The 129975-nt window shown below is 41.3% G+C and overlaps 1 protein-coding gene across 6 annotated transcripts; it reads left to right on the forward strand.

Annotated features, from left to right (window-relative positions):
* The first annotated feature begins 631 nt into the window (after window positions 1-631).
* Window positions 632-120695, forward strand: LEF1 (lymphoid enhancer binding factor 1). Of its 6 annotated transcripts, none has more exons than XM_028121288.2 (12): window positions 635-2190; window positions 4690-4756; window positions 6173-6306; window positions 84648-84780; window positions 90408-90495; window positions 92094-92177; window positions 94329-94451; window positions 95468-95630; window positions 100547-100654; window positions 106114-106162; window positions 106827-106867; window positions 119508-120695. In XM_028121288.2, the coding sequence occupies exons 1-11, from the start codon at window positions 1978-1980 to the stop codon at window positions 106859-106861; spliced, it is 1197 nt and encodes a 398-aa protein (XP_027977089.1). In that variant the 5' UTR covers window positions 635-1977; the 3' UTR covers window positions 106862-106867; window positions 119508-120695. The 6 variants fall into 6 exon arrangements, with proteins under 6 accessions (XP_087877201.1, XP_087877200.1, XP_027977089.1 ...); XM_028121292.2 differs by lacking the exon at window positions 635-2190 and adding an exon at window positions 3459-3518; XM_088021075.1 differs by lacking the exon at window positions 100547-100654 and having other exon boundaries at window positions 632-2190.
* Window positions 120696-129975: the final 9280 nt, after the last annotated feature.

The raw sequence follows: 129975 nt of genomic DNA on the forward strand, positions 1-129975 counted from the left end.
TCTGTACATCCCATGGTGAGGATGCACAGAAAGAGATCTTGTTTAAAAAGGCAGTAATTAAGATCCAGTCTTCAGTTTTTTCTTTGTCCTATTTTTCTCGGTAAGACTGGAGATTTAATTTTTGCTAGCATGTGCTCCCTTGTCCTTCGACATATTTTAGGAAAGCCACAACTCTCTTCCTTGTCCTTCTTGTTTCCATTTTCTTAGTTGAGCAATCTCTATTTTCCCCTTTCCCTTCTCTCTGTCCCCAATTCCCGCCTCATCCGCTCTGTCAGAGCATCTATCAACGTGGTGTCGATCACAGCTGCGGCGGCTTCTCTTTCATCTTCGTTGCCCTGCCAAAGGGAGGGAGGAAGGGAGAGAGAGAGAGAGAGAGAGAGGCGGGAAGGGGGGGGCGGGAGAGACTGGCAAGGAAGGTGTGGGGGGTACAAGAGAAGAGATACTTAGATGATGAAGTTAAGGCGTTCGGGCAGAGTTTCTTGTCAATTTCACGCGGGGAAAGGGTGCTTCTCCGTGGGGTACAGGAAGCGCCGGGTCCTTCCTTCTCTCAGCGAGTTGCTTGATCCTTTCCTCTAGGCGCGCGCGCGCGCGCACACACACACACACACACACACACACACACACACACACACACACACACAAATAGGACTCGTCCTACAGGCTCTGGGAAAAGAAAAAAGAAGTCCTCAATCACCACCTCCTTCTCGCCGCCCCCCCTTCCCCAGCGGGCGGCCAAGGAGAGCTGGAGGCGGGGGAGGGGAGGGGGAGGAGAAGCGACGCAAGTGGGTAGCTTTTCAGCGCCAGCGAGGCGCGGGAGGAGGAGAAGTGGTGGGGAGGCGCAGCCGCTCACCTGCGGGGCAGGGTGCGGAGGAGGGACCTGGTCTGAGCACTCACGGTCGGAGGAGCCGGGACGCGCCCGGAGCCTCGAACACGGCCAAGCTCGGGGCACCCGCCCCCTCCCCTCGGCCAGGCGAACCCGAAGGGTGCAGCTCTTTGCTTTGACAGGGCGGCCCGGCGGAGGCGTGGAGAGCGGCGAGCAAGAGCGCCAGGCTGAGAAACTCGAGCCGGGAACAAAGAGGGGTCCGGCTGTGTGTTTGTGTGTCGGCTGGAGCTCCCGGCAGAAGCGTTTGGGTCCGAGGCCCCTGCTGTGACTCCCTGAGACCCCGCGGTACCCTTCACTGCCGACTCCCAGCGCTCGCCGGCACAAACTTTATTCTTGGCAAACTTCTTCTCTTTCTGTTCCCTCCTACTCCTCCCCCACCTTCTCCTCCTCCAGCAGATTAAATGCGCCTGGAGAAGGAAAACTGAAGCGAAAGGGAAGGAAATAAGAAGCTCTAAAACGGACATCTCAACCCGCGTGGCTCTTTAATTTTTTTTTTTTTTTTACTCTCCAGGAAGTGGACATTTCGTTATTTTCTGATTCTCCTTGCACCTTCTCTGCTGGGGCAAACGGAGCCTTTTTGCCCAGCTTGCCTCCTTTCTCGGAAAACAAACTCCCAAATCGGCCACCGAGGAAGCTAGGGTGGAGAGGTTTGCCTAGAGACGCGCCGACGGACCCTCCTCTGCACTTGGGAGAGTCGTGCCTCCTCCGGAACCGGCGTCCTCCGCGCGCAGACCCTGGAGACGCCGGGGGCGTGGGGTGGCCGCCGGGGCAGCCTAGCCTAGCACGCGCCACACAGCTCAGACGCCCCCAGAGGCGTCGGCTGCGGCGGCCTTAGCAGCCCCGTGCCCTTCGGCCTCGAGGGCGGGCGTCGGCGCCGGTTTCCGCGGAGCGGGAAGGCACGGGCTGCTGCCGGGGCTTGGGCACCGCCGCAGCTGCTCGGGCCGCGGGGCCGCCGGCCGGGTTTCCGCCTGCTCTTCTCCCTCACGCATCCTTCCAGTTCTCCTTTTCCTCCTCCCTCTGTCGTTGACCCCCTGTCTTTCCTGCTGTCGCCTCGGGTGCTCCTCCAGCGGAGCGGAGATTACAGAGTGGTCGGGATGCCCCAACTCTCCGGGGCCGGCGGCGGCGGCGGGGGAGACCCGGAACTCTGCGCCACCGACGAGATGATCCCCTTCAAAGATGAGGGCGATCCTCAGAAGGAGAAAATCTTCGCAGAAATCAGTCACCCCGAAGAGGAAGGCGACTTAGCCGACATCAAGTCCTCCTTGGTTAACGAGTCTGAAATCATCCCGGCCAGCAACGGACACGAGGTGAGCGGGCCGCTGCCCGGAGGTCCGTGAAGCGTGGCGGGTCCCGGGGAAGAGCAGAGAAGGAGGGAAGGCGCCGGGGAGCCTCGACTGACGGGTCCCGAGTAGGTCCCTCGTTTGCTGGGGTGGGGGTGGGGGGAGTTGGATGGGCCCCTGGTCAACATTCTTCCTGTGTGTATGCCTGCGTGCGTGCGTGCGTGCGTGTGTGTGTTGGTGTCGGTGGGAGGTGGAGTGTGCAGGGAAGGGTATTCCAAGTGGATCAGTTCTGAGGTTCGATGACTAAATTGTTGGTTTGTGGGTGGGAGAAGCTGCCCTTAACCCATAACGTTTCACTTGCGGACTTTTTAGTGGGGTTGAGAGAGTGCGATGCGTTAAAGCCAGGGTGTCTGAACAACACTGAGAAGTTCTTCCGTGGAACGGAAAACAAAGTGCACCCGCTAGCTCTCTCGGTAGATGTCTCTGCAAAAGTGCGTTAAACCACCAAAGCTTAGGTAGAGATGAGCAGAGCCGCTGGCTGAAAGGAAGGGGAGGCGGGCGTGGGCCGGGGATAGGCGGGGCGGTCCCAACCGCCGCAGAGCGGGGTTCGTGCGGAGCCAGCCAGCCGAGGGGGCGTGCGCCTGGGTCTCTGCGGCTGCCGGAGTCCCAGCGCCCGGGCCGGCTGCTGGGAGCCGTGGGCGCCCCCAGCCGAGCCACCCCTCCCCCTCCGAAGGGGGGGCCCTCCCGGTACCGCCGGCAACGCTAGTTTTCTCCAATCCCGGCCACTTAAAGTTAAAAAGCGCTTATATTTCGGGTAAGTTTGTGCCCGAATCAGGCCTTAAATCTTTGTAGACGAAAGGAGAGTCAGAGTCGAGATGTGGCGGAAGTCAGGGCACCCACTCAGGGGAGGGTGGAAAGCGCTTTATCTGATCTCCTGGCCCGCTGCGGGCGATAGCGCAGGTAACCCAAGTAGAGTAAATAGAGACACGTGCGTACAGGCGAGAGAAAGCCGCAAGCAGGACCGCGCGGAAGGGCTATTTCAGGCGGTGGAGAGTTTCAGAAAGGGGGGTGGGGTGGGCGGATGGACCCTGATACCCGACACTTCCACTGGCCACCCTGGTTTAACAACTGGGAAACGCTTTGGAGGAAATCCGGTAGAAAAGTCCTGACACTCAAATGATTTCACCAACGCTTTTTCCCTCCAAAGAAACTTGGAGGGTATACCCTTTTCCCTTAAATGGCATCCTTCTGCCCCCAAAATGAAAGCGTGTGGTTTTGGGGGCGGGGACATTTTGGGTTTTAAACAACATGTTTAAGAACACTTCAGAGTTACCTTCTTTATACCAATGGCAGGGGTGAGTACTCATTTGTAAGGCTGGGGCCCTGGGTTCTAAGGAGAACACACGGGTGTTCGTTATCCTCGAATCTTAAACCCCAACATGCCAATTTGAAGGGGACCGGTGTGCGGGGGGGCTAGGGTGCACCCAAACCCACTTAAAAGGTTTGTGAATATGTACTGGGGGGAGGAGGTTACCTGGAGGGACATACGTCCAAGGAACCAAGTAACATCCAAAACACTTAGAGGCCAGACTCTCATATTTGTAGAGCAGCCTCTTTTTCTTTCTGCTCATTTTGCTTGTCCGTCCTTATTCCATAAATAAATTTGCCACCCAGTTCACGTTTTCTCTTTTTGCTCTGGGAAGAAGGGTCTTGCAGCTTGAAGCATAGAACCCAGGGATTAGGGCTTTGTTAATCTTTGCTGAGGTAGTAAGTGGGCATGGGGCAGACCAGGGAAGATAGTGAATGGGTAATACCACTGATTTGCACGTGGTTGAGTCTGGGTGGATGGTGGTTACCAGAACTGATATTAGCTGGGCTACCTTTTAGATGTTTATAACCCAACTCTCAAATTTTCCTCCCTTTAACCACAGAATAGTTCACTTTTTTTGGTCAGCTTCAGCTTGGGCTTGAGCTAGCCGTGGTAGGTTTTAAGGAGGGGGGCTTCTGCTGGGACTGGCTTGGGACACTTGCCTTAAGACCCTTAAATGTGAGTTCCTAGTTTTTTAATTAAAATGTCCTTATAGTTGTAAAGCGATATTTCGGCCTGACTTTAATCAGCTCCGATTGACTGTGAACAGGGGTTTAAAGGAGCTATCAAAATGATGAACCCCATTAAATCAAACTCCTATCATACTAGGTATCCAAGCAGCCGGGATGCTCTGCAGCAGTCAGCAGTCAGAGCAGTGTGTGGAGCTTTCCCAAATTTACTATACTGTTACTGTTTTTGTTACTCTCACTTATGCTTTCTAGTCCTGGGTACATAATAATCACTCAAAAATATGTGTTGAAAAGAAAAAGCAACAGATTTCCAGGTTTCCAACCCTAGCCTTACCCCTCTTAGATTGATAAAATAGGTAGATTGAGTTGCACCCAGCCCTCCTCCTTTGAATTACCAGTGGACACATGCTTAATCACAAACTCAAAGTTGATTTTCTTTATTTCGGGGACGGGGATTCTTGCTGTTAGGTGGCCAGACAAGCACAAACCTCTCAGGAGTCCTACCACGACAAGGCCAGAGAACACCCTGATGATGGTAAGACCCTAATTCTACTTCTCCCGGGTTTATCATTTAATATGTGCAGTTTTTGAATATAGGTAGGTTTGTGATTTTTGAGTCCCAAGAAATGGGCATCAGTTGTGATAAGACTGTGCCCACTATTTTAACAAAATGGGGGAAAAAACCCAGGAAACTTACTTCCTATTTCTCATGTATATTTACATAATTTAAAAACTGTCTTTGAATGAGTTAGGGGCCTTTGGGTTTTAGTTGGCTTCCAGATTCAGTGTGGAAGGGGAAATGTCTATAATAAGTTTTCCTCTTTTCCTTATTTTAGCCCAAGTTCTAATTGGCTTAGACCTTTAGTATTTTTTTCTGCATTGTTCCAGCGTGACAGTCTATACCAATTTGTTTTCCAACAAGAATAGTTTCAAATGGATTTTCATTTGTAAAATTGCTGTTTCTTATTGTAGTGAGAAGGCAGGCAGTGAATGCACAGACTAAATATGACTCAGTAAATCAGAATCTAATTTGTAAAAATATAAAACTTTATTCTTAAAATTAGGAACTTTGCATATGGAAGATGATAGATTTTCTCCCCATTTCTAATTCCTGCTCAAAACTATAAAAACTGCATATATTTTTTAGATTTAGCTAGAACTCCATGTGACTTTAAAATAATCAAATAATCTATACGGTTTTCTTGTCGGATAGTCTGCATTCTCTGTTCTCCTTTACTTACAATTGGTTTGACCAGAATAAAGTATTCATACAAAATGTCAGCCAGGAGAAGAAGGGAAGAAATCTATAATATCAGACTTCCTTCTGAGCTACAGAGTATTTACACAGATTAAAGAGAAGAAAGGCGTATATTAAACACACACATTTCTTTGGCAGAATGGTATAGTATATAAAATTAAGTCTCTTGGAGTTAATCCTTCATAAATTTGGTAGTTGCCCATATATACTAGATACAGCTCTTTCCCTCAGGAAAACCTAGAAATTTTCTAGAAATCTAGAAGCACAGGTAGAATTTTTGAGTTTGCTCAAAACTTCAGGTGTGTAAATATTTATGTGTGTGTGGATAGCTAGATGGCCTAATATGTTTATAATACAGCTTTAGGTTTGTGTGTTTTCTTTCATGTGTCTGTATTTCTTGGGCCAGTTTGCTAGTTTTAGAACAAATTAAGTTAGATGAATAACACTTATTTTTGTAAAAACACCAGTCAGTAGTGGAAGTAAATTGAACCACATGTTTTTAAAACATCTGTTTCACTGCTAAGCCATTTAAGAGAATAAATACTGTCAATCTAAAATACAGCATAATAATTCAGTTACAGTATTTTGTAAACACGTCTGATTTGTCATAGAACTATTAGATTTTCAGATGAAAAATGCACTGATATAAAAAGGAAGTCAATGCATTATTGATTGTTATTTGGATTCTCCCAGGAAAGCATCCAGATGGAGGCCTCTACAATAAGGGACCCTCCTACTCGAGTTATTCTGGGTACATTATGATGCCAAATATGAATAATGACCCATACATGTCAAATGGATCTCTTTCTCCACCCATCCCAAGAACAGTGAGTAACACGCTGATGTTGGCAAATTATTTTCAGAAGTGCAAGTTAATTTGTATTTTAGCAAAATAGTTGTTTTTTAAAACACATCAGAAATAGTTTCATTGTATGTGACCAGTCATTACTAAGTAAGACCTGCTGTGAAGAATGGCTGCCTTAAAAGCGTGCTGCTTTTGATGTCTTACACTTGGAATTTAGCTTTTGGCTTATTGTTTAAGGTTAATAAATAACAGATCACCAGTTATCATGAAATCAAGTAAAGTGAAATCAACAAATTCATGATTTTATGAGTATTGTGCTGTTTATGCTGATGAGAGGAAAAAATTGATTTAATTTTTCAGTTAACTAAGTACTGTATAACTTGCACTGCCCACAAGCTATCTAGAATCAGAACTACTTTACCTCATTTGGGGCTGAACATATAGAGTGTTACTTCAGCTTTTAAGACCGTGTCTTGTTTTATTGTATTCCTGATGTTTTTTAAAAATCAGTTGCTGGGGGATGGGTGGGGGGAGCGGAGCGGAGCACCTGGATGGCTCAGTCAGTTAAAGACTGACTGTTGGTTTCAGCTCAGGTCCTGATCTCAGGGTCATGAGACGGAGCCCCTAGTCGGGCTCTGTGCTTAGCACAGAATCTGCTTGAGACTCTCCCTCTACCTCTCCGTCTGCTCCTCCCCCTGCTTTCTCTTTCTCTCTCAGATCTTTTAAAAAAAATCAGTTGGGGGGGTGGGGATGAGTTATTTTTACTTTATTGTCAATTGTTGAGAAAATATCACTTGAAGATAACCCTAATGAAAATTGTCCTTTTTATCTCATGGCTCAGTTAACTTTTAAAGTTCTAAAAATGCAGTGGCAACATAACTGCATCAAATGTTTAGCACTTTGAAGAATTTCAGATATGTTATTTGATGATATTTTTCTTTTGTTGGGAAGTGGAAATGTCATTTATATAGTAGGAAAACATCTAAAGGGTAACTTACGTAGTACGTGAATATGAAATGTGCTGGTGATGGAGCTCTCCCTGAGAGTCGTCCCTCCTGTGGTAGTGATGGATTTTCACTGATCCATCAATATATTTGCCCTATTTCAGCCTTTTTCTCCCTCTACCACCTAACCCCCAATGAAGAACATATATGTATGCAGGGTCTTGGGGATTAGGGTTTCAGTCTGACCCTTAAGGGAAACAAATCTAGGATTGTGAAAATGGAACCTATGGTCTTTGCCTTATTAGCCCAGTGCTTCCATTAAGTGGAAAAAAAATAAATAAAATCACGGACATCTAGGGAAAGTACTGTTGTTAATACCTCAGTGAACACAATCTGGGATCTAAAAGATTCACCAAAGTAGCAGAGAGGAATCGATTATGAACAAGAGTATTTGTGTAGTCTTCAATTGTTAGAATGACAGGTACATGGAATATAACCACTTGATGTGGCACTGTGATTTAGAAGTTCCTGTAATTATTTTTCCATAAATTTCAAAAAGATACTTGAACTTTCAAGTAGGGAATGAGATATTTCTGATTTTCATATAATAGTTAAAATGGTGATCTTGGAGATCTTATGATGGTTGTTATAGGAAATAGTGTTTTCACGTTTTATTTTAAAAGGCTTTTCAGATATTTAATGATAGAGATGTCTGTGTGGTACATACGAATCTCCTGCCTAAAAAGTGATTAATCAAAGCAAATACAGTTTAATATTTAGGGACCACTCCCAAATAAATGCTTCTGAGTTTTAAAATTTGTAGATTTTTATATTTGTTGAACTAAATATGCAAACATATCAGATACTTTTTTTATAGTTGGGCTATTTTTTTGTGTTTTTTGTTTGTTTTTGAGGAGGAGAATATGTTTTAGATAAGGAATAATTGAAGATTTCTGTTGAAAGACTTTTGAGAACAACAAATAATCTTTCTGACAAATCTAAATTATAGTCTCTGACTTGGTAACAACAGAAAATAACCACTAAAACGATCTTAAACACTTTTCAGCTGTAAACAGTTAATGCTTAATAAGTATTTGTGGGATTTATTCCTTAGTTCAGCCATTTCTCCTTTCAAAACAATAATTTATTAAAAGTCAATGTAATAAAAATGTACTGGTATTCATATATTATCCCTAAGCATCTTGAAAATTAGGCATCTCTTCTCTTAATCAGCATTTTCTGCTTTAGGTCTCTCCAGCCACCCTTACCCTCCTCCTCCCATGCTAATCATTTTGAAATTTTGATAGAATAGAAGGTATTTATTGTTAGTACATATATTAAAATTTTGAGGTCAGTGAATTGAACAGTCATTCATTGTTTAGGAAAGATTTGTGGCCAGAATAAATGTTGGTGGGTGTAGAGTGCAGGAAAGAGGTGTGGTCAGGAAGCAGTTACCTTACCCTGTTATCTGCTGCTTTGGTTTATTCTGTTACATTTTATTTAGGACGTATTTATTTTAGACATATTTTCTTGGCGATATTCTGCAGTTTGCACAATTACACAAGTTTTTCAGTTTTTAACCACAAGGCTATGTCCATTTTTCTTTTTAACGGTCCGACCGAAGTGAATTGTAGTCTTTGGTTTTTAATACCCAACAGCTGTTTTTAATGTGTCTGCGATCCAAAACACTTTAACCGGAAGGCAGCCTCTCTTATTCACCCCTAACCATGCTTGTGACTTCTTGCTCTTTAACTCTGTCCTTAGCAGGACCGAGTGTTTGTGTAACTGACATCCTCAGTGGTAAGTTTTCATCTAGAGTGTCAGGGGCAGGATGACCATTTGTGTTTGGGCTTAAGGTGGGAGCAGCCCCGAGGCATCCTCGTTACTTGAATTTGCATTACAAACAACTGCTTGTTTACTGCATCTGCTGCCTGCAGGTGTGAGAACTAGAAAAACCTCTGGGGGTGGGGGAGGGTCCTGACCTCCTCTTCCTCACAAAGAAATCTTCCCTTGGTATGTAACTGCATATAAATTCAGCTATATGCTGCTAGGGCCAATTGGCATGCACTGAAATGTTTCTGTTGGTAGCTCATTTTAACAATTCTGTACGCTTTTGCTCTGCTCTAGACAAACACTGACTTACGTATGCTTGCACAGCTTTTACCTCTGACCTAAGTACAGTATTACCTACTCGAGAGAACCGAACCATCTTTGCCAGTCCAGTGTTTTTCCTTCTGAAGGGGAAATTTTAATTGGCTAATTACATTTTTCAGAACTGGAATTTTTAGAGGTGTGTTTATACCAGAAATCTTATGAATGTCTCACAGAATTTTAAATAAGAATTCTTGGTTCAGATAAATCAGACCTAACAAAGCACCTATAATAAGTACACATTTGGTGTCCGTTCCTAAAGCACAGTGAACCTTGGCTTGAGTTGGTGGTTTTCATAGAGAGTAAGAAGATGCCGAAGCTTGTTAAATATTTCAGAGCAAGGACCCTAGAGAACTTATTAAAAGCCTACTCCTAAGCCTTCCTTTCTGTGAATCTTATTTATGGCAATCCCTGTAGGCCAATGGTAAAGTATTAAAAGAAAAAAATAGTTTGTTACCTCCGTTGGGTCCTGGCACTTGGGCGCCTGAGTACCGTGTGAGCAGTGAGTTTGTCTGGCTTCAGCATAGTGAAAGTTCCCACTGGCCTAATACACTGTGGTTATTAATCGTAGGTGTCAAACTTACATCTGTCCTTTAGGCAACCCAAGTTTTTAACACCTCTGAAGAGAAACATGTCATTTCTCTTCAGATGCTCGGGGAGGGCAAAGCAGCAGACTTGGTGCAGGAAGCTACAGCAGATGTAGCAGCTGGGTCGCAGCGACCGCGGAACACCTGGTCAGCATGGTGCTGCTGACTTCACTGGGTTTGTTTCTCTGTGCTCTTTCTGAGGGTGGGTTTTTAGGTGGGAAAGGAAGAAGCTTGTATTTCATCTTTCCTTTTTTCCTTATTTTTAGTATACATTGCTGTTAAGGTGTTTCAAGGGCTCTTTTTTCATTATTTTGAGAATCTCATTTCTACTATATGGTTTTTTACCTTAAGGGAATCATCGTTTTGATTTGTGATGGACAGAATTATACCTGTTATAACTTTGTCTTAACCTACCCCCATGTTTGTATTCACTTACAGCTTAAATTTGGTTTTTGTCATCGTCACATCTCGCATTAGGAACTAAGTGTGCTTACGCTTATCAGTAAGCTTATTTTTATACCACTGTACATCACATTGCTGCATAGCTTTGAGAATACAGAAATAATAATTCAAGAGTAGAGGGAGACTATGGCTTATATTTTGAGCAAGATTTTTAAGATGGAGTGTGATCACCTTACTATAAGAAGGTACTTAATTTGACTTAGTGATAAATTATTTTAAATTTTCTAAGTTGCATACTTCCTGAAGCTAAGTATATTACATTTTCCTCTTTACCCTAAGTGCAGGAGAAGCTAAATATTAGAAGGTACGTTTTATCTCAAATTTGAATGTGGGTATCAGGAGAATGTGTGGGGAAATTCCTCGGGGCCCTCAGACTCTCCTGTTTGATTTATTTTTAATTGTGCTGCTATAAAGTTGGGAAGGATCTCAGTCAGAATAGGAAGCTGTTGCCACCCCTCCCCCCCAACTTCACATATCTTAGATAATCTCATGACCAAACGGTTTGCTTATTCACGTGTCCCAGGGAGCCATACTACCTACATATGACCCTTCAGGAGCTAATACTCTACTTGCATGACTTGTGCGGCCAAAGTATGATCCTTAATCAGCTATGTTTTTTTTGAAATGACTCTAGAAATTTCATGTTCATTCATAACAACATGAGAATAACCCATTTTCATGAAAACAAGACCATTGAGCCAACCTGCGGAAAATCTTACTCTTCAAGTTCCCCTCTCCCTGCCCCCATACAGGTCCTGAACTTGCTCTCATCAACCCCAGTATTTTGATCCAGTCTCTCTTGCAGTCAGACTTCTGTGATTTAACAGGACAGAGAGATAGGGCCTCACAAATGGGTTCATCTGGACTTGAATGTGTAGCCTCACATGTATTCTTTCATAATATCAACTGAGAAAAATTTCCAGTTTTTGAGTCTGGTTTTGTTGTTGTATCTGTTTTTGACTAATCCTGTTAGTTCTCTAAGCAGAACCATTTTTGGTTTATGTGACTGACATTTCTTTAGTCAGTCAGATCATTCCATTCCTGTCTGACTCCTTTGTTCCTCATTTATGTATTATAGACATGATTGGAATTTTATAAAACTGGTTTCCCTTTGATTTCAAGAGAGACTCAGAATTTAAAAGGAAAATAAGCCAGCACTGTTCCATAGGTTAGCAGAAAAGCACATGTTTTATTCCCAGGCAAAAGTAGACCTCAGCATTATATAGGTACTACTGTCAAGGAGTGAAGTTTTTTAAAAAGAAGATATTCAGGGGCGCCTGGGTAGCTCAGTCATTAAGCGTCTGCCTTCGGCTCAGGTCATGATCCCAGGGTCCTGGGATCGAGCCCTGCATCGGGCTCCATGCTCTGCCAGGAGCCTGCTTCTCCCTCGACCTCTGCCCCCCCCCCCCCCCGCTTGTGATCTCTCTCTCTCTCTGTCAAATAAATAAATACAATCTTAAGGGAAAAAAAGAAGATATTCATTTAAAACTTGTGTATCTTTAAAATTATTACTTAAGGAGCACCTGGGTAGCTTAGTGGATTAAGCGACCTACTCTTGATCTCAGCTCAGGTCTTGATCTCAGAGTCATGAGTTCAAGCCCCCCGCTACTAAAATAAAATAAAATAAAATGATTACTTAAGTGATTATGCCAAACTGAGAGAGTCTATAGAAAGGTAATACTGGCGGTGCCTGGGTGGCTCAGTCGTTAAGTGTCTGCCTTTGGCTCAGGTCATGATCCCAGGGTCCTGGGATGGAGCCCCACATCGGGCTCCTGCTTCTCGGGAAGGCTGCTTCTCCCTCTCCCACTCCCCCTGCTTGTGTTCCCTCTCACTGTGTCTCTCTGTCAAATAAATAAAATCTTTAAAAAAAAAAAAGCTAATATTGTAGTAATCAAGAGACTTGTACTGCTTTGTTCTGTCCTGACAGGTCCTTACTCATTTGGAAAAGGCAGCCATTGGACTTTGTTTAAGTACTTTTAAAAATATTTTTTAGATCATGATTATTTTTTTAATATGACCTTATGAAGTCACAGTATAAGACCTGTAGACTTTGCTACAAGCTCTTAAGTCATTTTAGGTGTATAAATGATTCAATCTTTATAACATTTGCAGATGCAAAACCAGAAAATGACCTAGAGACCAACCACAAAGTTTGGATGGGATATAGGGGTAGACAGGTAGGGGTATTAAAATACACTGAAGGGGAGAGTGGGGAGTTGAGTAAAGGATGAATAGGAAATAGGGATTGCTAATTGCAGAGATTTGGTAATGTAGCCAATCTAGCCGGACTATTTGCAGATATTTAACAGGATGTTAAGGGGATTTTAAAGTCTCTGTGAAATGACACATTTACACACAATACCCACTCTAGCTAAATTTGTAAACCTGCTGAAATTAACTGCTTGCTCTGTGTAGATCACTCACAAAGCTCACTGGGAATTTGTGTGGGGAATATTGCAAGGGCATTACAGAGCCAACAGGGATTTTGCTTACCTGTCCCCTTTTTCCCATCTTAGGAGAACTGTGACTGGAAGAGATGTATCATAGAGAGTCTAGAAATGTCTTTTATTTTTATTTTTTTTAAGGATTTTATTTATTTATTTGACAGAGAGACAGCAAGAGAGGGAACACAAGCAGGGGGAGTGGGAGAGGGAGAAGCAGGCTTCCCGTGGAGCAGGGAGCCTGATGCGGGGCTCGATCTCAGGACCCGGGATCATGACCTGAGCCGAAGGCAGTCGCTTAACCAACTGAGCCACCCAGGCGCCCCAAGAAATGTCTTTTATTTTTGCAGCTAACTAGGGGCAAGTAGACTAAAAACCTTTTGATTGTTGACCACTGTTTCTAGTTATGCCCACAAATAATTCTATATGAAACTCGATAGTTTTTCAGAATCAAGTTTTGATGTTCATCACAGTAATTTATTGTTGATGTTATGTTCACTTTAAGAAAGAGGGCTGTTGCTTCTTTTCTCAACATAGAGAAAGGTTGCATGAGGGGTAGATAAAGGGAAGGCTCTGTAATGTAAAAAGAGGAGCAGCTTTGGTGTAGCTTTAATTTTCCTTTATTATTGTTAACTTTTGAATGAGACAGTAACCAAAACAAAACAAAACAAAAAAAATTTTTTATTATTTTATGTTATTCACCATACAATACATCATTAGTTTTTTATGTAGTGATCCACGATTCATTGTTTTCATATAATACCCAGTGCTCCATGCAGTACGTGCCCTCCTTAATACCCATCACCAGGCTAACAATCCCCCCTCCCCCCTCCCCTCTAAAACCTGGAGATTGACAAAACAAAATTTTTAAGTGGGCTCCATGCTATACAGGGCTTGAACTCCAGACCCTGAGATCATGACCCGAGCTGAGATCAGGAATCAGATGCTTAATCAACTGAGCCACCCAGGTGCCCCCCAAAACAAATTTTTAAATGCTGACATACTAAGATACTTTTATAAGTCCTTTTTTTTTCAGTCCTGAAAAATTTTACAGCAAAACCTATCCACTCTTGATGATAGTTGATGACTGCTGATGAATTATGAGATAGTTCCATTCAGCCTAGCACAGAATAGACACTTCAATAGATTTGCTGAATAAAAAATGTACTAGAAATTTTTCATGTATGTTTTTTGGATATTTCCAAGTGATCTCTCTCTTATCAAATCAAATGCTATGTGAAAAGCAAAATCTGACAACGTCTGCTAAATAATCATTAGTATTTTATTATTTTACTTTTTCTCTGATTTGTTGCATCAGTGAAAGGAGTGAGAGAATATTAGACTAGAGTCTTTAATGAGAAAGTCAAAGTTGTTCCTTACAGACTGTTAAGTGTCCAAATAACAGGTGAAAACAGTCAGCCAGGAGTTCGCTGCAATAATGAGAAAAGAAAGAGACTGGACCCTCATATGAGGACTGGTCATAAACTTTTTTACTTAGTTCTAGAAACCTAATTGAAGAAAAAGAGGTGATAGAAACACTTTCTTCCAAAGGGTGCTTGAGATGCAAATATAGTAAAAAAAGAAAACCACCTTCAATTATGTTTTAGTATAATATGGTTAATGCTTTTCAGTTTAGTTTTATTCTTTTCCAGATAGAAAGGACTTTTTTTTTTTCAGCAACACGCGGTATTTTCAGATATTAAAAAATTCTGTGTGTTCTTTCTAAATAGATCTGGCAATATCAGTGCTGACTTTTCTGGGCCAGTGTGTACTATAAATTGTGCCCTTCCGCAATGTTGAGAGCATGTTTGAGTCCTGGGCAGGTGGAGGTAGGCAGTCCTCTGTGAAGGGGAGCCTGTGGAGAAGAGCAGTACCGGGTGAGATGTCAGAGACCTGTGGGGTGGTCCCAAGTCCATCATTCTTCCTCAGAGCTATGGGGAGGTACTTAACTTTCATCGACCTTTGTTTCCTCATTTATAAGACGGCCTATTAATATCTTGCTTGCCTACTTTACGTGGTTGATGTGAAACTCAGATGGCACAAAGCCTGTAAAAGTACTCCGTTTTCTAGCTTAGGGAGCAAAGCAGGAGTGTCGGATGGTGTCAGCCAGTGTACGGCTCCCACCTGGTGGGAATTGTATAGCCACAAGAGGTGCTTGGCTGTACCTAGGAAGCTACTGAGAAGGGGAAGAAGGTTTTGGTTTTTACTGCGCCGTCATGCTGACCTGGAATTTGGATGTTGTGTGAAGGCCTTACATTCACCTTTAGAAAGTACTTAAACAAGTAAGTTTGGGGATTGTCATTACGTCCTTTACAGAGGTGGCTTTCTTTTCTCTCAGGCTCCTTTTTCTCTCCAATCATGTTAGGAGAGACCTGATTTTTCCCTTTAGCACCATAGGAAATGAGATGTGTGAAGGAACAGATTTCTAAGTCTCATATTCGTGAAAAATCTCATGCTTCTAATACTTGATATGAAATTCCCAGATAACTCTTAACTCCTTGGCTGAAGGTAAGAATATTTTTTTGGTTAGGAGACTTTTCTCCTTAATCCTTTAGGAGCCGAGTCTCTTCTCTCCGCTGCAAAAATTATATAGACAGGAGATCCAAGAGCCATGTGAACGTACAGGATGACAGGCAAGTTATTTCCCCCCCCTTTGAATTTCCTTCTAACTTAAATCTTTCCAGCTTTCCTGGCATCTACAAGGATCAGGTCCAAGGGGTGTGTTGGCCCAGCAGCAAGGAGAAATCAGTGGTTTTCTAGCCTTGTGGAAAATTCCACCTTCCATCCTTTCAAGACTTCACTTTTTCTCTCAATAAAACCCAGTGAATGTTAAATATATTTTAACATAGAGTCAGCTTTCTTGGCAAAGAATTCTTCCATTTTTAACAGTATGTATTATATCTCATAATAATTATGACCACATCATCTTGGTGCACTGGTTCAGATGACTTGGATCAAGAAAAAGGTACTGTAATCTTATCTCAAGTGTGTTAGACTTTGTCTTTGACTCCAACACTTAGGTTTTTTTTTTAATGTCTGGAATGAATCCAAAAGTACCGAAGTAAAAAATTGTTTACTATTTATGCAATTGGGCTAACCAGTTAGCTAGCTAGCAGGGTTGGGAAAAGAATTAAGTCTCCCAAACATTGCTTGAATTGGTTTTTGCTTATTTGTGTATATACATTAAAAGTCAAGATTTTGTTTTTTTGAAAGGGAAAACAACTACCTTTTCTTAGAAACTACTACTTTGACCTAGATACTGTTCCTTAATTTAATCCTAAATTGTGCGTGAGTTTTATAGTCCCCATGTTAGAGATAAGAGGCCATCCTCAGGGACAGCAGTAACCTGCCTCAGCTTAGTAAGTTGTAGAGTTAGTGCCCTTCCTTAAAGTATAAGGACGTGTTTATTTTCATTAAAAAAAAAAATTACATTTGCCATTCCAAACATAAAACACTTATTAAATGAATCATAATATTGATTAAAATGTAAAATAGAAAAGTCGTCATTATTTTGATGTTTTGTTGGAAATGTCAGTAATGCTTAACTATTTTTTGTGAAAATAAAAAGAATAACTTTTATTTAAAAAAGTAATACATGGTCACTAGAAAAATGAGAAAACTCAGATAAGCAAGAGGAATAACTGTCAGATGATCACTCCTAAAACTAGCTATGTAGCCTTTTAGGCCTCTTCCTGTGCACATATAGGAATACACATAAGTATATATTTTATACATTCATAGCAGTGGGAACATAATATACCATTGTGTAACTTGCTTTTTTCCCACCAAGATACAGTGGATATCTCTTTCATTCTTTTGTAACATCATTTTTAATGATTGCCTAATTTATATAATCAGTCTTTTGAAGACATTCAGATGAAGTCACATTTTTTCCTGTCTTAGGCAACATTGTGATGAAATGCATATTTTATAACTAAATCTTTGCACAGATTCTATCTTCTTGGAATAAATTGCTAGAAGTAGAATTTGCAGAGTCAAAGGCAGTGAATGCACCTTATTTTTAAGTTGGGATTAACCCAACATTGCAGTTTAACCTTAAAAAAACCTCACATTTATTTAAAGTCAATATTTAAAAGTATGTGCTTGATTATGTTCAAGTTTGGTTATGGTAGGTGTTTTGAGGCTGATAATTATCATGCCTCTCTGGGCAAGAATCAGTCCAGTGCTAGTGAAGAAGTCGGACAGATGGAGAACAGAGTATCAGTTTGTTTATTAATAAGGCTGGATTGGAGAATGTGGCTTGAACCATGACATGAATTTGGACTTCCTTTGACTTCCCCAAAATGAACACATCAGTAAGCCAAGGCTTCCCAACAGAGTCAGGGAGCTTATCTCCTGTAGGACTGAAGGTGAAAAAGAATCTAGGCTTGGGCAAGCTGGCCCCCAAAGAGAGAACAAAGAGTCAGTCCATCCTTGCTCATTTTCTTCTCCAAATCACCAGAGATGAGTAGCTTTCCCTCGTGGAGAGTGAAGGAGGGGAGGGGAGAGGAAAAGGCTGCAGCAGCTGCCCAGAGACCAGAAGTTCCTACTTTATTGGCCAAGCTAGGGAGGAGGGAAGAAGGACAGAGTGGGTAGCCCCTTAGTCATAACCCTTGATAGACTGATCAGACTGTGGGCCAGAGACAGTAATGGTAAAATATATCACACATCTGATGGGAGTTGCAGCGGAGTGCTGCTGGTAGAGTCTGAGGATCTAGATCCCAGTGCTCTGTTACTGACTCCTGTGTGTTCTTCAGCCATTTACTGTTCTTTCTGGACCTTGGTTTCTTCACCTATAACATAGATTGCCACCTGTTCTATTTGCAAAAATATACAGTACTCTGTGTTAGTGATAGTGTTTCTAGAACAGGGACTGACTGCATTGGAATTACTAGTGTTCTTGTTAAAAAGACAGATACCTGGGCCCCTCTGCAGATGTCCTGAGCCAGAAGCTGCAGGCAGATCATGCATATGCACTTTTAACATGCTACTTTATTGATTCTTCCTTAAAGAAGAATCAATTGAGGTTTGGAAAAATACTGACCCCATAGATATAATTTAACTGGGATTCGGAATACCTAAGTGACTTGCACAGGTCTCAGACCAAGAAAGCAGTGGAGCACTCTGGGCACTTCAGCCCCAGAGCTCACATTCTCTCCACTCAGCCCTATCCAGCCCTTTCCTTCATAGAGACCCCTGGCACTCAGTTCACTTCTAGTCATCTCAGGTTCTTCCTAAATTGCCTTGCTCCACTGGCTACAGAATAAAACCCACATTCTTTAGTATTATTTTCAAAGCTTTCCACAGTATGGAACCATCTACCTTTCAAGGCTTGTCTCCTCACCGCCCTATCCTGCAGTTTACTGTTCAGCTACATTTCCAGACCTGGACCCTAAACCCTTTCCCAAATCCCCATCTTCAGTTTCTTATCTTGGTCTCCCTGAAATGCCCCGTTCCCTCTTCCCTGCCAGCAGAATCTTGTTCATCCTGAAACGTCCAGGCTAAATGGTACCTCCTTCATGAAGCCCCTCCTGATTCTACCACCAGATAAAACTAAGTGTTGTCTCCTGAGGGTTCCCACAGGACTTTTATAACTGTTACCATGTCTTATAATAGTTGGTCATCTCTGTGTCTATATTTCTCACATAGTTGTTAGTTCCTTCAGGATAGGACGCATGTTTTATTCATCTCTATTGCCCAGAACCTGTTACACTACCTGGCATAGAGCAGGTTACTTCCCAGATGTTTGTGGAATAAATTCAGAAAATTTTAACTTTCACCGATAGAGGGCAATAATATCAGATGTTATTCCATATTTAAATGGAGACTCTTAAAAAAAAATAAGCTCATACATTTCACGAAGCTGAAATTGCTCTTAGAAATTCTCTGAGCATTCAACATGGAGTCTATGGACTAGACATTAGCTCTCAGTTTTGAGTACGTCCTACAAAGGAACTGTTCTAAGTACTTTGTATGCATTTGCTCACACCATCCTCAGAAAAACCTGATAATATCCCTAATATCCCAATTTTACAGATGAGACTGGGGCATAAAGAGGAGTGAGAAACTGAGGCATAGAGGCCATAGAAAGGATTAAGGACCACTGTAAAACAGATCAAGAAGTGGGAGATCAAATAAAGTAGGTCGTTAGCTCCGATCACACAGCTAGTAAGTAGTGGTACCATAATTGGGGCGCAGGTCTTGACTCCTACTGTGCTGGGTGCCTTCTGCACCTTCAGTTTCTTATTATCATCACTGCCACTGGCACACAGAAGATGCCAGGTGACCGTGCAGTCAGTCAGCTTCTCACCAGTGAGATGTAGCTGATTCTTATAAAGGTTTTGTGAGTATAAAATGAGATAGTATATGAAATTATAAATTTCTTTAACATTATATTTGGTAGAAATAGCTGTTGTGCTAATGGAGAATATGGAGTTCAAAGGCAAACCAGTTAGATGCCTAGGGGAGGGGAGATGTATAAAAGATGGCAAAAGTTCTAACTTGATGATGAGGGGACAGCATCAGTGGAAATAATGAATTTAGAAAGAGGAGGAAAGTTTCAGGAAAGACATTCATGAGTTTGGCTTAAGGATTATCCTGTGTTTCTCTTTCATGCTAAGAAAACAAAAATTAAACAGTATCTGGAACCAAACATATTATGGCCATTGTTTTGGTCCATGATTGATTCATTGATTGATTTTTTTTTAAAGATTTATTTATTTGACAGAGAGAGAGCTTGCACTAGTGAGAGGGGCAGAGAGGGAGGGGGAGAGAATCTCAGGCAGACTCCCCGCTGAGCCTGATGTGGGGCTTGATGCCAGGACCCTGAGATCATGACCTGAGTTGAAACCAAGAGTTGGCCGCTTAAATCACTGCGCCACCGAGGCGCCCCTTTGTCCATGATTTATTTAAAGCAGCAGTGCCTCACAAAATCACTTCATTTACTCTGAAGCTGCCTGGATTTTGACGAGAAGCCTCTGTATGATTATGAGACATAGAACTGCATTTTGCGCAGAAGTGAGGAGACTAATAGTATTAATATACTAGCTAGTATGTATGTAATATCTAATGAATGCATTTACATGCATTTTTCTTAAGTCCTTGAAGTGAATATTACTAGTCTTTCCATGTTTCCAATAAAGAAACTGGAGCATGGAGAAGTTAATTGATTTCTGTAGTCCCAAAGTTTAGTTAAGTGGTAGAATCTGGATTCAAAGCCTGGTTTCCTGATTCAGGAGCTGGGACCCAATCCATAAATTAGTTCCTCCCTTGAAAAGGTATTGAGAAGAATCCTTAGTCAATGTCAGTAAACTATTTTGAGGATTAAAATGTCTGTTATATGTGTGTTTTATTAAACAATGGAAACAGTTCAGCTTCAGTGGTGGCTTAAATAACAGGTTCTCAGAAAACTTAAATTGTCTTCTGGTTCATTCAACACATAACCATGTGATTGCTTTAATGTGTTCTTGAAAATTCCTGGGAAATATTTGTTCTTTGGTTGTATCAGACTCCTTTTGATAAATGTCTAATTTTTATGGGAATCCCTATTGCTCACTTCTAGGGCCCAGTGTCCCCGAGTCTTAGGGACTAAATAGATTAATCAATAGCTGGGTGGCCAAAGGTTTTGGGACTCTTGGAATCTCTTTAATAAATGATGTTGCCTCTTTATTGAATAAAAACTGAGCATTTACAGGCAAAAATCTACTGCCAAAGTGTTCTTTGCACAATAAGCAATTAAAATGTGGTATGTGCTTCATTTTTAGGAGCTGTTAGTGGTGATTTTTGTGATATCATGATATTAGGTTAAGTAAGAGAAATTAGTTTAGAATTAACTGGAATGGCGATCATTCCTGAGAAGTTGCAACCGTGGGTTTCCTTTAAAAAGTGAAGAAACTTTTCTTACTATGGAGATACTTACTAGGAGTAATCTTTCTCTCAAAGAAAGTGTCTTTAATTTTTTGTTTTTGTTTCTTAAAAAATAATACATATATTTTTTTAAATTGTGGGAACTCATTAAAGAATAGAAAAAGTAAAAATATCTATATTTCTATCATTCAGATATGATTTCATTTGTATATGTATACCCATACATATTTTCAGATTTCTTTTTGCATCTATACTTAGAATACAAATATTTTTATAAATGGGCTCATAAGATTTTTTTTATTGTAATCATGTGCTCATCTTTTCATGTGAATAAATATAGGTTTTTATCATCAGTTGTTATGGTTGGTTACTATCCAGTTATAAGAATATTTCATTTTTTAATCAAGAACTAATGATGTATGGTGATTAACATAATAAAAAATTTAAAAAAGAATATTTCATTTTTTTATTATATCCTCAGTTATGGATGTTCAAATATTTTGTTTTTGTTTTAAACAATGCTACAATGAAGCCCTGTTAAAAATACACATAACCTACAATCTACTTTTTATAGGTTATATAGGTTTAAGTAGATTTCTAAGGTTAGGTTTTCTCTGGTTATATAGATTTAAATAGAAATCTAATTAAATAGATTATAGTTAAATATGTATTTACATATTTATATATTTATGTGGTTTACATGTTTATGTGAATTGCTTGTTCATATCCTTAAGGATTTATGGGAGCTTTTTATATAAAAGGATGTTAATCATTTTGATCAACTACTCTTGAAATGGTTCAAAATAATTCACCAAAATTATGAATATTTTTGTTTCTTCATAACAAAATTAAGATCTACATGCTGGTTATTGTGTAAACAACTAGCTACTTCATTAAAGAAAATGCTTTCCAGCATTAGCTTGGCTCGTTTCTTGTGTTTTATTTCAGGAAAGAAGATGCTAATAAAGCTCTTTTGTCCCTGGTAGAATGGGACAATAACCAGAAAGGACACTTTATCTCATTTCAGTATTCAAAAGAAGAGATCCATTGTTGTACCTGTCTCAGTTGTCTCTGAACTAACCCTAAAATTTAGGGTTAAGCAAGTATCCTGGTAGAATGAACACAGACACCAGAGAACGTTTATTTCAGGAATGATTTATCATTCATCCTATAAATATTCATTTATACTTACTTTGAAAGTCATTGTGCTGAGCCGTATTGTGGATATATGTCCATGAAGACGGTCAGCACCTGTAGGGAGCTTACGGTTTAAACGTGAACTTGCGCAGACACCTACAGCTTAACGCAGAGAGTGAGGAGGAGCTACATCAGTAGGACAGACCCTGGGGTACAGACAGGGCAGAGACAAGCCAGGCCTCCTGGAGGGGTGCAGACTGTTACAGCCTTTCCACATAACTGCAGTGTTTACCATGTGCCATTCTTTCTTTACCTGCTTGCAGTTCAAGTATGATAGTATTTGGTTTACTTGTTTAAAAATGATTGCATAGATAGGTCTGTTCTGGTCAGGCCAGGAAAGTTGATTGATAAATACTTTTTAAATTAAAAGTTGATTAATAAATATTTTTAAATGAAAAGGTCATGCTTATTAAGTAACCTAGACAAAGGATTTCTAGAGCATTTTATCTTTTAAATTTATTTTTAAAATAAAGTTAGTTGAACTACATCCATCCTCATATATTTTAAATGAAAAGGTTTATAAACATAGCTGCCAAGTGAACCGGTGGTTGGCAAGAATGAAGGCTAGGGGTTAGACCTTCTTGTATTTCACGTTGTTGGTACTGTGGCACTATTTTGTTAGCACAGACGCCAGAAACCTTTACATGTAAGACATTTGCTCTGTGTGCTCTTTCACCGTATTTTAAATAGTAATTTTCAGATTTGGCTACAATGAGAATTAGGCAAACAGATTCTCATGAAGACGAATTTCCATTTATTTATGTCATGTAGTGGCTTGAGCCCAAATCCAAGATCAGCCACTTGATAGGTGTCTAATGGGAAAATTACTCTTTAAGTTTTATTTCTGTTTCTTTACTCACAGTTTGAAACATTGCATGATGGTTGCAAACAGAGCTTTGAAAATGATGTCACCTAGTTAACATAGGAAATACTTGGTCAGAATCCATAGTGGGGAGTCACCGCATGCTAGGAATAGGGTGCTGAGATAGGTCTGTGCATTGAAGCCCTAAGCATGTTTGCTTTCATGCCTTATATACCATTTATCAATTCTAAGCTAAAGCCAAAGTTAAATGATGCAGGATCACGTTAACTGGATTTTATGAGGGATTCTTATGTATCTAATTGGGGAAATTAGAGATTAAATTTTTCAAAAAGAAACATTCCCTTCCAAGATGGCTGGGTATCTGGAAAGAACAGAGGTCTCTGTGTAGTGGCAAGAGAAATAAGACCGTTAACCTACAAATGAGAAAACAGTTAATAATTTAGGGGTATCTGAGATGTTTATTGTGTTTAATAGGTTTTTTTTTAAGATTTTTAAAATTTATTTGTCAGAGAGGGAGAGCAGAAGCAGGGGGAGTGGCAGGCAGAGGGAAAGGGAGAAGCAGGCTCCCTGCTGAGCAGGGAGCCCAGTGCAGGGCTCCATCTCAGGACCCTGGGATCATGACCTGAGCCGAAGGCAGACGCTTAACCGATTGAGCCACCCAGGTGCCCCTGTTTAATAGTTTTTGAGTGAACTTGATAATGTGTAAGCAATGTGAAGTTTGAAAATACTTGGCTACCGGAGGAAAAACTAATTTTAGAGGGCTTATTTATTTATTTATTTTTTTAAGTTTTGTTGATAATTGCTTGGTGGGGCAAAATTACTGGTGTGTGGAGTTAGACAAGTTAGTTTTCTTATCTGGAAGTGGTAATAACAAATTGTGTGGACTAAAGGCACAGTCACGTTAGTGCACTTTCCTGGTTTCAAAGCTCCTAGGGCTCTTGGTTGCCAGACCTTTGAGCTGTATCAGAGACGGAAACACATTTGCATTTCTCTCTAGTTCTTTTATCAGTACTGAAAGCAATGGAATTGACTTCAGTGCTTTGGCAAAGGAGGTTTTTCTGCTCTAATAGTAAAGCAAGGTCTGATGGTATGAGAAAGGTAGAAAATTAGCCCAATACTGCTTTTGCCTGGCTCTGGGAGGGCATCTGGTATGATAGTAACTTTCTGGGGGCACCAAACGTGCAAACTTAATAACCAGGTGAGGTCTGGATATCTAACTTGAGTAAATCATTGGGTTGAATTGCTTACCATTAAAGGGCTGCCTTCAGAGAACCAGCCCATACCTGTTATTTGTTTTCCGCCTCTTCTCACACCCCAGTAGATTTCTAGAATTCCTTGCACACAGTTGTCATCCAGGTGCTGCATCTTCATGAGTAAACATTTTGTTGTTTTAAAGTCACAAGGTACCCCTGTGGACAAGGATTAAGCCACACAGTAGTTTTACTTGGGGAGATTACATCCAGGAGGTTTTTCCGCTGGCCTTTTTTTTTTTTTTTTTTTTAACTGGGGAAGGAGGGATTTATTTACTTATTCAGTAAACATTTATTCGGTGGTCACATATTTTTTAAATGACTTTATTGAGATATAACTCATGTTACCATGCAGTTCACCCATTTAAAGTGTGCAGTTTAATGGTTTTTAGTACATTCATGGTTGTGTGCAACCATAACCACAGTCAGTTTTGGAACATTTTCATTACCTCAGAGAGTAACCTCATACCCTTGAGCTCTCACCCCCATATCTCCCCATTCCCTCACCTCCACCCCAGATCTGAGCACCTTCTGATCTATTGTTTGTCTCAGTAGATTTACCTGTTTGGGACATTTTATAAGAATGGAATCATAATATGTGGTCCTTTGCAACTGACTTCTTTTACTTAGCTTTCTATTTTCAAGGTTCATCCATGTTGTAGTATATATCACTACTTCACTCCTTCTTCCTTCTGGCTTGTCATAGCTCTGTCTTAACATCCCTAAGGTTAGATCCTTTCCCTGATGCAGATACAGGTATCAGTGCAGTGAGAAAAGGAGTTGGTTTAGTCTATTTGGAGAGGAAAGAAGTCAAAATTGATTGGTAATTCTGATATATAAATCGGTGGTGAGAATTTTTTTTGATTGCAGGTCTCTATCAGCTAAAAAATTGGACTATTTTATAATTATTTATGGATTAAGTACCCAAATTACTTAATTATCTGCTAACTCAGATTACCGAACACACTTAGGACGTTTATGGTCATTGATGGAAGCTGCAAATCCTTACATCAAATAAAATTGATAATTTCTCATTATTTTGGTCCGCTTCTTACTAGATCTTAAAGATTTTAGCTCTAATGCAAACTCTTAAAGAGTTGATATTGGAACAGTTGATAACTGTTCGCTTTGCCATTTTCTTGATGTTTGCTTGCGCTTGCATTATTAGCATTATTTTCAATCCACTTGGCACTCTTGCCTATCTGACATACAGTGACAGTCTGTATATTAAATATTTTTTATAAGCCTAAACTTTTTAATATAAAAACATATATTGACATTGTAGTGTCTTCTTCCCTATACCCCAATGGATAATGCTATGTTCTCTTTGTATAGTACATTAGAACTCCACTGCTGTAGATGGTGGATGGGGAAAGTAAATTGGAACTACATTCTTATTTGTTCCAATAAAATACTTCTGACAATCTGGCTGCTGTGTGTTTCATGGAAGGTTTTTATGAGACCAGTAGATTATGCAGCACTATGAAAATACTTCTCTTTTTGTCTGGTTGTGTCAGTTCTTTTCTGTGTAGGTTACTTACAGACTGCTCAGAATCACCTGGCTTTGCTGCATACCCAGCTCTCGGCTGAGGCTGTGTGTGACCCTTGTGTGGCCCTGCTAAATTACATCATTTGAGGTTGTGCTTCATGCTGACCTTGTGTTGTCTCCTGCTTACCCTACTTGTGGCCCTGCCCTCCAGCAGCTGTGTGGGAATTCTGCTGCCTTCCTTTCCCTAGATTAGATGTCTGTGCTAGGGTGTTTGCTATTTTAAACCAAAAATGCACTGTGTCTGCATGTGATGAAACTGCTTGGAAAGAAAGCCCTGTGCTGAGACTGTTCTCAGGCCTGACAAGCAGGTTCAAAATTGGGCACTGTCCAAATCTTGACAAATTCTTGTGGATCTTGATGGCAGAACTCTTTGCTAGTCCCTAGAGAGATCTGCCCAATAAGAAGCTGGTCATATGACTTGGAGAAGACAGGGGGGCAGTTGGAAACATCTCTTAGTATAAGACTGTTTCTTCAGCACAAGTTTGTGACCAGCTTTGTTTTTTGCTGAAGAAATATCCAAAGGAAATGGGCTTAAATTGTTTAATGAATTTAGGTTGGAAGAATTATTTCAGAGGGAGGGATTAATAAATATTGGAATGGTTTATCAAAGGAAAGCATGGAATCTAATTATTTAAGGTTTGAAGAATAAATGTTTATTTGTATGAAGCAATTTAAATACCTCACCTGGAGGGATCCCAGCCCGTGGGCTGTGCCTGTTGGTCCTGTTTCTTACCCAGCTCCCCCCACCCGCCCAAGTCCTCACCTCTGAGGCAGGTTTATTTTCTTTTCAGTAAGCAGCATATAAACCCTCCAGTCCTCTAAGAGATTATATTCCTTCCTGAAGGGAAAAATAAATAGGCCAGCATATAGATTATGCTATATAACGAGTCTCCTGTGTATTATTATAGTGTTGTCACCGCAATTCTCAATTATGGCAATTTTTGCTGAGGGGTAGTCTTAGGAGTATGTGGGTCCCAGGGCTAGTGAGGCTGCTGAGATTCCATGTGCTTTCCATGTATCTCTCCTTCGCTGTGGTGTCTGTCTTAAGGTTGGTGGCTGAGCACATGGTGCTGCTGTATCATCTCATAGGCAGTTCAAGTGACTAAAATTCTAAATTCAGGCTTTTCTGAGGAGAGTCTTGAAGAATATTGGACTCATTGGAAAGAACTGAGCAAAAGTGGAAGACTTGTTTGTGAGCAAGGGGCCTGGGTTCAGTTAGCCTCTACTGTTACTGACTTGCTTAGGTGTGAATGAGAAGCCTGGGATGCTTCCAGTGGTTATTTTGCTTGTTACTTTGCTGGAGAAGGCAAATGGTAGAATCATAAAAGAAAGGGTTTTTGCCTGATATTCTGAAATTAGATTGGGGCCTTGGGATATGGAAAATGTGATAAGCTTATTAGGAATGCAACCTAGAGAAAAATATTTAAAAACTGGGACTTATTTCTGGCATTTTCTGAAAATGGTAAAATGAAGGAAAGACAGCTTTTTTCTGAAAGAAAAAAATCTAGACTTTGAAATGTTATTATTCACATTTTCTTGCTGAATTTTGCTGTTGCAATTCTAAATTCATGTAGTTTGTACCCCTTCCTTCGAAAACAAAAAATGCATCCTAAGTAAAACAGACATTGGAACTGTAATGCAGTAAACTGAGGTAGGCAGGCTGTTAAGAGTTTTCCAGGTCAGCACAGTTTCAGACACATTTTTCAGAGAAAATTTACAGTTTGGTACCTTACAACCAGGCCTGTTGATTCAAAATCCTATCGAACAGACAAAGGCAGCTTTTGTTCACCAGTTACTGGTGTTTCGGAACTAAGAGATTTTGTACAAAATGAAGGGAGGCAGTTCTTTCAGAGTCATTTCTTCGATGTCAGTGAATTTCAGAACTTCGTAGACTAGGACAAGTAAAAAAAACTAATAATTCATTGACTAATATTTACTTAAGCAATATTAAATCTTTGTGAAAAGGGGCTTTAATAAATGTGATGCATTCAATTTTGTAAATTCTTTAAAAATTCTTCTGCGTTCCCAGTCTTTTCATCTTAAAGCCTTGTCATTATTAATTTGGGGTTTCTGTATAGAGCTACATACATTAATTGGGGCAGACATTTGCAAAAATAGCAATTTAAGTATTGGAATTGAAATATCAGAGGGTTTTCTGATAGCTAGGGAGTGCAGATTACTTGACATACATAGCACTATATGTAACCCTAGAGATGCAGTGTAATGATACATAGTTGACCTGCTTGTTTCCTGTGATTTTAAATACAATATTGGATATATTTACCCAATATCACAATATGCTTAATAATAACAACCAAAATGTCTTTTTTTTTTTTTTTTTAGAAATCAGAAATACCTTCACTCTTATTTGCTATTTTAAGAAAGTAGTATATTGGCATTGATATATTTAGGTTATTGTTTCTTTAAGAATTTTTCTGCCTTGTTTGGTGACTTCAGGTTTTGATTCAAATTATCATGGCAGACTGAATTGTGCCTGTGTGTCTGAAGCTGGAATTGAAAACCTCTTTTGGCTTTTCTGTTCTCTCCTCTCTTATTAATAAGGAATTATGCATTTACAATTTCCCAAATAACTTGTGATTTATCACGAATGCAAATTTTAGCTCTGTTTAATTGACTGAAAGGGTGCCAGGGAGGGGGAGGGGCAGTTCCTGAGAAGCAGCTCCAGTGGTTCACCTTGCATCAGGTGTCTGCAGAGTCTTCAGACTGAAAGCATGTTAAGAGTCCCTTTCCCAATTGGAATCACTTACCCCATCATTTTCGTTTTACCCTTTAGGCTTGAAAAAGTGTGTATTTAACCATCAGTTCATTTTGTGTGGTCTGAGTTATAAAAATGCCCCTGCTGGTTTTTCCATATGAAAGACATGTTTTTCATTTGTGGAAACTTATATAATTTTTTTTTTTTTTTTGCTGGCTTTCTTTTGTGCTGCTTTAAATTAAAAACAAATGTACTTCCCTCCCCTTCATTCCTGCTTCCCCACCCCCATCTTTGCATGTTCCAATTACAGAGTTGTGAAAATAAGTCATCTTTCGGCTTTTGTTACTTTAAAACAGCTATCGGTGATGTCAGAGTCAATACTAAAAGCATTAAGAATGCTGGCAGAATGTAATGCAGCTGCAATCCAACATGATGCTGGAAATGGGGTTGAGAGCATAAAGGCTTTCCATATTCCCAGGGCGCACAACTGCTTGCGGCCTTGGCTTTGATCTCTTCAAAGGCTGCTGCCTCCTCCTAGATGGAGAGACTTGGCTGCCACTCGCCTGCGTTGAAAAAAGGCAGAGGTCTCTATTCAGGCAGAAATCAATCACTGTGCAGAAACAATTATGTGTAATTCAGCCATCATGAAAACAGGACGAGATGACGGGTTTGTTACCTGAGTGACTGTGTGGAGACGGGGAGCAGAGAACACTGGAGTCCTGCTGACCTGCCACATCTCGATGACAATTCTAGACATATGAATGATGTGGCAGGCGGGGGAGGCGTGATGACAAATGCTGGTCACGCTGTCCAGCAGAGCAGAAAATGAGGTTACAATTGGAAGATAATGTTTGCATATGTAACCATATTTCAGCAAGCTGAACAACTTCAGGGAACAGACCCTCAGAAACTCTTGTGGGTATTTGTATCTATGTATACTAGCATTTAAATTTGATATTAGCTGAATTAAGGCAAAAATAATCCTAGTGACTTGAGAATTATACTGGAAGAGAGAAAGAAAGTGAACTTCGGGTTAGTACATTTGCTAATTTGGAGTATATCCTCCTGATGCCAAACTGAAAACACCACTAAAGTTTCTACCCTCATATGTATGAGTCTTTCTCAACATCTTCTGGTTCAAGAGCAACGTTTTTGTCTTGAGTTCATTAATCTGCCCCCAAAAAGCACTGTTTTTTCATCTTGATTTAAGCTCTTTGGAAAAATGATTTTGTCAGTTGTGCTATCTTCTCATGTTTTCAAATGTTATTTTTCTAAAGCAGCCTTCTGAAATGCGTTGAAGTTTCCTTTCATTGTGCATAAAAGCAGGGCCTTTTTTCTAGGTAGGAAATAACTTTTTGCTTTAAGTAGAAGTATATTTAATCTCAGAGCCCTGGCATGCAAAGCTGTCGAGGCATTTATTTTTATTTTAACTTGCTCTTGTCACCTAACAAAGGCATAGGAGTAACCTCACACTTTGCCAGCTAGCCTGGCTACGGGGGTGGAGGGGGGGGCAGGCAAAATAAGATGAAAACCTAGATGGCTGATTATAAAATGGTATTGCTGCCGCTCAGCTTGCTACCCAGGCCCGGGTTTACCTTTTATGCCGCTCCAGCTAAGACATCAGAGGCGTGAGAGCTGCTTTGAGTTACAGATCTTCAAACAATAAGTCAAAACAAAAAATCAATCCCCTCCGGTCCCTGGGTGCAGTTATCGAAAGATAAAAGAGAAATATAAAGTTATGCTAAAGCAGATAGAGGAATGGAGCAGAGATGCCAAGGAAACTCGGAGGACAAGTGCAGAGTTGAAGTGGGCCTCATGTGAGCCAACATCAATGGATTTTTATCTTATCAAATAGTTTTAGGGTTGCCAGTTCTTTTCAGACTGGATCCAGTCCGCTCCAGGGCTGCCTGGAGCATGGGCTTCAATAAAGTTGCCCCCCCGCCAATATAACCACATAGGAATTAGATTGCATTTCACTCAAGGTATAAAACTTGCCACAGACTTCAACAGCAAATTAGAGGTTTCAATAATCCCTCGATATTTTGAATATAAATTGAGGAGAGGGTTTTTTTTTTTTTTAATGTTCATTGAAAGCTGTAGATTTACATGAAAAGTAAGGCAAATCTCGATAGTGTGTGTTCTTTCTTCAAGCCAAATTTCTAAGGAGAGCAGGAAAGCCCCCAGGAATTCTTTTTGAGGTAAGAAATCTGTTTTTTTCCTCTGTTTCTTGTGAGTAATGTCAGATATTTTTGGAGATTAATTTAACTATCTGTCTGGAACATTTTTGCTAGCATTTTGATATATGAGGCCAGCGTGCCTTTTTATGAATCTAAGTTACAGAAAAAAATGGGGGGGTTATGCTTTTAGATATTTGTCGCTATAAACATTTTTGAGATTATTCAAGCTCTACTTTCCTCATTAGCTTCCCTAAAAGTCTTTATAAAATGGCAGCTCAGCTTTCATTCTTATCCTTCCCTTGGTTTCCCCTTGTTTTCCTCACTGATCATGTACCTGAGCTTCTGTCAAGGGAGGCCGGCTTGACATCCATCTCCCTAACCACAGTGGAGCCCAGTCTGCCCCTTGCTAGTAATCAGTTCCCAGATTTGAAGGGAGAAAGGGCAGTTAGCTTGGCATTGTAGAACCGGATACCCTGCTATTTAAAGAAACTTGTTTTATGTATAAATTATAGTTAATCATTTGAGTAAAACCATCATAGCTTTCATTTGCATAGTTGAGATGACTCACTGTTTTGAAAATTAAATAAACTCGAATGGAAAACAACCACACACTGCGGGTTGCAACTTTTATTTCCTAGCAGAGAGTTAATGAGCAGAAAGATGGCAGAGCCATTTCCACACATCTAAGGCTAAATTTTTTTTTTGAACTATTAATGAGTGTACTTTATTATAAACATTGAAGTTTAGAGTATGTGCTGTAGGCCCTGAGAGAAGTGGGATGAAGATTCTTTCTGGTTTCTTGTAATTAAGCAATGGTAGAAAATCACAATCTGTATTTTTAGGCCTTTGTCCTCTGACTCTCCTTCAGGCTGGGTTCAGCTAGCATTTCCACTCCAGTCTCTCTCTACCATTTCCTATCTTTAATCCCTTCTTGTCATCCTTCCAGGCTACTTAGAGGATGTAGTTAGAAGTGGCTTCATGTTTACATCCGAGGAAGGAAAGAAGGCAGGGGAGGAAAATGGGGCAAGGTGGTGAATGCCACACAGAGGTACCATGCCCCAGCAAGCTCCGGTCTGGCCTGCATGGAAGAACCTTTGAATTCCTGGCATCCCAGCCCTACCTTCTGAACTTTTTTACTCTCATACAGCCAGCAGCAGCTGCGAGAACTTGGTTGGGAAGTGGGGTGGCCAGGGTGGTGGTGGGGGCAGCCTCCATAATCTCCAGCAGTAATATCCTTAACCCACCCCAAATAAACACCTATGCTAAGTAAAACATTCTTCAGGACAGAACCTCTAATCTCTTCTTCCAACCAGATTGCCCTTCCTAAACCCCTTTTACATAGAAATGTATATGCTAGGTAAACTGTCAGGCATATTCACATGTGTCTCGATACCTGTCTACATATGATGCAGTGTATCCAGCTCATGAATCTGATTGCCTGTACTTGAATCCTAGCTCCACCACTTAATGGCTGTGGGGCCTTAAGCACATTACTTAAGTATTCAATCCTCCTTTCCTTATCTGTATAAAGAGAGTTAATAGTAGTAGCTACCGATGTGCTCTATGTAAAGGCAATGCCAATGCAAAGCATACTCGACATTTAGGTGCTAATAAATGTTAGCTGTTACTGTTGCTAGAAAAAAGTCTGTTCTGCACTAAGGTAAAACATTATTTGCATTTTCTTACTAACTTTTGAGATATACTGTCTTACCTATTTATGCACTTTTGATATTTGAATTTCTTCATGTCCCGTTCCCAGAGTAGAGCCCAGGCTCTGGAGGGAAATGTTGAGTCTGGCCTGTTTTATCAAAGCCTGAGTTTCTATTGAAGATGCAAAAATAGGAGGTTTTGGTGTGGTGGTCTTAAGGACTGCATAATCGTGGGAGAAAATATATGGTTAATAATTCCTTAAACTCTAGGTTTCAGTAATTTGGAATTTAGGGAAAAAAATAATTCATCTTTTTCTAGCCTTTTTAATATACTAAAGGAAAAAGCTTATCTCTTTCAAAGGAAGAAAATTTTTAAATTTCATGAGTGGCGTATCATATTTAGTTGGATATATTCTGTAGGACAATATGAAGTTCTTATTATAGAGTATATGTGTATGTAATTTACTCGCATTTGGAATGGTAAAAAGGAAAGCCATATTTCAAATATTTGAATCAAAATATGGGTTAAGGATTTAAAATTTATACTATTCAGAGATACGGTGGATGACACAAGCAGGATTCAGGTTACTAGGTTGTCAGAGTCCTTTGGGATCAAAGCAGACTCTGGGCAGTGGAGTAAGCGACTAGTACCTGCCCTCCCCACATTTAGACCCCCCCGCCCACCAGCCCACCCACCTCATGCTGTCACACAGGCCATGATGCTTTGCACTTCTCTCCTCAGGTCCTCGAGGGCAGTTTTATCACATGCAAACTCTAAGTTGAAAATCTGAGTAGTATCGGGAAGATAACTTTATGTCATATAAAATACTACTTGGCCCTTCTGTTGCAATAGGAAATCTCTAACTTTGAGATGCTTTGTGTTGTTTTTGTAAAAATATGCTAAAAAAACTTATTTAATTAATTTGCCCTTTTTTGTACTGTTTGAAGAATACTTATTTAGGGGAGGGACACCAAAATATATTTTAATTAGTATTAATTAAAGTTAATTTAAAAGTATTCAAGATGAAAACACTGAAATTTTGACAAGCCAAAAGAAAGTTAGTCTGAGTTAAATAGCTTTTTCCTTAGCAGAAATGATCAGATAACTTTTTCAGATTTTTTTCCAGCTTTATTGAGGTAGAATTGACAAATAAAAATTATATATATTGAAGGCGTACAGTGTGATATTTTGATCAACCTTTCAGAACTTTAAAGAAACATGCAGAGCTCTTATTGGGGGCTATTTAATTTTCAATTATGAAATATCTCTGGATAAATAACTTCATAAAAATTATTGGATGGTATCTCTCATTTTACTCTTGGCTATCTGGAATTAGAATGTTATTTCAAAATCTTGCAAACATAGCAAATAATCACAAACATTTATGCTTTTGAAAGAAAAAATACAAATCTTATTGGAGAGCACATGACTGTAAATGATTTTCAGACATGATTAAATATACTTCATAAAACATGTAAATCATAACTCTAACTCTGCAGGTATGAGTCCTAAAAGGCACACTTCTGGCATTCCATCCTTTATGCATTGCTGAGCTCTTGAGATTTGTGTGGGGTATCCAAACCTAGAATGTTACTAGGTAGCATAAATCTAAAGGTTAAAAATGAAAACGGGCGTACCTGGCTGGCTCAGTAGCTAGAGCATGTGACGCCTGATCTCGGGGTTGTGAGTTTGAGCGCCATGTTGGGTGTAGAGTTGTGTGTAGAGATTACATAAAAATAAAATCTTTAAAAATAAATCAAAGCTTATAAAAGCAAAACCAAAAAAAAAAAAAAAGGAAATTCAAGGAGATGTATTTCATCAGAAGTATTTGAACTGGCAATTTAGTTTAACATGTTTCCATAAAGATTAATCCTTTGATTTTAGAATACTTGGTTGAATAGCCAGTGCAACTGAAGTATTGAAGGCTTGGGGGGGAATATATATAGTAGAAGGACAAAGCAGAAATGGTAGAAAGATACAAATTTTATAAAAGGCTAAACTAACATATGGAAATTTTGAAGAGTTCATAGAATTTGTAGTACTTATGCATCTTAGAAAAGAGCTCCCCAATAAGAGCTCTGCATGTTTCTTTAAAGTTCTGAAAGGTTGATCAAAATATCACATTGTACGCCTTCAATATATATAATTTTTATTTGTCAATTCTACCTCAATAAAGCTGGAAAAAAATCTGAAAAAGTTATCTGATCATTTCTGCTAAGGAAAAAGCTATTTAACTCAGACTAACTTTCTTTTGGCTTGTCAAAATTTCAGTGTTTTCATCTTAAATACTTTTAAATTAACTTTAATTAATACTAATTAAAATATATATGAACTATGCTGTATAATTTTTAAGTTTTTAATATAATCCTCTGGAAATTATTTTGCATTTCAGTTCAGAGGGGGTTTTTTCCCCTCCTCTTGTCTACCATGTTTTGTCTTTCTTCCTGAATTTTAACCTCTGAAAGATTTAATTAAGTCTTTTTGCCTCAGATCTTCACTTTCCTCTGAGCGGTTGTCCTCCTTCTAGGTAAAATGAGGCCAGTTTTTGTTCAGCTTGCCTGTTGGATAATTTTGTGACTAGTTTTCTTTATGGATGGGTAAAGAAGAAGTCAGCCTAAGGAATTTTAAAGGATGTATTTAATCACACATATTGTTTTGATGTACATTTGGGGGTGGGAGGTGGCTTGTGATGAAGCCAAAAAGAAGAGATTCCTTGGAACCAGCCGGTGGGGTGAGTGGGAGGAGGGCAGAAGGAATTGCAGGCTCCAAGCTGGGTTAGCCCCTGAAGGATTCGGAGTGGATAATTACCTACACTGTAGGGCTTGAGGAGGGCTACAAGTCAGTGCTTGCCTAAAAATCTCTCCCCTGCTGGCAGTGCATTGAAGTGTCACTCAGCCGGCCTACTTGTTCCCAATTCCCTCTGTTAGAGGTTTTCTACGGACAAAGCAGGGGCGTTGTTGCCTACAGGCCCGTGTTCAAGGCCTGTAACCTGGACACTGGGAAGGGGAGAGGCTCTGGAGGGGGGCCAGCCTAACTTTCTGGCTGGTAGACACAGCATTGTAGTGCTCCCCGGGTGAGGCCAATCTTCTGCAGGAGTAACTCCCTCACTTCTCACTCTCCCACCATCCTCCACCCCTAATGGCAGGGACACCATCACTGAAAATAAATGGAATCACTCTTTCATATGTATTTGAGACTACTGGGATCACCTTCCTCCCACCCCTTTTCACTGTCCCAGGTGACCCAAACATACCTCATTCTTCAGGCCTCTGGTTTTGGATATTTTGCCCTTCTGATCCCCCTCCTATTACATGTTTTGCTTTGATGCCATTAAAGCCTTGAGGTTTGAACCACTTGGTACTTCGCATTGGGTTTGATCACTACAGCATAGGGATGATCTGTGTGACATCTTTCATTCTGGACATTAGAGTCCTGTTAATGTAGCTACAGGTTTTAGAGTTTTAATCACCTCTTGACACCTGGACTCAAAGTTAATTTGGGGCAACTGAAACTTCCGTCTTCTTCCAACATGTTGGTGTATGAACCTATCAACTTGCAAAGTTTTACATTAAATCTCCTCAGTGTCACTTGAACATTTTTAGCCATTTTGGATCCAATGATCCCATCTTTTTTTTTTTTAACATTTTATTTATTTGTCAGAGAGAGAGAGCACAAACAGGGAGCAGCAGGCAGAGGGAGAGGCAGACTCCCCGCTGAGCAAGGAGCCTGATGTGGGGCTCGATCCCAGGACCCCAAGATCATGACCTGAGCCGAAGGCAGATGCTTAACCAGCTGAGCCACCCAGGCACCCCGGATTCCATCTTTTTTATTCTTCCCATTTTCTTGTCCTATTGGAATATGCAAGGCAGGCATCTTCATCCTCTCTAAAGTCACCAGTTAAAATGTATGTAGAGGCAGGGCTAAGAACAGACTTACTGAGGGTTCATCATCAGTACCCTTTGGGTATTTTGGAAGTATCTTGTTTAGACTTGGAATCTTGGTTTTATTGTTGGCTTGCTGTATGACCTTGAGTGATTCAACCTCTCAAGGTGTTATTCCTTCATATATAAAATGATGATACCTTCTACTTCCTAGAGCATTGTAAGGATTGGAGATCAGGTATGTAAATCCTCAAAAATAGTGCCCAACACATAAGTTGTGATCAACAAAGATAAGTTCTCCTCTTTGCTTTGGAATCACAGAGGTAAAATTTAATTCTTCATCCCTATGTCTTGGAATTAATTGAATCCTCTCGCCCATCAGCTTCACAGTCTTCTAAGATTGAGTGCCACTTCTTTTGACTGCCCCTCCTGTGGTCTCCATGACTGCTCATTTGAACTTTAAAGAAAGAAAGGAGACTGCTTTGGGTTGACTTTACCCCTAGTCCTCTTTCATTACACTGAATTAATTTATCAGTTGATAATTTAGAAGATGGTGACATGGAGGAGGAGGAGGTGGGTGAGGGGTATGGGATAGTGGTCTTCAGATCACTGAAGGACTACTAGTGTGGAAGAAGTAGACGTACTTTGTGTAATCACAGAGAACAAAATTATACAGGTCCACAACCCTTTATTCATAAAGTTGGAATGGAAAAATATCTGAAAATTGAGACTTTTGGTAAATTTGGTGGCAAAATCTGACACTAATGTGAAGTTTATAGTCTTTAATCCACTAACCATGAATATTCATGTGCCTCACTAACAAAAATTAAAATGTGTTTGATTACAGAGTATTGCCCTGGACCCACTGAAGGAAATATGTAATATACAATGTGTGTCCTATATTACTTTTCTACTTCTGAAAAATTAAGTTATAAAATATATGGCCCCGAGAGACTGTGGGCCTCTACCAATGGGTAGATAGAAGTCTTGGAAAGACAAATACCAGCCTAGTTTAAAGAAGACTTTCTCACATATGGATGATAAAGTGCAATTATTTGTCACCATGATGACATCTCAAACACAAATCACTTATGGTGGGGGTGTCAAAATACTTTAAGACAAATGGTGCTATGCTGCCATCTCTTAAGGATGCTGTCAAAGGAGTTTATTGAATAGAAGACTGGACCTCTAATGTCTCTTTCAATTCTACATCAGCTCTACCTTTATTAACTTAAAAGACACAGTTGAGGGGCACCTGGCTGGCTCAGTCAGAAGAGCATGCGACTCTTGATCTTGGGGTTGTGAGTTTGAGCTCCCTGCTGGGTGTAGAGATTACTAAAGAAGATAAACTTTAAAAGAAGGTGCAGTTGATTTAGCCTTAGGAGGATGAGTTCCAGCAGAGGTTTCTCTGGGAGAATGAGCCCACAGCCCCAGCTCATTCTGTGAATTAGGATGTCCACTAATGGGGCACCATGCCAAGAGTGCACGCACTGATGACGGAGGAGACTGTAATTGCTTTACATTTATTACTTAACGTCTCATGATTACATAGAGTGCTATAGTCATTGTAAGGTTTAAATTCTAAATAAAAGTTGTACGATAAACTTCTTTTTCATGAGATTGAGCTAACCCAGAGGTTTTCAGAGTGTGGTCCCTGGAACAGCAGCATCGGCATCACTTGAGAACTTTTTAGAAATGTTAAATTTCTACTCCCATCCCAGATCTACTGAGAACTCTGTACATGAGGTCCAGAAACCCGTTTTTATTGAGTGCTCCAGGTGATTCAGATGCATGCTAATCAGTAAACATTATTGAGTACTTTTCATGAAGAAAGCACCTGGAGGAGCCCGGTGCTTGCACTCTAGGCCTCAAGGTATGGTTGATAGACAGATCCAGGTTACTCTATGCCAAGGTGCTATTTTAGAAGGGCTGTAAATGAAACTCAAAATGCAGAAGGAGAATAGAGGAGGAGGAGGAGGATTCTAACGGGGACAATGAGAAAATCTCACTGGGAAGAGTGTGCTTTAAGACATGTGTAAGACTTTGGGGGCTACAGAATGGGATAGCATTCCTGGCTCGGGAAAGAACAATTAACCTCCCCATTGAGGAACTCATTTGTCTCTAGAATGTCATTGGAGATATAGCACCAACAAAGAAGAATTAAGACAGTACTGTCATCCAGACTACTGGATTACATTTATGGATATCAAATAAATTCTCTTTGGACCCAAGTGCCTTATCTTATTTATCCTGTTAAATTTCATCTTGCTTGAATAGGCACATCAGTCTAGTCCTGTTGTAATGTTTTGGATTCTTCAATCAGTCAACCCCACTACCTAATTAAATCATTCAGGTCATCAATAAAAACTTTAAACTTGCATTTGAAATTTCCCTCCTGTTTGGTGTAAATCCTAGCACCATTTCAGTGCACTTCCTGAACTAGAAAGAAATAATCCTGATTTCTTGTGTGGTTTGTAAAAAAAAGTCTCACTCTGTCATCATACCATATACAACACACCCCTTTATTTTTTACTGGGAACTTTTTACATTTTGAGCTTTTTATAAGTATGCCTTTATATGATAAACTGCACAGGGCAGGATTTGCCTGCTATTTAGCCTGTCAGAAATTTTAAAATTGTATTTATGTTCCCAAAGAACCCTTGCCCACAGAATCCATAATTGTGACTAGTAGCATATATTGGCTTTTGCCAGAATACCACCCAAAACAAAGGGTCAGTCTTCAACAATCTCCTTTTTAGACCACTTAGGCAATTTGTGGAGATTGACTTTGATGCTGTTGCTTGAGAAATCAGTGTTTCCAAATGTCTTTCGACCAAAATTATGTCTAATGATATATGGAAGTCTATTTTTATGATAGCCTCATGCATAATTGTGTAGGCATTGCCTAGGGACTTTTGAATGGTTTAAATTAGGGAAGATGATCCCTATATAGCACCCACCACCATGTAATACTTTAATATTGTTTAGGATTTAAAAAATGAATATTTTCTTTTCTTCATTAGGGCCAAGGCTAAGTTCCAGGAAGCAACTTGGGAAGGGTGAGGAAGGGAACATGTTATTTTTACTTCATAGAAAATTAACTGGAAAGCCTTTTAATGAACTGTAAGAGTTAATATAATCCTAGGTTGACAGCACAGCATTATAGGACTGTCGAGTGACATAAAACGGTATTCTTTGCCTTTAAGGATCTCATCAACATTATCCAGATAGATAGTTATCTGTCAAGCTCTTAATGGCTTCATTTAAAGAGAATCATATAAGCAGTCTTAATAATTGGTTCTGGTCACCTGTGTTTCAGGCTGTCCTTCCCCTTTTCTTAACCTGAATTCCAGCTGTGCTCTAAAAACCCTTGTGTGAAGGGCAAGATTTGAAGGACTATTTCAATTCATCCTTAAAGGGAAGTGTGTGAAGTACTGTTTTTCTGTAAATGAGCATTGGGACTGATGATGTTATGGAAGAAAGAAATGGAAAATGGGATCGCTGTTGAATAAATTGGTGACTCCTCACTCTGGAAATAGCATTACCTCCCATAACATTGGCTTACGTGAACCATATTTCTTTCCTAAATAGATACTGTTTATTACTGGTACGTCAGACAGGCTAAAGAAAATTATTCACAATGAATACAGTGTTGACTCCTAGGGTTATACCCTAGTAAGTGCCCAATATTGATAATCACGTTTTTGTGCCTCAGATTTGCAACTAGCTTTTACTAACATAAAATTAAGTGTATTTCTTTTTTTTTAAGATCTTTTAATTTTTATTTATTTGACAGAGACACAGCGAGAGAGGGAACACAAGCAAGGGGGAGTGGGAGAGGGAGAAGCAGGCTTCCCACGGAGCAGGGAGCCCAACGCTGGGCTCCATCCCAGGACCCCGGGATCACGACCCAAACCGAAGGCAGACACTTTAACGACGGAGCCACCCAGGCACCCCATGTATATTTCTTACTTTAAGAATTAGAATACCAAGATATGACCTGAATTAATTGGGAATATTTTGTTGTTGGATAGACTTATGGAGAATGAGGAGAAAATCCATACATAGTTTTGTTGTTTGTTTTTTAGGTGGAACACCAGGGCAGGGTTTGTTCTATATCTGGAATTTCCTCAGAATCTAGAAGAATGCTGTTTTACTTGGATTGTTTTCTCTCCTTCTGCCTGTCTATTATTCATGAACAACCATGTTTTTCAGAACAGAGTATTCAGAATTCATGCAATCCATACATGGTTTGAGCTTCTAACTACTTCTTACCAAAAAAGTTATGATTCTGAGGCTTAGAGAAATTATGATTCAGAGATATTTTTTTCCTCCAAAAATTATATAATTTTCTTTGGAATTCTAGTGCTCTTAGAATGTTAGAGGCATTTTAATTGACCCTGGTCCTTGGGAATGGAAAGGGTTTGTATGTTTCTGTGTCTTTCTAGTGAGCCGATTGGCTAATCTAAACAATTGACCCGAGTTCCATATAATCAGCAAGACTCTGATGTGGCCAGAATGCTATAAAGGTGTTCAGGAAACTTGGTTTTCTATATTCCGTTCTTCTCAGGAGTAGCAGGTTTGGTAATGTCAGGAATTAGAGAAAGAGCAGAAACAGAAGAAATGTCCTGATTCCCTTTTGAGAGGTTGGAGGAGGAGAGAGTGGTGAAGATGGAATCCAGTGGTGAATATTGGAATCCAGGTTTTACCTGGCCTTATTTTCCAAAATGAGAGTGTTGTGTATGATTTAATAGTTTTGGAAGTGCTGACTTATTTTTATCTGTGACAATATTTATGTGACTTCTCCAAACAACCTTTAATGATAGGCATTTTTATGGAGTCTTTTCCTCTTTTTATTTTTAATCTGTATTAAAGCAACAACAAAGAAATAAATGAGCTAAGTTATATACAGCCTTACCACCCTAATAAATAACTCTTTCCATTATTCATGATCTTTTCTAGTCCTTGCCCATACACATACATATCTTATATTTTTGTAATCTCATCTGTTTAGATATTTATAAGTATAGGTGCTCTATCTTAACTGTATATTTATTCTCTATTGAAAGTGAACATACCTCATAATTTATAAAAGGACTTCTTTAGAGTCAGCTTTAAAATAAATAATATCGGGGCGCCTGGGTGGCTCAATTGGTTAAGCGACTGCCTTCGGCTCAGGTCATGATCCTGGAGTCCCAGGATCAAGTCCCGCATCGGGCTCCCTGCTCGGCAGGGAGTCTGCTTCTCCCTCTGACCCTCTTCCCTCTCGTGCTCTCTATCTCTCATTCTCTCTCTCTCAAATAAATAAATAAAATCTTAAAATAAATAAATAAATAAAATAAAATAAATAATATCGGGCGCCTGGGTGGCTCAGATGGTTAAGTGTCTGCCTTCAGCTCAGGTCATGATCCCAGGGTCCTGGGATCGAGTCCCGCATCGGGCTCCCTGCTCCTTGGGAGCCTGCTTCTCCCTCTGCTTCTCTCTCTCTCTCTCTCTCTCTCTCCCTCTGTCTCTCATGAATAAATAAATAAATAAAAAATCTTAAAAAATAAATAATTAAATAAATAATATTTTTCCAGGGGCGCCTTGGTGGCTCAGTCGTTAAGCATCTGCCTTCGGCTCAGGTCATGATCCCAGGGTCCTGGGAAGCCTGCTTCTTCCTCTCCCACTCCCCCTGCTTGTGTTCCCTCTCTTGCTGTCTCTCTCTCTCTCTCTCTCAAATAAATAAATAAATAAATCTTAAAAAAAAAAAAGTAATATCTTTCCAAAGGGTAAAAAAAAGTCTAGCTCTACTTTCAGTCATCAGTTTATCCTTTAAAAAAAAAAAACAAAAAACCTCTTTTTTTTTTTTTTTTTTTTAATATCCTTCCTTGATTTTCTAACAGTGACTGATCTCCTGCCAAGCTTTTATGGATACAGTTTTTTAAACGACAACTAAATAATTTTGCTTATATTGTAAACATTGCTATTTAGAGGTCCTGCTCCAGTTTTGTTCAGCTTTTTATTGTTTTTCTTGAACCTCTAACTTGTCTTTGGAAAGCACGACTGCAGGTCTTTGTGAAAGTCCTGACTGCTGGACTCTGTCTCCATTAGTAAAAGCTCCTTTGTGGGAATCCACAACAGGTGAATACTCTCACTTTTGTAATACGGTTTGCATATGTATTGATTTTTGAAAATAGTACTCCCTCCTGAGAATGGTACATAATTCATTTGCTGTCCCCCCCCCCCCCGGCAGTCATATATTATGAGAATATTCTTTGCATGTGTTACATTAGCAAACCTCCAATGACTGGAGAGTTAGAGAAATAAGGTTTGTGGGATTGAAATGTCCAACACAGACCCCACAGGGAAGATTCAGGGCCGTGGTGGAAGGCTCCAGAAAAAAGAGACAAAAGGACAGACACCCAGTCTTTGACCTGGTTCTCTTTGACTCAAAGCACTTGAAACCTTAAATTCTCTTTCCTGCCAGGCAGCCTTTACTATCTTGTACAAGTTATACTCCCTACATCCGTTAAGTTCTCTGTGACTTGCTTTTTCCCGCTATTTATATTCCTAAAATCTCTGGTTCCTTATAGTGGCAGAGTGCTATAATTTTCTACTCAAATAGGTGAGATGTGCTGCAAGACCAGCTGGGGAGACTACCTGTAGTCCCATTGAGGTGGTTTGACAGGTGGTTTTCAAATACATGGAAAAAAAGAGAAAAAAAAATTGTGACAACAAATTAGTAATTATAAATAATTTCTTATCATCAGTGAACTCCTGACCTTGCTTCTTTCTAGCCACCATTCCCTTTTGCTCTGCAGCCTGCCTCTCTCTGGAGGAACACGTAAGATTTAGGTTAAGTGATTTATATAGCAGTCTTCAGGGGGTCAACATTTGCTTAGGAACACAGCTTTATAAGTGAAATAAGTAATTTTTAGATATCTTCCATTCCTTTAGTAGTCCCTCAAATTTAGAGGGATTTGAAATAACATAAGGATAAGATAGGATACCCCCAAAAATTGATTTGTCAGGTGGGATGTCCCAGGTGTGGCTGTGAGCCTGTCCCTGGTCTCAGTGTGCTGTTCTGGACTCGGGGGCCTTTTCTTGTGCTATTCTTTTTGTCAAAATGTTTCCCCCACATGGAAAACTTCTAATGGGCCACTGACCCAACTTATTATGTCTCCTCTCCCAAAAAGCCCTCTTTGAGCCCTAGTTGGCCTTAATTACTCTTGTAGTATTTTTCTCATGCCTCAGTTAATAATAATTTTCCACATTGTGTTAAAAGTTACTAATTTACATCTCATCCTCCTCATTAGACTGTGCACAGGTTCTTCAGGACTGGGGCCACTTTTATATGAGTAGCCTCTAAAATAGGGCCCCCTAATAAACAAATCAGTGAATAATGGAGTAAATAAATGGCACTTTCTACCTTTTTTTTTTTTTAAGGTTAAAAAAATCAGGAGATAAGTATGTTAAGAAACTATTAAAATGCAGTAGTGATTATCCATTTGTGATTTATCTTAAGTTTGATCTTTTTATCCACTTTGCTTCATCCCTATCAGATCTTTATGTACATACCAAAAGGTACAGGAAGGTCAAATTCAAACTAATCGGTTTAAATCCTGGTTAGGAATTTAGATGAAAAATATTGACTGGGGAAATTGACATAATTGACTAAAATAACTTCTGAACACTTGCTAAAAATATTCATGATATCTGGGTTTTTTTATTGTCAGAATTCTAGAATTCTTAGTGGAAATGAGAGAGTTTCAGAACATAGTTAAGACCAGTGGACTCTGGAATAGGACCATTTCTTGACACAAACAAAAACTACCCCATTCCAGTAAGGTTGCTTCATGTCCATCTAAGAAGTTAAACATTCAAAATTGGTAGATTATGGGTAGTGTTGTGGGTTTTGTTGGTAAAAATAAATTGTCAGTGTTCACACTGTTACAATTAGTAACTTTTTGAACTTACAGTTTTCAATAATACAACATGCATTTAGGCTCATCTCACACATGAATCACAATGAATTTGACCAACCTTTATGAATTACATTAAATTGAAGTCTGGTAAGTCATGGCCTCTCTTCTTTGGTGTTAAGACTGCACATTCACACTGCTGCACCTAAACCATCTGTTGTGGGTCAGTTGTTTCCAAAATTTGACTATTTTCTAAACTCATGTGCTTAAAAAAAAAAGTCTAAACAAATGATTTTTTGGAAAATCTCAAAGTTGCAAAATCCCACTGATACCATATGAATTATCAATTCTGCATATTTGCTGAACTTCCACAACTTTTCACTAGTTTATCAAGTAAATTCTAAGACTAAACATTTCACCTGTAACAGTGGGAAATTTAAAAATGATAATGTGTGGAGGGACATATTTAAAAGCACTGGAGTCTTACCATTATAAGTAATATTGGCCTGATAATGACTGAATTATATTGAATTGATAAGTGTAATGAATACTCAGTGAACTAGGCCAGAGAAAAATAAGTGCCAGTCTATAATGAGGAATTAAGTTAGTGTGTTAGAATTTTAAGTTGGGAGGAGCTAAATTCTATATGAATAGCCTTTTGGTAAAGAATTCATTTCAGATTTAACAAGTAAAAATTAATGGTTACCACAGTTAGTACAGTAATGCTACATTAAAGCATATGGAAAAATCTGGTGATACTTAAAAAGGTATCACCTAGAAAGGTAAAAACCTAGGTTTTAATCCTAGGTCCAGGTTGGACTCTGAACTCTGGATGAGCCCACAGATAAAAAAATGTGGAAATCCAAAAAAGATCGGAACTCTGAAAATGTTTTCATAACTTTTTTGATAGCCAAAGCTGAACAAAATTGATGTGAGACTTTTTATAGCCTTTATCTACCCACTCAGTATGACTCTTGCTGAGTTTTGCTGAAGAAAAATGTTCATGTATCTGGTTAAAGGCTGCTGCCCCAGACTCTGCTGGGGGTGTTACATATTGTGCAGTATACATCCCACAAATCTTTTTATACATATGAAAATTCTGAAAACTCAAAAACGTTTGACCCCACAGGTTTTATATAACTAGTACATTGTGGACCAGAACCTCTATTACCTCATGCAAATTAGGATAACAATACCATACTATTTTGCTAACAGAACAGATTTTAATGTTAGATCCAGATTTGAATCTAGGTTTGCCTCTTACTGTGAGACCAGGAACAGGTTATTTAACCTCTAAAAGGATAATTCTTAGTCTGTAGGGTTGTTTTGTAAGTTTCTAAAACACTCTGTTTGATAGGTGATAAATCAAGATACTCCATAAACGGTGGCTTTGATTATTAATGTTATATTTAAAACTGATGTTAGGCATCTTCAAAATTGGTGTGGTCTTCTAATTCTGGCATCATGGTAGATGAAATACTCTAACCAACCCTTCTATGAAATGAGCTAAATTATAAAGGTATGTTTTACTTAAACACACTCATATACACAAATATGTGTACATTCATAATATATACACACAAATCCAATCTGTAAATGTTTTTTAAAAGTATACATTTTGAATGCATCCATGAGTGACCAGAAACTTAGGGGATACTACGAGACCAATCAAAAGTATAAGTGGGATGGGAACCCAGTGATGTAAGAGGCTCATGGAAACTGGCTTTTGTTGAATGTAGTGAATCAAGCTTCATTTTACATCTTGCAAGGTTCACAGGACAATGAGTAGAATCTAATAGAAAAATCCCAACCATAGCAGAAAGCTGGATCCCAAAGGCTATATCTCAGTGTAAAGTTGAACTAGAAATAATTCCACTTTCCCAGGGAACTGCAAAGAAAATTTGTCTCAAATATTGGCACTGACTAGAAAAGGAAAAATACTCCACCTGAGAATTATAACCACAGCTGGCTTCCACTGAGTTCACATTATCCAGGTGGACTGAAAGATCTTAAATAGGGAATTTTCTATAAAGGAGTCCCAATACATGGCAGAAGCAAAGACAGATCCCCTCTGTCTGTCCCTTCAACATAGGCCTCAAAGAATTTCTGTAGATAAACTTACAAGAAATGGACACTCACAGTAAAAGAAAGAAAAGAAAGTCAGTCATAACACTCAAGGAAACATGGCTCAGTTAAGTCAGATACCAGAGTCTTTAAATCAGTGTTGTTGTATGTGTTATCCATTGTGGTAGTCACTTAGCTATATGTGGCTTTCAAGCATTTAACTAGTGCAACTGAGAAACTGGATTTTTCATTTAATTTAAATTTAAGTAGCCACATATAAGTAGTGACTACTATATTGAACAGTACAGCCTTAGAAAACAGAATTATTACTTAGTTTAATATGTTTAAGAAATAGAAAAGGTAACTAAAAAATATGAGTAAAGATCAAGAAAATATATAAAAATGATAACAGTTGTTTTTTTTTTTAAAGATTTTGTTTCTTTTGAGAGAGAGAGAGAGCGGGCATGAGCCAGTGGGGGGTGGGGGGGCGGCGGTGGGCAGAAGGAGAGAAAGAATCCCAAGCAGACTCCATGCTGAGCACGGAGCCCAGCGTGGGGCTAAATCCTATGACCCCGAGATCATGACCTGAGCCAAAATCAAGAGTTGGTCACTTAGCTGACTGAGCCACCCAGGCACCCTGATAACATAGTTTTGAAAAAGAATCAAACAATTTCTAGAAAGGAAAAAGAATATTTCAAGTCAAAAAGCTAAAATGGAGGGGGCGCCTGTGTGGGTCAGTTGGTTAAGCATCTGCCTTCGGCTCAGGTCATGATCCCAGGGTCCTGGGATCGAGTCCTACATTGGGCTCTCTGCTCAGCAGGAAGTCTGCTCCCTCTCACTCCCCCTCTGTGCTTGCTCTCTCTCTCTCAAATAAATAAAATCATAAAAAAAAAAAAGCTAAAATGGATGTGTTTAAGAACAGCTTAGACTTAGCTGCAAGTGGAATTAATGAAATAGAAGAGCAATCTAAAGAAATTTTACAGAATATATATGGAAAGACCAAAAAAAGGGAAATTATGACAGTGAAGGTATGAGAGATACATTACATGCAAAGACCAATCCAGAATAAGCTGATGGAGCTATGATAATATCAGACAAAGTATAATTCTAAACTGTTATGCTTATAATATAGCTTCAAAATCTATAAAGGAAAAACAGAACCACAAAGAAACATAAACAAACTTACATTCTAGTAAGGGATTTCAACATATCTCAGTAATTGATAAATCACTAGATATTCCCCTTCCCCCCAAAATAATTAATCTATAAAATATTTGAATAACACAATTAACAAGCTTGATCAAATGGATTATGTGGATTATATTCAGCAACTCCAGGTTATAAAATATTGGGCCAAGAATCAAGTGTTACCAAACTTCAGAGGATTAGTTATCATACAAATGTATTCTTTCATTACAAAGCCATTAATTTAGAAGAAGATAAATAGGAAAAGCCCTCTTTTATCAATAAGGAAAACTTTAAAATTCCTCAAAGCTCAAAGAAAGTATTTAGGACTGAATAGTACTAAAAGGTTTACATATCGAAATCAGTGGTGTGCAGCTAAAGGGACACTTAGAGGGAAATTTATGGCCTTAAATGCTAATGATAGCAAACAAAAACTAAAGATACAGTAAGTATGTGGTGGATCAGAGAATGAGGCATGAGGAATGTTTGTAACACAGTGTAGGCAGAAGGATACTCTTCTGCCACTAGCAGTCATTAGCCCCTATACTCATAACTTTATTAGAAGTCAGTCTTCCAAGATCTTGGTCAGAAAATGTTATACAGCTTATAGGAAAGAGAGAAAAGGGAGGGAGGGAAAGAAAGGAGAGAGGGAGAGAAAAGGGAAATGGTTACTCTGTAATGCCTAAAATACTAGGGCATGCTTGGCTTATGCTTTGGTATTTCTGTTCTTTGCCCAGAGCAAAAGTAAAACCAGCTCCTTTATTGAGTGAATTAGTATCAGCAGGTTTGGTTTAGTAGATAGGTTCTCAAAGTAAGGTCTCTGAACCTTTGAGTCCCTAAGGTACTTTGGAGGGATCTATGAGACCAAAACTGTTTCCATGATAATATTGTCTTTTTTTTTTTTTTTTTGCTGTTTTCACCCTTAAATTTGCACTAGTGGTATGAAAGCAATGGTGAGTAAAATTGGTGGCAACTTAACATAAGTCAAGCCACTGGTACCCACTGAACTAAAATTCATTATGTTCTTTACTATCATGTACTTGGTTAATAAAACGCCAGTGTCACTTGATAAAGCAGTAAAAGTTATTTTATTAAACTTAAGCCCTTGAGTACATGTCTTTCTAATACTCTGGTGATGAAATGAAAACTACACATACACTTTTGCTATATAGTGAAATGTCATGCTGTTTCAAGAAAAAACCTAGGTGATTAAGTTTTTACTTTACAGAATAATTGACAGGACAAATATGGCTCTTCACACTTAGTTATTTGGTAAACCTTTTATCAAAACTAAATGAAGTGAGCCTGTCACTTGAATGAAAACAACTATATTTGTTGCCAATGATAAAATTCAGACTTTCAGGGAAAATTAGAATTTTGGAAATCTTGTATCCCTCACCATAACATTAAACCTTGAATCCTTAAAGACTCTTTTGTTGAGATCATTGGTGGTGATTTTGATGTGATTTTGATCTTAATATAGGAAATGTGTCAGTGTTTGGAAGATCTGCATAACTCAGTAAACCAGCATTCTCCAAATTATTGGTGCTTGTTACAAAATCATACATAGGTGAAAGATCCATTCATTCAATGTGTAAGATAAACTAATAGATTTTAGGCGCACCTGGGTGGCTCAGTCGTTAAGCGTCTGCCTTTGGCTCAGATCCAGCCCCACATCAGGATCCTTGCTTGGCAGGAAGCCTGCTTCTCCCTCTCCCACTCCCCCACTTGTGTTCCCTCTCTGTCTGTGTCTCTCTCTGTCAAATACACAAATAAAATCTTTTATAAAAAAAACTAATAGATTTTAAAAGAATAGGAATGTTTACTGCTATGGTTTCAAATTACATACTGCAGCTAACCTTTAAGGAACCATCTTTGTGGCCAGTGCAATATCAAGAGAGAATATTCATAATTATCTTTAAAAGCTATTAAATATTTTAATATTTTAATAGCTTTAAGAGCTATTAAAATAATTCTCTTTTCCGGCTATATATCTGTGTGAGGCCAGATTTTCTGCATAAACTTAAAACAACATATCACAGGGATGCCTGGGTGGTTCAGATGGTTAAGCCACTGCCTTCAGCTCAGGTCTCGGGGTCCTGGGATCGAGCCCCAAGTCAGGCTCCCTGCTCAGCAAGGAGTCTGCTTCTCCCTCTCCCTCTGCTTGCTGCTCCCTCTGCTTGTGCGCTCTCTCAAATAAATAAATAAAATCTTTAAAAATAAATAATAAAACATATTACAGATTTTATGTAGAAACAGATATAAGAATGTAGCTGTTTTCTCCTAAAAGCCAGATGTTAAAAGGATTTTCCAAAAATGTAGAATAGTGCCACTAATTTTCCATAAAAATATGTGATCTCTGTTCACATGTAATGAATTTACTACTATGGTTTTTATAAATTAATAAACAAATGTTCTCAGTTTTAATTTCTAATATGGTAAATGTAAATGTTGATAGATATATTCCATACAAACAAAAGCTCTTTGAGATTCTCAATTTTTAAGAGTAAAGGGACCCTGAAACCAAAAAGTTTGAGAACCATTTACTTGTTCTCAAATGAGTCAAACTTTTCGTCTCTTTAATAGGAAAGACTTGAGGCTGCCAAATGGAAAGCACAGATATGTATGTAGTGTTTTTATTACTATTAATGATGGGCCACACCGTTGAGCACAATCCCAGGCACAATACAGTGGAAAGGACTAGAAGACCTTTTATTGAGCATTTGAGCTATTTTGTGTGTGTGTTATGGTGGGATTTTGTTCAAAAGTGTAGGTAATTCTCAGTGTCATTTTGTACATGACTGTAATATTCTTAAATGACATTTTGAGCACCATAAATCTGAACCCTACCACATATTGAAAGGAGACTCAACTTCCCTGAGTTAAAGTTTATGATGAGAATTGGTCATGTCCTTAGCTTTTACTTAATTAAAACAAAACAGAACTTCAGTATATGTGTTCAGAGTAGATCAAGAATACAAATGATCTATTCTAAATGAAAGAAAAAAAGAAACTTTCCCCACGATAACAGGAAACAGACAAAAGATTTAGAACCCAAACACTTGCTTTTTTCCCCAGGATGCAGTGTTTGAGCCTTCATCCCTAATGTGGGAGTTAGCCTTCCCCTCTATAGGACAGAGCTGTGATCACAAGCTTTCATCTTGGCCCTTAGACCTCAGAATTCCACAAGCTCAATTAAGAGAGAGAGGAGGAGCCAGAGAGAAAGAAACCATCTTGCCATGTATCCAGAAAATATTCCAGAAAGTGAAAAATGAAGCTCAGCTTTCTGCAGTGTGCACCTGTAAACTACATAGCTGACCTATTGGGAAGGCAGTGACATTGAATAAAGTCCTCCTTATCTTTCTTTGTTTGATAGAGGTTACTTGAATGTATTTGACCACAGACCATATGCCATGAACTATAGCTCCCTCACAAAGATGCATAGCTGTCCTGTATGTGTTTGAAAAATACGGAGTTACAGTTTTCCTTCAACCAAAAAGAAGCTCAAGAACAGATTAGACCGTCACAACAAATGTATGTCAAACAAAACCCAGAAGACAGGTCGGGTGGATGTTGTGTTATACTGTCTCATTAAAGAAAATGAGTCAAGATTGATCTAACTAACTCACACCGATTCAGCACATTTACCTACTAGCCAGGGCTGCAGTGACCAGCTCCTGCCACAGCTGTTTGTTTAAATTGCTCACATGAGTCATTCTGAGAAGAGACTCTGCCTTTTAAAAAATAAGTAAACAAACTATTTGAAATCTTTGTCTCCTACCTGATAATCATCTGAGAGAAGCATTGTAATTATGTACTTGGGAGAGTCCCTGGCCTGAGGCCTTGCCAACCCTGAAATGGCCTCACAGAGAAATTTAGAAGAAATGTCTTTTTATTGTCATTCACTGGAGCCATAGTGTTTACCAAGTCTGTCACCTTCCTGCTAGTTAACCATAGCGTTACAGTTGGCGCTTCATATTTAGTCTAAACTTGACACTCAAGCTGTTATCAAAACCATTATCCCATAAACTGTGTGGAGGTTGACTACCCACAAATTGATCTGTTGAGTGTTTCTTTGTCACTGTTTAGCAAATGCAGAAAGTAGATTTGTAAAAAAAATGACTAGAGAGATGAAAATACAAATTCTTTGCCACCTTCTAAATTAGCTGTGAGTACTAATAAGCCCATCTTTTAAAAGACAGTGCACTGAAACTAAAAATCATTATTCACTCTTACAGCATGCTTGGAAGGAGCCTGTACTGTGGTGTCAGATCTAGATTTGACTCCTACCTCTACCACTTACTAGCTGTAGGATCTTGGGCAACTAATTTAGCCTTTCCAACCCTCATCACTCCCCCTTCCCTAAGATGGGGATAATTATAGCAATCTCACAGGGTTGTCGTTGGGATTAAACATTTGTTTAGCACAGTATTTGGTGCATAGTAAATGTTCCAACTGGTAGTAATAGTAATTGTGGCTGTTATCATTGCTAATATTAAGCTGTATTTCACAAGTCTAATTAAGTCCTGTTATCTTCCTGAGCTTTGGTTCTCTTATCTCTAAAATAGGGAGTTGGTAGGTGAGCTCCAAGAATCTTCCAGCTGGACATTCTGAGTTGGATTCTGGAGGTTGGCGAGCTGCCCACTGGAGTGTCCCCCACGTCCACCCCTGATCCCCTCCCCCATCTTCCTTCCCTCCCTGAAGCCACCCTGGCCAGTTAGCGCCTGGCAGGAGGTTGCTAGCTCAAAGCCCTGGGAAAGGTCAGGCATTCCTGGAGCGTAGAGACACTCTGCTGGCTGTAGGACTGCCCTTTCCTAATCTAGCACTGCAATACTCCAGCCCCTAAATGGAGAGGCTTTTCTAGAAGCCACTTTCTGAACACTGGGGCTCAGCTGAACTGGGGAGAAACTTAAAGGAGAATACATGTTTGGGGGGGTTTGCCATCAGAAGCTTTCATTGTTGGGCTTTTGTTTTCTTTTGGGATACATGAAAGGTGAGAATAGGAAGGTGGAGGTCAAGTCTCTTGATAAAGATGCTAGCAGGTGGTAAGTTACAGTATAGTGAAACAGTGCAACCGTTGAAAATGGTGTCGTAAAACATATAATCAACAAGGGGAAATAGTCCCGATATATTGAGTAAAAAACTAGATTACAAACATCATAGGGTTTTGTTTTGTTTTGTTTTAATAAAGGTATATATGTGAAACTGTAATAGAAAGAAATTCATCCAAAGTTTTTTTTTTCTGGGTAGCTGTTACCAAGTAATTTTTTGTTTAAATTTATTTGGATTTTCTGAATGTTTTACATGAATTAAGTATAGTAAGGAGAAACAAAGCCAATGTATTTTAAAGAAAGAAACCAAATTGTCTTTCAAATGAAAAGGTTAACCTTTTCAGAGAAAAGAGGATGTGTGAATGTGGATTGTGTGTAGTGATGCCTTGAAGTGACTGTACCCTGTGTTCACGTGTTGCCTCCCTCAGAGGCATGTGGGCTTGAAGCCAGGGAATGTAACCAGTTTCTTTGTTGGTGAACATGTACACAGTGCTTACTGTATGCCCGGCACTGCTCCCAGCACTCTAGGTCCATCCTGGTGTCCACCTTGTTCGGGAAGCTGCGGCTCGGGGAGGCTCATGCAGCTGAGCGCTCACAGATGGTGAGAAGGAAAGCCAACACTCAGAATCAGAACCCACCCTTCAGCCACACACTGTTCCAAGTCACCCTGAGCTGAGACTCTGACAGCCACCCTGGCAAGCAGTTTTCAAGTCAGAATTTACACGTGGAGCCATGGTGAGGTGAACTGCTGTACTGTGGACAAGTTCATTTATAGGTGGATGCAGATGGCTCCTTGGACCCTTTTCTCTTGCTGATTCTTACTCCTGTCAGTGGAGTCCAGCCCATGTCCTTCTGCCTTCCTCACTGGGTCCCCACCTTCATCCCTCACAACCCCAGTTACCAAGTTCTACTACTTATTTTACCTGAGAGTCAAAATCTTACCTGAATGTGAACTAGCAGTGAGTCTGTAGCTTCACTCAGAATTGAAACCATTTCTTTGCCTTCTGTTGTTGTGGCTTCTATTCTCCCTACAGAAATAACTTTTCCATAACTCCTTCTCAGTAGAGGGAGGAAAGCAAGGTAAAGAGGAAAGTGCACCCTTAGCCTGGAGTCTTCAAACCACAGGAATACCTAAGCCATCTCCGTGTGTGTAATAGACCTCTTAACCTCTCTGAGCCCCAGTTTCCCGATTGGAAAAATGCAAAGACAGAATTAAAGTAATTTCAAGGTCTCTCACTGCTATGATTCTTTGAAAAGCTTCTATGCCATCTTTCAACATTTTCTGTTACAGATTGTTTTTTGCTAGCATATTCCAGAAGCAGAGAGAGATTAGAGTCATATTGTATATTTCTGCAATAGCCATAAAACTCTTTTCTCGCTAACTTCTTCCAGTATGATTAGTACCTCAGCTGTGTCCTATTGATTTGATAGCAATTATCTGTACTGTGGCATCTGTTACTAATTCACTTTTCGTTGAAGAGCTCAGAGTTACCAGTTCTTGGGTTATTAGTGAAACTTTTTCTAGATAGACCATTATTTCTTCAAAAGTGAATCACTTTAAAATAATATTTAAATATTATTTAAAAATTAATATTTTAAATAATACTTAAATATTATTTAAAAATTAATATTATTTTAAATAATACTTAAATAGGTTATAAAGCAAAGGAATGACATAGGCTCACCATAGCCACTGAGAGGAGGTAGTTTCTTAATATTAAACCAAGTTCTATCTAAGTTCTCTTTATCAGATCAGCATACTATTTCTCCTTACTCCTGGTTCTCATGCTCAGGTTGGCCCTTGTGTTAAGCTGTGCCTATTGGTCTGATGTATTTGGACAGCTCATTTCTAATATATCAAACTGGGTGTTCACACGGCCAGCAGAGACCTTCTGTCTGCAGCAGAGCGATACACCAGTTACAGCAGTGTATTTCTATGTATGTATAATTCATTCCATTCAGACTGTGGACGTGCGCGTCTCTCAGATATTGCAGATGTGCTTCAGTTTGATATCATTTGATGGTGACAAATTATATGTCTCATATGACGTGCCTCTGACACTGGTCCTAACTTCTCTTTTCTATTTTTTTAAGATTTTTATTTATTTGAGAGAGAAAGTGAGAGAGAGCACAAGGAGGGGAGCAGCAGAGGGAGAGGGAGAAGCAGACTCCCCGCTGAGCAGGGAGCCCGATGCCGGGCTCAGTCTTGAGACTCCCAGTGTGGGGCTCCATCCCAGGACCCTGGGATCATGACCCGAGCCAAAGGCAGATGCTTAACCGACTGAGCCACCCAGGCGCCCCATTTCTCCCCTTTTCTAGAATGCAAAGTGTTTTCCTTGCCCTTCAGTTGCTGCTCACGCTATTCCGTTTTCTCCCTAAATGTTAAATATCATCTCTTCAGCTCGTGGTGTTCGCTCACCAAAACCATCTCCACATTTCATATTACTTTGCACTGTCTATTCAAACTGCATATCTTTTCACTTCTCTACCTTTGCCGTTCTCCCCATTTTGACCTTTCTCCTTCGGCACAGGACCCTCAGGGTGGTAGTGGTGATGGAAGTCTTCTTTCTGCAATAACCACTTTCTGGAAGGGCTCAGTTGATAATACTTTTTGTCCTGCTGTATCAACAACAGGGATGATGATGATGATGATGATGATGATGATAGCAGCATTTGTATGGCTCTTTGTATACAAAATGCTCTAAACTCTATCATTGAGGCAAGCTTGGTTCTTCTCCCTGGCTTGTTTTTACAGGTTTCTTAAATCTGAAAATATTTTTTAGGTCAGTTTGCTTACCAAATGGGTAAAGGAGAGAGAATTTCTCTGAAGGACAATTTTTCTTTGTGTTTCTTGTTTTGCTTGGATGCTAAATACTCTGGGATATTTCAGAGTCTATAGTCCTTGAATGCTTGTGACTACCTAAGTATGCTAAATTTCTACAATGAAAAAAAATGAAATTTTGTAACTTTTAATGAAATAGGTAAAGTTTTGAGTAATTGAAACTTCCTAAAGTTTTCCTAATATATTTGCTTTTTATTTTATTTTTTAAAAGTTTTATTTATTTATTTATTTGACAGAGAGAGAGTACAAGCAGGGGGAGCAGCAGAGGGAGAGGGAGAAGCAGGTTGATATGGGGCTCGATCCCAGGACCCTGGGATCATGACCTGAGCCGACGCTTAACGACTGAGCCATCCAGATGCCCCCATATTTGCCTTTTGAAACAAAAAAAGAAATTCAGATTGCTTTAAACTTACTTGTTGCCTTTCTTTTATTCTTTGTCTTCACGTAGTGGTTTTTAATGAGTTTAGTGTCCAGAGCTAAATCTTTTATAGCTGAAAGTAGAATAAACCAACTTTCAACTTGAATCCGTCCTTTTATTCGAAATGATTATTGTAAGCAATGATGACAATGGCTGGCCAAATGGTAGAAATAGCTAGCTATGTATTTCTTCATCTTCCCTGCCTCCCCTTCTCTCTCAACACACATACCTGCCGTTTATTCATGGCCCCAACCTCCCAACATGGTTATTACTGTTTTGCATTTGCCCTTCTTTCCATTTTAAAGAGTGCCAGGGAAATCTTGTAGAGTTCTTCGAAGAGCAGATTTGTAGATGTCTTATGTTTTGATATTTTGATAGCACTAGGTGCAGGGTTGGGTTTAAGGTGCTTGTGATCTGTGGCAAAAACAGGATGTTTTAGGTGAGCATGACTGTACAGGCGGTAGGCTTGTGGCAGGGTGGATGCTCCCTGACTTTGGTCCCCGTTTCCCCCTCCACGCCCACAACAATTAAATTTTTGTGCATGTTAGTTTCAGAGACCTGTCAAGGGGCAGTCATTCAGCAGATGCTCCCTTCTCTCCTTTAACACAGCTCCACTGGTGCCCCGTTCCCTGATGCAAACCCAAATGGCTCTTTTCCCCTGCTCTTGGTCAACAACAGCAACACCGAGCCCTGTGGACCTCTTTTATCTGCCTCCTTTATGCCTTCACCAGAACCTCTCTGGCCCATGTACTTTCTCTCGATTTTCAAATGGAAAATTCTTGGTTACTGGATTTACTGGCTTAATGTATTTTTTTTAAAAGATTTTTATTTATTTGACAGTAAGAGAAAGAGAGCATAAGCAGGGAGAGTGGGAGAGGGAGAAGCAGGCCTCCCGCCGAGCAGGGAGCCCCATGCGCAGCTTGATCCCAAGACCCCAGGATCATGACCTGAGTTGAAGTCAGACGCTTAACTGACCGAGCCACCCAGGTGCCCCTGGCTTAATGTATTTATTCCTCTTTGGTCATGTATGACATTAAACAAAGAGCATGGTTTCCATTGGTACCATTAATTTCACACATGGTGTATTTTTCACTTCAATAATATCTCAACTTTGGATAGCATTCTCTGGTTACAGCATCAAGGCTATGGCCACAACCATGCTTCCACTTCTGGGCTCCTGCCTCTTCTAGTGTTGTTTCCACTCCCAAAAAGGCAGTTTCTGACCATGCTTTCTTGACATTGCCTAATGATGTACTTTATGGGTCGTTGGGGAACATCTTAGGGATGCATAAGGCTTTACCCTGTGGAGTGAGACCCTGGCTTGATTCTGAGAGGGCTATTTCTCTAAAAGGATTTAGGTTTAAAATGAGGAGCACATATTAATCATATTCATGCTAAGACATTTGTATGAGGTACAAATGACATTTGGTGACTGTAAAGCATCTATTGATTTATTTTTACATTTTTATGAGCCAGGAACTGATCCAAAAACTTAACTAATAGTAGCTCACTTAATCCTTAACCCTGTCAACAAGAACCTGTTACCATGATCCTTATTTTCAAATGAGGCACAGAAAGATAAGTAACTTGCTCAGAGTCATAGCATGGGTGGCAGAGTTGAGATTTGGACTTTGGCAATCTGCTCTAGACACTGTCCCTTTCACCACCATCCTATGGCTGTGAGCCTCCAGGTGGTGGGGTGGCCAACATAGTTCTGGGTACCATTTCAAGAGACACATTCTCTTTGCCTATGAAAAACCAAGATTGGAATACTCTATACAGAGGATTGGGGCACCTGGTGAAAAACTGACCCTCAGTCCAGGGAGCTCTTTCTAATGGAGTAGATATCTCAGGCTCTCATGTGACCACACCAAAACTATCATAGGCTCACAGAGTAGGTTCTAAAGATGAGAGTTTCTAGGGGCCCCTGGGTGGCTCAGTCGGTTAAGCTACTGCCTTCAGCTCAGGTCATGATCCCAGAGTCCTGGGATCGAGCCCTGCATCTGGCTCCCTGCTCAGCCAGAAGCCTGCTTCTCCCTCTCCCACTCCCCTTGCTCGTATTCCCTCTCTCGCTGTCTCTCTCTGTCAAATAAATAAATAAAATCTTTTAAAAAAAATAGTAAAGATGAGAGTTTCTCAAGTCCCAATAGCCATAGAGTGTATACCAGTCCCTGACACGTCAACATGGTCCAGGTTGGCTGGTGCCAATCCACCATTCCAGCACCACTGAGCCAGTGTTTCATGTCTGGCTCCATACAGCATAACTCTTTGCCTACTCTGACCACTTGCTGCTGACCTCTGAAGGGGGAGTTTAGGGCATGGCATGATTTCATGGATGAGAAGATATAGCATGAATAGTCCTCTTTATGCCGTCTGCCACTCCTGTATGCCAACAAGTTTCTTGCTCATCTTGTTTTCTTCTACTTCATCCTTTCTTAACGTGCCTTCTTCTAAAGAAGGTGATGTAGATAAATGACCGAGTCAGGGCTAATAATTTATAGGGTAGTTGCAAAAGGGAAGGAATCTCTTTTTGTAGCCTCCTTGTCTTTCCCTCCTCTCCTCCCCTCAGGCAGGAGTTTGGGCGCTCTGCAGCATGGCCTGGTTGATGTAAGGTGACTTAGCCAACAGTGCAGTTCGCTTGCTGGGGCCCCAAGCATGCTCAGCGGGTGGTGCTTTTGGAAATTAGTTATAGGCCAGTGTACTGGGAACTGTGATGAAGATACATTTCTTGTGAAGTCATTAAAGCTTTCGATACATTGAGGGGAAAAAAACAGTGGGAATGGAAGGAAGGTAGAGAGACAAGTCTGCATGGGTGCATCTCACGGGTGAACATTCTTCATTTACCTTCATAGGGGTTCTATTCAGATTACCATCATGAAGAATCTTTTCTTCCTTTTGTGACTTACCTGTTCCTTTTTTTTTTTTTTAAGATTTTATTTATTTGAGAGAGAGAGAGAACAAGTGGGCAGAGGGGCAGAGAGAGAGGGAGAAGCAGACTCCCCGCTGCTAAGCAGGGAGCCCAACGCAGGGCTCGATCCCAGGACCCTGGAATCATGAATTGAGCTGAAGGCAGACGCTTAACCAACTGAGCCAGCCAGGTACCCCACCACTCACGTGTTCTATGGTGTATTATGAGGAAATGTTGGGATGAGGAGAAGGTGAGGCATTAACAAGCCCTATATTCTGCTTAGGAGAAACTTGGAGGAAATTATTTGCCTGAATGTGTCCAATTGTTAGGAAACTTGGCATATAAAAAGATAACCCATCTTTCTCTCAATTTAAGAAATGCTCAATCCAGACAGATTTCAGAGACCATATGGTTAGAGGACCCATCCAAGGTTTGAAACAATGTGAAAGATGGCCATGTACTTACTGAGCAACTACTAGGACCATGAATTCTATATATTTTTCCCTAAGCCTTACCGTAACACTGTAGGGTGGATATTAACATTTCTATTTTATAGTAGAAGAAACAGAAAGGTTAAACAAGTAGACAAGAATTATGAAGGGTGCAGAGTCAAGATTCGAATCCAGAGCTCTCAGTCTTACACTGTACCAGGAGGCCTGCATGGAGAGCCTATGCTAGAGGAGGGGCATAGATTAGCCGGGATGATTTCCTGAGAGAAGTGGAAAGGGGAGCATTCTTAGGAGGGTGAAGACATAAAGGATATTGATGTGTCTGTCTCTTTGTGGGAAAATAACCTCCTGTGTTGTTTAGTTATAAAATGTCGGTAGCACAAGTGTCAATCTCAAAGACAATTAGAATCATCCTATTAGCAACCTTCTAGGCAACAGTCAAATCCTTGTATCACCAGGGACAGATTGAAGCTATTAAACTGTAGAGATAGCAAATGCCTACACTGTATGACGTTTGGAAGAAATTCTGACTTCAGAGAAATTAGTATAAAATAATGAAATATGTTAATTTTAGAAAGTGAAAACAGGCCCCATAAGGAAATGATTATAATACTTAGTGACCCCTGTTGCTATACTTAAAATAGCAGACAGAAAAATTTAACAAGTATTGTTTGGAGGTTGTTAATTTTCTACCTGGAAAACTGTTTAGCCAACATTGCCATCTGCCTTTCTTCCCCATCTCCCCTCCCCGTTGGAGGCTACTTTCCCTTGCTGAATATAAACAATTGAAGGGAAAAGCAGTTCTAAGACAAATCCTCATTACTTTCCCTTTCACACCCCTCCCCCACTAGACTTTAAAAGTGATAATTGCTTGAAATACTGAGAGAAAGTAATTTGTATTGTTAAAGCTCCGGTGAACTTCAAACAAATCTGTGTTCTATAATGGTGACTTCTTTTTAATTATGGGGCTGGGCAGATGGATATTTCTGTGGACCTGCTGCACCTGACCACCCCCACCCCCCCCCACCATCCCAAGAGCTTGGGATTTGATGAGGGAAACTAACTTGTCTGGATTTTTAAAAATCTGTGTGCATACAATTTTTATGCTTGTCATTGCTTTAATCTGGATAGGAAAAAACCAAGTCCAGTAAAACATCAGGAAAGTCTTCGTATTCAGGACCCTAAATGTTTGGGCTCTGTTTTCTAGACTAAGATTTACATTAGACAAGAGTAGTAATACCTAATGTGTATCGGCCATCATTCTAAGCATGTCACATACATTTGTTTTTAACACTCACATAGTACTTACAATGTGCCAAGCACTCTTCTAAGTGGTTTGCAGATATAACACCTGTACTCCTCACATAGTCCTTCAAGGGTGCTCCTGTTCTTCCCCATTTTCAAAAGAGGAATCTGGGGCACATGGAGGTGGAGTGAACTTGCCAAAATCATCCAGCTGGTAAGTGGTGGGAGTAACATTCAAACCCAGGCAAGCTAGGCAGTCTGGCTCCAGAGTTCATGCCTAATCATCTAACACTCCTGGAAGACAACTTGTGCCCTCTTCAGTTTTGGAGATGGGTCTAGATGGCAGCCTCCGGCAAGTTGACAGCATTTAGTTTTCATCTGTTAATCATTGCAACAATTTGAGGAAGTGCTCAGGCTAAATAAAACACTAAGGAGGAATAGTGGATGGCCTTACAGGAAATGATTTTTCTTTCCTCTAATTTAATTAGTTCTTCCACACAGGTGCTCACTCAACTATGCCAAAAGATTGCATGTCCATGGCAGATAAGTAGCTTCTAGAAGATTTAACAAATTTCCCTTTGTGTGCCAAGCTCCTTTGTTATCAGAACATCCCTAGGTAGAAATATAAGTTTATAGTTATTACAGATCAAAGTTTGTCTCCTAAACTGGGGACAGGAGGGACCTATTGAATTCGATGCTTGGTCTGGATCCAATCCTCTATTCCTGGTTGCAGATAGAGAATGAAAGACACCCATAAGTCAGCTCTAATTATTAGTAAGATCTTTACTCCAGATCCTTTTAATGTAATTAAGAGGGCTAATAGGGGCATGAGTGCCGCTCAACAGGAAGGGCTTGTTTACTTGTTTTCTGTTTATTTTTAAACCTAATATTCAACTGTTAATCCTAACCTCATGCAAGTGTACCTTATAAATATGGAAATTGAGAAGGTAGTGATTTGTATGGGTTTCATGGGTGATCCTGTTAACCTCCTGGAAATGATCTGGTAGGATGAAGTGGGACACCTTTCCAGCACTTGACCTAAGTTTCTCCTGACCATGTGGCTGCTTGTATTTTGCTGGAAGTGTCCCCAGTTCCAAGGCCATTGGGTATCTCCCATGTTTTAATATGATTGTACACATTCAGAAGGAAAATACCAATTTTTATGCTTGTCATTGCTTTAATTTGGATAGGAAAAAACCAAGTCCAGTAAAACATCTGTGCTGCATCTCTTAACCAGGTCAGGTTGCAAGGAGAAAGGGCATACTATGAGTGAGTCAAATCTAGAAGAAGCCGAAAGTAAGAAAGAGGTGCTATGGCAAACTGATCACAGATAAGATGATGATAAACTGAGACCTTTTAATTACCAGTACAATGTTATGGCTTGTTACAAAACTGTCATCTCTTGCAAAGCACCTGAAGGTTGATGTGGAAAATCTGAGCCATTTGGAGAGGAAACCTCAAAAGTTGAAGCACACTGTTATAAAGCCACATATCAAGGTTGAGGTCCTTTGCAGCTGTACACTTTCCAGAATGATTGAAGATATGGTTGCGTCTCGCTGATAACGTCCGTCTGTCTCTTGAATTCAACTGAAGAAGAGTTTCACTTCATGGCTTTCTCTGTCTTAACCCACCTCTGCCCAGAGGACCTGCCCCTTTCTAGCCAGCTTTGTGTTGTGGGTGTCTGACTGTGGGTCATCAGAGTGGTGTTTTCTAAGGATATCCTGGCTTCTGTTGTAGGACCTTCACGTGGTAATTGTCCCAATGAGATATGTGCCTGTACTAGGTTTTCTGTGTCTTGTTCTTTTCTCAATAATGGGAGAAATGACACTGAGGTAGCAGAGTGGGCTCGGGGAAGGAATGTTGCACTCCATGGTGGAAGGCATGATGCCCAGATGTTCTGCTTCAGTGGACCTAATAAAAGGTTATCACTGTGTGTGTGTGTGTGTGTGTGAGATAATCATTTACTTGATAGAAACATAGGGGGAAATTGTGTAAAAAATCTAAAAATTTATCTGTGAGGCTGACTTCAGTGGCTACCTGAAATAAAATTCATAGTATACAATTTCCTTTATACTAGGAAGCTCAAGTAGCACTAAAATTTCCCTTTTTTATAGAATAAAATTTTTCTTTGATTATAAGGCTAATGCATAATATTCTTGGTAAAAATTTTGGAATATACGGAAAAGCACAAGAGACAAAAATCACCTCCAGTCTCACAAGTTAACATTGTTAACATTTCAGTGCATATATTTACATTCTTTTCTATTTGTAGACATTATATGAAATTTCATTTTTCCCAGAACTGAGACTGCTACACCTGTGTGATCTTTTCAAAAAATGCTTTTCCTTTTCTGTGCCTGTAAATGCCATTGTGTTTACCTGCAGAGGTCACTGACCGCAATCCTTCTTCCAGGCATGAGTCTGTACATTCATGTAGAATAAAAATGGTGAAGGGCAGAGAGAGGAGGCTGTTTAAAGACCCAGTCAGCCTGTCCCACCAGTACCAATAGGCCTTTTATCTTAAGAGGCAGGAGAATTGTGGGGTTAGGTTTTTTTTCCCCATGTTTTCCAGTAGGACTCAAGTTACCAACCCACTGGTGAGCTCTGGGTGACACACTGTCTCTGGTGGCCTGCTGTCTGATTTCTACTTGTCCCTTTGCCATTACCCATTTCTCAGCCAGTCTACTTCCTCACCTATGTGTGTTTCCTCTCAGCATTCACAAAAATCGAAAGAGAATAGAAATGTGTATAAACTGACTTTCGTCGTTGGTTGTTTTTTGATGATCATGTGATGTCACTTTTTCTGATATACTTTTTTACCAATATGACTGGGCTTTGGAAAAATAATTTCTCTATATGCAACTGATCTTTAAAACTTACCATGATAAACATGACCTCACTGATATGAGGAATTCTTAATCTCAGGAAACAAACTGAGTGTTACTGGAGTGGTTGGGGGTGGGAGGGATGGGGTGGCTGGGTGATAGACATTGGGGAGGGTATGTGCTACGGTGAGCGCTGTGAATTGTGCAAGACTGTTGAATCACAGATCTGTACTTCTGAAACAAATAACGCAACATATTTTAAGAAAAAAGAAAAAGAAGAAGATAACAGGAGAGGAAGAAAAGGGGAGTATGTCAGAGGGGGAGACGAACCATGAGAGATGATGGACTCTGAAAAACAAACTGAGGGTTCTAGAGGGGAGGGGGTAGGGAGATGGGTTAGCCTGGTGATGGGTATTGAGGAGGGCACGTTCTGCATGGAGCACTGGGTGTTATGAACAAACAATGAATCATGGAACACTGCACCAAAAACTAATGATGTAATATATGGTGATTAACATAACAATAAAAAAATTTAAAAAAAAACTTACCATGATAAGAGGTAGTGTTATGGAGTCTGTAGGATGGCTGGGGATCAGAAGAAGTCAGGCCTTGGAATCGGCATGGACTCTGCCACTTTCTAGCCCAGTAACCTCATGCAGGTCATTGTCAATTGTGTTGCATGAAACAACAACAACAAAAATAACCCTGGTCAGTACATGAATGTGTGCCATTATTACCGTGGTGGTTTGTTTTCAGTGAACGCGGGAAACCTGGCCTGTTATCATTCCTCATCCGCCTCCCTTTCCTACTCTGGTCCACAAAGGTGGCCTCATGTTCTCTGAGTCTTCTGTAGTTTGGAAGTCTTTAAGTGTTTTTCTCCTGGCCCTTCCCTTCACCACCACACCCAGTCTGTCACCCCCATCAGCTCATTGTCCTCTGCCGCCTCTGTGGCACTCACATTTGTGACCATTCCCTCTGTCACTGCCATCCCCCCATCCTAATACCTGCTGCTGGACTTGGTCCTCTCCCATCTGGTGTAGTTTTGCTTTGAACATTCCATGTTCTAGTTACTTGCATGTGTGCCTTACCTCCTTGAGTCAGATACTAAGTTCCTTGAGAACAGTGATGAGGTTTTACGTATCTTTGTCCCCATTGCCATGCTTCCTTGCCTGCACCAGCAAGGGAGGTGCTCACCTGCAAATTTAATGAAGAGAACTGAATTGATTGGATTATTTGATGTCCCTGAGCCAGATTTGGGCTCACTTTTGAGCACTTTTGGTAAATCTGGTAGTAGCACTGTATCCTGGGGGGAGCATTGGATCCCAGAGTGGGAAGACCTGGAGTCTGGCTGCAAATGACCAGCTACCTAACTTCTCTGGAAGTTGCTTCCCTCATCCGACCCTGAGGGTCGTCAGACTCATGGGCCCTCAGGCTCCTTCCAGCTCTCAAATTCCACTTTAATAAACTGCTTTGCACTCGATCACTTTGAAGTGGCAATCTTCCCCCTCTTGTATGAGATAAAATGAATATTTCATCTCAAGCCCGGAAGTCATTTTGCATATATCCTATGATGGGAGGCTAATGAAACCCTGATAGAGACTTTGCAAGAGATGGGATCGTTTTCACTGCTCTATCATAAGAATTTGGCCAGACTTTCTATAGAGAAATGAAATAGGAGGCTTAAAAATCTCATTCATAACAGTAAAAATCATCTTTTAAAACATTATTGAAGTTAGTTTTGAAACCTGTTGGGAAAATGGAGATATTTGGAGTAAAAACAATGTTTAAAATTCTGAGAGTGGCCTTTAAGCTTTTTATTCCAACCCTTGTAGTTCTCTTAAGGAGTAGATATCACATTGAAGTAGGTTCTTCACGTACTTCTGAGTTTTAAAAATTGTTGCATTTTTAAATGTAGGAAAAAATATAAAGCACAGTAGCACTCCACGTTAAAAAGGTATAGTTTTCAGGTTATTGGTGACTAAAACCCTGGCTTGGTAAGTGGGCCAGCAGAATGCCCTTGAGCCTTTCTGTGCATGCCTTGCTTCAGAGTCTGCTAGGCATGTTCCTTCAGCTCCCACGGCACCTGCCCATCCGTCCACTTGGCAGCCAAGAGCAAGCTGACAGACAGGGCCAGTTCCCAGAAGGTTTGCACATACCCTAATCATTCTCCTGCAGGTTGGAGAATACCTGAAGAGGCACATCTCCTGTTCACAACTGTCTGTTCTCTGGCAGTGCCCACAGAGAGTCAGACCGATGCTTTTTGTGGAACAACCCTGGAGAGCACTCCTGGAAGGACGGAGAGGGGCTAATAACGGCCTTGGTGCCGTCCCTGTGATAGGCCAGCAGCTGTGTCTGTGTGGCAAGGCGGGGGGCTAGCTGCTAGCTAGGTCTTAATGTGATGATGTGGGTGTCGTCCTGCTAGTTAGGTCTTAATGTGATGATGTGGGTGTCGTCCTGCTAGCTAGGTCTTAATGTGATGATGTGGGTGTCATCCGTGTCCCTAAATACACACGGTATGTCATGCTTTTGCCGTGAGCTGTGCTTTGGTTGTCTATAATCCCAAGTTTGGCCTTCTGAGATTCCCCTGCCATGGCTGCAGGTAAAATTACTAGGTTCAAAGATACAAAAGACATACACAGTAGAATTTCACTTCAATTTGTCTTACATATGTAGTAAAATTAGCTCCCATTCAGTGCAAATCAGTTTTTGTGCCTTTAGTTTGTTTTTAAAAATTAAGGCATAATTCAGATAACACAAAATTCAGCATTTAAATTGTACAGTTCAGTGCTTTTTAGTATATTCACTAAGTTGTGAAACTATCACTCCTAATTCCAGAACTTTTCTATCACTCCCAAAAGAAACCCTTTACCTATTAGCAGTTAGTCCCAAATTTCACTCTCCCATCAGGTTCTTACAACCACTCATCTACTTTCTGTCTTTATGGATTTGCCTATTCTGGACATTTCATATAGATGGAATCCTACAATATGTGACCTTGTTTGTCTGGTTTATTTTAATTAGCATAACTTTTAAGGTTCATCCATGTTGTAGCACGTATCAGAAGTTCATTCCTTTTTGTGGCTGCATAGTGTTCCATTGTAGGGATATACCACAGTTTATTTATCCATTCATCAGTTGATAGGCATTTGGGTTGTTTTCAGTTTGGGGTTATTATGAATAATGCTGCTGTGAATATTTGTGTGCAAGTATTTATGAGAACACATGCTTTCAGTTCTCTTGGGTGTAATACTCGGGAGTAGAATTGCTAGGTCATATGATAATTCTCTGTTTAACTTTTTGAGGAGCTGAAAAGCTATTTTCCTATTTCTTTTAAATATTTTTAAAGCCCTAAGTTTTACCTAGTTAAAAATTTTAAAGAGAAGTAGCAGTTAAAACATAGAGAAAATGCAACTGAGTTAATAAGCTGAGGAGGAAAATTCCAGGTAAACAAAAGAAAATGTGTTATTTACAAGGATTTATGTTATCTGCACATTTAGACATTAAAATGGGCTTAAATAGGGTTGGAAAAAAATGGAAATGACTGTTATTGACATAAACTGGAAAATTAAAGGGAAAGTAAAAAGCACATAGATTTCTCGAAATGATGATTCTTTGTCCTATGGATAGGAATTCTCTAAATAGAATGATAGCTTTACATTCCTCTTGACATTCCATTCATCACCTTTGCTTGGGAATCAGGCTCATTGAATAATTTATTGATTATACTATTCGTTAGCGTGTTAAGATGATTTCAAAAACATGAACGCAGATGATAGCATTTTAAGGGGAAGGGAATTTTCTGCAGTGGTTTCTTGTTTGGCTGTGCATTTCTAGTTGTCAAACTAGAAATTCTCATTCCTGCCTCTGAGACCCTGTTGGCTGCTCCAGGTCAATTTTCAGACCAACCTGAAAGGGGCTGTCGGCCACTGGATAGTGAGAAAATGGGCCACATCACGGTTTGGTAAAAGGAAGCAGGACTGAGCCCAGCCTTTACTATTTCCTGTGTGATGTTGGACTTTCCAGAGCTTTCGTGTCCTCACCTGAAACCTGGGGATGTTGACGATACTTTCCTTACAGGGGGTGATGAGGTCCAAATGGGATAAGGAACATGAAAACACTTTGTAAACTAATGTAAGTTTGGTTGTTTTATTATAGTTCAACTCTGGCTTTTCCCAAGACGTCAGCTTTCCTTGGAGTGGCTTATTCATAGCTGGACCAAACTGCCAAAGCCGTGTCCTCTTTGGAATAAGGGACTCCGAGGAGACCTGGAAGTGAGACTCCTGAAATAAAGTTGACTCTTCTTCCACATTTGCTGTTATGTAGGACCATAGCTCTGTAATCATACAATTCATAGAGCCAGTGACACCTGGGTGGCTCAGTCGGTTAAGCGTCTGCCTTCGGCTCAGGTCATGATCCCAGGGTCCTGGGATTGAGCCCTGCATCGGGCTCCCTGCTCAGCGAGAAACCTGCTTCTCCCTCTCCCACTCTCTTTGTGATCTCGCTCTCTTTCTCACAAATAAATCTTTAAAAGAATTTGTAGAGCCTACGAGTACTAAGGGTTAGCTCACTTTGTTGATGGAGACGTTGGGCAGACCTTCTTGTCCATACGCAATTAACTCTAGGTGACTGCTGTCTCCCCGCCCTTCTGGCGGGGGAGTACCCCCTCGCTGATCACAGACTTGTCCAGTTGGGTTTGTCTGTGAAGGTTAATTTAGTGTTGGAGATTCAAGGTAGATTTGGGGTGCCAGAATACCCAGCAGATCCAGGCTTTGCTGCAGAAAGGGAGAGCCCTTAATGGAATTTTGGCAGGATGACCCATCATCTCATCTGGGGGTTCTGTCCTGAGATCATGATTAGCACAACCTTACAGGTCCTTGCACTGGGAGAAAGGTTTAATGACAACCAAAATGCTCCTCTTTCTGTTGTATCTCTGTTCTGTAAGCTTTATTGGTGTTCCTTGACAATACCAGTACACACGGCCATTGAGCCTGTGCCCCATCAGCAGTGTGGCAGTCTTCCATCTTTAAACAATTTTTAAATGTTCCGGTAAATAAGTCATCTCTAATTGTACACAGTTCTTTTTTTGTTCCGTTTTGTTTTTTTGCCTTCCTTTCTTTTTCCGTAGCTGCTACTAGAAAAAAATCATTAAGTACAGGATATTACACTATTGGAATTCAAAGCTTTAGAACCTTTGGGATCACAGGGTCATCCTTGCTGGAAAGGGCATTGAATATATTCAGGCCCACATGTTGATCATTTGTTGATGGCAGGAATCCAACCCTCAAGGTCACATTCAAGTTGTTATACCCGAGGTTCTAGCCTACCCACTCCTCTCCCTTGCATTTACCTTTCTCCCTACCTCCTGTGTTTGTGGATCATCCATGGTGCTTCTTGGCTCCCCAGTATATGTATTTCCATTTTCTGTATTGTCTTACCCAGCCAATCATTCCTTCATCTATCTTCACTCAAACATCATTAAAATATTGGTATTCAGATGGAGCAGGCCATACATATTAAAGAAGTGAATTAAAATACCCTCCATGGGGCGCCTGGGTGGCTCAGTTGGTTAAGCATCTGCCTTGGCTCAGGTTATGATCCCAGGCTCCTGGGATTGAGCCCCGCATCGGGCTCCCTGCTCAGCAGGGAGCCTGCTTCTCTCTCTCTCTCTCTCTCTCTCTCTCTCTCTCTCTCTCTCTTATCCTTTGCCCCTCCCCACTGCTTGTCCTCTCTCTCAAATAAATAAAATCTTAAAAAAAAAAAATCCTCCATGCATTTAGATGGACCGTATTGCAACATATTTGCATCATAGAAAAAATATTCTTAGGGGAAGACATTATCCTAGGAGGGCTACAAGTAGAGGCTACAAATCAGTAGTGAAACAGTGATTGAGAGGATGCTTTGAGGCCATTACTATTTCAGCAAATTTGAAAGTTAGCTTTATTTGGTTTTCACCAAACTCATACATGTTGATTCAGGTAATAACTTTCTCAATGTAGGAAATGAGCGTAATGACTTTGTTTTTCCAAAGTGGAATTGATACATTGTTTACATGGTGTTTTACTATTTGCAAAGTGTTTTTCTATGCATGATCTCATCTGATCCTACACAAACTTAGCCAGGGAAAATATTAGCCTCATTTAATAAGGAATCTGAAACACAGAAGGGATAAGTCATTTGCCTAAGTTCACACAGCAAATAGCAGGTAGGACCAAGAATAGTAAGTATCTAGGTCTTTTGACTTCAAATTCAATATGCTATTATTTTTGCCTGAGAACTGGCCCCTACTGACAACCTTGGTATCAAAACCTGGGCAAAAGCATTGTTAAAGCAAAAAGTTGAGTGTCTTAAAAGATGTTCTTTAATTAGCCCTTAAATTATTTTTGCTTCTTTATAATTCTCCCTAAAATTCATAATTATTTTCAGATATCCCTGCAAGAATTTATGTTACATATCGTGAATGTATGTGCTGCAAGGACGACAGCCTCTCATCTCCTTTTTTAATATTTAGTCCCATGCTTGATTCTGTGCGGATAGCCTGGATAATTGCACTCTGATGTACCACCCTCATGTCGAAAGCTGCATTCTTTGATGCATATATGGCATAGTTTCAATTATTTCCTTTTCTGCATAAGATTCATTTGTTACACAGAACTATAAAAAATAATTATATTAAGCATTTTTGCACTTTTTTGAATACATTAATTATTTCCTTGAGAAGAGGGAGGAAAATGCCCGTGAATTTTCTGCAAGTTTCTTTTCATTTCTGTGCAGTGGAGCTCCTTCGATCTAGTGACTCAGACCTTGTGTTGTTGAGGCCCAGTCATAAGGAACCAAGCGGAGTAATTAATGACCACATGTTGGCCACATGTTCCCCCAGTGTTAGCAGGACCTGGGAGCATGGATCAGGTCATCCTAGATCATGTCAAATGATGATCTTTGAAATTTCTTATTCTGGCATGGTTTCAGGCAAAGATCAAAATTATGTTCCTGTTGCTTGTCAAAGAGGAATAAAGGAAGAAAAGTTCGTTTTACTTAGTAAATTAGGAAGGGTTTCAGTGTTTGCTAGTAGTGTGCTGTTACATGTTTAACAACCAGCTTCAGGGGAAGTGACACCGACTTTTCACATTTGCCAATTTCCATGGTGTAAATAATCCCACCATGGCCAACCTCTAGCCACCAACATATTAACAGGCTCTCAAAATTCCTGAAAATGTAGCAATTTGCTCTAGAGAGCTAGTACAAGCCAGCTCCAACATACTTACTGTAAATTAAAGGCAACCTAGGTTGCTCTTAGGAAGGATTTACAGATGGGGATTTCAGTATTTGCCTTGAGTTCATCACCATGTCCCCCCACCTGCTGCAAAAAGAGAAAAAAAAATTCAAGGAGGAAATTTCCTTTCACAATAAATGGTACAAAATAGAGTTTATCTTTGATTTTATGTTTGCAGAAGTATCCTTTTTCACCAGCAGAGAATAGCTATTACCATCTTTGCTGCTGTGATTTCCCTGTTGTCATAGAACACTTCTCTTTCATAATATATAAGTAGAATTAAGAGTCTTTTAAAAGGTCTTTACATTTTGCTTCTTCTCTTTTATACCATTGAAGCAAATGTTTTCAAGGAAAGTTTTCTATTCTAGTTTGACTTACTTGGGGGCTTTAAGATGAATCAGAATGTGCAAAGTTACATAAAACCTAATTTGTGTAATCTCCTGTATTTGTCATTTAAGTTTTCTGCCTCCATTCTGCCTCAACTCATTTCAGGATTTTGTTTTTAAATCCAAAACAAAAGGTTCTTTTTCCTTGACTCATACAAGTATATCCTACAAATAGTGATGTCTACGGCGTCATTTTCACTCAAGATAAGCTGTGGGGTTTTTTTTCAGGCAGTATATTCTGACGTGAGATGGAAAAGATGGGTACCCATCAAGGAATGAGTTGATCATTAACTTGTAATGAATCTGTAAATGTGTATTAGGTGTTTTTAAAAGTAATCTGAGCTGACTGACAAGCTGAAGAAGTTATATATAACTGCTGTGCAGTAAAACCATTTATTCAGAAGGCTCACTCTAACCTATGAAAGATAGATATCATCTAGTTATTTATTATGTGCCATTATATGAAATGTTAGGGTTTTGTGCTACTTACCATGTAAATACTTGGTTTTAAACTTCACTTGGCCCTGAGTATGGGGTATCGAGGTCGAATGTTTACCAGTGCCTCCACTAAACTTCTCGGATTTCCAGTTCCCTTATCTCTAAGTTTCTTTTTCCAAAAGGAACTTTTCTCTGTCAGCATGCCTACTTTTTTGTTGTTGTTCAAGTCAAATTGGAGTATAGTAGGGAAGGGGCAATCTTAGGTAAAGCAGACCTACCTGACAGAAATATAATGTGAGTCACAAATGCAAGTGATATGTATTATTTTAAATTTTCTAGTAGCCATATGAAAAAAGTAAGGAGAAAGAGGTAAAATTAATTTTAGTAATGACTTTATTTAATGTAATATAGCTAAAATGTTATTTCAACCTATAGTCAGTATTAAAAAAGAGATACTTACTAAGATTTTTTACATTCTTTCTTTCACATTGTTTGAAATTCAGTGTGTATTTCACATGTACAGCCCTTACGGCCACATTTCAAGGCCTCAAAAGCTAGTAACTAATGGCTACTATATTGGACAGCACAGCTCTATAGAATAGCTTTAGTGCTTATATTACAGAGCAAATACCACATTTATACATTCATAGAAAATGACTTGAATTTCCTAATAAACTTCAGTTAGAGTTTTAGTGTTAGTAGCTGAATGCAAAATTATTTATTTATTGTATTTTTCTTTTCATCTCTGAAAGACTCTTAAGTAAAATCTGTAGAAAAATGAGGATCCCCACAGACATAAATGTTACTCTCACTTTTTAAAACATTGTTTTTGTTTTTGCTTTTGTTTATTTTGGGGGGGGGCAGGGGTTGGGGTGGGGGGAGGGAGGGAGAGAATCCCAAGCAGGCTCCATACCCAGTGCAGAGACCCCTGCAGGGCTCAATCCTATGACCCTGAGATCATGACCTGAGTCGAAACCAAGAGTTGGACGCTCAACTGACTGAGCCACCCAGGAGCCCCTAAAACACCCAGTTTTAAGCGGAGAATCTTTCTACGCTTATGGCATTTATTAAAATCAGAGATAGCTTGCTGGGACAAAATTGGCACAGAAGCCTTCTTATTACTGTTTTGTAAATGCTTCACACCTGATCTTAAAACAAATCAGTTTTATTTAAAATAAGGCAGATTCTTTGCATAGTTACTTAAGTGTGAAAGGTGCCCTTTCCAGTGTGAAATTATTAGGTTTAAGTCTGTTGCCTTTGCCCCTGTAGATTGTGCACCATGCATTTGCAGTCTGAACATATAAACAGCTCATCCACACTCCCCCTCTTGGTAGCTGTGGGTCTTCCCTGATCTTGACCCCTTGCAGGCTCCAGTCACCCCTCACCCCAAGGGGAGAGCTACATTCATCCAGTTTCTTGGGCCACAGACATTCTTCCTGTCCCATTGAACATCCTGAGTGCCACGGGGAGATCTCCCAGCCCTCTGAAACTGCGTAATAGGTGCTGCTGTGGTGGCCGTGGGAAGACTTGCCTTCCCTTCAAGTATGCCATCCCTGGGCAGTGGGTTGAGAGAGCCTTTTTGACCAACATGTGCCCAGACCAGCACCAGAAAACTTGATTGAATCTTTTTAGGAATAATGGCCGGTAAGGTTCAGAGGAGAATGTCTGGGAATTCATTCAGTCCAAAGCAGTGCATCCCTCTCCTGTTCTGGAGCTCCTGGAGAGACTGCATTCTGTCCTTTTCTCTTGCCCATTGTCATCACACAGCCTTGTCACTGGGTTACAGAGGGACATGTAGCCTGCTGCCTCTGCTCTGAGATCCTTGTGGCTAGACAAAGAAGGCTCTTGCTGCTGACTTTTTTTTTTTTAAAGATTTTATTTATTTATTCATGAGAGACAGAGGGAGAAGGAGGCTCCCAAGGAGCAGGGAGCCCAATGCGGGACTCGATCCCAGGACCCTGGGATCATGACCTGAGCCGAAGGCAGACGCTTAACCATCTGAGCCACCCAGGTGCGCATTGCTGCTGGCTTCTCACCCAGCTTCACTGACCTGTTTATCTTCCATTATTTCCCAGTGACCTACACAAATACTACTTTGGACAAACTGATTAAACTCCAGCTTATTAATAATAATATTATGCAGTGATTGCTAAAGATCTTCTCTCTTGGAAAATGGCAGCAAAATCTACAGTCCATAGGCTTTCTTCTCCCCGATGCATACTGCAGCCTCCTGCCATAATCCACTGATGTGTGATTGTATTTGTGTATAAAAACATTTATACACAGCTTTCATCAGATCAGTGTCTGTGATCCAGAAAATGTTATGAACCGTTGGAATCTTGCCTTACCCCATGTCCTTCCACTGTAAAATTTGACATACATGGGGTGCCTGGGTGACACAGTCAGTTAAGCCTCTGACTCTTGGTTTTGGCTGGGGTCGTGATCTCAGGGTCAGGAGATTGAGCCCCGAGTCAGGCTCCCTGCTCAGCACACAATCTGCTTGAGACTCTCTGGCCCTCCTCCACACTCATATTTTCTCTCTCTCGCTCTCAAATCAAATAATTGAATCTTTAAAAGAAATTTACACACATGCACCCATAGAACCTACACTTGCACAGCTAGGAGTCCAGGCAGACTCCTCCCCCTCCGCATCCTGCCTCCCTAGTATCTGGGGATCCTTTCTTTCACTTCGGCCTTTATTTGACTTCTGAATTCACCACTGTATGGCCTTATTTGTAATATTTCACCACTAGCACAGTAAATCTCAAACCTGTTTGTTTTGTAGTTAATCTTCAATGACTCCAGTTCTTTCTCTTCATTTTCAAAGGACCATCTTCACATGGACAAAGGACAGTCTTTAACACAAAAAATAAATGCACGCACTCAGGGAATTAGGGATGTTGTAAAGGTATGATATCAATCAAATAATAGGGTGTGGCACCTTTACATAATTAGAAGTCATTTTCCCTTTTACTCTGATCGCCTCACAGCTTCCAATCTCAACCCCAGTCCCTCTATCTAGAGACTGCAGTTACTGAAAAGTATAGGTCCTCTTTTGGCCCCCAGAATGAATTATTTTCATTCATTCAAAAAAAATCCCTTTTGTTGCCATTCTTTTTAGCCATTCACAGTGAAAAGTTCAGCTCTTTGGGATAAAACAACTCTGTATTTGATCCACATTCAACCATCACAGGCTAGCCTGTGTGACCTGGGGCAAAACTTAGCCTGTCTGAGCCTTGGTGTGTGTCCTCATTTGAAAATGAGGAAATAAATTTGAGCACAAGTGTAAAAGCATCGCTCATAGTTTCTATAATATAGTAAATACTCAGTGAATGTCCCTTCTCTTGTCTTTCTCACTCAAGCATCCAGGTTTTAGCTGTTGCAACCTATACTTTCTCTCTTTTTAATGATCTTTCCTTGGTTTATTTCCCTTCTTCCATGTTTGTTTCATACAGCATTTAGTGCATTATTAATGATTAATAAATGGTAAGACAATTACATAACTCTTTAGTCACCCTAAAGGGTGAGATAATTAAGTTACAATAAAGCTATATAACCTTATAGAAGAGTTGCATTTAAATATAAAAAGGATTTTTCTAAAAGTTTACTTAAAAGCTAAATGGTTGGCCAAAATCTGACCTGTTGATGTTGGAGAGAAAACCAAATCTCTTTTTAAAATTTCTTCAAAATAAATTTATTTATACTCTCAACTCTGTTTAGTGATTGCGCTTTTCCATTTCTTAAGCCGTGACCCTGTAGTTATGTAGAACTTCCCTTGCACATAGTTCTCCCTCATGTCCCTGCTATTAGGAGGAAGAAAGGGGAGGATGTGCTAATCCTAACTCTTGTCCCTTCCCTGCTGAACTGCAACACCTCTCAGTTCTGAAATGTGTGAGTAACATACTCTTGACGTTGTGTCTCCTGGATTAAAAAAGGAAGGGAGGGAGGGAGAGAGGGAAAGAAAGACGCAAAACTTAACTGAACCTCAGAACTTGACAGTGTAATCAAAATAACTATAACACCAGATAATGTTTGTAAAGGCACTTCATTTTTATCTGCTGAAAATTAATTGGTGATAATGTTTTGTAAACAAGAGGAAAAATGAGGTTAAATGGGTTATCTTTGTCTTAACGGATGATACAGCCTTGGCAGCACCCTGAGCTTATCCTAACTGCCCCTCCAGCCTCTCTCACTTTCACTGGTCACTTGAGCAAAGAGAGATTATGAGGTAGGCCTGACATCATCAGGTGAGCCCTTAAAAAGCAGAAAGATTTCTCCACTGCATAGAAGAGGAAGTCAGATTCAAAACAAAAGCATTTGGGGCGCCTGGATGGCTCAGTCAGTTAAGCTACTGCCTTCGGCTCAGGTCATGATCCTAGCGTCCTGAGATCGAGCCCCGCATCAAACCTCGCATCGGGCTCCCTGCTCAGCGGGAAGCCTGCTTCTCCCTCTCCCACTCCCCCTGCGTGTGCACGTTCTCTCTCTCTCTCTGTCAAATAAATAAATAAAATCTTTAAAAAAAATTTTTTTGATGCACTACTGGCTTGAAGATGGAGGGGGTATTTGTCAGGGAATGTGAGTGGTCCCCACCTGACAGCTAGCAAGGGAATGGGGACAACCACAAGGAACTGAAGTCTACTAAATACAAAAGTGAGCTTGCAAATCTGCAGACAGGAGTTCAGCCCAGCCTGAACTGTAAGAGCCTAGGCAGAGAACCCAGTCACACCATGCTGGAACCCTGCCCCATGGAAACTATGAGAAAATAAATTGTGATATGTCACGCTGCTGATAACTTTGTGGTAATTTTTTATGCAGCAATAGAAAATACAAGGATCAATCCCTGTTTAAAATGTAAGGGTATGAATTCTTTCTTGAAAGGAATTGACTTCTTAGTGTTGAAATGCCTCATTCAGACAATCAGTTATAGGAAATAGGTATTGACTATCTCTGCTTTGCTGGGACCTGCACTAGACGCTGGGGATAAATCACCAAGGTATGACCTCTAGTGAGAGAAAACAGATGCACAAACAGTAACAGTGCAGTGTAATAAATACATAAAGAGTCAGGTCCTAGGGGCTGTAAGTACAGCGCAGACAGTGAGTGTAACTGGAGGGACTTGAAGGCTTCTTAGCACCAAAGGGTACAAATCCATATTCCCAGCTACTGTATATCTAGAATCCCTTTGAAGAAAATAATTCAAAATTGATGAAAGAGCACAAGTCTGGGGTTCTACACTGACACAATTAAGGGAGTCAAAGGAGTTTAAAATTTTCTAATTTAAAAGGATGTGGCATACATTATTTTTTTTTTGCTGTTCAAATTTCTCTTGATTTCGTACATTTAGAGTACTATCAAATAGGAGCTTGGTCTATCACAAAAACATTCCATATTTATAACCCATAAATCAATTTCTCTCTGAATTCAACTTAATTGAAATAATACTCTTCTATTTATTAGCCTCCATTGTCCGCAGTCAACGACTATTTCTGTAGCATTCTTCACTAGAAGCAGCAGTTCTCAAAGTGTAGTCTGTGGGCCCTTGGGACTCCCTGAGATAGTTTGACACATAAGGTCAAAACTCTTCTCACGATGACACTAATACATTATTCGTCTTTTCCACTGTGTTGACGTTTGCATTGACGGTGCAGAAGCAATGGTGGGGACAACTAGTACTTGTAATCATTGAATTCTGTACCACAACACCCTCCCATGGGGAAAAAAAATGACAGTGTCTCCTTAGAATATCCTGATGAAGCAGTAAAAATTACTAATTTTATTAAATCTTGACCCTTGACCGCATATACCTGACAAACTATGGTTCTTCCAACTTTAGTATTTGGCAGGCAGACAAGCAAGGTGAGTCTCTCTTTAGTGAAAATAATTGACTTTGTTGCCAGTGATAGAATTTGAGCTTTTGAGCAAGAATTGGAATTTTAGAAAACTTGTATCCACTGCTATGGGCCAGAGAGCTTCCCAAATCCTTAAAGCTTTTCTAATGAAATCAGTGATGATACTAATGAATGTGATTTTTATATCATGTAACAAAATATGTCAACTCAGTTAAACCAGTATTTACCAAGTAACCAATGCATGATGTTACAAAATCATGCATGGTTAAATTCAAAATTCAAGATAGATCAGTGGGTTTTAATGTAGGAGTAGGAAAAGTATATTGATAGGGTTTTTGACTCTACATTGCAACTAGCCTCTTTTTTTTTTTAAGATTTTATTTTTTAGTAATCTCTACATCCAACGTGGGGCTCAAACTTATAACCCCAAGATCAAGAGTCACCTTTCCACCAACTAAGCCAGCCAGGAGCCCTAATATTGCAACTAGCCTTTAGGAAATTACCACTTGTCGAGTTTTGGTATAGTATCAAAGGAGTTCCACAATAATCTGAAAAAAAATTACTAAAATAATCCTTCCCTTTCAACAACACATCTGTGTGAGGTTGGATTTTCTTCATGTACTTCAATCAAAATAACATAACAAAATGATATTTGAATGCAAAAGCAAATAAGAGAATCCAGTTGTCTTCTCTTAAACCAGATGCTAAAGAGATTTGCAAAAAAATGTAAAACAATGCTACCCTTATTTTTTTGTTTAGAAAATGGTCTCTTTTCATAAGAATGCTTTTTATGTTAACATGCAACAAACATAGGTTTGTTGTTTTTAAATGAATTCATAAATACTTTTAAATTTCTCATTTTAATTTCTTACGTGATAAGTATTGTTAAACCCACACAAACAACAACTCAGTGGGATCCTCAGGGCGCCTGGGTGGCTCAGTCGTTAACCCTCTCCCACTCCCTCTGCTTGTGTTCCATCTCTTGCTCTTGCTGTCTCTCTTTCAAATAAATAAATAAAATATTATTTTAAAAAAAGAGTGTTAAGTGCTCTGAAAGCAAAAAGTTTTGAGAACTGCTGCTGTAAGAGATTTTTCAAATGAATGAACTGAGATTGTATTGCCTATTAAATCATACTCTAGAAGGGGAAACAAAGCAAGCACATAGAAAACCTGTGTGTACATGTCTGCCACAGCAAGGTCTAAACTCTGAAGTTTACTGTGTTGTAGAGATGAGCATTTTGAACTTTTGGGAGCCAGGGTAATTCATTTATTGGGCCTTTTTTTCCTTTCTTCTTTCCATTATCCATTCCACAAATATTTATTGAACATATATAATATTCCAGGATCTGATGTTTTATTTGCATTGTTCAGTAATCCTTACCTTAATTCTGTGAGGTATTATTTCCACCCATTTTACATATGAGGAAACCGAGATTCTGTAGAATTAAGTGAATTACCTAAGCATAGCAACTAAGTGGATATGAATTGTTTGGGATCTGAACTCTGTGCCTCCACTGCCCATGTACTTGGATATTAAACTATATGAGTACTGATCCCTTCCACTTGGAAACCAGAGGATGGCAGGAGTGTCTGCTTTTGGGTCCTTGGGATATAAGCTGTGGACTCAAGAGTCACCACCTTGGGTTCCAGTCCTTTCTCTGCTACTTCACATCCTCTGTGATCTTGTACAGATTACCATCTCAGAAGCTCGCTTTTCTTCTCGATAAAACAAATTATAACACGTAACTTAGGGGTGATTTCAGGATGGCGTGATGTAATGTATGGAAATCATCACTGTAAAGAGAACTAAAAAACAGTGGGTACAGACCTGCTGGTGACATCAGGGTTCTCCAGGCGGACAGTGGTTCCTGTCCAGATGCTTGATTGCAGTGGAACCCATGGTAGGCCACCCGCACCTGGCAGAGCAGTTTAGGGCAGAGGTGGGGAGAGGAGCTGAGGAGCGAACAGTGTGGGACAGGAAGAGCAGGGATTTGGGTGTCAAACTCATGCCTGCACAAGTCCTCTCTCAGCTAATTATTACTTAGCTCTCTGTCCGAAAGAATTCTGCCTTCTCATCCATAAATGTAGAAGTGATACTGCCCACGTATGTGGATGAGTGCCAGAGAATATAAAGGCATGGCCATAATGACTAGCAGTTACTGATACTAATTCCTTTCCCTATGACACGTTCCTTCTGCTCTTAGGAAGACATTCTGGTGTCCAGTGGAGACCATCCCTTAAGTCTGCCTCCAGATTTAGACTCAGAATATTTGTCCTGCAAACCTTAGAATCGATCAGTTCCTACTCAGGAAGTCTTCAGACCCTAGGCTCTAATTGTTATCTTAAAAAGCTGCTACATCGTCGCCAGTAGTGGTCTTAGATTTGAAGGCCACCTCAGACCAGAATCAGGTATTTAGCCTTGGTGGATCTTAGGGGATTTCCAGTACAAAATGTTACTTTTGAGGTCTAGTTGGTCCAAGAATCGTATCTTTTCGGAGTAAATTAAATCTGCTCCTCTTGTGGGAAGGCTTGAGAAGCTCAGATTCTCAGAAGAGGAGGGGAAGACACAATAAAAAATTACACGGCTTCTATTTCATGAGTACCAAATTTCCTAAGAGTTGAATAAAAAGTAAAATGGCACCATAAAAATTGAGGCTAGATGAAATGCCTCATCTCAGTAAGTTGGTGGAATGTTAATATTCCCTGGATTTGGTTATTATTGGGAGGATTATTGATAAAATGCACAGCCAATTGAAAGGGAACTCAGGGCCTTTATGCACAGCCAGATCCTGCACTGCAGGTTTAGTTGAAATCTGGAGATGTTCAGGATGGGGACTCGCTACTAGACCAGCAGGTTTCTCCCCCAATTACTGCACTTACCAGCAGGCCCATGGCCTTAGCCAGGAGGGCGCTGAACCACTTTCTAGCCCTGCCCAGAACCACATCCTCGGAGGCTGACAACACTCATGACAGCTTGAGTTACTGCCGGTGGTGAGTGGGTCATTTCTGGGAGCGGTTCTTCGGGGGTGGCTCTCAGGATCCCTAAGTGGCACCCACTTCATGTCCACAGGAGGTGTGGGTTTTATTGGCTGTGATGCCAAAGAGGTCCTTACCTTCAGGGACCAGCCTGGATGGCAGCCAAGCTAGCTTCCTTGGAATGTTTTCCCGTCCTGGAGAGAAAGGCGCCAGTTGAGTCTCTGCAGCTCTGACCACTTCTACTGAGGTGCCTCTTTGTCTGATGTGATTCCTGTGCCTGGGACAGAGACCACACAGTCATTTCATCGATGTCACATACTGTCAGGTATGGCCCACATGGTCAACTCAGTGTCCAAGATTTTATGAACTTGGCTCTTCAGGGAGGCTGCATGGCGTGCTGGTAACAAATGTTGTCTTCAGAACTAGACTTTCTGTATTTGAACCTAGCTTTGCCACTTACTAGCTCTGTGTCTTTGGGAAAGTTACTTGACTTCTCCATGCCTCAGTTTCCTCATCTGTAAAAGGAGAATAATAATAGTACCTGCCTCAAAGGCACTATAAAATGCTTTGCACACACTAAGCACTTGGTGTTAGTTGCTATAATAATTATGCGCTATGTGGGTAGGATGGCCTGATGATTTTTCAAGCTTGGGAAAAGATTGCAGGCTTCCTACTGAATAGCCATGTGTGGGTGCTGAGTGTATGTGAGTCTTCTAGCATCTCCCCCCGCCTTATATTTTCTTTTCTTTTTTTTTTTTTTTTTAATTTATTTGACAGAGAGACACAGCGAGAGAGGGAACACAAGCAGGGGGGTGGGAGAGGGAGAAGCAGGCTTCCCGTGGAGCAGGGAGCCCAATGTGGGGCTCGATCCCAGGACCCTGGGATCATGACCTGAGCAGAAGGCAGACGCTTAAGGACTGAGCCACCCAGGCGCCCCTCCCCCTTATATTTTCTATCCCTTTTCGAGTACCTGCTCTTTCCATCTTTCTTACTTTTCCCTTTGCTCACCTGCCTGAGATTAAAGAATATATAGTTGTAAGATCAGGGTCTGTGGCCTGGCTCAGCCACTTACTGCCATGTGAGCTTAGGTAAGTTTCTGAACCTCTCTGAGCAGCAGTGGAGGATTTGGGATGTCTTAAGGCTGCCAGGTATCGCATAAAGGTGGAGTAATGGTGCTATTACCCTGGGATAATGAAACAGGGGACGTACCTTGGGAATACCTCATGATCCTCCACTGGAAGCTAAGACTTGACTATGAATGTACCTGTGTACCAATGACCGCACCTATGAATGTACTTGATTGTATGTATGAATGGAAAAAGAATCAGTGTGATTTTTACCCTTCCTCTCTCTCTTATGGGGAGATGTGTAGTAGGGAAAAGCATGAGAACAGGAGTCAGGAGACTTGGGGTCAGTTAAGTGAGATACTGGGTGTCCAGTAGCCGACACAGAGTAGGAGCCAAAAAGATGGTATTTCTCAACTACTTAATTCCACTGTGTTGAGCCACCTCAGAGGTTTTCATTCCTATTTTATTCACAGTGACCCTGTATCACTGGAGTTGCATCGTGAGCAAGGCTGTGTTATTAGAAGTGCTGACGGTAGTCGTGGCTTGAGCGTCCATTTCCTGGTGACCTCTGTTTCTCAGCTTCCTGTCTTAGAAAATAAGAATCTCAAACTAAATGAAATTTTGGTTTCTTACAGCTTTAATGGGATATGAAGGCATATAATTAGATATACACTGTCTCTCCTGTCACCCACTTTGTTTTGGTTTGGTTTTTGGTGTTTTACATACTTATTCTTTGTCTCCAGTACCCCCGTCCCACATCCAGGCCCCTAGAAAGGAAGCTGCGTGAGAATAGGGACCTTGTCTAGTTTGGCCTTCAGTGTGGGAAGAGTGCTTGGCACGTTTTCGGTGTTTAATAAATACACACATATGCCCTCATCTACAGGTATAATCATGCATTATACTATAATTCCATACATTTGTCCATGGTGGTCAATTGGTTGTTCCTCCCCTACTCCCCACCACAACATATACCACACTGCTATTTGGAGATTAAAGGACTAGAATTAAGAATGGTTATATTGTCTGTCATAAAAATTACACAAAGTAGCAGTGCCTGGGTTCTTGCCTTTTGTGTGCATATAATATCAAAGGACAGTAACTCCTGATACAGAGGAAGCCCACAGTTTAGGGCTGTGGCCACTTGGCCACGTGACAGTGATGGTGATGTGTGTGTAGCATAGGGTTGGTTACCTTTATATACATAGTGGAGGCGGTCGGCAGGAGGCAAAATATGAAGCTCAGAATTGTGCTCACACATATTATTGAGATTTCATATTGCTTTTATTATTTGGCCACAAAAATGGACATAATCCTTGTTGGCTTTAACACACCTACTAGTACTGCTTTCAGTATCCATCTTGCAGAATATAAGACAAGGCCAGAGCTTAAATTAAAATCCTCAGCTTCTTATCTCCTTCCCACAGGAAAGCAAATCTGTGTTGAAAACCGTAAAATTAAGAGGAGAGCAAGGATAGCATAATTTAGCAAAAATTCATGGCACCAGATTCTGAGCTATATGACTGGAGGGATAGGTCAGACATATTAAGAAGATGCTGCCTGCTAATGCAGGTTCCTTAAGGTGGTGCTCTGGAAATAAGAAAGGCATGCAAATATATCTATATATATATATCTAGATATATATATATCTAGATATATATCTAGATATATATATACACATCTAGAAGGTTTTTGCAATGCTTACTCTTTATAAGCACTCTAAGAAAATACCTTTGTAGATTGCTTGGCAATTATGCTTCTTATGAGACTTTGAAATGAAACTCAAAGCAGTTTAGTGGAGTTGAAATATATTCATTTTAGCATTTGGGTGTTGAGATTTTTGTTTCCATTTTAAAAAGGGTTTGTAATAATATCCTCCTATCTCTGCACCCACGCCCACCCCCACCTCCTCTAGCATTCTAAATTCCTTGTATTTAAGAAGCTCATTCTGTGTATTTGGCAAACGGCATCATTAACACTTGAAAAGCATTGAAACATTTTTTTAACCTTTTACACATTTATATGCATAGATGTCTGTGCTGAGGTATGTAGAGAAAAGGCATGGGGTTCTGATAATGGTGCTCTGTTTAATAAATGCCCAGGGCTATATGAGCTGTGCAAGTTCTGCCATTAGAGAAGAGCTGATCACTATAAAACAGGGAAAATCAAGTATGGAAAATATATCATTGTCTAAAAACGGGTGATTCCCCCCCCCCTTTTTTTAATAAGTTTTTCTGGGTAGAGGTTGTAATGATAGGGTGTAGAGAATTAATATTACTAGCTGTAAAGAGAATTAAGTGTTACTAGGATAATTGTTCCTAATTTCGCTGAGGGTAGTCCTACCCATTGGAGCAACATACTTTTTATATCTAATTTGTAAAGAAAAAAAAATCAAATTTAAATTAGCATGTATGTCGTAGGTGCCACCACCATACACAGCAGTTGTGTTACAGGGCCCTCAGCCATTCAGATATGAACCTACATTTTAAGCAGTTTATACTGTGCAGATGTCAAGTACTTCCTCAATTTCTTTTTTAATACAGATATTTGCTTCTGGAGAAATAGATTTCACAAGCATTTTAGTTTATAGCACAGTAAAAACCTCACTAATTCAAATTAATTATGGGGAAGACATGTCTGCTAGTTAGTGAATATTCAAAATTCATTGTATTTTATTCCTCTTAAATTCACAATTACTTATTACTGTAGTGTTTGTAAATAGAGATCTTCCTGGGACTGCTATAATTAGTAGATGAGTTTAAAATCAGATATATATTTTGCATGTTTATAATTGTGTTGAGTTTATTTTCTTTTTGGGGGGAAGGGGTATTAGAGTTTATAAAAAACAATCTCCCTATTCAGGTTAAACTGCCTGAGTCTTGTTTACATTATTTGATTTGCTTAGCAACCACGTTTGGGGGGTGGAGGAGAGAAAAAAATTCCAACTTTAACCAAATAAAGAGACCCAGATTTCAAATTGATAAAGTCCAAAAAATAACCTGACCCTTTTAAAAGTATTGTTGTTAGGTAATTTTAGACTTCCAAATTCAATAATAAAATTTGTTTTTTAAATTTATATAAGACATTTAAAATGTCAAAATACATAAAATGTTAACAATTTACAGTGTTCTTACAAGCCATATTTCATATTATGCAGTTAAACTCAAGATTAGAAATTCCCTTTTATCATTTAAGACTTCTAGAAACTAGAGAACCTGAAGATGAACTGAGTAATGCTAAAGCATAATGGTCATGTTTGATTGACAAAGCTATAAGACATGAAAAAAAAGTGCTGTAACATGGTTCTTAAAGATGTACAGCTATAGAATTACAAATTCTATAAACTAAGGGGATATCAGTACAGCAAATTTATATTTATTGGATTGTTTATTGGTAATATTTATTCATTCATTTGTTCATTGAAGAGTTGAGTGCCTTTTTATTGCCAGACATATGTAATGAATGAAAAGAGCTTATGAAACATTTGTAACTTTTGCTCCAGTAACTCCTGGTTGAACATAACCTGAGGAGATAATCCAAAAAGAGGTATAAATATGTACATACAGAAATTCATGTCCTATGAAATAATTGTTATCACCCTAAATCTCCAAAGGACACTGATTAAATAACTGATAGTCTCTTGATGGGATATTCATGTACTTGAGGAGTACTTAACATGGAAAAATTCTGAAGATGTAATGAGGACAGCTGCTGCTACTGCATGACTTTCTCTTTGTGAGAGGAGACAGGAGCTGGGTGTTGCTATTAACCATTGACCTTGTGGTTACTTTGCAGTCAAATAAGGTGCCCGTGGTGCAGCCATCGCACGCGGTTCATCCTCTCACCCCCCTCATCACGTACAGCGACGAGCACTTTTCTCCAGGATCACACCCCCCACACCTTCCATCAGATGTCAACTCCAAACAAGGTGAGAGTCTGCCTCCTTAGGCCTTTCTCAATAAGTGAGGAGCCACATCTCATCAGTCCAGTGCCTTTTCAGGTGTCTTTGCTCTATGTCACTGTGTGGATCAAAATGTATTTGTAGGAGACGAGGAATTAACTTGATAGCAGTTTTTTATAAGCCCACAAGAATTTGTTGTTGCCTCTCCTATTTCTCAGGATTAAAAAGAAGAAAAAACAAAGGGGTTATTTTCAAAGTGACAGCTTTATAAATCTAGGATCCACAGTATAAACCAGTATGTTGTACAGATATACTATAAATTCAGTCCTCAGTGCCCCCTACAGTCTTCAGTTATTGCATGTACGAAGTGTTGATGGTAGTGTTAGAAAAATGTTAGAAAGGGGACAAAATAGGAGATTTTTACTTCAGATGTTATCTTTTTAAGTCTTTTGTGATTTCGTTTCATTTCGGTCCTTACGTTTTATCCTCTTTTTGTTATTTGCCAGCACCAACTTAGATATAATAATAAAGTACAAAACCATCTCTGTTTAAAGTCAAAGTAACATGAATCCTATTTTACTTCTCTTCATTATTACTCAGTTCTGCTTCTTTATCATTTACAGAAGAACATATAGCATAAGAGGTCTAAAAAAGCAAAATGCCCGGTTTCTCTAACCTGATGGGTATGAATGTGGGTTGGTTGTAGGACTCAGAGCTCAGGTTCTCTAAGCCTTCTCGTTCATTCTGCTTAGAGCACACTTGGAGGATGAATTTGTTTGCAGGATGGCCTTTTTTCTTTCCAGGTGCATACACACTTGGACCTCAACAGGATCTTTAGAAGTTCAAAATAAAAGATCCTACAGAACCATGTGAAGGCAGAGAATGTAAAGGTGTAAAATCTGCCATCACCAGCATTTCACCCTTTTGTCCAGCCCAATTGTTGACCCACAGTGGACAATAAAATTTTTAAGTGTAAAAAAAGAGTGGAGTTCAGAGGCTGGGTGTTTTTTTCCACTACTCTGAGCTCTTGTAGGTTAAATCTGTAATGCCTTCATTTCCATCTACTGTTAAAACAGCTTATTTGAAGACTTAGTCACTGTTGGACTTTGGCTTGAGTGAAGCTATGTACCTTTACCTAGGGAAGGTAAGAATCACCTCTGCAGATGTGTCCCAGTTTGCCTCTGTCTTATTCCTCATTTCCAGTCCTTCCTCTACTTCCCTTTTATCGAGGACCTCCAGAGAGTAAGAAACATCCAAGACAGATCGGAGAACATATGGTGAGAAAGGGAACTAAGATAATGTATTTTAGGAAGAAGATGGAGTTTAAGAGGGAAGATCATGACCTTGGTCATGGTGATTTCAAGTGCCTTATAGATATCTGGAGGGAGAGAAGGGGTAGATAATTTATGGGTCACCATCCAAGAGTAGTATCTGAGCTGGAGATATATATCTGGGAAACTTTAAAGCTGTAGATGACAGTTAAAGATAGATATAAAAGCCTCAAACCAGCTATAAGCAAAAAGAATTTAAGAGTGTTTTTTTACTTGTTTTTAAACTATTTATTTAATAATTGAATTGTGCTTACTATGTCCTAGGCCCTGTTTTAAGCACTTTGAAACAAACTTATTTTAAACAATAACACATGATGGTTCGGTAGTTTTTTCTTTCAAGAATTCTAGGACGGTTCTATTTTTAAAAAGACAAGTTTTTGACTAGCTACCAATTACATTTATATTTTCTTTTCTGTTTCCATCTCTTCTGCTGCCCTACCTTGTTTTGCCTTACTGATTGTAATTTATATCATTGCTTCTCAAAAAAAAAATTTTTTTTTTAATTTTTAAACTCTCTAGAACTAGAGAAAGAACAAGGGGGCATGATCAGAAAACTGCATAGTTTTTGAAGTCCTTATTTTGGCCTAAAAATTTGTGTGATTGTTGCATTCTACTCCATACACTATGTTTGTTTTAATTACTGTTAATTAGTGTTTTTAATTACTTTTTTGTCAACAAAGATTTTACATACCTTGTCACCATTTATCTCTGGGGATATGTAAACTTTGGTTTGAAAAGAACTAATTTACATGATTTTGGGTTTATATCATTCCACTTGGTCATAGTCATCACCAAAAAATAAATAAAAAGCTCACTAGGTCTCTTGCTTTTACTGTCTTTCTCTCATACTGCCAGCCTTCTTAGTTATATCATGTAGCTAAACTAGTTAGAACGTGGTGGTACTGAGGTCAGAGTTACTAATTTCAAAGTTCCTACGAGGCTGGTTAGTTTTATTTAAAAACAAAACAAAACAAAACAGTATCATGTCCATACTCTAACAGTAGATAAGAACTATCAAATAAATATAAACCATTTGTCAGCAGAACTCATTCTCATTTGTAGGAAAATAACTAGGCTAATTTCACAGTAGGCAGCACATTCATTTTTACCTTCCTCCCCATGTGTTGGTGTGAGGTATGTGTGTGGGTGCAGGAAAGAGAAAGGAAGCTAATGCCAGTCATTTTCTTCTCATTATGTCTGGTAAAAATGTTAAAAAGAGATTTGGGGAAATACTAGGTTTATATACCTGTTTATGTCTTTGTGTATTACCCACTGTATCCTTATAAATAACCACAAACACTCACATAGCACTTTTCTGTATTACACGTATTCATGCATTTATTCCTCACAACAACCCCTCTTCCATTTTTACACTGATTTTAAAGAACAATAACGATTAAGTAGCTTCCTCAAAGATACATAGCTTGTGAGTGGCAGAATTGATAGATCTATATAAGTCTGACTCCAGAATCATTTCATCCATAATTATCAAAGTTACTTATAAAAGCTTAAAAATCATTAAGGCTCTGCTATGTCTGGCTTCTAGTACATAGTGAGTATTTAATAAATACTAGTTAAATGAATGATATGAAACGTGTCTTCAGTAGCCTAGCAGTTGGTGGAGAGGCACACACTTCTGGGATCTTACCGTAACAATAGGCTTGTGTATGTACCATTTTCTGCTTGTGTAATGACCCTAAGCCACATCATGTACTCTTGTATATACATGCAAGTATATACGTGCAAAATGCTTGGCAATATTGACCCAGAATGAAGAATGGGTCTGTTTAAACACCTACAGTTCGCTCGTTCATTTGTTCAGTCATTCAGAAGTCTTTATTGAGAACCTCCTCTGGAGACAACTGTAATTTGATACCTAGATTGGTAAAACATTGTCTCTTTTTTCCAAGCAGTATATAAGCTCATGCAGGAAATCATTTGCACAAACTAACTATAAAACAAAATGAAGAACATCTTAAGTACCACGTTAAAAGTACAAATAAAACATTGTAGTTTCAAACAGGGAAAAAGGATTTCTCAGAGCTATAAACATTAGAGCGGTGTATTTGAAATGTGAGTAGAAATTTATTTAATAGAAACCATCAAACTAAATACCAGCATAGAACTAGAATATAGCAGGTGCTAAGTAAATGTAGTTTCCTCTTTCCTCCTTTGAGCCGTAAACCCAAATCCAACTAGTTTGTACTGTGCTCAGTTGCATCAGTCCTGCTCCTACACAGAATCATTGCTGCAGGGTTTCCAAGCTTACATGGAACATGGACGAGAGTGGAGAGCAAGATTTTGGGCTTGTCTGTATCCCAGTGATGAAATTCCAGGAAAATACATATTTTCTATGTACCCGAACAGGATGCCTGAGTAATCACTTAATCACTGCAGACCATGGTTTCCCTATTTGCAAAACAAAGGGATTAAAGTAGACAGTTCTGGTAGTCTGTGACCTGTAGTCAAGATTTTCAAGCTCAAATTTCCACAAAGTTTCCAAAGTTCTTCTGAGTTAGTCTGTTTTTTTTTGTTTGTTTGTTTTAAACTGAGCAGTCCCCCTACAGACCCTGAGGTTTGGGGAGGTTTCTGAATCTCAAAGGTAAGAGAGTCAGCAAGTTGGCCCAGTGATTCTGACATGTCAAGAATCATCATTGTAGGCTCCGCTAGATTCACCCCTACTGCCCAAACCTCCCCAGACCCAAGAAAAAAAAATCCCAGAGTATGAAATTTGGGGTCTGCTGTGACCCCAAAGTAGCGGTACTTCTATTTTTTTTTTTTTTTTAAAGATTTTATTTATTTGACAGAGAGAGACACAGTGAGAGAGGGAACACAAGCAGGAGGAGCAGGAGAGGGAGAAGCAGGCTTCCCGCTGAGCAGGGAGCCCGATGTGGGGCTCGATCCCAGGACCCTGGGATCATGACCTGAGCCAAAGGCAGACGCTTAACGACTGAGCCACCCAGGCGCCCCAGTAGTGGTACTTCTAGCCAAAAAGTTGGGGGGTGGGGATTGGAGACAATCTTTTAAAAACAGCAAAACGAGATAATCTCATGTAAGCTCTCTATTGAGGATTAAAATAACCTTTTTCCTACCTGCTTCCTATAAGAGTTGAGTCATAATTTGTCCTAACTGATTCAGAGTTGAATTAACACCAACTTTGAAGGCCACACTTCTTAAGTCATTCCCATATGTTCAAAACCTTAAATATCTTATAAGACCCAAATGAAACCCATAGGCATTTTAAACAGTAAAAACACAGAATAAAGAACATCCTTCATATGCTCACCTGATTCCACATATTGGTCAGTATACAACCATTGAATGCATACTCTGGGTGTTAAACCTGGAAATGCATGCTCATATATGGAAGTGGCCTTTTAAGGCCAGATTAGCTATATAAAGAAACTTTTGTGGCTTTTTTCTAATCAGAATCACTTTCCCCCCAAATACACGGAATCTAAGTTTTTATATTTTGCATTTTTATGCATGTGTCCCTTTTCTGTACCCAAGGTAAAATATGCCAGTTTGATGTTTATTTCTAAAAAATTCTTACTGCTGTTTTCAAAATTTTTTGCCTAAACAAAGAGATGCCATTTGGGACTAGGATTACGTATAATCTTTAGGTGGTTTTTACAGTTATAGGGCAGTGTGCCCCAGGGAGTGTGAGCTCAAGAAACAATTTGGTGGCATTCTCATTTTCTGTGGAATACAACTAATCCAGAACAGCTTGACCTTGGAGCCCAGAGGACTCAACTTGATGAAGAGCTTAGTTGGAGCTGAAGTGGCAGAGACCAGATGAATCATATCAAATGTGACCATTATGGGGCTGAAGATGATTCCTAATTAATCTTTGATCCTCTGAGGTATCACATTTCCCAAATCTATGTGTCCATAAGGGAGCCAATGAAAATGTGAAAGTGGCAATTTACCTAATCCTTGAGCACCATGGCAGGCCATTTACTTACGAAGGCTGTCATTTTCCATTCTACACAAAACAATTGTCTACCATTTTCTTAACCAAAGTGGAATAATGAGGGCAAACTAAATAATTTAAAAATCTTACTATGGTGACTGTTTTACCAGCAGCGTATTTTCTCCTTTAAGAGTTCCTGAGGATGTCCTATTTAGGACCTATTTTTTCAGATTTTGAAATCTTGAGAAAGGCTAACAGACTGACTGCAATTAAATGCATCCAATAAGCATTGTTTCATGCTAGACCTTAAGTATTAATGGCATAAAGCATTTTGTTGCTTTTCATTTATTCTTATAGTCCAGTGTCCTGTGAATCTGAAAACTCTACTTCTCCGTTGTTCTTTTGAACAGGCATGTCCAGACACCCAGCTCCTGAGATCCCTACCTTTTATCCCCTGTCTCCAGGTGGTGTTGGACAGATTACCCCACCTCTTGGCTGGTAAGATCCTTCCTGCAGCCTTCAGTCAGGCATTTGAGCATATGTTCTTCTTTCCATTCATGGAAGTCAGCTTTATGAATGATAACACTTGTGGAGTTGAAGAAATTTCACATCAACAAGCAAGGTGCTAACTTTATTTCATTTCAATTTGGAAGATTAAAAAATATACAGACTTTGAAATGGATTGAATCCCTCTGCTAATATGTGTAGAAAATGACTGTGTAGCATTTGCTTTGAAGCTTATAGTCTTATGGATTCAATTTGTGGCTTTGGGCATTTGCTATGCCCATACGAAGTGCTCAGTGTGGTTCTTCTTGTCTAGTTCTTTATGAACAACTTATTTTTGAAACAAACTTAGACACACTGAATATCAGTCTTTGCTTATAAAATGAGCAAGTGAAGGAAATGGCAACTAGAAATTCAAAAATACAAAAGCATTTTTTGAATGTTAATAAAGTAAGCACCAGTTTGAGTTTAGACAAGTGAAACACTGATGTTTGGGCTTCCTTTCTTCAGAATCCAAACACTCTATTTTGTTGTTTATTTCTAAAAAATTCTTACTGCTCTTTTCAAAATTTTTTAAATTATAAAGGTAAAGGAAAGGAAATGTATTTTTGGAAGAAAGACTTTTACGTAGTGCAGCCTATTTTTATCATGCTACGGTTAGCACAGAGCTTACCCCCATCCCGCTCCCGTTCCCTCTCCATGCCTTCCTCCCTTCTGCTCACTCCGTGGAAACACTGCTTCAGCTTTAGCAGAGGAACCCTCTCCTTTCTTTATCTGACCCTCTGTCCCCAGAGCCCCCATCACTGCCCCAGTCCCTACCTTGACATCCTTACGTTATCTTTCTTCAGCAAGAAGGGGTCATCCTGCCTTGGAGATTCCAGCTCTCTCTTTCTCTCTCTCTTTAGCACTAAATCTCCCAGTCAACTGCTTGAGTTTAATTGATTGTGCATACACTTCCAAACCTACATCAATTATTCTGTCTGAACTTACTACTTAGGGGCAGTAATCCTGTGCTGAGTGGCAGCTGGGAATAAAGATTGTGTAAATGAGAAATGTGAGATGTAGGGAAAAACAGAGAGAGATGGAATTCTCAGAGTGGAGAGGGAGTAATTCCAATGAATTGATCTTTTATTTGGGTATATGAAGGGGTGGGGGAGTGCGGTGTTTTAAAAATATTTGTTCATTTTTATATAAATTTTCCCCCCTTTCTTTCCTTCCCTGAAGTTCTCAAAGATTCTGAAAGTAGTTATTTCACCATTCTCACAGTTCTGTTATATTCAGTAAACATGTGTTACATGCTTATTTTGTTCAAAGCATTAGTGGGGTCAGGAGAGAGGAAGGGGTAAAAGGTCATTCGTGGCCTGGTTTGCTTTTCAAGTTGAGGGTGGGAGATTTTCTTCAGGGTAAATGGTGCTTTGATTGGGTGGAGAGTAAGAAGGGAAGCAGCTGGATACCTGAAGAAATGCTGTGCTCTGTAATGACCCCCACGCAGTTCTTTCTGAATACCCCCTCTTCTCCCCTCATCAAACTCTTATTGCTGGTTGGTAACTCGTGTTTTGTCATTGATGGGTTCCTTTCTTCTGTGACCTCAGGCAAGGTCAGCCTGTATATCCCATCACGGGAGGATTCAGGCAACCCTATCCATCCTCACTGTCAGTCGACACTTCCATGTCCAGGTAGGTGGAGGTGGAAACTGGGCACCCCAGGACAAGTTGCTCTTCTTGCGCTTGCATTTTGTGCGCCTCTGCTTGCCTCTCGGTTGGCTAGGAGGGTGCATAACTCAGCCACGCGTCTGTCTGTGCAGTGTGCCTGGCTCCCACACTAGGTGTCGCAGAGAGCCCTGGGTGGAGCCAAACGCTGCACCCCACCAGCACCAGCCACAGCCCTCGGGGAGATGGGCTCAGCAACACCCGGGAAACGGTGCATCCAAAAGAGTTCACTGCCACCTGACTGTGGGATGTGAAATGCCCTGAAAGCAGACATTCTAAGAGGAGCTTGTTTGATTCAAAATATGCTGGGAGTGGGGTAAGGGGGAGGATAAAGACTGGTTTGGTCTGAGTTCTGTAATTTGCTTTCTCCGAGGAAAGTTGTATCCGTTTAATGCAACAGTGTTTGAAAATGCCCAGGGAGTCGAGAGCCTTCCTGGACCAAGGCTGTCAGAAGAGAAAGAATGGTGCTTATTGGCTGTCAGGCCATGCGGGGTGTGTGTCCTAGTGTGTGAATCAGGCCCTGTGTGGACATGTTTTAGTTCAAGCGAAGCTCTGTGAGATCTGCCAGCCACACTGCTCTGTGTAATGCTTTTGCTTCTGGAAAGGATGGTGTCTGTGCTTGATGTACACGCACATTTGTTGTGCATCCTCTGTGTGTTCGATGTGGCTTATTCAAGGGAGCTAGCATTATTGTGCTGGAAGTCAAACTGTTGGGCTAGCAATTGGTTGTGAATCTTTACTTTTTATTATATAGATATGAAATTGGGAATTTCAGCTTTTTAAAAAATCATTATGTGCTCAGTAAATTGTAAATCTAGCTGGTTGGGGGGGATGAAATTAATATCCTTCCCCCAAAATATATTTTTACACCTTTTAACATTGTAAGAACTCTCTAGTGACAGGATTTTCTCCCATGCAAATAACCAGCATCATGTATCTTTGCAAACAGTACATGTAGCAGAGCATCATTACTTAATCAAAATATTTGTATTTTTTCCATGCCTCCTTAATTTTTAAAAATTTGTTTCTGATCTAAGCAGAGGGTTCTTTCCTTCCCAGATGAAGGAGTTAATTGTGCTGGCTGTGGTAAAAGACCTGAGAACATTGTTCTTGTTGAATTAAATGTTCACTTTGAAACAGTTTGAAAAGCAGGGCACCTGGTTGGCCCAGTCAGTAAAGCACGCAACTCTGGATCTCAGGGTGGTGAATTCAAGCCCCTCGTTGGGCGTGGAGTCTGCTTCTAAATGAATAAATAAATAAATAAATAAATAAATAAATAAGTTTGAAAAGCACAAATTTCTAAAGCATATTCAAATTTATCAAAGCATTTATTGAAAGTACTTTTATTTTTCTTGCATGGCAGTTGCCCTCCTTTGTATTGTACGGTGGTGGATATTTCAAGATTTTTTTTGTGCTCTACCAGGCGTACTCGGGAGAAAAGCCTTTAGTGTGTATAGTTTTTACCTGGTGCAGAACTGTAGCCTTCCTTTAATTTTATTACCAGTTTTCCATAAGACTAGATCTTTCAAATAGTACTTTCTTTCTGTATAGAAGATTATTTTAGAAGATGCTGATGGCAGCTTTACTAAATTGGGGACTGAAAACAAACTTCCCATCCCTTATTTTCTCAGTTGTTCTCTCCAGATATCAATAAAGAAGCCAACCATCTGAGAAGACTTAATGCGACAGTTTGCTTAGGAATGTAGGCAGAGATATTTTAATGTGGTGTCTTTAGCTTTCATTTAAAAATCATTTAAAAAGCTAAGTCCTAATAAAGTGTTATGTTTCCAGCAATTACACTTACTGAAATTCTTCTTTGAAAACTGCTTTGCAAGAAAATTGACTTTTTTTTTTTTTTTATTTCTACGACCCAGAGCCCTCCCAGGAAAAATGTCTGATTCTATTAGTTTGAAAAAAATTCTGTTATACACGGAATAAGTATAAATATTTCCACTCGAATACAGAGAGAAATTAATTATTGGCCCACTCTAATTCATAGTTACTCCTGTGTGTAAAGATATGTTTTCACTTTCAGCCAATAGCAGTTAGTGGATTGTTTCAGAAGTCTGCCTCCTTTTGCTACAACAACCATTAGTACATATGTTTTCCTTCTTTCAGGTTTTCCCATCATATGATTCCTGGTCCTCCTGGCCCCCACACAACTGGCATCCCTCATCCAGCTATTGTAACACCTCAGGTCAAACAGGAGCATCCCCACACTGACAGTGACCTAATGCACGTGTGAGTATGCGTCCGGTTTCACCTGTGAATGCCTTAACAAACTGAGGATTTCAACACAGTTTCTTCTTGCTGTTGTTGAACATTTCCTCCCTCTCTTTTATTATGAAAATCAGTGTGTCTCTGCCTTGAAAGTTCTGCCCCTGAGGACTTTAAGCAGCTTGATTCTCACCGCACTGATTTTAAGATTGGAATGGAGCACAGGCCTCAAAAGATCAAGGGAACCTCACCAAAACGGAGTAATCTTCAGAGTGTGGGCATTGAATAATCTTGAGCTGTTTAGCAGTTCACTACCAGGTTTTAATTGGGTTCTGATTGTTGCACCTGATGGTACCTGGGGGCAGTAGACGGGAGGGCTCCATGCATTTCCTTCCGCACATGCACTTAACCCTGCTCGAGGCTTCAAAAGCACAGAATTCAAGGGAAAGGGGCAAACCAAGCCCAGGATCCCCTTTTGAGCCAGGGTTGTCTCAGGCTGTTATAGCAGGACTAAATTCCCTGAAGACATTGTTAATTGAACTCCTTAGTCTAGGGGGTAGGGTGTGGTGGCAGATTATAGACCAGGGATGGGAGGATGGGGTGGCAGGGTGCATGTGATAGTGCATAAAACCCCTGCACATGTAGGCAAGGCCAACATGCATTTGTTTGGGGGAGAGAGTCTTAAAGTTTCATTAGCTTCTCAAGGGGGCCCTTGACCCAAAAAAGTTAAGAACCTCAGTTCTGAAAGAGGAATAACCACCCATATTATGTGTTTGGCTTTTCCTGAGGTAACCAAGGAGCTCAGGCTCAGGGCCCATTTTGCGTCAAACACTTCTATAGCTGTAGGTAAACTTTCTCAAACCAAAGGATCCTCACTCCTGCTGAGTTGTTTTTCTAATTTGATGCTGTTCTGGGGGCTTATAGAGCTCCTAGAGGGTTGTCCCCGGCCTGAGTTTGACTGGTGATGTAAACAGATGCTCTGCTTCTCTCCTCCCCTGTCCCTCCTCCCCACCCCCCACACCATCCCACCCACCTTTTAGGAAGCCTCAGCATGAACAGAGAAAGGAACAGGAGCCCAAAAGACCTCACATTAAGAAGCCTCTGAATGCTTTTATGTTATACATGAAAGAAATGAGAGCGAATGTCGTAGCTGAGTGTACTTTAAAAGAAAGTGCAGCTATCAACCAGATTCTAGGCAGAAGGGTAAGTAGGGGGGTGGGATGTAAATGTTTATGGTGACCTTGGAACTGTTTCGTTAAAGGTGATCATAGAATGCGTTTGTATAATCACAGCCACTTTGGGAAGTAACAGAAGATAGGATAATCTTTAGGAGGATTAAACGATAGAATGCATTGTTAACAACTTAGATTGTGCCTAGCACATAGAAAACCTCCTGTAAATGTTAACTGTTTTTCCTGTTATCATTTATTGGGTATCTTTTATGTGCCAGGTACTCTGGTAGGCATTAGATAATAATTGCTGAATACAATAGATAGGGTCCTTGTCTTCATGGAGCTTAACGTTTTGTGACAGGATGCAGATGCTAGACAGATAATTACCAGTGTATAATTAAAATTGTGATAAATACTGTGAATGTAAAGAGTAAGATTCTATGAGAAAGAATAACAGGGGGCTAGGGAAGTGCCCCTCTAAGAAAATGGTATTTAAGCTGAGACCTGAATGAGGAGTAGAAATTAACCACGTGATTAGTGGGGAGAGGTGGACCCTCTCCAGATGGAGTGACAGGTGTGTGCACTCGTGTCTGAAGCAAGAAAGCACTTAGCCCACATAGGGAACTATAGAAAGGCCTTGCAATACTAGCCACGCTTCTAGAAGAAGCCGGGCAAACACAGGTGGCCACTCCTTCCAAGACAGAAGCAGATCTGTTCTACTCAGAAGCTTTAACTGGATGAATTTATATGGGCTGGAGAAGTCTTTATTCTAGAAAAATTTTTCTCTGGGTCTTAAAGTGTATATGCGCATGGTTTCTGCATTGCCTCCTTTCTTTTCATTCCTTCTTTTACTCATGCCAGGATACTTTTCTGATCACCTACCGTATGCCAGGCACTAGGCTACCACTAGCACAGGCACTCTAAGATTTCTTTATCCAGCCACCACCCAGAGGCCAGGAAGTCTTTCCAGGTGCTTTTCTCAGGATTGAAAAGGTTTTAAAACGTTAGGTATCTGAGGAGTGGTGGAAAAAATTGGAATTTTTCTAATATTACATTATAATTTTAGAAATGCTTCATTTTAATTTGTTGATGCTCTTCATATATGTGTGATAGTTTATTAAATTATGACCTTATGTATTTGTTTTTGCAACCTCTCAAGAAATTCATGATTTGTAAATCAGCATTTAGGCAAGAAAGGTCTAACGACCTTTGTAAAACTTAGATGATCGTGTTTTAGCTGTTGTTGGGGGTAATTTTTACCATGTTTGATACAAACCTAATAAATTTCAACATTCATAATGGAAGACATGCAGGAGATTTCCAGGCCACGTGAACAGATAGAGGGAAGTAAGCTGTCTTGTATTTTTGATTCCTGTTGTATAGAATAAAAAAAATGCTGTTATTTCCAATCTGCAGGACACCAGGGTTTTAGGGGGTAGGGTGTGGTGGCAGATTATAGCTCTCTTGGTGCCCCATGTACAATACTCTCCCTCCCTGTGGATTCTTAAACACTTAATAACAATAATTACAGTGATTTCCCAAGCCAGAGCATAGCAGATAAATGATTCCCATCATCTTTGAGGAACTTCGCCTTAAAATTTTAAAGGCTGATGACCATCCCCCCGACCCTTTAAAAGAAGAAACCAGAGGGAAAGAAGGGTTGATGTTCTTTGTTTAGTTTTTATAAAACTCTTAGCTTTTTTCCCGTTTTTGAGTTAAAGGTCCCCTGGCCCTCCAGTGGGAAGTATTTTCCTGCTCAAGAGAGTAAGTAAGGATGTGATACGGAGGTATGCTTCCTATTTTTAATGCACGTTTCCAACAATTGCTACTTTCTCAGGTCCCTTAACGATCCCCAGATCAGAGCGTGTGTCCTAAAAGGTGGTTCTCATTTGGGATCTCTCTCTGTCTTTGATTTGGACACCTGTTTCTATTTATAGGTCTCTGAGATCTTTGATTAAGATCAGGTTTTCTATCCTTTCATAACCCCTCTGGCAGGGTAGTCCTTGCTAGTTCTTTAAAGTTCCTGCTTTTAAAATCATGAAGTTTTACACTGGGATAATTAGAATTCTTAAAAGTAGAACTTAAATCCATTCTGGCACATTTTATCTTTTTTATTTTATTCATTTATACTGTATATCTGAAAAGAAATGTTCAGTCATTTGAATTAAAGTTTTCTTCTTCATGTCATAAATAATAATAGCACAAATCTTACTTTAAAAGAAACCTTTTCAGACCTTCCAGGCTGTTAAGGAAAGTCCATTTGTTGCAAATTTATTGTCAGAATTTTTTTTATCTTGGACTGTATACGTTTTCTAAAGTTAAATTGGTATTTTCCCAACAACTTGGGAAATGTTGACAATGAAATCTGATTTTTTTAAATTCAGTTTTTCAGTAAGCAAGAGATAGAAAAGTGTTTTTAAAAGCCCATTGTGTTTCAGAAATTCCTATAAAGAAAGACCATCTTTCTAGTTTGTACTAGACTTTTTATTTTCATTTACAAGGCTTTAATACCATTGTTTTACCCTGGTAAAGGATCTTTTATTTGTGGGTAGATCAAAAATATTAGAATTACCAGGGAACTAAAAGCAACTGAAAATTCAAGTAAATAGTTCGTGGCCTGCTTTTTCTCCTTGCGTTTTGCTCAGTTTTGTTAGCTGGGATCATTTTGTCAACTTAAATGTCCCGTTTTAACTCAAAAATAACTTGTTGTTTGGGTAGAAGACCTAACCTCCATACATAGTTTGAGAGAGAAATTTTATAAAACTTATACCAGGTTTTCTCAGCAAGTTATAAAGCTGCCAGAAACTATATAAAATTATACCCATGAATATTGCATTAGTTTGAGTTCTGACTTGTTAAATGATAAATTTACAAAAGTTATAATTTTACTTTTTTTTCCTTTTTGTCTCCCTGTTTGTTCCTGATTGGTAACACTTTGCCTCTTGCCAATCACATTTAGCACCAGAACTGTGTAAATATTAATGATCAGTCTTTTCTTAAAAAAAAAAAAAAAAAAAACCAAACCCCAACAGACAATCAAAGCAGATCTTTTCCATTGTGTCCAGTTTGTTTTCTGCCCTATGTAGGTCTCTGGTACTGGGTCAGTGTTCCAGATTAAGCAAGGCCAGTGGTTGGGAGAAGCCTGGTTTAAACTCACAGTACTGCCTCAGACATGCTTCCTTCTTAGGCTTGATTTCACTAATTGTGTTCGTTCTGCGGGTACAAAGAACTGTGTCTCAGGTAACTTTTTTTTTTCAGGGTTTTTTTCCTTCCACCTCCCCAGCGTGTCCGGCTCCCCTGGCCCCTCATCATTTTTTAAAAGAAAAGCATATTACCTGATTTGCTTTCAGATTCGGACCCAGGTCCTGCTTCTTAACCGCTTGACGCTCTGCACTTCTGAAGTGATTTAAAAAGGAGCCATCTGTCCTATCCAACACTGAGGCCCAGGCTGGTTTCAGGGGCTTTCAGAGGAACTGAATCCGAGGCCCTGCCCTTAGGCACCGCCTGTGCCGGAAGCTGGAGTGGGAGGGTGGGTGCCGCAAAAGGTGCTTCAGCCTTCTTCTTGGGATCAGGCCCCTGGTCTTGGAGCAAGCAGGAGCAGCAGGTGTTTGTTCTCTTGAGGAGAGCTGCCTAGCCACACCTCAGGAGCCTCCTCCCGGAGAACTTTCTCTCTCTCGTTGCCTCTCTCCCTCACTCCTCTGTCCTTTCCCCACTCCAGTTCAGCCACACCTTTCTTTTCTTTTCCTTCGTTTTTAAAACTAGGACAGGGAAATTAAAATCAATTAGGCAGGGTAGCCATGAATGAGAAAGACCCTCCTAGCACCGAGAGCTGGGGCGAGCAGGAGTGGGCAGGTGGGAGCCGACCCAGGGTGTGGGTGTGGGTGGTGTGGGTCAGGTCTGCCCCTCCCGTGGCTTTGCCTCCGTGCCATCCTCTGCGGCTCGTTCGTCCCCCAAAGTCCAGCCGGTTCTCCTGGAAGGTTCCACTGGCAGATGCTAGCACTGAGGAAGTGGGGAAAATACTTGAAAACTGCCTGCTAGGGCACCTAGATTGAGTCGTGTGCAAACATATGCAAAGCAATGTGCAAATGTAAGCTGCTTAAATTTCCGAACGGATGCCTTGCGTACACAAGCTATTTTGCTGTATATGATACATAATTATGTCAGTTATTAAAAGGGAAACATTCTCCAGGTTACATACATTACAATCAGGTAACAAAAGGGTTACATTCTCCAGGTTAGATACTCCAGTCTCAGATTCTAGATGGCAAAATAAACCTAGGTAGTGCTCCTTGCTTTCCATCAGAAGGAAGCTAAAAACCATAGCTATAAAGAGCGCACGTGTGACTGGACCATGTTATCCATATGCTCCCTCTAGACAGGTAGTGTGAGGAGAAGGTGACGGGACAGAGGCAGACTGACTTGAGGTCTTGCTTTATAGACAGGATCCTAGGATGCGGGTTTCAGACTCTTCGTATTGACAGAGTGGGAGAGTGTCCATGTGAGGTGAGGATGCATCCGTGTGGAAAAGACATCTAGAAATTATCACATTTTGCATAAATAAATGGTACTTGGTCTCGAATACCAGACTATGGTACAGACTAAAAAAGCACTAAGTTGGGTGTTGAGGTTCACCAGTGAAAGTTCTTCCTAATTTACACTGGAAAAGAGAAGGGGTGGGTGACAGATCATTTTACTTCGGCTCTTTAATTGCCTTTGATGTGTTGCATGTGATGTGGGAGAACAGGATAGAGACCTAAGCTGGGGTCGCACTCTCGCCGCCAGACTCCGAGTGGGTCTGTGCAGGACTCGCTCTTCTGTCATTTAAAAATAAATCAGAGTTTAAGTGCTTAATATTTTCATTCTTTGATGTTTGAAACATGAAATATGTAGTATTACTTCTCTTTTGCTTACTTACTTGATTGGTTCTCCTTCCTCTTTTTGTTTTAGTGGCATGCCCTCTCCCGTGAAGAGCAGGCTAAATATTACGAATTAGCACGGAAGGAAAGACAGCTACATATGCAGCTCTATCCAGGCTGGTCTGCGAGAGACAATTACGTAAGCTCTTCTGCATGCCAACAGCTCGCTACTGTCACTCATCCTTTGTTACTTTTGTTTTATTATTTTTTTAAGGTTTCATTTATTTATTTGACAGCAAGAGAGGGAGCGAGAGAGCACAAGCCAGGGGAGCGGCAGGCAGAGGGAGAGGGAGAAGCAGGCTTCCTGCTGAGCGGGGAGCCCCACATAGGACTCAATCCCAGGACCCTGGGATCATGACCTGAGCCGAAGGCAGATGCTTAACCGACTGAGCCACCAGGCGCCCCTCTTTCTGTTCCTTTTGTGATGGAAATGTGTTTTAGAGTACAGTGTCCCCCCCCATCCTCCCTTATTCACAGGGGATACATTTCAGAACCCCCAGTGGATTCCTGAAACCACCAATAGTACTGAACCCTGCATGTACTATGTTTTTTCCCGTTCATACATACCTATGATAAAGTTTATAAAGTAGACACAGTAAGCGATTAACAACAATATAGAACAATCATAACAATATACTGTACTAAGAGTTATGTCAATGTAGTCTGTCTCTCTAAAAATATCTTACTGTACCATACTCCCCCCTCTCCTCGTGAGGATGTGAGACAGTAACATGATGACATGAAGTGAGCTGACTGATGTAGGTATTGCAGTGTTGTGTTAGGCTGCTCTCGACCTGCTGACGCCACATTAGAAGGAGCATTGTCTGCTTCCAGACCCTGTTTGACCAGGGGTAACTAAAACTGAGGAAAGCAAAGTGACAGATAAGGGAGGACTACTATATACATAATGCCAGTACTCTTTCCTATTTGGGGAAGTTCATGAACTTTATAATAAAGATTTCATGGATATATTACATTTGGAAAGCATTGAGCTGTCATACTTTTTTTTCCTCTGGTTATATAATACATTTTTTAGGTAAAACTTTAATCCAAAAAAATCCATAAAAATGGTGAAAAACAATTTTTTTTAAAGATTTTATTTATTTATTTGACAGAGAGAGAGAGACACAGTGAGAGAGGGAACACGAGCAGGGGGAGTGGGAGAGGGAGAAGCAGGCTTCCCACTGAGCAGGGAGCCCGATGCGGGGCTCGATCCCAGGACCCTGGGATCATGACCTGAGCCGAGGGCAGACACTTAAGGACTGAGCCACCCAGGTGCCCCATGAAAAACAATTTTTTAAAAAAGCCTGTAATCTCGAGGTGCCCAGGTGGCCAGTCAGTTTAGCAGCCAGCTCTTGATTTCAGCTCAGGTCATGGTCTCAGGGTTGTGGGATCAAGCCCCACATCAGGCTCTGCACTCAGCAAGGAGTCTGCTTGAGATTCTCTCCTCCCTCTGCCCCTCCCCCTGCTTGTGCTCTCTCTCTCTCTCAAATAAATAAATACATCTTTAAAATAAAAATTAAAAGCCCATAATCTCATCCTGTAAAGGTGACATTAGTAATAATTAGTTACATTATCTTCCAGGTATTTTTTCTGTGTACATGGTTTTTTAACTTGGATATAATTGTGTGTGTGTGTGTGTGTGTGTGTGTGTGTGTGTGTGTGTGTGTGTACATACACTTTGGTGTCATGCTTTTATATATAATAAGCATTTTTCTGTTACAGCATAGTGTTTCTATGTATCAATTTTAATGGCTATATTATAGTATTTTGAGTGAATGTCACAACCATTTTTTTCCTGTTTTTTAGATATTTATTTTTTTTTTACAATTAGAAATAATCCTACTATGAAGATATCTATGCATAACAATTTTTCTTCTGTGTTTAGGGCTATTATTTCTGTAGGATAGATTCACAGTAGTGGAATTAATTGAGTTAAAGGATATAAACATTATAAAGGCTCTTTGATACTTACTGTCAAATTTCTTTCCAAAAGGATATTTTCTAATTCTTAAAAACGTATTCAAGCGACTGTTTTGCCACAGACTAATTAAAGCTAGATTTAATAATTTTTTTGTTCGTAGTACTGTACCTTGATGTCTATTATGTATTTTATTCAGATGGAGTAGGTATTATATTTTTTAAGTTGTCCTAATTGGCCAGAAATACCCCATTTATAGTCCCCGTTATTTTATTACTTTAGAATTTGTAGGTTTTACTAACGTGGTCTTGATACAGTAAAGGCTATTACTGAGAAAGTGTATTATAAATTATATATTTCAGTTTTATATTTTATGGAAGGGATCAATTTTGATTAAGCTCCTAATTTAAAATTTTTGAAGATCATTTTCAGTGTTCCATGTGAGCCTGGCATTAGAAAAACCAAGTAGGACAGCCTTAATATTAGGTAGAATTGTCCCTTTTTTAAAAAGGGTGAGGGTGAAGCCATTAATATATAATTTAAATGTGTGACCATTGCTGTAGATGGTCCTATGGGGCCCCCTGTCTAAGGTCATACATCCCATATGATGGAACACCAGGACTTTTGGAACACATTTGTTTCCTGTAACGTGCTCTGAAGAAAGTCTCTACTGGTCAGGATTTGAAGCTTAAACCCTGGCTACCACTGTGACACAGGAAGGAAGAGTCTTGGTGCTTGCTACTTAGGAGCAGTGGCTCACTGGACCCTCCTGAGCTCCTGTTTGCTTGCCTTAATAACTACCATATGCCTATTGTCAAGACCTGTCTTAAATGTTTTCTGTGATATTTTCTAATCCTTGTAATAATTTAGGGTCATGAGTAGTAGTATTGCATTTTAATGCAGTATGGGGGAAATTGAGGGTTTAGACAGGTTAAGTAATTAGTCCACGGCCATATAGTGGCTAAAATTGCAATTGTTACCTGGGTCTCCCTGACTTTCAAAATCTATGCAGTTTGCCTTCTCTGCAGCAGACTAGCACAGTCTTCCCAGCGCCTTCTTAAGTAGACTGCTGTAATTCAAGAGTTTTCTCCCCTGAGCTGTGCTTCTGTTCTCTGGGCAATTATTAGCATCTTTCTGGTTAGATTTGACCCATGGAAGGGCTATGCTGTGCTGTGAATTTGTATAGATTTAACATTGCTTGTTGAATGTCTTTGAGGGAAGTTTCTGTTTCTGAATCTTAGGTAAAGGATAAAACTTTAAAAAGAGATAAACACAGGGGTGCCTGGGTGGCTCAGTCGTTAAGCATCTGCCTTCGGCTCAGGTCATGGTCCCAGGGTCCTGGGATCGAGCCCCGCATCAGGCTCCGTGCTCGGCGGGGAGCCTGCTTCTCCCTCTCCCACTCCCCCTGCTTGTGTTCCCTCTCTCGCTGTCAAATAAATAAATAAAATATTAAAAAAAAAAGATAAACACATATTCTGTCCCTCTCTCCTTTTCTCCATGTGGGGAGATGAGAAGAAAGTAGTTTTGAAGAAAGCCAGCATAGTATGAATTTACCTTTAAAGATGTTCTGCACAATTTTTAAAGGAAATTGTTTTGTATAACTTGATTGTGGGATCCCCTGGAATGAAGGGAAAACCCAGCTTCGTCACATACAATTTTTATAACAATAAATATCAGCCTATTAATTAGTAAGGCAAACAAGTTAATCAAGTGATAGCGCTTTAGCTAGAGATTATTCTTACAGTAACAGCATAGGAATGGCATTTAAACAAGATGCATGCCTTGTGTCTTAGCAGTTAGTGTCAGATCGCTACCCCTATCCTCATATTAAATATTGTATCTCAGTTATTTAATATTAAAATGCTCTGTTCTGTGGCATCACAGATTTTATAACTTCAGTTCTTAGCGCGTTTATTTTTTATAACTTTTATAACAGGAGTTTTCATAAGTCAACAGTGCATATATTTTCTTAGGTGAGATCAGCCAGATATTGGTATTGTTAGAGCTTTTAAATTTAATGCTTAATATCCCCAGTATCATATATAATTTTAATGAAGAATATTTTTATTTTTACCACACATGGATGAGTTTTTTGTGTAAGTTGACATCAGTACATCCAAACTACTTAAGTCTTTTCTGTCTACCATGAAATGTTAGTTCATACCCAGAATTTAATACAGGTTATTTCTCAAAGACACTAGCAGTCTGACACCTCAGGCCACAGTCGTGTGTGCTGGGCATGGCGCAAAGTGGCGGAGATGTGCTGAGATGCTAAGGTGGTGCTCTCAGGAGCCAGGGGCCGTGTGGTGAGGGGCCGCCTGCTACAGGGGCTGGGAGGAGCTGGGTTCTGGCAGTGAGGTCTGCCTGAGGGGGAGCAGACCCGAGGGACAGAGGTGAGTAGGGCTGAGGAGGTTCCCGAGAGCCGGCTCTCGAGATGAGTGTTGAAAGGCAAATGGGAGCGAGGAAGAGAAAGTGAGGAGAAGCTCCTGACACACGACACCACCTCACAGCACCTTCTGGAAACCACAGTAATGCCGTTTGAAAGGAAGATAGAGGAAGCCCAGGAGAAGCATGCGCTCCCTCCGTCTGTTCCCCTCCTGCCAGACTGCTTTTAGTAACAGTGTTAAAGACGACGCCATGATTTTCGATATGCCATTTCCCAGGGTCACGAATATCTGCTGTTTGGGAGGATGGTTTGAATCAACCTTACAAAGCTTTAAAGCTTCAGCAGTCAGGTCACATGACATGTAGAAAAACTATCCTGAGGTGCATAAAATTATACTTTTATATATTCACACAGTATGTTCAACGTAACCTTACAGTTTTACGTTTTGTTCTTGGTTAATGTGATTATTACAGCAGACATAAGATAGAACTATTGGATGTGATATGTGTTCTGGTATAGTTATTTGAAAATACCGCCCTAACCCAGGCCATTTACTATACATATGAATTGAATATGTACTGTGTCTGTGCCCTATTACAATTATTTTTAGGGGAAATTAGGAAGAAAAATAGAAAATTAGAGCACTATAAATGGGACTTAAAATTGTGAATCTGTGCTGAAGGTGATTTCGAGATGTATTTAAGATTGCATGAGTATTCGTGTTATTGTGTCTGTTTTAGGAAACAGGGTCCAAATTTGCCAGATATGTCTTTGAAATTACCTTCCATTTTCTCAGGTTCAATCTTATCTTTCTGCCACTATCCTTGATGATGTTAGGCCTGTGCCATGGGGGCTAAGGGTCTTCACCTAATATCATGAATGTTTAATTACATGGTGGAATTGACAGGAAGGAAGATTTATCATGAACACCACCAGAAGTGGGTTCTAGGTGTGGTGGTTGCTAGCAGAATGCCTCCGTAAGTGGGCTTGGCTTGAATGGGCATCTGTGGCCACAGGCCTAGCACGTCATTACCCTAGTGTGTATGTGGGAGGCCCCTTCCATTGTCAGTACTGATAGTAAAGTAGGAAGCAGTAGAGACAAAGGTCACAAAGAGGTAAGAACTTTCTCTCTCGCTCTCGCTCTCGGTTTCTAGGTATAGATGGTAAAGAGAGCGAGAAGGAGGCACCTTTGTCTCTTTGTTGCCTGCCTGCCTTTTGTACCGTTGTGTCCCATTCCTGCCTGTGTTCACAGTCTAGTCCGTAACGTGACCGTGTGCCCGTCTTCTTCCAGGGTAAGAAGAAGAAGAGGAAGAGAGAGAAACTCCAGGAATCGACATCAGGTAGGCACCATATGACTTCCCAGTCAGTTCTCCTGCTTATGACAAACACCTCTTAAAGTAGTCTGCGTCTTCTGCACCCTGCTTTATTCTGCACCTGTAACCTGTGATTTTCTAAACTCTGCTTTCCTTCCTGAGAGTCTTTAAAAATGTTCAAAAGGCCTTTCTTTTAAATGTGACTATGTGAAGGTATGTCTGAACGCTCCTTTCCCAAACCCTGTCCCCCGGAATCCTGGTTGTTAACTGTGGTGGGTTTTGTCTTGTTTTTGCTTTCATTGTCTACATCCTCTCTAACACTTCTGCTGTGCTTCTGTCTGCACAGCTCCTCACAATAACAATTTCTGTTCTGATTTTATAATATGCTACCTTATGTGTGTCCTTGAGAATCTTTTCTGTGGCTTGGGTTTTCTGAAAATAGAAAACATGACAATAGGGTTTATCTTTCCTGGATGTTAATTCAAGGCATCAACCAGTGAGGTTCTATTTATTTCCCCTTTTTCTTTCATTGAAAGTAAGGCCACTACTTGTACTGCACAAATAAAAATGGCTGGTATAAGAACCATAAAAAGTAAAGCAAACAAGTCCACAGGATGTTGTAGCTACTACGTATTTGGAATGTACAAAAACCTCTTCAATAAAAATTTGTTAAAGACACAATTTTCTGCAGGTACAGGTCCAAGAATGACAGCTGCCTACATCTGAAACATGGTAAGAACGACTCTCTGGTCCTACTGCTGACATTAGTTATAAACAGAGGCAACTTGCTTGTGAATCTTCTTGCTCATGCTGATGCATTCAACACTGCTCCTTTAAAGAGGAAACTCCACCAAAATCAAATTAGTGCTTTAAAAAAAAATCTGATGGTTTTTATACCGGCTATGTTTTTGCAATATAGTATGCGTTTCTCTCTTCTTTCCTTCCTTCCCCTTTTGCCCCTTTAATCCCTCTTCTTTCCCTTTCCCCTAACTCTTCTCAGCCATTCCTTACTGACCTGCTGAAGAAACAAAGGACAAAACCAGCAAGCCCTCTTACTCTGCAAGCCTAGGGCTGCGCATGAGGCACCCAGACGTGTTCCAGCCCAGGACGTGGAAGTTTTTGCTCCGTAGAGACTACTTCTCAGTGGAGATGATATGTAGATACTTAAAAGTAATATATTTCTAGTGAGAAAGAGGAGCTTTACGTACTTTTTTCTATTATTTAAAAATATGGCATGGGGACTTGATTAACTGTATTCTGCTATCAGGCTCTTGTCTTTATCGGTAACCATTGCTAGATCCCAGTCAAGCATTTATAGGTGATGTTTAGTTGTTGTTGTTGTTTTACTGTAGTGATCGTATTTTTAACCAATTGGCCACCAGCCCTGGTGTGAACCTGGCTTTGTAAGTTGACTTAGTTTTGCTGAGCTTTGAATTCACAGCTCACTGACATCTTTCCCAGCAATGACCTGTTCCCAAAGGAGCTACCTTTGACTCTGCTCCCTCTCCAGCAGCCCACGTCCAGATCCCCGCAGGCCTCTCCCTGTGGCCTGTGTCGGCTGAGTCTTTCCTCTCATCATAGCCATAGCCCCCACTCAGATGCTCAAACTCTCTGTCTGGATTATTCGACCAGCCTTTGGGTAATTTTCCCACCTCCAGCTTCTTTTCTGCCAGTTGATCCTCCATGTCGCTCCCAGAGGGATTTGCTAAAACACAAATCGATTGTGCCACCTCCCAACTTAAAAACAGTTGGTGCTTTTTGTTGTCTGGAAAATAAAATGCAAACCACTTATTGTGGATCTGTCTACCTGTACCCTCTCCCGGGCACTCCCTTCAGTCTCTCTTGCTCGCCTCCATCCTAGCCCTTATGAGTCCTGTGTTCAGTCCAAAAAAGATTATTAGCAGTTCCCCACACATCATGGCCGCCGCACATGCCATCCCTGTGCTTGCAAAGCCCATTTCCTCTGCCGAGGAAGGAAGGGATAGGTCTGCAGTGTTTCTCAGGAGAGAGCAGTAGCCTGCAGATGATTTGGTTCTTGGCTAGAACCAGATGACCCCCGCTTAATCTTTTAGAACTTCATTTTGGTGCTGAAATCTCAATGGACTTTCCCAGAGAAGCCTGTAGACATTTTGGTACCAGATACAAATTTTCAATCAGCCGTTTGCCTGTGCAGTGTACTTGAGCTTTTCACTCTTGCTTTCCTCAACTGTGAAACGGGAGTGACACCCACCACCGACGGTTGTTCATGTATGTTATATGCCTTCCTTCTTCCCTCCATCCCTCACTGAGACCTAACCCAGTTGCCCTCTCCTCTGTGAAACTTTCCTGATCTTTACCTGAGATTCCCTGGGTTCTTCAAAATGCCATTGTTATAGTTTTATGATACCAAAACTCTTCTAAACTGAGTGGCAGCCTTCTCTCTGACTGAAGAGGACCCTCCCTTCATATAGATGACCAGACAGGATAGCTGGACACTGGTATCATAGATGGTATCCATGTTTAATTCAATTTAGTGGCTATTAATGGAGGACCTCTTCTGAGCTGGCCTCCTGGCTGGGTCACTAGGAGCACAGAGGGGACAGTCACAGGCCCTGCGTCATAGTGGAGGTAATTCTAGTAGAAAGTATGTACACATGCTTTTGTACTTGATTTTTGCATTCTTTTTTTTTTTTTCCAAGAATGTTGTCCTTTTAATTACTGAACACTTAGGTATGGATAGCAGCCATTCCATGCTGTGCCTCTCGGTGGAAAACCCTCACAAGTGCAGCGTGCTGAGGACCAACATTCACTGATTTACTCCGTCTTCTGTTTGCTCCAAAATCTTTAACGCTATTTGTGTTAAAAATCATGCAGAAACCTAAAAATCACGCAGAAACAGGTTTCTACACTTCAGAGTTTGGTATTTGGTTCTGTGTCCTTAATGATCAACATTATATAGTATTTTAGACTAGAAGATTAGGTGAAGTCTATTTTTGTCCTATAATGTATCTCAGACATTTTTTTTATGTCACAGTTGTCATTGTGCTTTCTTGTCACTTATGTATTTTTTTCTAAAAGTTAAGGTATTCCTTCTACCCTCTCCCAGAAAGACAAAGTGCCTGGCCCTGTGCACCCTGCCCCCTGCCCCCCGTCCCACTCTCAACAGCTGCTCCAGTTGGTTGGTGTCCTTCACTTTATCAGAGTCTGTAGTGTTTCTCTTGCTGTCGTCGCTGGGCTGATCCTGCAGCCTTTGAAGTCACTGACCTCCTTTCAGAGAGCAGCCATTTGATAAGAACTGCAGAGAGGAGCTCCTGATTTGCATTCATAAAAATTTCAGTAAATTAGGAATGATACTGTTCCTGCCATCTCCCCTCCCCTTTGTCTTGGGAATTCAGAAACTTCTGTACATATGGTAGTTGACTTGTTTAGTCAATGTCCAGCACTCACTGAGCACCTAACAGATGCCAGACAGCATCGTGAAACCTGGAAATACAGTGCTGAGTGAGGCAAAGAAAGTCCCTGCTCTTGTAGTGTTTACATGGCTGAGGGCGGTTATTACATAAACAGGGCAGAATGAGTGCCGTCATAAAAATAAAACAGGGACTGACTTGGGGGTCTGCTTTAGGTGGGGTGCTCAGGAAGGGCCCTTGTGAGAGGGTGTGATACTTGGTACTGGCCGGTTATCCCTGAAAAACGGAGAGTATTCTGTGTATGGTTCTGGAACAGAGCAGTGGCAGAGAAACGAAAGACGTGGGGAGCCGAGCATTGCGCTGTGGAAAGCGCTTCGACTGGAAACAGGGCCACCCAGGCTCTCAGATACCGGCTCCGCCCCCCCCTCCCCCCCCCCCCCCCCCGGCCCTCCCCAGCCACTCATGGCCTGCGGTACGTCCTGGAAAGCCTGTAGACCTCAGGTTCCTCGTGCCAGTGAAAGCGCTGGGGTCCTCTCGGCCCAGCTTTGGGTCTGCTTAGCTCTTCCGTGGTCTGCACTGCCTCCCAGTGTTGTCAAAGAGACTCGGGTGTCTCGTATTTACTGACTTGTAGTCCTTGTTCTGTGAGTGGCTCTGTAGAACTACCAAAGCTCCGGTATGATCTGGAAAATGACATGTAGATAGCATGGCTGTTTTTCAGTTCTGTCTAGATCACCTCCTGCCTCCCCTTTTCCCCCTAGCACGGGCGCCTCAGAAGCATTGTCTCTAGTTCGGGAATTGGAGTCTCCACCGACGTGAACATATGGTTCCTTGTTTGCCAAACTACAGCCACACTAGTGCTGGTTTCACCTTAGAAACAAGCCGGCCCCAGATAAAAATATTTGATTAGAGCTGATCCTGCCAACAACGGGGACTGGTTTCAGTTCTGGAGGGAAGTTGCTAAGTATTAGCTCAATCCCTCCCGATCTCCTCCTCCGTGAGGTAGAGTTAATGGAACCTCATGCCCAGGAGGGGAGGATACCGTGACTCCAACACGAAGAGACTTGTGAGAGGGTTTACTTCTCTGTGTACACCATGAAACGTAGCACCATCTCGGTGTCCTAAAAGTCAAGTCCTGTTACATTAGCTCTTTGAGCTCAGATGGCCACGCATGTAGCACAAAAGCTAGAGAATTCTCATTCCTCTGAACTAGTGTAGGACTAGTCATCATAAGGAAAATACCCCCACTTAATAAGGAAAGGCTGTCCTCAGTGAACAAAAAGCCCTCTAAAAACTTGTATTTCTGCTCCTTAAAAGATACTTGTGTCATCTAATGCTCTCATTTTTTTGGTGGGAAATAACATTGCAGGTGCCTCATGCAGCCCAACGTAGAAACCAGCCTGTTCACAGTTCCTCATACACCCAGGAGTGTTCCCGCCTTTCCATGTTTCTATTTCCGTGCTTTATAAACATAACCCACTCTGGTGAAACCCGGTTGAAACAAATGAGCATTAACCTAGTCTCAGCACTCTGCAACAACTTTTGGATAATCAGAAATGGGCTCCATAAAAGACATTCTTTCAGGTTAGAGGTTAGAGATTCCGAAGCTGGGCAGTCTTTCAAGAAAGCCAAATTCAGAGCGCCTGGGTGGCTCAGTTGGTTAAGCGACTGCCTTCGGCTCAGGCCATGATCCTGGAGTCTCGGGATCGAGTCCCACATCGGGCTCCCTGCTCAGCAGGAAGTCTGCTTCTCCCTCTGACCCTCTTCCCTCTTGTGCTCTCTATCTCTCATTCTCTCTCTCTCTCAAATAAATAAATAAAATCTTAAAAAAAAAAAAAGAAAGCCAAATTCATCCTTAGCTTTTAGGACTAACTTGTCACTTGTCGGAATGCTGGAAGCCCAGGGCCCTGGGGAATGATCTGCACACATTTTCTGTGTCCACCTGGAAGGCCACTGTTGTAAATGCTAATCATTTCTTTGTCCGTTTTTCAAACATCCGTGAGGACCACTTGCAGGTCAGGAACTGAACTGCACTAGGTAGTGGGGGTACTTGCTAAACGGACTCTGTCCATGGACTCTTCCTGGAGGAGCTTTCAATTTAAGAAGATAAAGACATAAAAATAGGTAATTATAAAATAATACATTTTATGCTATAAACAGAAAGGGACACATTATGTTAAAATAGAATAAGAAGTATCTAAATCAGAGTGAGATCAAGGAAGGCTTCCTTGGAGTAAGTAACACTTGAGCTGTCTAGTCATGTGGGGAATTCTTGGGTTTGATAGAACAGTGATCGAGTTGCTGGGAGTTTCCAGTGTTTGAGTACAAGTTTATTTGGAATATGTAACCTCTCAAAAGTTTGTCAGAAGTCCAAGATCATCATCAAATACTGAACTTCCCTTTCTTCCTGACTTAATCAAGATTCGTAAGGTGTTAAAGAAGCAAAGAATTAGAATTTTTGAAAAGCTGAAGAGAATTTTCACTCCCAAGTTTACTAACTTAAAAACATAACTGGCTTATTAGTATTTACTTTAACAAAACAAATACAAAAATCCCATCTTAAAATTACATAGACTGAAAAGATATTTTTATGATATCTCAACATAGTTCTTTTGATTGTATAACATTGAGCTAGTTTAAAAGAAAGAATGAGCTATCTAAAATACAAACTTTGGTTATACACACAGGCACCCACATACAAACATACTTGCAAAAACAGGTTTTTGACTTTGGTGTAAACTCTACCTTGTCTACTTGATAAACTGAGAAAAATGTGTTTTTTTACTTCAGGCTTTATTTCCCTGGGGCCAAGAGGTGTGTGGGAGAGGTAATTTCTAGTGCAGTATAGAATGCAATAGTTAATTGTGCAGTGCTTGGACTTACATCTTCTAAAAAACTATGTCTAACTTTCCATTAGAGGGTGATGTTGGGGAGCCTGATGAGCTATTAACTAAGGGCTGGGGGCCTGGGGCCCCTGAGGGTTATGCAGCCTCCCTACAGAGCTTCAGAGTGGGGCGGGAGCCACTTTCAGGACTGGCCATGGGACTGAGACCTGAAGAAGGTCTTCCAGAACCCGTGCCCTCTTGGAGTCAGGGAGCAGTCTGCGTTCAGTGGTCACGTTGAGAAAAACGTTTCATACAGTTTTTGATGCTCACCCTGGTGAGTTTGCCACTTCTGCTTCATCTTTGCTCTGAATTCTGTGCCCCAAGAGCAGATGTAGTCATTAGGCGTCAATAAGCCTCAGGTATTTGCTTCTGGTTGACCCGTCAGTTAGGAAGCAAAGCCAGGCTCTTACAAAATAATAAAGTCAGAAACAGGAATCTTAGCCTTGTCCAAAATCTCAAAGTAAAAATTAAGGCTTTGAAAATGGGAAAGTGAAAAAAATGACATCCTGCTTTCCATTTTTCATCTTTTTTGCCAAGCAGCCACTGGTGTTGACATTTGTCTTGTCAGGGTCGGCAGGTTGCTCTCCTAGGAGATGGAGATCTTGGTGGCCTGGAGAGGCTCCCACACGGCACCTTCTCTGTCTGAGGCAGTGGCCTTCTCGTGACTTCCTTCCTTGTATGTTTGTCCACAGATTCCTGCTAAACTTGTCACAGATCCGTAGAAACCTTGTAGAGGATTCACAGGGCAATGACACTTGATTACAATGTCTCTTACCAGGAACTCCATAGTAAGAACGTTCAAGAAGGAAAATCCAGACATCTGGCAGGAAGGGCAGGCTTGGGCACATTGTCCTGAAGAGAGAGATGGCTGCATAATGACACTATGTGGCTAGACCAAGTGGTGTGCGGAATGCAGGTTTTAAAATTCTCACCATTATCCGGGACACTTTACGCTGACTCATATGACAGGAGCCTTTGATGGCAAGAAGAGACAGCCCATGTTGGAGTAAGGAGAATGGGGAAGTCCATTTTAAGGATGCAGGAGCATCTTATGGGAGCCAAAGACAACAGTGCACATGGCCCAAGGAGAGGACTGGAAGATGGCCTGTTCTTACATCTGTCCCCCAAGATCGCTTCCTCCTCCCTTCTGTAGATGAACTTTCTCAGTTCTTTGATCCACATGTCCAGAACTCTCAAGCTTACACATTTTTAGTGTCAGTGTCCCAAAGACATGATTCAAATTCCAGGGAAGGGACGCCGGTCAGCCCAGCATGGGTCACACTTCGGCCTTAGCCCATAATCAGCTGTGGCCACAGGGGATGGTCACACTGTACAGAATCGCCATCGGGGCACATCGCTCTCACTGTGGGTGTTGGAGTTGGGACAGTCAAGAGCAGAGCTAGGCAGCAACCCAACAGGTGTCTGCTTCCGCTCACCAGGAAGCGGCTGGCTGGAGTCTGCTAGGTCAGACGGGTTAAGTGTCTCTAGCCAGCTGTGCCTTAGCGAAGACACAGGCAAAAGCTTCTAAAATCTCTCCTGTGCTGCAGTGTCCCTTCTGTCAATTCCTTTCCCCTCTTTAATGATCAGAAGAACTAGAATTGTGTTTAAGTCACCTTGGGAAACTGAAACAGGGAACCGGACCCTTGGCTACCAAGGTTGATCACGTGCCATTAACAAATAATAGGAGACGGGGAGGCTCATTTACACCCTCTTGAGACATGTAATATTTAGTATTATTCATGAAAGAGCATAAAATTGAATTAAGATCAATGCACTTAAGAACGGTTTATAGAATAAAATTATTTTGGACCAATTTGGTTTAAAAAGAATGTTTTTCTCAATGAGCCATCTGGAACTGTTGAGGAAATGAGCCCTTCTGGATAATGGTTTCCCAGAGAACTCTAGGTTTACTTTTTTAAGTATGAAAACAAGTAATTTGTTTAACTCTTGAGTGCAACCTCTATCTCTTTCAACAGAGTACATGGAAATTAAGTATTTCTTAATACTTCATGCTGTTACTCTACAGAGCATATAGTATATGCTAACAAGGGATGGGGGCTGTTTGCCACTATTAAATGACCACAAGTAATGTAGGATTTTAAGAAATCTGCTCTTTATAATTTTTGTGTCTTCCTTAGTTGTCAGGGACTCTGACCCTCCCCTAAAGTAATGTTTCTCTGGTTTGTTGTGTAGATTCAGGAAGCTTATTTGAATAATTTGTGAGTTAAAAGTAAATGGGCTCTGAGTTGGTATATGGAGGGTGCTCTTGTAAGGAAGGGTAAAATGTGCTGGTTTGGTGCATGAATTTCTTGATAGCACTGTGATAGCTTGAGGCAGCTGTCTTCTTTAGAACTGAGGCTGCCAGCTAACTGAGATCCAGATGAGTGAGGTGATCCTGCTTAAAACCATCCGTAAGCTTTGTTCTTTTTGGCAGAATGAGTGGAAAATGAGAGCATTTCAGTGGGACAGTGCTGCACACCTTTGTGCTTACGTTTTAATTCATACTAACCTGAAATTTTCTAAAATTTTAGGTATGTTCTTCGAGAATATAACAAATTTTTGCTGCCCTTTTGGGATTACTTTTCTCAATTATTGGGTTGCTGGAGATACTGTTTCATAAGAGATATTTTATATTTCATAAGAGGGATTTTGCAGAATTCTCTACTGGTCTTAACTTTCTACCAGAAGTTCTATAAATAGCATGAATCTTACTGACTACCTCAAACACGTTGAGGTTGGAGCAGCAGAGATAGAATGGACATTTCTGGACCACATGCTGTGTCCGGCGTGCTCCAAGAGATGCCTCTGCTTGGGGTACCTCGTGCCGCTCTTGGGGCAGCCCTGGGCAGGGGAGACCTCTGGCCTATAGGACAGATGAGAAAACGCTGGGAACTTGTCCAGGGCTACGTGGCTGCTATGCAGCAGAGTCGGGTTCGAGCCTGGGTCAGTCTGTCTGTCTGTACCTCCCAGTCTCCATCTGCTGCAGTAACAAACCTTCATGATGCCCTTCAAATGCCAGATACTTGCCCATTCACCACGCACATGATCTCCTTTTTTCCCCTCAACACACTTTATGAAAGGTGGGAACTTATTATTTCCGTTTTGCAGATAAGGAAACTGGGGTTTGATAGATTCAAGTAATTTGCCCAAGAGGACCTGGTAGTATGCTGGAGCCCGTGTTCAGACCAACCCAGGGCTGTCCTCGGAGCTCTGCTCTGAGTCCACAACACACTGTGCCTCCCCACGCCCCCTGTGCGGAGACACCTAGACACACGCACACAGGTGTTTAACGGGGGCTTCAGGTCTAGAAGGTGAAGTTAGCATCTTTGGTGTGGGAAAACGCACAGAGAAATGTGAATTAGATAAAGAATTTGGAGATGGGTGGATAAGGTGGGTCTACATAGTTATTGTCTTCCTCAAGCACTTCAATTTATAGAACTAAGATGAAGTTTTGAGGCTCTCTTACTCCACCCTTTCTTCGAGAATATTTCTGTATTGTTTCCAGAAGTAGCAAGGCTCTGGTGGACCTGCCCTGGGAGGCCTAGCTCACTGATGTGATCTATGTGCCCACAGAGGAGGCACAAAGGGAAACCGGTCACAGCAGCTAGAGACCAGAAATCCCCCTAGAGCAAGTCAGTAACGGTTCCGGGCCTGCCTCAGAGTCACCTCAAAATTGCAAAGTCTGCTTTCACGGAGAACTCCCTTTGAAGAACCCAGGGGAGGCAACCGCATGGATTCATGCCTCCGTCTGTAGAACCCGGATCCAAGCACGGGGCCAAAGACCCATCCCTTGCACCGATCCCTTCCTCCAACCCCTTCCTCCAGGTTCCGGGAACCGGCCTGCTTCAGAGCTTCCAGCCAGCAGACTGACTGGTCTCCTCGGGCCGACCTCAACTACAGAAAGGGGGCTCGGTGCCAGCCTTCCCCGCCATGCATGATCGTTCCCCTTTCCAAAACCCGGGCATGCTCACTTACGAGCAGTTGGCTTTTGTGGGTTATACTTTCCATCTTAGAGGAGATTTAAATTTCAGAGTTAACTTCTTATGCCTTTTGTTCTCTTTAGTATCCTGCCTTCTAGCAGAGCATCTTAGGGTGGGCAGTGGTCGTGGTGCAGACCACCTCCGCAGTGCTGTGGACTGGGGATGGAGGGATGGTTGGAAGGTAGGCAGGAGAGAAGAAAGTGAATGACAATTTAGCTCCAGGATATGGTGCAGAAGACATATGGCTAGTGCTCAAAAGCGAATCCTGCCACCCACAGGTTGGGTGACGTTAGGCCCGTTGTTTAACCTCACACCGCCCCCAATTTCCTTATGTGTAAACAGGCAGGAATTTGGGGAGCTGTTGTGGTGATGGGACACTGTGCGCACAGGGTGCGTGTCCCAGTGCCTGGCGCGGCCGTGCTCAGCAGCCGTTGTTTTTCTTCCTTCTCCCTCACCGGCTTGCAGACAAGGTCACCTCCAGGTCACAGGGAAAGTCACGAGGCTGTGACCCCCGTGGAGGCAGGGGGCATGGATACTCTCTAGGGGCCGCCTCGGGCCGATCATTTAACGGCCACAGGCCTCCGTGTTCTCTGCTATGCCAGGGCCAGTCAAGCTAGGTCGTGCTGGCACCCCCCCGCTCTAGCCATCTGCGCCTCTCCTTCGTAGACACGACCTTGTGCAACAGGAGAGGTCACGCCCTGCAGTACCAGGCCTCTGTCAGTTTGCCCCTGGGCCAGGCAGCTGGCAGGAGGTGTGTGGCGTGCTGCTCGAAGGCAGTTTTGGCAATTAAAATCTGCCTCGGTTCACCTCTTGCAAAACTTATCTCTGATATTCTCTCCTCAAATTTCATGTAATAACTAGAAACATTTTAAAGTTCTTGCTCGTTACGAGTAACATTTGGGAGAGGGAGGAAAGAAGGATCCATAATTCCAGCCCATCTTTTTGGGGTCCTCAGCATTTCTGAACAAGGAAATGATATTACCTGATACAGGGAGGGGAGGAGGGGGTCTTCCCCTGTTCCTGCAAGCCAGCTCTGCTGCCCCCAGCTTGGCCCTGACAGCTTGAGCGGACAGTGCTCTCCTCCACCTCAGCCTTCCCAAAGGGCTTGTTTCCTTGGCCCCTCCTGCGGGGAGGCAGCCTGAGGCAGGGGGCTGGGCTCTGGACCCCAAGGACGGGGCTGGTGAAGCACGCAGCTTCCAATAGTGTCTTACATTGGAGCTTACAGAGAAGGAATCTCCCTCCTGCCCTTCCTGCACTACTTTTGCATCAAGGCCTAGACCTTCCTAATGCTTCGGAGTGTTTATCTCCCAGAAATAGATCCACTCGTGAAGTCTTCTTCAGCTTCCCCTCGACTACTTGGGCTCTTCATATGTGACTCAGCCCATTTGAGTTCCAGGGTCCATTTGGTTGGTGGAATATTTTTGTCAAGATTGGAATTTGACCCAAGAGAACTTCACAGGTTTCAGCTGGCTGGTGGGGGCAGATAGCAGAGGGGGGTGTCTTATGCCGCCTCCAAACCCACTGTACCACTGGCCCACGCAGTGACTCTGGGCAGAGGGAGCCCAGGCCTTAACATCTGTGAGCTGGGCCTTGCTGCACCGCCTTTGAAGCGGGAGCAGTAATTGTGGGCTTTGATTGCACCGACTTCACTGGTGGGTCGGGCTGCGCTAGGGCTCGCCTGGCCCGGCCCAGCCACAGCCCCCCAGTGAAGCCTTAGATGTGGGAAGGCTCTAGTCTCCGGAGCCTCATGCCTGTGGTTTCTTGAAAAGAATCTTGATTTGACCTGTTTTATATCTATAAAGCAACTCTGTAAGGCTCCCATTTCTCCCATTTGGAGGTAAGACTTGGTCTGCCCTGATGGTCCTGTATTTTAAAGAAGCAACCACGTCTGGTCTGTCTTGTTTGATAGCAAGACAAATTCTTGGCCAATTTAAAGACTAGTTATGCCATTGGGAGGATTTGTAAAGAGGACACTGAAATAATGCAATAACAGTGGGAAGATGGGAGGCTGTAAAAAGAAATGGCTTTATTAGGAGATGTTAAGATTCTTTCCAGGGAAGCACATGGTATCCGTGTAGTAAATGGCCACTCTGGACAGCCCAGTTTGTTCTAGTAGTCTTGTGACTGTGCTCAGCTCAAGAAAGGGCGGGGGAAGGCCAGGACGGCTTGGGGAGCCGGAAGTGCGCGGTGCTGCCCCAGAAGGCGCTGGCCTGCTAGAGCATGGGGGCCACGGTCCTCAGCTCACGACTGGAGGGTCAGCCCACAGCTGGGGCAGGGCTGCATCCCAGCAGAGGGACATTCTGTCTCCTTCAGCGAGCAGTCCGTTCTGATCACAGCACTTGTCTCCAGCTGCTGGGAGCTCCTAGCCCAGGCCTGCAAGGCCATTCCTCGTCTGGAAGAGCAGCCTGAACCAAACCTTTGAAAATCTGTGCTGCAAAAGTACATGTAAATAGGGATCTGCGGGGTGCCTTCCCCACGGGTCCAGGCTTTGCTCCTTTGTCTTTGGAAAGGTAGGGTCCCTCTTGGCTCTTTGATTCTCCTGTGTGAAGGCTCTGTACCCTGCTGAAATTTCAAACAGCACAGTGCTGTAGCAGGTGTTTGCCTGCTAACCAGGGAAAGGTTAGTTTGACAGGAGAATGGGAACTGAATGGACATTGCAGGCCTCCTCAGTCGACAGCATTCTGTGGCTGATTTGCTCCCGTTTTGTTTTTGTCAGCAGCAGCCTACGTGCATAGATCATTTCTTCACGGTTCCCATCATTCCTCTTGAGGGACAGTGTTGATAGTAGTTGCATTAATGATAAGAGCAGCTACCAGGTCGCTAGAGTGCAGACGGCCCTAATACTGCTCAGCACGCACCATGCACTTTTCTCAGCACCCGAGGTATGAAATGCAGTCCTCGTCGCTGTGCGCACGTGTACGTGTACATGGAATCAATAAGATTTATTCTCTAACGTAGTCCGAAGATTTGGGGCTACCGTAGGGCTAACCGTTTTAGCCATCACCAAATCGATAAAGTCGACTATTAACTGCAGAGATCTTAAGACACATGCTGCATGCCATAGAGGCTAAAGGACTGTGACAAATGCACATTAACAACATTTCATTTGTTCCTTCTTGAGGTGGAAAACGAAGCTCATTCCCAACGTGCAAAGCCAAGGCAGCGACCCCGGGACCTCTTCTGGAGATGGAAGCTTGTTGAAAACCCAGACTGTCTCCAGGGCTTGCCCAGTCGACCCCAATGGAGAATTGACACCACCTTCACCCTGAGGTCAATGCTAGAGACGCTGATCCATAAAGACAATCACTGCCAAACCCCCTTTCATCTACTGCAAGAGCCAAGTTCCAAAATAAAGCATAAAAGGTTTCCTAAATGAGAAGTACAAAGCCCCTGAGATTGCTAGCAGGCCGAGCAGCTGCCCTTCCTCCTCTCCACGTGCACTTCCCAGAGCGTCTTGCGTCCATACCTGTAACCCTTTGGCAAGGACAGTAACTTGGCTACATTCGCCTGCCAGGAGCGACTGGAGCCGGCAGCACATCCATCATCAGCATCCCGGTGGGGGACTTTGTGGAAGAGTTCCCACTTTGTTTCGGTCTTCATTTTTTTTTTTTCCTCCTTTCTCCGAAAGCTTTTATTTAACAGTGCAAAAGGATCAATCTTGTGTTTGCTTTTTTTTTTAAACTTGAATTTTTTTTAATTTTCACTTTTTAGTTTTAACTTTCTTGTATATTTTGCTAGCTATGAGCTTTTGAGTAAAATTCAAAGATCTGGAAAAGTTTGAAATAAAAAATGAAAAGAAGCTGCCCTTTTTTGAGCGGTATCTTGTCAGACAAGTGGCTTCTCTGTGAATTACTTGTAACAAATAGTGGCCTCTCTGTCTTGGTAAGGTGTTGGATAGAGCTAAATAAATGGGACAGCCAGACCCACCCTCTTGGGAGCAGTTGGCCATCCTATTTCATTTTATTTTTCTTCTGATCTCCTTTGTTTAATGGTAAACCTTAACCGATACTTTTCAGCAGGCCGGTTTGCAGTGAATTTTCATTTCTTTCCTTTTCACCCCCTTATTGTAAAAAGCCCAGCACTTGAATTGTTATTACTTTAAATGTTCTGTATTTGTATCTGTTTTTATTAGCCAATTAGTGGGATTTTATGCCAGTTGTTAAAATGAGCATTGATGTACCCATCTTTTTTTTTAAATAACAAGGCACAGCCTTTGCCCCAAACTGCCATCTAACGTTTGTCATTCCAGTTTGAGTTAACGTGCTGAGCATTTTTTAAAAGAAGCTTTGTAATAAAACATTTTAAAACAGCGTGTCCTTTCTTTAAAGAGTGACATTCCCGATACCCCTGAGCTGGCAGTGGCCCGAGCTGGTTTGTCCACATCGGAGGGGTGCCGCCACCTGCGGTAGAAGGGTGCCTTCCCCGGTCTCCAGGACATGCAGTCCTCAAAGGTGTAGACATACACAGGGGCCAGTGGGAAGAAGACGGTCACCAGGATTCAGATAGGAGCGATTCTCTTTCTCCCCAAACACCGCAGACCAGCCTCATGGGCTCCAGCCGTCAGCCAAGTGTGCAGGCCATTTTCCATCCTCCGAGCTCGTCCATTCTCAACAAGGGGCTCCCCAAAGCAAAGTGTCCCTGTGCTGAAGGTAGGTTTTAACTCTCACTGATCTCCAAAAAGTCAACGTTTTCCCCAATTTTCAGTTTACATTCCATCATTTTCTCTTAAGTTTTTATGGGTTTCCAGCTCTTGAACTAGTTTGAGAACCATTGATAGCCCTAGTCTGACTTAAATCCCCTCCTGATTCCCTTTCCCAGTCCCCAGTGCAGCTGGGGGACAGCTGGCTGCCATACTTGTAATAACCCTCCACCGACTGTACTTGAAGACTGCCATTAAATCGCCCCTCCAATTTCTCTTCTCTAGGCTAAGTGATCCCAACTCCTTGAACCTTTCATCATCAGTCCTTTAATCATTTTCATTACTATCCTCTGGAACCTCTCCAATTCCTCATCATTTAGTCCTAAACTTGAACCAGGGAAAACTCCATTATGCTCAGTAGACCTACTTGTTAGAAAGGTTTCATATTCATTTGAAAATCATCTGACTTTTGTTAACGTACATGAACCCAGCGGCCTAATGCTGCCATTCAAGCTCTGGGAGTTAACTAGAAAATCTAAACAGAATGGCATAGGAGGGGATAGTTAAGTGTTACTTTTTGGGGGTGGGGGTGGGGAAAAAAACTTGTACCAACACAGTGATTGGCTCCCCCTGGATCTTAGAAGGAAACGGATTAATAATAGTCTCTTTAAAAAAATAATAATAGTCTGTTCACCAAGTATGAGCAAGGACACGAAGCTGAGAATGGAATGCCACCGAAGCCCACTCAAGTCCTCTCCTTCAGTGGTTCATCTACATTTTTATGACATAAAACATGAGTAAACAATGTTGAAGAAATGGATTATTGGGTCCTCTGAGCCAGTCATTCCTTCCACCAACTTGGTTCCCTTCTAGTTTTCTATGCTCCTTCTAGAATACCCTGTTTCTCCCACATATCTTAGATGTCACAGCTCGGTGCTCATTCCTGGCCCACTTTACCAAGACCCTGCTTCCTGCAGGCAGCGGTGTGGGCAAGGACAGGTGAGAGTCTCGGGTACGGCCCAAGGGAAGTCAGCCTGGGGCATCTGTGTGCAGAGGGACGTGCCTCTGGCTCTGCCTCTGATCTGGGAGTGATGTGGCTCCGTTCCCTGCAAGCTCAGGGCTGAACCGTGTGCCCGGAGGAGGATGGGTCGGCCTCTCTGGGAGCCCAGCCTTCCTCTGAGGTCATAGCTGGCATGCTGGTCCTTACAAAAGGGTGGTTTCCTCCTGGTTTTAGTTTGTGTTGTTGCTAAGGTTGCTGGCAACTACCTGTTGAGCCATTCGGAGGGGCCTTTGAACTCCTTCATGACTACAGCTGTCCTAAGTACAATAATTTTTTCCTCCAGAGTTTGGTCTCAGGCTGTGACAACATGGAAACCTCTAATCAACGGCCTGTGAGCAATAACAAGATGTCTGTGTGGCTTTCCTTTTAAAGGAGAAAAATCCTGAGGGAGTAATGCATGGTTCTGACAGAAAAGAAACTTAAATGTTCCACATGACATAGTAGTTGTTCTACAAATTACATTTACTACTTCTGCCACAGGATATCTTTCATACATAAAAACCCAGGGAATGTCAAGAGCTGCCCTGTGAAACCTAACTTCTGAGTTTTTATAAAGGGTTAATATCCAAACTATATAAAGAACTCATACAACTCCATAGGAAAAAAAAAAAAAAGACCCACTCTAATAAAAAAACAGGCAGAGGGGCGCCTGGGGGGCTCAGTTGGTTAAGCGACTGCCTTCAGCTCAGGTCATGATCCTGGAGTCCCGGGATCGAGTCCTACATTGGGCTTCCCACTGCGAGGAGTCTGCTTCTCCCTCTGACCCTCCCCTCTCTCATGCGCGCTCTCTCTCAAATAAATAAAAAAAAAATTTTTTTAATTAAAAAAAACAGGCAGAGTATCTGAATAGGCATTTTCCAAAGAAGACATACAAATGGCCAACAAGTCCATGAAAAGATGCTCTATATCATTAATCATCAGGGAAATGCAAATCAAACCTCAAAGATACCACCTCACACCCGTGAAAATGGCTAGTATCAAAAGGACAAGAAATCACATGTTGGTAAGGATGTGGCGCCCTCGTGCACTGTTGGTGTAAATTGGTGCAGACACTGTGGAAAACAGTGTGGAAGTTCCTCAAAAAATTAAAAGAAGAACTACCATACTGGATCCAGCAGTTCAATTTCTGGGTATTTATCTAAAGACCACAAAAACACTAATTCAAAAAAATACATGCACCCCCATATTCATTGCTGCACTATTTACAATAACCAAGATATGAAAGCAACCAGAGTACCCATTGATGGAGAAGTGCCTAAAGAAAATATGGTATAATATACACGATGGAATACTATTCAACCCTAAGAAAAAATGAAATCCTAACATTTGCAACAACTTGGATAGAATCTGTGAGGGCGTTATGCTAACTGAAATAAGTCAAACAGAGACAAATGCTGCATGATCTCACTTAGATATGGGCTCTAAAACAAAACCAAGAAGAGCTCACAGATACAGAGAACAGATACAGACTGGTGGTTGCCTGAGGATGGGGAGGCGGGTGGGGTGGGATGGTGGCAAGCATGGGTGAAGAGGGTCAAAAGGTACAAACTTCCAGTTACAAAATAAGTCCTGGGGGGAGGGGCGGGGCGCCTGGGTGGCTCAGTTAAGCGTCTGCTTTCAGCTCAGGTCATGATCCCGGGGATAGAGTCCCCGCATCAGGCTTCCTGCTCAGTGGGGAGTCTGCTGCTCCCTCTCCTTCTGCCCCTCCCCCTGCTTATGCTCTCTCTCTAATAAATAAAATCTTTAAAAAAATAAGTCCTGGGGATGCATTGTACAGTATGGTGACTACAGTTAATAGCACTGCAGTGCATATCTGAAAGTTGCTAAGAGAATCTTAAAAGTTCCCATGAAAGAAAAAAACTTTTGTAACGATGGGGATGGTGATGTGAACTAGGCTTGTGGTGATCATTTCACAATATATACAAATATCAAATCATTATACACACACCAATAATTTGTTTTATATTAATTATACTTCAAAAAAACCCCACCTTAAGTTCTAGGGATACATACATACACAAAAATCTGAACTGCTTTTTAGTAGAAACTGAACAGTTTGACTACAGCTGAGCATCTTAATATGAATAGAAAGACGTGATTCTAAATGTATTGTGGGCAGAAGAAGATCCTTGGCGGGTGGGCCATCACTGAGCAGGTACCGTTTTGGAAGCAACTGTTCCAAACCCGCCCAGCCCGCTACTGGGGAAACCTGCACGACCTGGCTCTGCAACCAGGAGTCGTTCAGACAGAGAGCAGAAGGAAGGGCGTGCAAGAGCTGCTAGTTGAGATAAACATGGCTGGCACGAGTCAACCTCAGGAAAACTTGATACGTGCTATGTAATACAGAATTAATTTTTATTCAAACCTGAAGAACTCGGGTGAAAACTGGCCGTTGACTTGCTCTTGACGAAATAATGGTAATGGTGGGGATCGTCAGCGAGCCTGTGGGCAGCAGTAATAACCTGGTATGAAAAAGAAATGACCGATGTGCCCCCCGAAATCCGTCCTTCCTGAGCACCTGCCGATGGGTGAGACCCTACAACAAAGGTTTTCCACTGTGTCAGGTCGTTCAGCATCTGCACGTGTTCTCCTGTTCTCATTCATGTACAAGCATCCTCGCCCTGAGTGGTAATTTGGACTTTAAAAAACAAGTTTGTTTGTTTTTGTTTTTGTTTTTCCTTTCGTTTATTCTCAGATGTGAACCCGCACGGACATATGTAATAATTTATCTCAGTGTCTGGTTCACTCATCTTAACCTTCCTCAGGAGTTAATGAAGGAAAAGAAATGGAGGACATGGTGACCGTCAGGGGCGCCCCTCAGGCAAAACACGTAGGTGGCCTCTCAGAGGTTGCCCTGAGAAGGGGTGTTTTAAATCAGGAAAGTCCCTGTTGACAACTGCCAAGGGTTCTAGCAGCTCCAGCAGGTCAGATGGGGTTGCACCCAGGGCAAGGAATCAGGCTCTTCCATTAGGCCGGAGGCAGCCTGGCGGGGAAAGCCCGGGCTTGGAGTCACCCGGAGGGGAAGGGCGTCCCCTTCCAGCACTGCTGGGCGCTGTGCGCTTAACCCCTGTGAGCGCGCTTCCTCCTGGGCTGAGCAAAGAGGTCACGGACCTCCACAGGCTCTGGGGAGCCGGAAATGAGAGCGCCACCTGGCCTGCACACAGGAAGTGACTCACAAACGCACTTCCCTTTGAATGGGCTTAGAATTTGCTATTAAACGTGTTTTGTCCGGTATGAAGTATGTGGTTTTCGGATCACCTGTAGCCATAGAGCATATAAGCATTATTTCTTCTGTCCCCGGAAGCAGTTGGTAACCAGGACTAACCAATCTGTTTTGGACCAAAGATCAAGAAAATACTTCTACCCAAAGGGCAGAATCTGGATCATATTGGGTCATCTGCACTGATGTGTTCATGCAACATTTCTCTTAATCTATCATAGCTACATTAAGTTTCTGCTCTCCATTCAGCGTACGGAGGAAATTGGTAGGGAATGTATGATTTGCCAGATGGAATGAGAACACTGCATCCAAGGGGCAGACTTAATCTCACAACTGTTTTTTTCTTTGTGGTCACAGTGGAATTTGTAGATGAGTCACTTTTCTCCATCTTCAGCTTGTCTCAGTATTTTTACTGAGGAATAACTGAATTATGGAATCACTGAATTATGTTCTACGCTGGAATATTTTCTCCCATAGAAAGAAGGCATGAGGCAACCAAAGTAAAATGGAGTCCTACAAATTGGCCCTTTTGTTGTTACAGTTTGTTTTTTTTTTTTTTTTTAAGATTTATTTGAGAGAGAGAGAGCGCAGAAGTGGCGGGCAGAGGGAGAGGGAGAAGCAGGCTCCCCACTGAGGAGGGAGCCCGATGCGGGGCTCCATCCCAGGACCCTGGGACCATGACCTGAGCTGAAGGCAGACGCTTAACCGGCTGAGCCACCCAGGCGCCCCAGGTCTTTTTTTTTTTTTTAAGATTTTATTTTTAAGTAATCTCTACACCAAACGTGGGGCTCAAACTCACAACCCGGAGACCAAGAGTAACACACTCCATGAACTGAACCAACCAGGCACCCCTGTTGTTACAGGTCTTTTCAGTTAGCCCAGATGCACGTGCTCAATCGGAGAAGGGGTAACCCAGTTTTAAAAATCTAGCCTGTCCTCCACGCCCAGCTCTGGAGAGGCCCCTCAGTGCTCACCCAGGGGCAGACAAAAGCCCAGAAGGGCCTGAACAGTCCCATCCCTTTCCGACATGACAGTATCTGGCACAGGCCGTGCCTGCTCCAGTTCCAAGACTCCAATGAGCTAGGACTCTTCTCCCCACCGGTGCCTAGTCCAAGGGAACACAAACCCTTCAGGCAGCCCTTGCAAAAGTGGGCCCGTTTCCATGAGCTTTCATCCTGAGTTCCACCCACAATATCATGGCCACTCTGACTTTATTGAGACTTTAGGATGATGGTCTCTATTCTCTCCTTCAGGCTGTCCACCCTACACCAGCATCTTGGTCAGCAGGCTGGGGATTTCAAGGGGGTAATCAGAGACCCTGGAACACAGAGGCCCAAGGAGGCTGCGGTTCACTGGGGAGAGGGTAGGGGGGCCTGCAAACTGCAAGTCTCGGGAGGGCGGCGTGCTGTCCCTCACTGGCCTCCCAGCATTTGGGATTAGCCGTGATTTTAATAAAAGGACACTATAAACTAGCTCTCTCTCCCAGCAAAAGACAACCCCCAGCACACACAAGACTTAACAAGAAAGGACAACAGAGAAAATTGAGATGCAAGCATGAATGACCTGTCATAGGCCTAGGACTCAAGAGTGTGGTGCCAGCTACTGGCAGAATCTACCCTGAGCCAGGGCGCCGAGAGGGAACAGGTGTCCCCTGGGCCTGCCCAGCCCCGTTGGCTCTCGGCCTAGGCCGTGTGGGTGGATGAGCTCAAGCTTCTGCCAGCCACGAGGCCTTCAACGGGCAGGGCCAGCCCTCTGCTGTTTCCCTCCCCTGCGCGTCACATCCCCGCCTGACACCAGTTACGCAAGAGCGTCTCACGTGTTGGAGCCGCGGAGGGTAGGTGGCCTGTCCCCCAGGGCTCGAACCACAGGGGGACTGGGGCGGCACCGGACCGTGGCTTCCCGCCCTACCTGCCTAGCCCACATGGGTCCACGCGGAGGAGGGCACGCTTGCTCTGCACCCTCACCCTTCTCTAGAACTTTAACACTGAGGCTAAAAGGCTCCGGAAATCTACCTTCCCACAAGTATATGCCAAAAACCTCCACGCAACTCCAGAAGGAGGCATTTAGGGCTCAGTCCTTCAAACTGCCCCAAGCAGCTACTTCGGTCACACACGGTCGTCCCCCCACCGGTACTGGTTTTGGAGACTTCTGTGTTTCCTAGTATCTACACCTGGGATGTCTGAGTCCAGCGGCTGTCTCCAAGGAGGGAGCAGGAAGCACTTCTTATTCTGGGCTTTCCTTCCTAATACCCACCTGCTCAAGAACAGCCATTTTCCAGTGGAATATTCCAGTGAGTGCATCTACAGAAATGAGGCTGAGGTGTCACGCTGAGGTACACCCAGAAAATACCCACCACACTCAGGTTACAGAAGTACAGTAGAGCTGAGCACCAGAACCCAAGGCTGCTTAATCCCCAAACCCAGGGTATTCATCATTTATACGGATGCACGGTGCAAGCCATACGGGTGGGGAGACCCACAGTCAGAGGCAGCGGCCTCTCGCTTCCCGACAGCCGGCCTCATTACTCTGGCCTGCAAAGGGGCTCTGCCTGGAAAAACCACATTATGATAAAATGCAGTTTAAGATTTCTCCTGTTCATACACCACTACTTCTCTACTGCGTGTGTTCAGAGAACCTTGGGCACGTCTCTTCTGTGCACTTGCCTTTTTTCCGGGGTCTTAAGTCATTGGTAGTCTATCGCTTATACGATAAAACGGAACTTACCTGAGCAGGAGCCGTCTCCCCCAGTTCGCTGGACGCTCCCCCCACACGCTCCTGCCTCCCGAGCAGCGGGGACCAGCACCTCTCCCAGGGCCTGGAAAGGCCTCGTGGAGTGGTTGAGGGCGGAGGGGAGGGGGCTCTGGCCCTCGTCTTTTTACCCGGGTGGCCCAGCAGCTTAACTGCCAAGGCTCTTTTATAAGACTGGGGCCTGTTCTCAGTCTTCAGCCCTCTCCCCGCCAGGTGTAAAATGTTCAGGACTCTGTAAGCCAATAGGTTTTCGGGAACTTTCCCTTCCAAATGGGTCAGAGAGGAGGGAGATGGGTCACAATTAGCCTAATCTGCCAGGCGGAGTGCTCGACATTTGCAATCCATCATCCCGTTTGGTCCTCAACAACCCTCTGAGGCGGGTTCCATTACTTTGCCCATCCTACCAGATACACCCAGGAGACAAACACCTCCCCCCACCTCCGGGTTACACAGGTAAAGCAGGGTGGGGCTCAGCACTAGAACCCACGTCTGTTTAACTCCAAGGCCCATGCTAGTCATCATTTATACCGATTAATTCTGCAACAGATACGGTTGGTGATTTTAAATAAAACACTCAAGGGGCACCTGGGTGGCTCAGATGGTTGAGCATCTGCCTTCGGCTCGGGTCGTGATCCCGGGGTCCTGGGATTGAGCCCCATGACTGGCTCTTGGCTCAGCGGGGAGCCTGCCTCTCCCTCTGCCTCTCCCCCTGCTCGTGCTATCTCTGTGTCTCGAATGAATAAATAAAATCTTTTAAAAAAATTTAAATAAAACACTCAATGGGACACCTGGGTGGCTCAGTCCTTAAGCGTCTGCCTTCGGCTCCGGTCATGATCCCAGGGTCCTGGGATCGAGCCCCACATCCGGGCTCCCTGCTCTGCGGGAAGCCTGCTTCTCCCTCTCCCTCTCCTCCTGCCTGTGTTCCCTCTCTCGCTGTGTCTCTGTCAAATAAATAAATAAAATCTTAAAAAAAAAAAAAAACAACAACAAAACAAAACAACTCAATAGAATTAGTATCCGTGATGGGATTTTTCTTTCAGGAGTTGAAATTTGTTCTGCCACTGACCGATATTAAAAATGGAATTTACATGACCAAATGCATTGAGAGCACAGCAATGCTTCCGCTGTTCGAAGCATTTCTTAGATTACTATTTATGTAGCATCAATGCCTATTTCCAAGAAAATGAGCCCCACAAAACTACAGCCGCATCTTGTACTTCCGGTAGGCTTAATTGGTTTCTTAGGTTGAAATGTTATGGGGATTAAAACTGAGGTGAGACAAGACAAAAGCTTGTTTTCCAACGTGTGAAAAGTATACCTCACAAACCAAGAGAGAAAGCATACTCGGCACGCGTTGTCCGAGCCGGGCCTTTGCTGAGTAGTGCAACCCTCTCCCACGGTGCGTGGCTGAGCCTCCAGTGAGCTTCCGGAAGCTGACGTGTGACAGAGCCAGAGAACTCACTGTAGCACGGCACCCACGGGACCCTCAATTTGTATCGCCGGGATAAAGTACAGAAGTGTCTCAGTTCCCAGATCTGGTCCCATCTTACCCCCATGCCTCGCCACTTCACAGTCCCAGACGGGAAATACAACTCAGGGTGCATGTCAAAAGGAGGGAGCCAGCCGTGTTCCCCCCTCACCACCACCCCCAAGAGATGAACAGTGACTCTTACGGACATTAAGGGCCATGGCTTTGACTTTACAAAGGCCTCTTCAATAAGCACGGGAACTGTGCTTCAGAGAACCCCATCCTGCTGAACAGGAACTGCAGGCCAGGCTGACGGCTCAGCTCAGCTCCGAGGCTGTTCTCGGTGTGCTGTTTCATCCACCGTGTGGCTTTCTCACCTCAGATGTGCACTTCTATTCTAGGAATAAAGACATCACGAGGAGGGAGTACAGGAGAGAGGAGGAACCAAGCACCC

This window comes from Eumetopias jubatus, unplaced genomic scaffold (assembly GCF_037043125.1).
Source record: "Eumetopias jubatus isolate StellerSeaLion01/CBP00866 unplaced genomic scaffold, mEumJub1_p1.0 scaffold_2, whole genome shotgun sequence".
NCBI classification, from domain to species: Eukaryota; Metazoa; Chordata; class Mammalia; order Carnivora; family Otariidae; genus Eumetopias; species Eumetopias jubatus.

Excerpts from the sequence above, each read along its gene's own strand:
- LEF1 (XM_028121287.2), top strand. The coding sequence starts at position 1,978 with ATGCCCCAACTCTCCGGGGCCGGCGGCGGCGGCGGGGGAGACCCGGAA. Across the intron at positions 4,757-6,172 it reads CAGAGAACACCCTGATGATG|GAAAGCATCCAGATGGAGGC; the intron begins GTAAGACCCTAA and ends GGATTCTCCCAG. Across the intron at positions 6,307-84,647 it reads CTCCACCCATCCCAAGAACA|TCAAATAAGGTGCCCGTGGT; the intron begins GTGAGTAACACG and ends GTTACTTTGCAG.